The following is a 134,484-nucleotide window of genomic DNA, read 5'->3' on the forward strand; positions in this document are numbered from 1 at the left end:
AGACATGTTCTTATGTACTCGAAGTTCTCCTGGGATGCAATATCAGGGACATCAAAGGAACACTGTATTGGGTTTGGATTGGAACTTTAGGGATTTTCACTCTTTTGTGAAAAATATCACTAATGGCAATGCTGCTCATGGTATTTGAATCATGAAACATCACACCTGTATCGGTGTAAATTCGTAAAAGCAAATTTGTAAAAATTTGTAAAACAAAGAGTTACAAGTTAAAACCACAAGGGGAATGAAAAAAAATCAGGCAGAATAATGGGCTAACAATGTAGGTGAGAGGATTCCATAAAAGATATAAAGAAGAAATGATTAGAGAGCTAAGAAGACCATGTGAGTGGTAACAGAAATTATCAGAGGTGCATTTCAAGGAGGTGGTCATACTGTCAAATGCAACAAAGAGGTTAGGAAAGCATGGACTGGTACCTCTTCCCTCCAAGCCACACCCTCACGAATCCTCCAACCCGGTGTCTTTTCCTGTCAAATGGGCACCCTGCCCATTCCCTTCAATTTCAGCTCACATCTTCCATCTGGAGGTTGAACTGAAACTTTGCTGAGCCACAATAATCACCGATCTCTGGAGACGGTGTTATCGCGCAGACTTTGCTCACGCTGGAGAGGAGCTGGAGAGGAACATTCTGGCCCAGGAACTCTTGGACATGTTCCTTTCAGGGATTTTGCTGCTTCCATGCTGAATTCTAGGGAGAGGGTTCAGTTCAGGAACGTGCTCTTCCACGTGTGATTGTGATCCTGGGGCTTTTTACTCCACTGCGAAGTCTCTGTTTCCACCCGGGCCAGGAGCCACACTTCCATTAGCAGAACCTGCACTTGGAGCCCAGGTTCAAGTGCCCGCCAAGCTGGACCTCTTCTAAAATCGGCTCAGGGTTGCTGAGGAGTGAGCCAACAGTGCAGGATGCAGGAAGAGCCTACAAGCTTCCATTATGCCTTGTGATCTAAGGAAAAATAGGTCAAATGGTCTGAATGCCAAAATATATAGCATATTATATATGCTATAGGGCACACATAAGGCAAGTCATTGTGCCAGAGAAAATCCAAGGGGTGTGGGTAAAGGGGACGTATATTACAAAGATCATGAGACTAGGAGTAAAATACACCTCGTTTTAAAACTCAACTCATTCACCAGTGAGTAAATCACTTTAGTTCTCTGCAAATGAGGTTTTTAAATTGTGCTCCAACAAGGGTGGTAATGCCAACCTCACAGCCTGGGTGGGAGAACTGAGCAAGAGATCTAGAAATCGTTGTAACATTGAGAGCAGGGAGTACTTAACGAGGGCGTATTATATTCTGGGCTTGATCTTCAGAGCTATTTCGTTTCACCTCGGAACAACCTGATGAGGTAAATATTATTCCTATGCTCATTTTATAGATGAGGAAAGAGATGAGTCTAAGTAACATGGCCAGGGACGCAGTGCTGTTTCATGGCAGGACCTGAGCTGAATCCAAACATCAAGCTCTTAAAGCTTCATGCAACGCTGCAAACATCTCAGCACCGCGCCCACCAAATCCTTCACTAAAATCTTTTCCAGTCAAATCTGCACCCTGGCCATTCCCTTCAACTGCAGTTCACATCATTCTTCTAAGTACTTTGCATAAAATAAACAGATGCTAATAATATTTAATTCTCATAATAAATATTTGTTCCCTTCCCTGCTGCCCCCTAGTACTTTTCAGTCCAGCCCGGCAGGTTGCAGATCCGAGCGCATCGGCGAAGCTTCTGGAATCAGATCCACTAGGATGCACAAACCTTTCAACCTCACAGAGCACCTTCTTGGGGCAAAAAGGGCCACGCAGAGAGCCCGCCCTGAGACCTGCAGGTCAGGAGCCCAGCCTTGCCCTCGGGACCATCGCCAACCCACTTCGGGGCTTCCCTCCTGCGGGATGCGGGGAGAGCCCGTGTCCACCCTCCGCGGGCCGAGGTCAGCTCCGCCCAGCCCCATCCCTCCCTCCGGCCCCCGAGGGCTAGGAGCTCCCTGCCCGCGGTTCCTCCATCTTGTGGATGCACCCGCGTCGCTTTCAGGTCACACCATGGGCAAAGGACGCCGACGCGAGACGACGCACAGGCTGCAGGACCCTCCCCCGGAAGGGCCTGGAGAACCGGAAACCGCGCACAGATAGAAAAGTAGGGATGGCACATGCGCAGAAGGAGCCGCGGAGTCGCCCTTCCCAGTATTCCCCGAGGGTCGGCGGATGCCTTTCCGGACTACATTCCCCATGAGGCACCGCGGCCGCGCCGTGAGCGGCGGGCTCCTTCCAAGAGCTTCTGCTTTGATCAGCGAGCTTGGTTCATTGCTTTCAACCATGAATACAAAAAGAAAAGTTGCATATGAATTTCACCGAAGGCTAGGTTACAGGCCATGAAATGTCCACCAAAATGCTAATGATCCCCAAATCCTGATTTTCTCCTAGACTTGTCTTATGAACACCACAGCCGTATATGTTACTCTTTCTGCTGATTTTCCCACTCGGTGTCAGAAAAAACAGCGCAGAACAATCCCTAGGAACGTTTTAAATGTGAGACAGCTTTCTGTGTATCTGAGATCTCATAAAGGAGCAATCCGAAGAACATAATCAATACAGTAAAGCTGAAGAACGTCATCAATACAGTAAAGCCTTCACCTGTTTTGGTGAATCCATATAAATATTTTGAATGTATGAAAGTGATGCAGGGTCGGCGAGCTGAAGAGTTGAAAGAAAGATTTCTTGGACTCTCAAGGTCTGGCAGCAGTGCTCTTTTATTTAGAGAATAGTGTGGAATAGCACGGGGACAGGACCCATGGGCAGTAAAGAGCTGCAGTGTGGGGACAGGACCCACAGGCAGGAGGAGATGCTGTTGCTGCTGCAAACATGGGTTGAGGGTAGGGCTAAATTTAAGGCATAGGTATGTGAGTTATCTCTTTACAAGACAAGGGAAAGAATATGTAAAAAGAGTTGTTAAAATGGTATCAGTGCCGGTGGGGTCTGGTTATTGGGTGGTCCTGTACCTTTTAGATAAGAATCAAACTGCCTTAAGTAAATGGCAGAAGCCACCACCTTAAATATTATCCTCAGCTAAAGACAGAGGAGGATGTTGGTGGTGGTGGGAGTCAGCTACATGAGGTTACCAGACAAACACAATAAACAAGACTTAAGTCCTTGCTGTCCCTGTTAAGAGTTTCTCGAGATAAGGTCATCCCCGCTTCCTCCTAGTGCAGAGAGGGAGACACCCCCCACAGATGGAGACTTCCTTCACAAATGCAAATGTCTCTCATCAAAGGGCAAGCAAATTCCACTCCTCAGAGCCTCCTTCTCATCTGCAGTTTTTAACAGTAACCAGCCTAAAATAATCCTCATCATAAACCCACCCCTGAACCCATTTGGCAGTAGAATTCAAAATTTATCCAAATGTTCCTGCTGAAAGGAAATATGTCAGTGGGGGACTTTGTGTGTCTTGCCCGGCTTATCAGTGGCTTGGAAGGAGCAGGATTGAAGGATTGGCTGGAAGCAAGAATAACCAAGGAAAAGACGTGTGGAAGAACTTATGAGAGTGGGCACATGTTGTGAAGATCTTTGTGTTCGTTTTCTATGACTATGTAACAGATTACCACAAACTTAGTGGCTTAAAACAACGAGAACGTAATTATCTGGTCACTTTTATAGGTTAGAAGTCTGGGCATGATGTGCTGGATTCTCTGCTCTGGGTTGAAATCAAGGTGTCACCTGAGGCTGTGGTTCTCATCTGGCACTTGGGGTTCTTTTCCAAGCTCGTTGATTGTTGACAGAATTCATTTCCTTGTGGTTGTAGGACTGGGGCCCCCATTTTCCTGCTAGTATGTCAAGCAGGTTCCACTCTCACCTCCTTACTGCATGGCCCCTATGGACAGTGCATAACATGAATGTTGTTTCCTTCCAGGCCAGCAGGAGCATGTCTAACTTCCTTTTTAGTGACTAGTTGGAGAAAACTGCTTTTAAAGGATTAATGTGATTAGGTCAGGCCCATCAGGATAATCTCCCTGTCTTAAGGTCATTTTACTTGGGACCTTAATTATATCTGCAAAATCCCTTCACAGCAGGACCTAGATTAGTGTTTGACTGCATAACTGGAGCAAAGTGTGTGTAGACAGGGGCCAGGCCTCTTGAGGGACCACCTTAGCATTCTACCTCCCACAGTGCTTCATTTAAATGCTCATCAAAGAACATTGACCAGGGGGACAGAATTACTAATCCATGGATGTCTTCCTCCACATCAGTGCTTGCACAAGAAGCCTATTTATTCACTGAGCAGCCATTATAACAAGGATAGAGGTAAATGCATGAGCCAGCAACATAGGTCACCTCTCATCAAGGCTGATCTAACTACTGTTGCTGCTGCTACTGAACGTCTGACTTGTCATCCCAGAGATCAGCACTGAGCCCTTGATAAGGTGCCATCCACTGAGAAGAGCAAATAGCTTCCTGGTGGAAAGTTGATCACCTCAGACCCCTTTAACCCTGGTTCAGGCAAGCATTCAACCTTGCCAAAAGTGACATGGGCTTTCGATGTGGATTTGCTTTCTTGACCACCATGGATCTGTGTCACTATTTGAGTACTTACAAAACACCCGATTTGCTGACATGAGCCTGCATAATATCACTTCAGACCAAGGGACCCATTTTATAGCACAGGAGGTGTGACAGTGGGCACATGACCCTGAGATCCGCTAGTTCTACCATATATGGCATCAGCCTGATAGACCTGTGATGTGGCTTATGAAAGGCTCAGCTAAGGCAGAAGTTTTTGAACAATACCCTGAGGGTTGTGGGTGCTGTCCGCCACGATGTGGCATATGCATGGAACCAATCGTGATACGTGATGATGTGTCCCCAGTAGTGAACAGACGAAGCGATGAGGGTAGGACTGGCCTCTCCCACCGTCACTCCCACTTGCAGAATCTATACTTCCCTTTTCCACAACTTTAGACTCTGTTGGGACAGAGATCTTGGGTCTTGGAGGGAATGGTGGACAGTTCCACCAGGAAACACAATGATAAATAAATGCCATAGCCTCCAGGCCTTCAGGAGAATTCTTCTACAGTGTTCTGTATGCGTTTCAGAGGTTCCCTATTGTTTACATCAGTGGCCCTAATAACACTCCCTGACGCTGGCTCTCCTCCTTTCTCTCATTCTCTCCACACCCTCATTCCTACTTCCTGGCATCGCCTCCCAGATAAATTACTCGCACCCAAATCCTTGTTCAGGCTCTGCTTTTAGGCAAAGTGTTTATATAAATAAGTGTGTGCATGGCTCAGCTATTCCATAACCCGGGAACTATATGCACTTTTACATAACATGATACGGTGACATGGTATGTCGTGCCCTGTCCTCCCTTCCTGGCATTTCTTCCAACCAGAGGGGGAAGAGAACGAAGATTTGAATTGAAGATTGTAGAGTTGAAGTTTTGTCATTCATTCACTTTGAATGAAGATTATAGAGTTAATAGGTAGGTCTTTGCAATCTAATTACTAAATAGATACTGTGTGTGTGGTAAGCAATTACAGGTCTGCCTATTCACCTAAGAGTAGGCATAAAACTCCTGGAGGCTGCTGAGATTTTATCCAGTGGGAGCTTTCTTGAAAATAAATGTAAAGAGTAGTGGAGGACTAAAATTTGCTCTTAAAGATTCTTTCTCAAGATGCGCTTTTCCGGCATACCAGTTACATTCACAAAGATGCTTATAGAAGGATATTCACTGCAGCGTGGTTTACAATAGAAAGAAAGGAAACAACCTAAATGAACACTGGTCAGGAATAACTAGGTAAGTGCTGGTGCATGCACACAATGGAATATTGTGTGGGCCTAAGAATGAATAAGGTTGTTTATATGCTGTAATTTTAAAATGCCTGTGATAAACTCTTACATGAAATAAACCAAAACGCAAACAAATATATAAAGCATAATTCTTTTACAGATACATGTTTGGATAAAGATATGCACATTTAAATAGATATGACTGTAACCATTTAGATAAAATTTAGAAGGATATGCTCCAGAATGTAACAAGGGTAATCCATGGGATATGAGAGTGTTTAGGAGGAAGATAGAGCTTTGCTTGTGCATCTGTATAATTTTTCTATGAAGAAGTAACAGTTTTTCCACTTTGTACATGAAAGATCCACACAATGAAAGAGGAATGTAAAGGCATTCTTAGCCTATTAATTGCATTTGAATTTCAAGTGTGTGTGTGTAAAGAGAGATATAGAATACACACACACATAAAGGTCCTCATTGAGATAAGCACTGAAGAAAAGACTAGAACAAAAACATCAAATATTTATCACTTATAGGTACAGGTTTACAGGTAAATTTTGTTTTTGATATTAAGTACTTTTCTTTTCAAAAATTTCCTTAGCATTGCAGTAACTTGTCTGTCCTCAAATCATTCCTGCCATCTTGCCATCTGTACTGGTTTGCCGGGGCTGCAGTACCAAGGTACCACAGACGGGGTGGTTTAGACAACGGAAATGCCTTGTCCCACTGTTCCGGAGGCCGGAAGTCTGAAATCAGGGTGTCAGCGGGGCTGGTTCTTTCCGAGGGCCGTGAGGGAGCTCTGCCCCGTGCCTCTCTCCCAGCTTCTCACAGCCTCAGCTTCCTTGGCTCGTAGATGGCCTTCTCCCGGCGTCTTCACATCCTCTTCCCTCTGTACGTGTCTGTCTCCATGTCCAAATCCTCCCACGCCCTTTTCCTGTAAGGACACAGTCATATTAGATTAAGGTCCACCCAAATGACCTCATCTTAACTGAATCATCTGCGATCCAAATAAGGTCACATCGACAGGTACCGGGGATTAAAAGTTCAACATCTTTGAGGGGGACATGACACCATCCAATGATTTTCCTGATAGCTCTATTGGGATGAAATTAATCATGACCTCATATTTACTTTGATGTGTGTATGGGCATCTGTCTTCAGAGTTACTTGGGTAATACGACATAAGTGGGTCTCAGAAGAGGAGAACGCCGTGCACTAAATCTACGGCAGAGTCAGTGAATCTCAGGCTGACTCCAGCACACAGGAGATGCTCCAATAAACATTTGTTGAATAAAAGGTTTAAAAAAGAAAGGAGAAAATAATGCAAGAATGAGGAAGAAAACAGGGAAAGAAACAGAGAGGGGGATGGGGTCTGAGTTCTACAGCTTCCCAGGTCCCCAGCTCTGGGGCTCAATCCTGGCCAGCACAGAGGTCAGGGACGACCAGTTCCCAGAGATGATGAATAAGGCAGGACAGTCTAGGGGAGGGGAGGAGAGGGGAGAAGAGAGGAGAGAAAGTGGGATGGAGGCACGGAGGCTGGGGAAGAGGAAGATAGTGAAAAATGCAGTTTCCACTGTGACCACTAGGTGACAATATTAGCACGGGCCTGCAGCTGTCAACTGCCAGGATGAGCTTTGTCGCCCAACTGAAGTCTCCCGCTGCTATTAACCTAAGTGGACATCTGTTGGTTTTTTTTTGTTTGTTTTTTGGGGTTTTTTTTTGTCCTCCTGACATCCACACCACCTTTTTCTGATAACAAGCACTTCAATTTTCCTTTGGGGAACTATCTCACTCCCATTAAGGTCTGCCATATACACTCGCAGAGGCTGTGCACTGTACAACTCCAGCGGATCCATCCATTTGGACTGCTGAGTGATGCTCATGGGAATTGAGCAGTGCCCAACCTATAGAACTGTCAAAGGCAGCCATTGAACAATGGTCCAATAAGTCACCCATCTTACTCCTGGCCTGGGTGGAGCTGATTCATTCTGACACGGATGCCAGGAAGCAATTGCCCAGTAATTTCCTGCTATGGGGATCTTTGGAGCTATCCTGGTTCTGGTTCTTTCCAACTCCAGTGATTCCTTTCTGATTTAGTTAGTCAGAGATGCTTTCTTTTGCCAACAAAGAACCGCAACAAGCAACAATCTATACCTCGAACCTCCCTCAAACGGAAAGCCAGACCCCAGCAAAGGGTGTGGAGTACTAAGGTTAAAGCTGGTCTTTACTCATTATCCATTCATTTGTTCACACAGTAAATATGTGGGGTACCTGCTGGACACCAGGCTCTGTTCTAGGTTCTGGGATACAGCAGTGAAAAAGCCAGACGTGGGTCCTGCCTTCACGGGATCTGCCTACTCAGAACATCCACAGTATATGGATAATCACAAATAGCTAGAGTTCCAATTGTGAGAAGTATTGTGAAGGAAAAGAATGGGATGCTATGTGGAAGATATTTCAAAATAAATAGCATTTATTTTAGCCTTGCTATGTAGAAGCACTTTCCGTGCCTTATAACAATCACCAGAACAATGCTGTGGGTTAAGCACTACTGCAGGTCCTGTCTCACAGATGCAAAAACAAAGCTTACATTAAATAGAAACATATATAATTAATAATTTACAAATATAAATATAAGTGGGGTTTCCCAGGATGCAGAACTTTCAATACTAAAACTGACGCAGTCCTGGGAAAATGGGGACAAGTTGTCACTGTAATCAATATGTTGGCTAAGGTCGCACTGTTAGGGAGTGATGGGGTGGGTGCTGACTCCAGATCTAGTTTGAGTCCAAAGCTCATGTACACAGTGACCACCCCACGGGCACCTCAGATGGTGTGGGCCGTCTTTGGAGAAATGGAAGCGAGCGGGAGAGGCTGAAGGCAGGAGGTCAGAAAGGAGGCTGAGGCACTGGTCCAGCAAGGGATGGGAGTGGAGGTGAAAGGATGGCTTTCACTGTTCAGTAACTGTTTGGGTGTGAAGGGTGAAGAGGGCAGAAGAACTGGGATGACTCAAGGGTTTTGGCTCAGAATGGGGTGGAAGTGGTCCACGGGGAAGAGGAAGAACTCAGATTGGCCATGTTGGGTTTGCCATCCTGATAGAAATGTTAGGAGGCAGTTGGAGAAGAATCTCAATTAGAGAATCCTGGTAGCTTGGCTTGTCAGAGCCCAGAGATGCGTTAGAGATTTATGCCTCAGGATCAGCCAGAGTTCCTGGTTGCAAACAACAGGCACTGACTTCTGATAAAATAAGCAAAAAGGGGACTTGTTAAGAAGGATATTGGGAGGCTCGTAGAACCAAGATAGAATACAAGAGGCAACCGAGGTAGGCTGGGTAGTAGGAATCAACTGCAGGACCCTCTGGTGGGGATGCCACTGCCACCACTGCCCCAGGACATTGGATGCCACGCTGCTGTCTCCGCTTCCACAGCCACTGAATAACGGCTACCAGTGCTGCTGTTGCGAGCGCAAATAAAACACTCTCCCTGTGCATTTGTATCAGTTGCAGAAGAGTCAAGTCCTGGGAAGAGGCATCTGATGAGCTGCGCCAGGTCACACGGCCCACGAGCCCATGCCAGGGGACAGAGAGAGTGAGTCCCTGGCTTGTCAGTTTTCCTCTTGGGAGAAGGTGCCCTGCCTTCTAGCGACATTCACACAGTGGATGATTTCCCATATACAAAAAGGATGTTCAGATGCCAGGTAGCCAAAACGAATAAATGAATGATAATAAAACGTCTAGTATGACTCCTGCAGCTCTCAGATACACTCACGCCATTTTATAGAGGATGCTCAAAGCAAAGCCCTGTGGTGCAATGAGCAGAGTGGTCCAGAAGTTCTCCCGGGGGTGCCCGGACACTGAGCCAGCGAAGTCATGCAGCGGGAAGCGCTTCCCTCTTACCTCCCTTGAGAGCAGGGTCCTTTCCTCAGCAGAGGGGGCTGTACCTTCCCATGGTCCCCAACATCCTCAGAGCAGCTGGAGCCCCTAGGCAAACCCTGTGAACCACAGGCACCCCTCATCCACTCTGCCTGGGGCCCGGCTGTTAGTTGTGTCCCTTCCTGATGAGGTCGACCTCACATGCTCCCCACAAGAAGGCAGAGCAAAGAGGGGGATCCCTCCGCTGGAAGGCAACCTACCCTGCCTGTGAGTCCAGTCAAAACGGGGCCCTCATGCCTCCCTGTGCCATGATGGGAGAATGGGGGACTGTGCATTTTCCTCTATCCCTGACCCTCAGTTTACTATTTACACGATAAATCCTCTTACCTTAACCCATGCTGTGAGATATCTCTGAATTTTTCCTGAGCCCTATTCGACGACAAGTGGAGACCCCAGAGAGCCCCACCACGCAGAGCAATGCTTTGCCAACGTCCTACTTCAGACAAGGCCACGGAGCAAACCCCTTCTCCGCCCTACTCTAATTTCCCTTTCTGCCTCCTCTTCCCCCAATCAATGCCGCCTTCTTTGTCCTGGATCCCCTGGTACCCTAAATCCTTCTTTTTAGGGGAAAAGCTTTCAAGAACTTCATCCTCCACACTGAAGCTTCAGGGACTCAGTTAACTCCGTCTCCCAGGGAGATGTGCACATTTGGGAAAGGCAATGCTCAACAGCTTCAAATGCACCAAGAGAGAGGTGGTGGCATCCACGGAGAAACCGGAAGTAGATTGTCTGGGGGGAGGGAATGTCCCAGGTTCCCCTAAATTAAAACATGGAGATCCTGCCTGTAAGTGAGGCTGGTTCCACTAGCCTTTCACTCTCCTCCTTCTGCACACTATCAAGTTGGGGAGTCGTAGAAGCCTGGACACAGGACAGAGGACCAGAGGGCTCCGGCCTAGTTGAGGCAAGGCTGGTGCCCCCACGCTCCCACCTGGCTGCCTCCTCAGGCTGGTTGCCAGGATTCCAGCACCAGGCTGGACGTGTCCTGCCTCCTTCCCCTGTTAGACTGGGGGCTACCAAGAGCAGAGACCCTGTTGGCATCATTCTGTAGTGTTCGAAATGGCCAGCAGGCTACCCCAGATGTAGCAGGGCGTCAAGAAAGCCATGTGTCACCATTCAGAGGGCAGCAGCACTTGGTGCTTATCCTGGCAAAAAAAAGACCCGCTGAATTTTAGGAAGAGGTTCCCTCAATTCCCAGGAGACCCCTGGCAACTCCTCCCACCCTACCCAATCTCTGCTAATGTTCACCTGCCCAGGCTGCTATTAGGCCATAGAGTATTTTTGTGTAAATTATAAAAAGGTGTGCTTCCCTCTTAGATTCGTATATTTATTAAACTGGGAAGTTGTTTTAATAAATATACAAATCAAGGCCGCCTGTCAGGTGAACGGTGACCCCTCGGGTTGTGCAGTGCACAACCTGCCCACCTTTACCAAACAGCCCTGGACACCACTCTCTCCTCCAATAGCCATGTGTTCCCCAAGTGCACAGAGACCCTTTTGCCTCAGTAGGAATAAGGTGATGGGCCTTGCTCTGAGGCGCCAGGATCCCTTCCGTGTCTGGACATCATGCCCCCCGGTTTCTTCTAAGAGCCCAGTCTGTGTTGGGAACAGTCTTTGATGACACTGTAGTAAACAGGGGTGGCCTCCTGGGGCGGGAGCTCGGGCTGAGCCAGCAGGCACTGAAATGGCCCATGGAAGGCGTCCTGGAAGCGCTGGGACATGAGGGTGTAGACAATGGGGTTGACGGTGCTGTTCACGTAGGTGCAGAGGCGGCAGAAGAGCAGGAAGCCCAGGCTGAGGCAGGGCGGGCTCAGGCAGGAGTTTGCCACCACCGGGGTGTGGTAGGGCAGCCACAGCGGAGCGAAGAGGACCACCACCACAGCCAGCATCTTGGTGACCTGCCAGGCAAGACAGGAAAGAAGGACACATGGGCACCAAGGGAGAATTGCAAAGCCCCAGGTCTCTCCGCGAGCTTTCAAGAGGAGTGAGCCGAAGGAGCAGCCGGGCGTTTGCCAGGCTGTGCCCCCTGCATGCCCTCCCTTAAACTCCATCCACACCGAGAAACCTTCTCTGCATCCTTCCACGCCCTGCTCGAGTCACTTTACTGGGAAACCGCCCGCGCTCCAATCCACCTGCGAAGCCCTGGATGGGCCACCCAGCAAATTCATTAATCCACCAAGCCACAGTCTCTTCCCTCAGAAGATGGAGACACGGCCCTGCCCTCCTCACAGGTGGATGTGAGGATGGAGGAGTGAGTGCAGGTAAAGGACCGAGAGCAGTGCCCGGCAGCGCGTAATAAATACCATGTGGGCGACTGCTGCTGCCGCTAACACAGCCTCTACTGCCCTGACCATCACAGTCGCATGGGGTCAGAGCCGGGCAGAGCGAGGCTGGAATCCTCGTCCCCCCACTCACCAGCTGTTGAGCCTTGGACATGCCTCTCTGTCCAGCCACACACCCGCTTCTGGAACTTTCACTCCCGCTGCTCCCCTCCTCCTGAGGCTCCTTCCTGCCTTTGCCCACGACTGCCTGTGACGCCCTCCCCCCCACTCCTCCTCACATCCTGACTCTTCAGACCTCGGCCGCACTTCCCTGAAGCATCGACTAAGTAAAGCCTCCTGGAGGTGGTTCGTGCTGGAAGGGGTTTCAAAAGATGCACAGTTTCTAAATTCCAGAATGAAAATGCCACAAGGGGGCATCTGCCAACGGGAGAGAGGGACATCCCGAATACAGAGAGGCCAGCGGGCACCCAGGCCTCCCCCTACCCTGGGCACTCACTGGCCCCTTCAGAGACCAAACCTTGGGTGATAAAAGTTCTCTTACTGGAGCTTAAATAGCTCAAACAGCCCTGGAACTGGACCTGGCCGGAAAACCCTGGCTACACCCGATCAGCCCTGAGGAATAGGGAGAGACAACTTTCTCATCAAGAAAGAAGTTAGCCTGGAATGTTCCAGCACACGACTGCTTCTCAGAGTCCATGAATTTGGCTCCCATGCGCCACCTCTCCAAAGAGACCTGGCCCTGAGTCAGTAAACTTCAGTGCTAGAATACTCTCCAGGAACCGGAAACCTCAGGAATCCCTAGTCAGTCCTGACTCCTGGTTTTGCCAAATTCAGATTCAATTCCATCCCATTTTAGGTTCATTTGGGTGATAAATACTGGATGGCAGTGTGTGGGCTCTGGAGCCAGGTCCTGGGTTCAAATCTTAGTTCCGGCACTCACCAGTTCTGTAACCTTGGGCAACCCCTCTGTGACTCAGTTTCCTTACCTGTCAAGCTGAGACGGTAACAGTACATACATCACCGAGTTGTAAAAATTCATGAGGTTAACTTGTGACAAGTGCTTGGATCAATGCCTGACACACAGCTAATGCCCAATAAATGTTAGCCATTGTCATTATTGTTATTACTAATATCATTCTTATTATTCTCCACCTTGCACTCCTTGACATTCTGCTTTCATTTAATGCCTCTCCTCTGTTGCAACTGTACATTGCATTCTGCCAGGGCCCTCTTAGGCATCGAAGAAAGCTCAGTCCGTAGACCTCACACTATCAAAAAAGAAATTAATGCTCCCACAGAACAATAATAACAGGTACCATATATTGAACACTTCCTACATGCCGGATTTATAACATTCACTACCATCCATTGAGGTAGATAGGCACTTTATTCTCATTTTACAGAGGAGGAAATCACAGCTCAGAGAGGTGAAGTGACTTACCCAAAGTCACACAGCAAGACATTAGCAAAGTCAGGGGCTAGAACCCAGGTCTGGAATATTCTTTTCATCACCAGAAGTTTCACCTAAAGCATAGGTCAGGCTGGGGTTGGATCCCAGTCCTTCCAGTTTAAACAGAGTAGTAAATAAGCCGCTGGGAGGGAAGGAGGAGCTATTCGCTGGAGCCCAAGGTGGTGATGGGGCCAACGGCCAGAGATGAATATTTCAGACCTGCTCAGCCTGTGTCTCACCCCCTTTCCTCTAAACACCGCCTTGAGCTAAGGTGCCTGCAAGCAGGATGGACCAGAGGGGGTATCTGAGGCTCTGCAGGAGCCCCCAGCAGTGCACCCACCCTGGGAGGCAGGGAGGTGGCTCAGAGGGTCCTTGCCTGGCTCAGGAGTGACTCGGCCAGAACGAGGTATCCTCCCCTTTCCCCCAAAAGCTGAGGGTGGGGCGGAAGGCTGAAGATAAAGACCAGCCGGGCCCTGAGAGCTCTCCTCCCCACCCCACCCCATTCCTAGGAAACCCTTGGGAGGCCACACTTGTGGGGGTGAAGGATATGAGGAGTCCCCACACTTGGGTTCCTGCCCCAGCTCCCTTGCTGTCACCTTCGTCACTCCCTGGTCCCTTCTGGGCCTGTTTCCTTGTCCATAAACGTAGATATCAAACCTCCCCAACAGGGATGATATCAGGAAGGATCACAGAATCAGGCACACAGTAAGTGCTCAATAAATACTGGATCTCTCCTGACCTCACCACAACCCATGCCCCTCTTGGGGTCTCAGGCTCACCGGGTCCCTTGAGGCAACTTAAGTGTCAGATGGACACTTCGTTTTGCCGTCAGTAAAAGAGGAAAAAGGCTACTGTGTAGCTCCTCGTTGTGGAAGTTTAAAAACAAGCAACATTAACGGAGCATTTAGTTTGTGACATGCAGTGGGCTAAAGAATTTACCTAGTTAATCTCATTTCTCAGGATACTCCAACGTGGGCAGCTCTGCCATTCCGGAAACAACAGGAGAGGAAACCGAGGCTCAGAACGTTGATGGTCTCCATAGACACCTCTATTAAGTGGCACAATAGGGATTTGAACTGGAGGAGTTGACTGCAGAAGAGGAGCCCAAGCTTCCACCCATGAATCTGCGGGCTCAGCACAGGGGTCCCAGTGAGGACGGGGTCCCTACCTGCTTCCGGGAGTTGAAGGCGCCTCTCCCGCCCCGGGAGGAGAAGAGAGCTTGACCAGAGGGGCCGCCCTGGTGCGCAGAGCCCGAGCGCCCCGGGTCGCCAGGAGGCAGCGTCCCGAGGAGGAGGACCGGGCTTTGAGCGCGTGGAACACGGCGGCCAGGCCGGGGGCAGCGCGTGGGAGAACGCGGAGGCCAGGAAACAGACGGGCCCGCAGAGGGAACGCGGTACTGCGCTGCACCTGCACCCGGTCGGCGTACGCGGTCTCGTGCGTGTCCACCAGGAAGAGCCAGAGCACGCAGTAGGCGCCAGTGCCCAGCCACCCCCACGCCGCGATGCGCTTGGCCCGCGCCGCGGTGCACAGAGCCCGGGCGCGCAGCGGACGGCAGATGGCGAGGTAGGGCTCCACGGAGAACGCGGCGATGGAGCCTGTGGACGCGCTCATGCCCAAGTACTGCAGGTAGGTGACGCCCGGTCAGCCTGCGTGGCCGAAGACCCAAACCCGGGCCAACGCCGCCTCGGCCACAGTGGGCACTCCCGCCACAAGAGCACCAGCAGATCCGCCTCGGCCAGGTTCACCAGGTAACGGTTGATTGGTGGGTGTGACCAAGTGGCGGCTCCAGAACACCACCAGGACCACCATGGCGTTGCCTGCCACACCCACGGCACACACGAGGGGCACCAGGGTAAAAGTCGCCATCTGTACAGCCAGTGAAGGCCGGGGCATAGTGCCCAGGCCCGACGCATTCACGCGCTCAGGGCGTTCGGTGGGGTTCTCCATGCGCCCCTGTCCGCGCTGACCCCCTAAGGCCTCGGGGAGTTGGCGAATTCCTCCCAGCTCCAAAGGTGTCCTCCGGGGATCTGGGGACGCTCTTCGTGCGGGAAGCTGGGGGTCCCGCGGCTGTCTTCAACTGAACTGGTTTCTCAGCTCCGTGAAGTGTCTCATGCCGCTGCACGGGACGGTGGGGACTCCGAGGAATCAGGAGCCTGATTCGCTAACCTTTCTGTTCGCCCTCCTTTCCGCGACCACCCCTGGCCGGCTCCTCTGCCAGCGTAGCTGCTCTCTCGGATAGGGCTTGGCTGGTTCTGGTTGCCCCAGCGCAGCGCCAGTTCTTTCCCGCAGCTCCTGGCACCGCACCCTGGACACCCGGGGTAGGGTGGGGGGGTGCCGGCTGCCGTGGGGAAGGGATGCTAAAAGAGCAGAGGTTTCTGGCGCCCCACTCGCGCCCTTTGCCCTGGGCTTTCCCTCTCTCCCTTTCCCTTCCTCCCTCCCCCTCCCTCCCTTTCCAGAGTCTACAGGAGCAGCTGCACTGGGCAACCGGGGAGGAGCCCCGGGACACACTTCTGTAATTCTGTCCTGTCTTCACTGGCAGAAACCTCAGCCCTGCTGTTGAGGAATGGGGAACCGAGGCCCAGAGCTGCGGGGAAAGGAAGGAATTTGCCCATCTAGACTCGGGCTGGTCCTGTCTCCTCCTAGACTTTTCACCTGCTTGTCACCTCATCACTTTCTCCTGCTTACCTTTCCCAGCCTTCTTTCCCTCCTCCTGGAGAGGATCTTCAGTCTTAGAGGACGGGCCCCACCCCCACAGGAACTCCTGCCGTGTCTAAGACTGTGCCACTCACGAGGCACAAACCAGCTCGGGGCATTTAGCTCTGTGCCTGCTGCAGAAAAGCTGTGTGATGATAGTGGAATGACCGAAAGAACTTGTTTCTTCACTGGAGAAAGCTTCCTGAAGGTGGGGTCTCATTGACCCTCCTAGAAGGCATAAAGGCTGCTTTCCAGGGGGCCCGGCTCTGGCCGCACGGGGCAGGTGCTGAGGGATTATTCAATGCGGATGATGCATCAGTTACGCTCTCTGAAAATTACTTCATCTGTGAAACGGAATAATAATAACAGGATTCACCTCTGAGTGTCCTTGAGAGGCTCACATGAGCCCTGTGGGGAAAACCCATGTAAAGTGCTGGAACTGTGCTGGTCTGTGGCAAAGGGTGAATGCACTAGAGACTGCAGTTACTGTATCTATGTCTCTCTCCTCCCTCCTTAAGGTCTGAGCACAGTTTGGACCCCAAACTCACAGTCTACAGATCTGATAAGTGGGCGGGAAATGAATGAGAGGAATCTTGGCAGGAGAGTCTTTTGGGGGCACCAGTCAGGGTCCGGGACATCCCGCCTTGTCAGCCTTCATAACAAAGGATGATGTGTGTGTGAAGCACATGTTATCACCTGGTGATGCTGTGTGTGCTTTGCATGTGTTAATTCACTCTGTGCCTGCAACATCCTATGGGGAACGAATCATTAGATCCCCATTTTACAGACAAAGAAACTGAGGACCTGAGCAGTAACTTGCTCAAGGATACTTAGGTTAGTGTGTAGGGGGGGCTACTGGGATTTGAATCCAGTCATTTGGCGGTGGAGTCCAAGTTCTTACCCACCACACTACACTTCCTCTCAGCATTACCCTCCACCCCAACCCTAGCTGTCCCTTACTCGGCTCTTCCCAAGTGGAAATGGACTAAGTGTGTCTAAAGTGGAACTCACTTTTCCGTATCCCACCTCATCCGTCTCTCGTCTTCCCCACGTCAGTGAAGTCATCTTGGCCAAGGCACCAGTTGCGGAAGCGTCTACCCAGTTGATAGAGTCAAATATTCAGGAAGTCTTATTTCTCCTTCACCCCTGACATCCAATGCTTAAGCAAGTTCCTGAATTCTACCTCCAAAACACACCTCAGATTAATCCACTGTTCACTGCAATGTTGTCTACCAACACTTTTGTCGACCCATCCCCTCTTGTTTGGACAATTGTAATTATTTCCCAGCGGGTCTCTCTGCTACATTTTTGCTCCTAACTCCACAGTTAATTCTTCATACAGAACCAAGTGATCTCTTAAAAATAGAAGGCACTTTTCTGCTTCCGCCCTTCGATGGCATCCTTCCACACTCAAACTGATCCACACTCTTTACCGAAGCCCCAGAATGCTCTGCGTGATGTGGCCCCTCCCTGCCTCTTCCTCTTGCTCCTGATGCTTCACTCATAGCCTCCATCTTTCTATTCAGCCCACATGCTGTAACGGGTTGAATAGCATCCCCCTAAAATTCGTGTCCACCCAGAGCCTCAGAATGTGACCTTATTTGGATGTAGGGTCTTTGCAGATGTGATTAGTTAAGATGAGGTCATACTGGATTAGGGCGGCCCTAAATCTAATGCATGATGTCTTTCTGAGAATGGAGAGGGAGATTCAGCCACAGAGACACAGAGGAGACATTCACAGGGAAGAGGGCCATGTGATGATGGAGGCAGAGATGGCAGTGACGCAGCTACAAGCCAAGGAATGCCAAGGATGGCCAGCACCCACCAGAAGCTAGGAAGAGGCAAGAAAAGATCCTCCCCTTGAGCCTTCATAGGGAGCACGGCTCTGCAGACACCGTGACTTCTGACTTCTAGCCTCCGGAAACTGTAAGAGGATAAGCTTCTGTTGCTTTAAGGCACTCAGTGTGGTAATTTGTTACCGGAGCCCTAGAAGATGTAGAGTTCCTTCCTGCCTCAGAGCCTTTGCACTTGCTGTTCCCTCTACCTGGAATTCTCTCAGGCTACTCATCACATGGCTGGTTCCGGCTCATCCCTCAGGTCGCCACTCAGATCTGTCTCCTCAGAGATGCCTCCCTCAGCCACCCCAGCTAAGGTCACGCCCCCAAATTACTGTGAACCGTGACTCCTCGTTTAATTTTCCTCATAGTACTTACCACCCTGAAATTATTTTGTGGGGTTTTTTGAGGATTTATTTGTTATCTTTCTCATCGCAACAGAATGCAGGCTACATAAGAACCACAGCTTTATCTCCAGTACTCAGACAAGTACCGTGTCCATGGGAGGAACTCAGTAGATATTCGTTAAGCAAACCAATCAAGCAAAGGCTCAGAATGGTTGAAAAAGAAAACTTACTGAGTGTCCCACAGTCAGGCAGTGGCAGAGCTGTGCTTTAAACACAGGCTGTCTAACTCACCACCATTATAGTACATAGTACATGATAGAAATAAAGGACGGAATAAATAAATCCATGCAGGACAATACATGACTCTCACGCGCAGAATTCCTCAGGATTTATGTAGCTCCTCCTCCCTTGGGGGCTATAAGCAGAGTCACTGGATGGTCCTTCTGCTTGACTGCCCACCATCACTTCCATCTGGACAAGTAATTTAAGCCACGCGTTTCACTCTGTTTGCCCAATACCCACAAAAAATGCATTTTACAGAGCATCCCAGTATTCACATACGTACATTCACACGCACATACGTAGAGCTGAAACGAGTTTTACAAAATTACATTTATGCTTCCTATGAGCGATGTCTGCTGGTATTTTCTATTCTACTTCATTTTTTAGAAATACTGGTTACACTCTGCTAATTTGGTTCCTGATCCCCGGTGGTGACAAATGGCTCAGCCAGTGTTGGTCATCCCAATTCCCCTTACCAAGCGACGGGGCTGGGAATAAACAGGAGACTAATTCTAGTTAATGAGTCATGAAGGGGGGGGGATTGTAGGAGGGCTTCTAGAAGGTTCTATTCTTATGTGGCCAGTTGAGAAGGAAGGAGAGGGAGAGATGGAAAGAGAGAGACAGAGAGAGACGGAGTCAGAGAGAGACAAAGAGATCCTGCGCATGCGTGCCTCGGAGAGGGCGTGCCTCCGTCCAGGAGCTCTAAAGGCCTTTCTCCCTGACCTTCCTCCCAGCTTGGTGGAGGAGAGATTGAGCAGTCATCCACGCCACTCTCAGGGGAGGGCTCCCACGGAGAGTCTGCTGCAAACACTCCAGGTGAGGCTACAGAGGGAGCAGGTTGGGTGACTTTGCCCCTGGGCATCTGGGAGCTGGTGCTGGGTGCCTACCCTGTGACTGTCCCTGCGGCCTGCCTCCAAGGGGAGTCATTGGAGGTACACACAGGAGCCCCCTGCAGCCAGATGGGGCTATCGCTGTTCCCAGGAGGGCAGCCGTTCCCTCTCACTCCTGTTTATTATTGCTCGAGGAAGCTCCTCCCAGCATGGGGCTTGGCCTGCTGGTTCTGCAGTTCCCGCCCCTTGGCTTCCTTCAGATAAGCAGTGGAGGCAGAGTCCCTGAGAGGTAGTGAGATGCCTCAAAGCCACCTGCCCTCAGGGAGAGAGCTGGGGTTTGAATGCAGCTCTGGCCGACTCAAAATCACTTGGCCGTGCTCCATGGATTATTTCCATGCCTCCTTCCCTTCCTTCTGGAGCGGCATCTGGAGAATGCCATCAGAGCGGCAGCCTCTGCCAGCGCGTCCTTCCAGCGGAATTCGAATCCTGGTCTTTGAAAGCTGAAGGCATTGTCTGTCTCCGCCGGCTGCGCGGCGGCAGACTGTATTTTTCAAGGAGTCTCCAAGGATGTGTTCCACGTTCTCTTTTGCAAGCTGACCTTGCCACTCCCAGTCAAGAGGCGGAGTCTATTTCTCACTCCCTGAATTTGCATGAGCCCTGTGACTCCTTTGGTGGAAGCCATGCTGACCGGCTCTAGATTCAGCCCTTAAGGGGCCTGGCAGCTTCTGGGCCCCAAGTTGCCATTTAAAACATTCAGGCTGCTCTGTCTGGGCCACGTGAGGAGGCACCGAGCCCCAGACACTGCGAGTGGAGAAGCCGTTGTGGACGGCCAGCCCAGTCAAGCCGTCAAATGACTCCAGCCCGTCACCCTCTGCCTCCACCTGTCTGAGGAACTCCACGTGAGGCCCGCCCAGCTGAGCCCAGTGAACCCGCACACTGTGAAAGACAATAATAGATTATTGTTTTAGGGCCCAACGTTTTGGGGCAGTTTGCTCCACAGCAGTAGATAACCAAGAACACCCACCCTACGACAAGATGAGTCTGTAATGGAAAAGGACCAGACCTCACGGATTCTGTCCCCCAGTTTAGGGATGTTTTGGTTTGTCTTTCTTCTCCTTAGTGGAGCCAAGGACGAGTCAGCCCTGGGACTTAGGCATCAGGACCCCCAGTTCACACCTGGGAAAGCTGAGAACCCACGCAGCTGAGGAAACTGTCGAGGTCACGGAACCAGCCAGTGCTAGAGTGGGGACTGGAACCCAGCACTTGAACTCATTTCCAGGGTCACCTCGGCATTTCTAGGTGGGCAGCGGTGGGGGACGCAGCAGGGGACTTGGCCTTCTCCTTACCTGGGACCTTTCCTTCCTGGCGCTCATCCCAAGGAGGGTCCTGCGGCCGCCAGCAGAGGGCGTCCGATACTGTCAAGTTTCCAAGTCCTCGGGCAACTCACCATCTCTAACTGGGAGACCACAGGGCTCTCTCCACCACCTCAGTCAAGGGAAATTAGCACCCCTCTTCCCACCTCACTTGTTTTGAAGTCGGGGAGTCTTTCTTGGGTAGGAGAAAGGTCAACATTACCTTTTATGACACAGGGGAAATCCCATAATCCTCTCTGAACCTCAGGTTTCTCATCTGTAAAATGGGTACCACAATGGTCCCTTTGCCTCCCTCAGAGGGCCCTTGGAACAGAAAGGGGAGCAGGTAGCACCACACGGAGGTTCCAGCCTGTGTTTTTCAAATTTTAGGCCAAAGACTAAGAAGATCCTGAGCCTGAGCGTGGGATTGTCAGCAGGGCTGGAATTAGCCTCCACTTTTCTCTGTCCCTTTGGGCCTGGCACCCAACCTGCAGCCTGGTGAGGGGCTCCTGAAAGGAGCTAGGGCTCAGATGAGCTATCTAACAACGTTTCCGTGCTCTCTTCTGTCCTTCAGCAGCATCAAACTTGTCCCCACCTTGGTGCCTTTGCACTTGCCATCTCTCCTGCCTGGAATGTTCTTTCCCTTTCTCTTTGTGTGTCTGGCTCCTGCTCATCCTTCAGATCTCAGCTGAAGGGACAGGTACTCAGAGAAGTCCTCCCTGGCCACCCCATCTGAGATTGCTCACACCACCTCCCCCTTTGTAACACTTCTCTCAACATGAAATTATCTTGTTTCTTTATTTTTTTTAACTTGCTTGTTGCCAGTGTCTCGTCTGGAGTGGAAGCTCCATGAGGAGCTCGGGTGCCCCTTTCACCACTGCACCCCCAGAGCCGTGCACAGGGCTTGGCAGGTGGTAGGTGCTCAATAAATATTTGTTGAATGAATGAAGGAAATGTTGGTGAAAACCAAGCATGGGTAAGGGCTATGCGAGAGCTTCCTCCCATCTTCTCTCCCGGGGATGTGAGGACGGTCTCTTATCCCATCGGCAGGAAAAGAATGAGGCTCAGGGAGACTCAGTGATGGATTCCACGTCACACAGCTTCTGAGCGGTGGAACCTGGACTTCAACATGGACCTGTCTGACTGCTAATCGTACGTTCTTTCCAGTATATACGGAGGAGAAGATGCTGTCAGAGCCCCACCCATGTCCCCTTGGCACCTGCTGTTCCCATACAGGCTGCTGGTGTCCAACTGTGAGCGCCTGGGACTGTACTGAAGGTTTTCTCTCTCAGTGCAGGCAGAGGGCGGGCTGGAAGTGCCCCGAGAGTTACGTCCCCAGGAGCAGCCCTCAGCCAGCCAGGGCGAGAGTTTGAAGATAAATACCCAGACCTCCTCGCCCCACAGGGGGCAGCCATGAGGCGTGTTCTTCACCGTCCCCCAGAAGTCCCCGAGGGACTGAGTCTCAATTGCCCACGCAGCCGTCTGCTCATTGATGCACCCTCAATTGGCTGCTTCTCCTTTCTTCTCTACCTCCCCATGCCCCTCCTGGTGCTTTCTGGAATCACCTCCCAGAGAAACTACTGCACTGACATCCTCATCTCTGGGCTGGCTTCTGGGGGATCCCAGCAGTATTGCTGCATAATAAATTACCACAAACGAAGTAGCTTAAAACAACACACATTTCTTATCTCACAGTTTCTGAGGGTCAGGACTCTGGTTGTGGCTCGGCTGGGTCCTCAGCTTCAGGGTCTCCGACAGGCTGCAATCAAGACATCAGCCAGAGCCGGGGTCTCATCCGAAGACCCAGCTGGGGAAGGATCTGCTTCGAAGCTCACTTAGGCTGTTGGTGGAATTGGGGCCTGTCAGACTGAGGGTCTCAGTTCCTAGCTGGCTGTCACCACAGTCACCGTCGGGTCCTTCTACGTGGACCTTTGCAACATGGCAGCCTCTTCATCAAAGCATGCAAGCCGAGAAGAAGGCAATAGAGAGAGTCTGCTAACAAGATGGAAGTTACGATCTTACGTAGCCTGATCACAGAAAAGACAGCTTATCCCTTTTACCATATTCTGTTAACTAGAACAAGTTCAGGTCCTGCCTGTTCAAGGGCACAGCTAATGGTGTGCTAGAGCCTGCCCATGCCAGCTCGTGAGAGCCAATTGTGGGCATCTCTTCCCAAGCCCACTTCCAGTGACTTCGCGTGGGTCACTTGAAATCGCATGGTGGCAGTGTTTACACCATGGGAATCAGCCAACACTACAAACAAGGGCGTTTTTTTAGAATCAGTTGGATTCGACTGGAATGGAACAGAACCAGACATGATTAAATGGAATAGAATAGAATAAAACAGGATAGAAAATATCGAGGCGCATTGCACAAATTAAGAATAAGTGTTTTTCACTAAACTTTTATTTCAGATACGTGCACGTGTGTGTGTGTGTGTCTACAGGGTTGCAGAGAAAAAGATATTTCACCTGCGGATGGAGGTCAAAAAAGTTTCAAAGTCATTATTTTGGCATGTCTCCCCAACTACGGAGGATGGAAAACTAAAAACGACGTTTCCAAGGATGGCTTGCAGCTGGGCGGTCCGTGCGGTTTAGGTTCCACCGATCAGACGCACCTGTGCGAGACTTGGATGCTGGAAGGAAGCAGAGGCACCATGTCCGCTGCTTCTCTTTCTGCAGCAAATAGAAATAGAGCCTCAGAGCCGGGTCACTGTGTGGGGTCATGCAGGCTGCAGGGGCGCCCTGCACATCGACTGGGGGCCGTGTTCCCGTCACCTGTGATGTGAACAGCATCCCCAGCCGTATGATGCCGCAGCCCTACTGGACGTGTCGGTGGACTGTATTAGTGGAGATCTCAGTGTCGCAGCTCTGGCTCTTTGCGGGGTCCAGAGGCCAAGCATGGGGCATCCACGTTTTGGTGGGATGAGTTTTGCACGTGCAGCCTGGTTCTGGTTGTGGTGGCATCTTTCTCCTCGTGGACACAGGCCCAGGTGGTGCATTCTGAGAGCTGGCGGTTTGAGTGGTGGCCTTCTGATTTCTTAGCTTCCTGATTATAGCAGAGCTGAGCTCCCTGGTTGAGCTCATCCTGGGGCCTCCTTCCAACCATTTTGTAAGAACCCATTTCCCCGTGTTTAATCTCCTCTGGCTTAACATATCTAGAGCAATGTCTTTATCTGTAATTAAACCCTGGCTGATGGGGCCCCCAATTCAGCTCACATTAGTGCTTTGTAAATTAGGTCAACTTAGAGTTTCATATTTCTTTTTGTTTCCTTATTTACCCATTACTCAGATTCTACACAAAGAAAGGCCTAGAAGCTGACCCAACAGGCAAGAAAACTTTCTTCTGGAAGTGTAGGGGTGATGATGAAAAGATCACAAACTCTTATTCTATATATTTTCCTTATCTTTGTCACCGAAGAAACAACGAAAAAGACAACCTCGGGGGTTTACAATCATTATACAGGATTTGTGTCCTCCAGACCCACACTAGCCGGAATTTGAAGAGGAGCACAGGGCAACAGAGGAGGGAGAAGGAAAGTCTGGCCCAGAAGAACTCCACAGCCTCGCCTGCTCCTACCCCCCTGCTGGCTCAGGAGGGGCTGCCCACATTCCTTGGGCCGTGGCGCCCTCCTCACAAGGACATCACCCCAGCCTCTGCTTCAGTCTTCATGTCGCCTTCTTCTGGCTTTGGCTCCCTTGTCTCCCTCTCATAAGGACACTTTCGATTACATTGGGCCCACCCAGATAATCCAGGAAAATCTCCCCATCTCAAGACCCTTAACTTAATCACAGCTGCAAATCCCTTTTGTCCTGGAAGGTGACATATTCACAGGTTCTGGGGACTACGGCACGGACAGCTCTGGGGGCATGATTCTGCCCACCATGCCTGTGGTCCCGAGGGTGCTGGCTTTGGGAGACGTGGAGCCGTTGTGCGGCCTGGGGCCTGACGTGATTCTCCCACGCGCACTGGCTGTTACACTGAAACACGTGACAGGGGATATAGTTCTCTCTGCTTTGTACCTTCCCCTTTGGCCATAAACTTGACCCAGAGCAGGCTGCTGCCAGTGCCCAGCGCTTCCTTTCTGCAAGCCCCAGATCTGGGCTCCATGAAGGAGCCAAGACCAGAGACAGCAAGTCTAGCTCCAGATAGCTGGCCATTCAGCTAACTTTCACTGAGCGCTCACTGTGCCCCAGGCGCAGCATGGGTGCTAGACATCCTGCGGAGGGCCAGACAGAGAGCACGGCGCATACATCCTCGTGGCGATGACATGAAACACACCTGCAAGCAAGCAAAGAGACAGCTGAAGGTATAAATGCAGATGGAAGATAATAATGGATATGGGCATGATAAAACCCGTAGACGTGATAAAACCCTTTGAGATGATGGATCAGGGGTCAGCAAACATTTTATTTAAAGGGCTGGATATTTCAGGCTTTGTGGGTCTTGCAGTCTCTGCCTCAACTCCTCAAATCTGCCATCGTTGCAAAAGCAGCCGGAAACAACGCTTAAACTAAAGGGCGCAGCAGTGTTCCGCTGAAGCCCCACTCACACAAACAGGTGGCCTTTGGCCCACGGATTGTCACTTGCTGACTCCTGTGATCGAGTGAAGCAATGTGGGATGGGACAATATTAGGCAGAGTGGTCAGGGAAGGCTTCTCTGAGGAGGTGGCATTTGAGCTAATACCCGAATGATGCAAAGAAACCGGCCATGCCAAGACTTAAAAGAAGCATGTTCCAGGAAGTGGGAACATGAGGGTGCTGCCCTGAGGTACAAACCGGCCTAGTGTGTCTGAGGAGCTTATTAAGCCCATGCGGCCAGGGCAGTGGAGGGAGGGAGAGGCTGGGTCCGTCAGGGCTTTAGTGACCCAAGGTGCCTCACTCAGGCGCCTGGCAGGAAGGTGATCATAGTCTGAAAGGGCTAACTAAAGGGAGTTTAATGAAGGTCAGAGGTGGGGACCTGGTTAAGGGAAGGATGCTGACGCCTCCAGAGGCTAGCAATGGTGGAAGCTGCACCCTTCCGGAACCCGGGGGGAGCTGTAGCCATGGGAGGGGGGCCATGGCCAGACACGCTGTGGCTGTGGGTGACAGAATGTGACGTCTGCCGAGTAAGAGCCCAGAGGGTTGCAGGAATAAGTGTGCCAACCCTCTCTGCCTCCCCAACCTGGGATCGCCCGCTGCACCCTCCCACTGGCTGGGCCCAGCTAGAAGTCAGAGGGCGAGGGAGCCAAGGTGGCAGATTCACAGAGGTCAGACTCCTGGGAAGAGGGTAGGCAAGAGAAGGGCGGAGAATGATCTGGAGGGAAAACCAGGAAATGCCAAGCCCACAGGGCGGGGAGTTGCGATTTTATTAAATAACTTCCATAGGGTTAGATTTCCCAGATAAATTACGGGTTACCCAGTGGAATTTGCATTTCAGATAAACAACAAATATGGGTTTAGTATAAGTACATCCTGGGGACATACTTCTACTCAACCCTTATTTATCCGAAATTCAAATTGAACCAGATGTCCTGTATTTTTATTTGCTCAACCTGGCAATCCTAAATGGGGAAACTCTGAAGGAATTTGAATCAGAGGAGTGATACAATCTAATTTAGGATTTAATAAATACTTTTATTTATAAAATCAAGAAAATTTTAGCTTATTGTAAGTTCAGAGGATTCAGGGGCACATAAATAAGATCCAGGAGCGTTTGGATGCGTTTGTGATGCGAAGTCTCTGTCTAGAGGTAAAGCAGCGGATGCGGACGCAAGGCTTGACCAAGCCCCCAGCGGCCTGGAGCCCCGGGAGCTGTCCCCGCACTTGCGTGTCTTCTCTGCATAGTTCTTCTCTCTTCATCGAGGCCTTTTGTGCCCAGTATTTCATTCCTCCCTCACCGTTCCCATGTGGAAAGTAGGTCTCATCGATTGTTATCATATAGTCATTATGCAGATATAGAAACCAAGGCTCAGAGAGGTGAAGCAACCTACCCAGGATCACACAGGGAGGCAGCAGAAGGACCAAGGTTACAACTCAGGTCTGTGCAGTCCAAAGCTCTTTCCGCTGTGCCCCCACTGCTCTCTGTTCTTCCAAGTGTCCAGTGTGCAGTAGGCCTGTCTCTCCAGGCTGGGTGCTCGCTGGCAGGCCCTGCTGTCCGGAGCACGAAGGAGTCCCCTGGGGCAGCTGCTGGCCTTGAAGCCTGTCATATCTCTGCTGCAGCCGGGCGTGAAGGTGGCGGATCCGCCTTGCCTCCTGGGTGGGGAAGAAGGAAGCAGCGATGGTGTGGCGCAGGCGGCGCGCGTAGGCCTGCAGGAGGACCGTGGAGCAAGCCCCGAGTTGCAGAAGGCCCGCAGCCAGGGGTGCAGCCAAGCCGGGGCGCCGGGCGGGCAGCAGCGGGCAGCTGGGGGCCGTGAAGCGGAGCTCCCAGTGGAAGGTCCTGTGGGCAGACAGGGAGGGGCTCTCCGGGGGCGGCTGGTTGAAGAGGAAGGAAATGAAGCCCAGGACGGTGTATGCAGCCTTCAAAGAGGAGAAAACGGCCACGTCAGCAGACAGACAGACACTCCAGCCATTCCCTGCCCGCCCCAACTTGCAGATGCTCACAGAGCTGGACCGGTCCAACTTTCCCCGCCTTCATCTGCAAAATGGGCACAGAAGCAACTCCTGCCTCCTGAGGTTTGAGGAGGATCAAATGAGATCAGGAGTCTGAAACAGGCTTTTTGCCAAATAAAAGGTGCCATACAAATGCTATTTTTATTATACTCTCTTTGAGCAGAATACTTCAGAGAAAACAAATGAATGCTCGCAGGCATCCACGCTTTGCTGAGCCCTCGGTGAACACGGTAGATGTTCTATTCCATCAAATAATCACAATCCTATGAGGCTCAGCCCAGCAGGAGCCTCGTTGAAAAGATGCGGAACCTGAGGTCACACAGTGGGTTACGTGTGGCCAGCCCAGGGGTCGGTCCCTGCAGGGCCGGGTCTCGGTATCCTGCTCATAAGTATAAGCTCTACAATTTCCACAGGGTGCTCTGGAGCCAGGAAGAAGGGTGTCCAGAAAGGAGGGATGTCAGAGGTTAATCATCTGAACTTGGAGGCAGACTTATTAGGCTGGATCCTGGTTCCACCCAGGTTCTGCCCGACTTCTCCGTTAGACACAGTGCTGGGGGTCCATGGTACCTTTAGGGACCTATGAAAATATTCTATTTTCTTTTAAAATCAGAATAAAAATGAGTTTTTAAGTTGAGGAATATGTTTCACTCTCTAATAGGAATATATTTGTCATTATCCCAATGCTGTCATTAATATTTTTTACAGAGAAAGGCGTCCATGTAAGTAAATGTGCCTGGGGCCCACAAAAGTCACAGCACAGCCCTGCCACCCAGGTTGGATGAGTTTGTGCAAGTCCCCTAACTTCTCTGACCCTCAGTATCTTCATCGGTACAATGGCAATGATAGTACTTTCTATCTTAGAGGATCGCAGTGACAATTAAATGAACTATCTTATTTCATCAGTTCTGGGATTCTTTTTTTTTTTTCACATTTTAATGTCTTTGAGATCAAGATGTGTCTTCATATCAATATGACTTGCAAAGTGGTGCCAATTCGTGCTTGCTGAGAGGGTCAGAGGGTGCCAGTATCAATGCTTGCGGGGTTGGTATCTGCAGCTTGCGAGAAAATGCTGGAAATGATAATGGGGCGTCACCAGTGCTCGAAAGGCACAGAGAACAGTATTGGGTGAAAAGCCACAGACACTGACAGCGCGGCCAGAGTCACTCAGAAGAGTCAGGCTGGATGGGAAGAAGTTTTAGGGAAATCTTCACCTAAGTATTTCGCTATGTGTCTTGCTATCTGTACATGAGAAAGATATGTTACAATAAATCTATGTTAAATAATAAATGAGCTATTTTTTTCTAATTCTAATTGATAAGAAGGCTAATTGATTTCTAATAAGAACTCTGACAGAACGCTAAATGATAAGAAGGCATTGTGTCATGGTTTAATTGGCAGCATTTTCTTTGCTAACGATACATAAAATGAGGACATGAATTGCAATCAGTGGCATCTAAGATTTGCTGAAATACAGCAAATCAGGGAACACACTTGGGACATTGCCACATTTCTTCACTTTGCTCTACAGTAAGAAATGCATTTTACAGCCCCTTCCAAGCACAAATAATATTGTGATTGAAGAAAAATTTCATAAAACAATGCATACCCTTATCACCTATAATATACTCTAATAAATATCTAGTCTGTTCTATTTCATTGGGAAAAAAAAAAAAGCTGACCATGGCCCCTAGATTGATTAAGTTGATTTCATGCCGTTTGAAAAAAACACTTTCCTAGTCTACAATAAGTACTCAATAAATATTAGCTATTAGTATTATTAGCTCAGAGTCTGACACTTTGGTATGTTTTATGCAATGGACTTTTGTGTGAAATCTCAGCATTTAAAATAAAAAAAATACAAAGATTTGTGGCCAAAGAAAAGATTGAAAACCACGAATCTTGATGAGATAGTAAATATGTCCAATAGTAAATAGATAGCAAGTATTTTATATATTACCGTTAAAATAGTAAATATTTTAGGCTTTGCAGGCCATACGTACCCGTCGTAACTATTCAACGTCGCTCTTGCAGAGCAGCCACGGACAACATGGAAACAAATGGCATGGCTGTGTTCCAGTAAAACTCAATTTACAAAATCAGGAAGCCCGCAGGATTTGGCCCGTGGGCCGCAGTTGGTGGCTTCCTGGTCTAGCCTTTTCCCAAGACCCCTCCAGTCTGATATTCACAGATATGAGCTATTAATAATAGCCAGTATTTATGAGCCATCTCCTAGGTGGCCTGGAGCTTACCAGGTCCTTCTAGAAACCATCACATTTGAAGACTCACAATAACCTTGTAGGGTCAGCAGGATTGATCCAACTTGTGCAAGAGAGGACATGAGGCTAGAGCAGGCCGCCACTGTGAATGGAGGGACCTCGGGGGCGAGTTATTTTAATATCTCTGGGTATCAGTGTCCTCACCTACAACAGGGGGTGAAAAGAGAACCCCTGTGTCGGGCTGTTGTGGGAATTAAAGGAGGCCACCTGCCGATGCCCCGGGGTCCCACGGCTTATCCAAGGGCTACGACCAGCAGGCAAGTACAATCTAACTGCGAGTCAAGCGTTTAAGACCCCCTCCCACTTCCCTCAAGGAAAGGACTCTATGCCCACCTCTCCACCACCACACTTACCTCGTACTTGACTGTGAGCGTGACGGGCACGGCAGGCAGCTTCTGAGCCCAGTCCACGGCTGCCTGCGCCAGGAGGAAGACCACATGGTCCGTGGCCACCGTCACAGCTGTGGCCACCAGGAGCAGGGCCAGCAGCCCCAGCCTGAGGAAACAACTCAGCAGCTCCCTTGGGGACAGCCTAGGCCTGGCCGCCCGGAGCAGCCAGGCTGGTGGGGAGGCCAACAAGTGTGTGGCCCCGGCCTCGGCCAGCTGCTGAGCTAGCTGCCGCGTGGCATAGATATTATCAAACCGCAGGTCAGTCAGGTAGCGATGGAGGTACCAGGTCGAGTCCACCAGGAGGACCAGCATCAAGAGCCCTGTGACCACCCGCTGGGTCCCCAGCACTGCCGCCCGGGCCAGGGACTCCAGGCCAGAGAAGTCTTCCAGGACCTGCTGAGTGACCCTGAGCATGTGAAGCCGGAAGGCAGAGCCATTGCCCAGAGCCTGGAGCGTCAGCCCCTGGCTGGTGGGGCCCAGAGCCCTGGATGCCTCGTGCAGCTGGTGAGTGGTGTTGAGCAGACTCTCCAGGGAGCCCTCGGTGACACATCTCAGCACCTGCCCGGCCGCACCCATGTTGGCCAGGACGTTGGGCACCACGGCTACGGCCAGGGTGGCAGCGCTCCAGGAGAGGAGCAGGCGGCGGCCCTGCTCCGTGCCCAGGGTAGGCACACTGAGTGCAAACAGGCAGCGAACTGGGGTCACCAGGCCCAGGCCCAGGAAGACCACCAGGCCACAGACAATGGCCACCAGGGCCGAGGACCCCAGAGGGTAGAGTAGCGAGGACACCAGCCAGTGGTGGGCCAGACCTGCGGCAGCAGTGGCCAGGGAGCCGCACAGGAGGAGCTGGGTCAGCAGCTGGCGGTGGCTGGCTGGGACAGGCCGAGAGAAGGCAACCCAGGCCGCCTGCAGTGGGGCGAGGGCCTTGCAGATCCCCCAGTGCCAGCATCGCCACCTGCACACAAGGAAATTGGGGACCTCTATCAGGAGGGTGGGGGGTGGGTGTCTGCCCCATGCCCCCACCCCACACACCCCTCAGCGGCTAACAGGCTCCACCCCTTTAGCCACAGGGGTGGGCACTCTTCCCAGGTGGGCCAATCAGAGTAACCCACCTCAAACCCACATGACCCAAGCTGAACCAATCAGAGACTTCCCCAGGAATATCCTCACTGGAGTTGTCAGGGGAGAGCCCAGTTTCCACGCAGTTCAGGAGAACGTGAGGGTGGGTGTCTGGGCTGCGTGCGTCCATAATTCTAGTTTTGTGAAGGCAACTGGCCCAAAGGAGGGATGGAGTCTTAGAGAGGGAAACACAGAGGAAAGAGAGAGAATGAGAGAGAGCGAAATAGGAGAGACTCTATTTCACTTGAATTCAGAGTCTTGCTTGGCTCACTGTGTGACCCCGGACTTTCCTTCTTTCTCGACCTCAGTGTCTCCTCTGTAATTTGCAGGGGAGGAGGGAAAGGGAGACTGGATCAGTTGATTTCCGAAGAACTTTCCTACACTATTGTCCTTAGATTTATTCACTCAACAGATATTTACTAAGCAACTACTATGTGCTAGTCATTGGGGAAAGAGGAATGAATAAAACAGATGAGCATCCCCCCTCCTAGATTTTACACTAAGGAGTGGTAACAGGACAGCAGGATGAGGTTCCTCCAGACAGCATGCTGATGGGGAGGAGAGAGCGCTGAGGACGGAGCCCCTGCTCTCCAGGGTGAACAGGTTGGGATATGAAGAGGGACCAGAGAAGGGGTCAGAGAACGCAGGCCGTGCAGAGCTTGGGAAGCGAAGTAGAGAAAATGCTTCAAGAGGAAGGGAGCGATCAGACATGTCAAATGCTGCTGGCGTGTCAGAAAGATGAGGACTGAGCAATGACCATTGGATTTAGTCACGTGGAGGTCACTGGTGTCCTGGACAAGGGTAGCTTGGTGGCACGTTGGGCCAAAACCTAACTAGAACGGGCCCAGGAGAGACCAGAGGGGAAGAACGTGAGACGTGAGTGCAGACAACTCCTTCAAGTCATCCGTGCAGTAAAGGAGCAGAGAAATGCAGGGGCAGCTGATGGGGGAAACGGACCAGGAGAGTTCATTTAAGACGAGAGAACTCTCGCGGGTTCGCTGATGCGACATCCAGTCAGAAGGGGGGTACATAGAAAGGGGGGCTCGCTGGAGCCACGTCCTTCGGTGGGTGGCAGGAGGCAAGACCGAGGGCACAAAAGGTGGGGCTGGTCTTAGAATGAAGCAGGGGCTGTTCATCCTTAATGGCAGGTGGGAAGGCAGAGGAGATGGGCACAGAGGATCGCAGATGGACAAGCGAACTGTGGGCACTTATATATCACTACCCCATCTGATATAGAGGGCCATGGTTAAGGGTGTGACCTCCAGATGGCCTGGGTTCAAGTCCCCACTTCACCACTCACCATCTGTGTGACCTTGGTCAAGTTTCTTAATCTCTCTGTGCCTCAATTTTCTCATCTGTAAAATGGTGCAATGAAAGTGGTACCTCATAGGGTCATCTTGTGTCTGGCACATAGTAAGTACCATGTCAGCTCTTGTCTGTCACTAGAGCATCAACTCCCTGGGGCAGAGACTTGGTCCCTTGGATCACTGGCGTATCCCAAGTGCCTGGATTAGCATCTAACACGTAGTGGGCGCTCCATAAATATTTATGGACTGTAGTATGTTGGCGTCCGTTTGCTCCTGGTAGCAGGAAGTGAGGGCAGCCCTGAAGGTGAGGATGCTGGAGGAGGTGATAGAGGCTGGAAGATGAAGAAGGTATAAAATAGTTCTCTAGGAGAGCGGGAGAGTAAATGAACTAAGGAAATGATACAGGCCCACAACTAGAAGGACCTGCAGCTAAGATATACAACTATGTACGGGGGGGGGGGGGGGGCAGTTTGGGAAATAAAAGCAGAGAAAAAAAAAAAGACAGGCAACAGTTGTTAGCCCAGGTGCCAATCTTAAAGAAAAAAAAAAAAAGAAGTGCTACAGGTGCCAGGCAGCATTGAGGACCCACTGAGGTCAGAGATGATAAATTCAGGCCTCGTCATTGTCAGGAGACCAGCTGCCACGTATCGAGTGCTTGCTGTGAGGGGAGCGCAATAGCAAGCCCTCTGCAGGCGTTTGCTCATTCAGCTCTCACAACAGCCTTGTAGACGTTATTATTCCTCTCATTCTACAGATGGGGAAACTGAGGCTCAAAGTGGCGTGGATTTACCCAAGGACACACAGCCGGGGAATGGCAGAGCTAGGCTCTGCCAGGAAATGAGACCTAGGCTCATATCATCGTGCCTGACCACTGACTGTTTGCTTGCCCGTGGCTCCCAGTGTCTGAAGTCCCCAGACCTACCCGGTCCTGACGAGGCTCTCGGCTGTCCCCCGAAGGGCTCTCATGCTCCCGGAATAGCGGCAGATGCGGGCAGACGGACTCAGGCGGCGATGGGAAGTGGAGAGGAAGTGTGGGCAATTGGGTCCTCTAGGACTCAGGAAACCCTGTCACTTCTGCTTTCCCACCCTTAATTAAGCCCTCCTGGTCACCTTGTCCCGCCCTGCCTGGGCCCACCTCCCCCACCTCCCTGGGGGTTGGGTGGGCTGCCACATTCTCTTCCGGGAGGGCAGGCAGGAGCGGGTGGAAGGTGGGGAGGAGAGAGAGAGAGCCTTTTCCAAGCACCATCTCTAATCCTGAGAGCAGAAACCCGGGCCTACCTCCATTTTACAGAGGAGGAAACTGAGGCTCAGAGAAGTCACGCAGCTCATTAGTGGTAGTGCCAGGACTAGAACTCTGCTCGGCTGCCCCCTCCCCCCGCCCCCCACCACAGCAATGCACCCTGGAGGAGCCTGACCCCAGCTCTTCCGGGTGGGAACCCACAGGAGACCAGGGGACCTCTGCTGAGACTCTTTTCCAGCCGTGAGTGGCCCTGGTCTCCCTCCCAGCCCTCCCTGTCTTTAGCCTGACATGGACCTGGCTTCAAAGCACAGCTTTGTCCCTCCCTAGCTGTGTGACCTTGGGCAGGGGACCTCATCCCTCTCAGCTCAGTTTCCTCCTCTTACTAAAGATTAGTGCTAATGACAGTTAACACGCATTGAGCACTTGCTATGAATCGGGCGTTCTTCTGAACAGTTTCTGTTCCAATTCACTGAGTCCGTACTTCCAACGACCCTTTGTGGTAGGGACTGTTCCTAACTCCATTCTTCAGTTCAGAAAACTGAGACCCAGAGTGTTAAGTCCCTTAACCAAGCCGCTTAGCCAGTAAGAGGTAGAGCCATGATCGTGCCCAACAGTCCCGCTCCAGAGCCCACTGGTCAGCCGCTGTGCTCTGCTGGTGCGGAGGGAAGGATTCACAAGACTCATGGTGGCCTTGTGACGCCCTTGGCTCTGCAAATGGGAGGCACTCGATCAGTGTGAACCCCCCTCGTGCTGTGATGCAGGCCCACGTCCACATCCTTCTGAAAGCCAGGCCCTACCCGGAAGGCGCACACCTCTCCCCCAGCCTCTCTGCGCCCCATCACGGCCAGCAGATTGCCTCCTCCAAGACGTCTCTCCTGGGCCGCCAGCCCCCAGCCTGCAGGATGGTCCTTTTGAGTGGGGTACCCCTGGGCCGTTTTCCTGTCTCCCCGTCATTTTCCCTTATAAGGACGGATTGCTGGGGTCTCTTGCTCAGGCCTGAAGGAGTTATCCTGTGGCCCAGATGGGGGAAGTGACGTTCTCATAGTCACACAATTGGATGACACACCTGTGGCCCTCAGGGAGCCTAACACACTTCCCAGGCCCTGAGCCCCTCCAGGAAGCCAGGCCAGGCTCCACATCTGCCAAGAACTGGGCACACTGAGGAGACCAGGAGCAGGAAACGCACGCACCTGCTGGGGCGGGCCAGCCAGGGTAGGGAGCGAAGCCGGCCCGTGGAAACAGCAGGGAGCTGCTGCGTGTGGACCAATAAGGGCCGCTTCTGCTTCGCCCCAGCTGAGGGTCAAAACCCCTTGAAAACGAGGCTCAACATGACTAGATTTTCCAATTTTTCCAAAGCTGTCATTCCCATTTTTATGTAACAGTCTCTTAGTTTTTAAAGTCAGCATTTAAAAAAAATGAAAAACCACTGTGCAGGCCAATCTTAACAGGTCTGTGGGCCAAAGCCAGCAAGGGCCACCAATTTACAACCTCTGCAGAGGCCTCGGTAGGACTGATGCAAGGAATGCCTGGCTGTTCCTCTGAACCACAGGGGCCCTGGGCTGGAGGCAGCAGATCTGCACTTGAATGCCAGCTTTGCCACTTACTATGCTGTGTAACCTTAGGCAAGATACTGTCCCTCTCTGAACTTGTGTGTACTCTGCTATAATGAAGAGGACATTAGTACCTACTTCTTAGGGTTGTTTGAGGATTCAGGGAGATAATCTATGTAGATGCCCAGTAGACAATAGATGCATGCTCCTGCCCTGTGCCTCTGACCTGGGCTGACGGCTCTGCCTGAGTGACTCCAGGCTGCTCAGACCTGATTGTACAGGCCTCTGTGATGCCCACTGGACCAGATCCCCAGCCTGGGTCCCATCACATAGGAGACTCTAGGGCACTGTGCTGGTCGGAGGGGGGCGGTCCCCCGAGGACACCAGCATTTGCCCAGTTTCTGCTCCAGCCCCAGAACTGCTGGATTGGTTAAGATCTGATTGGTTAAGAACCATGTCAGGCATTTCCTGAAGGCTTCTGTGGCTGTGTAATGTTTGGGAAGATGGGGACATAGGCAGGCGAGGAACAGAAGCTATTTCTGGCTTTCCTCAGAGCATGTAGGCAGTCACTTCTGCCTATATAAGGCTGGCCTGTCTCCAAGGCCCACGCCCTCCGGAAGGGGCTTCTGAGTGACCTAAAATAGAACCAACTCTGCTGAGGGGAATTTCTGGAAGATTCAGAGCCATGAGACAGAACAGGAAGAGGAAGTGATAAATCTTCAGACCTAGAATCATAATCAGAGAGCCACAGAATGTTAGAGTCATGGAACTGTACTGCCTGTGGGTGTCGAACGTGGCCACCACCCAGTCAGTTGGAGAACGTGGAGATGTGGCTCGAGTCTTATCAGAGAGGCTACACTATCTAATGGACATGGCTTGTGAGCCATAGACGTATTTAAAATTTTCCAGTAGCCACATAAAAAAGTAAAATTAATTTTAATATTCTACTTAACCTAATATATCCAAAATATTATCCTTTCAACATGTCATCAATATAAAAAATTATTAATGGGATATTTTTACATTCATTTTTTTTTCTTAAAGATTGGCACCTGAGCTAACATCTGTTGCCAATCTTTTTTTTTTCTTCTCCCCAAAGCCCCCCGGTACATAGTTGTATATTCTGGTTGTAGGTCCCGCTGGTTGTGCTCTGTGGGACGCCACCTCAGCATGGCGTGATGAGCGGTGCTAGGTCTGCGCCCAGGATTTGAACTGGTGAAAACCTGGGCTGCTGAAGTGGAGCGCGCGAAGGTAACCACTCGGCTACGGGGCCAGCCCCTTTACATTCATGCTTTCCAATCTCAGTTTTTAAAATGTGGTGTATGTTTTATACTTAGGGTACATCTCAATTTGGACTGACCACATCTCAAGTATTCAACAGCTACACAGATCAAGTGGCTACTGTATTGGATAAGGCAGATACAGACCATTTCCATCATTACAGGAAGTTCTACTGTAGCCCTGCTCTAGGCCATTAGAAATGGACCTTCCAGATCGTGTAGCTTGGGAGTTATAGAATCAAATGCCTTCAGCAGCCAGGAAGGCAACAGAGTCAAATGAAGAGAGTCAGCATAAGACATTAAGGAGTGGTGGGGACTGTGACAAATAAGAACATTCACACTTCAGCTTTCGTTCTCCCACCACCACTGCTCAACTCCAAACAGTTGTTTCCAGGTAGCAATGAGGGTCCCATATTGCCAGCTCTCCTGGTATTTTCTTTTCCAAGAGAAGCCTAAGTCCAGATTTTAATGTGAAATCTCCTGAATTTTAAATATTAGCAATCAATTAATAGTTTAAAACTCATGGGCGGGAAGCAAAAAAAAAAAAAGCTGACTGTGGGCTGGATGCAGACCTGGGGACCACTAGGTGGCAAGCTCTGATTCGGTCTAAACCTTCCACGCCATGTTGTCTCAGTTAGCCCCTCCAGACCAGTCTCTACCCTTCTCCCTACCTTGAGCCCCCGGAGCTGGACGTGGGTGGACTGTGGCACAGGACTCCCTTGCATTCTGGCTTCTCTTGGTGTGATGGTTAATTTTATGTACCAACATGTCTGGGCCCAGATACTCAGTCAAACAATATTCTGGATGATTCTGTGAGGATATTTTTGAAGGAGATTCACATTTAGATTGGTGGAGTTTGAGTAAAGCAAATTGCCCTCCATAACGTGGTGGGCCTCATCTAATTGTTGAAGGCCTGGCTAGAACAAAGGACCGACTTCAGAGCAAGAGGGCCTTCTGTCAGCAGGCTGCCTGTGGATTCAAACACAACCCTTTCCGTGCACACACGTCCTGTTGGTTCTGATTCTCTGGAGAACCCTGACCAATACAGCTGGGTTTGGCCGGCGGGGAGCCCCAGCAGGAGGCGAAGGGAGGGAGGAGATGAAGACGCAGGGCCGCTCCCTCCCTACGGAGTCGTCAAGGGCTGGACGTGTCCCAGCTCCCTGAGGCAGCTGTCCCTCGGACCTCGGGCCGGGACGTGCTCTCCATGACCCCTGGCCACCGGGGCCTGTGCTTTTCCTCGTGGTTTCCCTAGGTGACCCTCTGCCCACACCCTGTGACTAGACCCTTTCCTAAGCTTTCCTCAGATTAGCTAGTTTAGGTGCTTTCTCCCTCCTTTAGAGATCCTGACTATGCACTGCCATCTCTCAGATGCGGAAACCACAGTCCAAAGCAGTGAAGGACCTGCTTAAGGCGGTACAGCGTGTGAGGGGTGGAGCCAGGAGTCCAGGGGGCTTCCTGAACCCCTCGTCCACTGACGTTCATTCCACCTGTTTTTCCCGTTTACCGTCACCGCTTCCATTCCTCTGCCCACCCGGCTCGAGGTACTTCTGTCTGCCGTCCGTCCTGGAACGTGCGGTGTCTAGCCTGTCATTCTGTGCACCTGCTGTCTGTCACTTCTACACGTTGCTGTGTTTTCCACAGTGTGCTTCCTCTGTATTTTACTTAAGTACCCCCCACCCCCAGTAATGGTCACCTAGGTGGCCTCCAGCTCCTTGATACCTCAAACAACAGTGGCATGAATATCCTGCTACGTTGTCTCCTTAGGGACCCATGGGATCATTTGCTGGGCTATAAACCAGGAGCGGGATAGGGTCACAGGGAACCAGATAACGAATTCTCCGGGTTCCTGCCACAGTGCTCAGCAGGCTGATGGTAACAGTTTATCATCTCGCCAGCAGAACACGACTGTTTCTGCTTGCTCCCATTTCACCCTCACTCGTTGACCACTTTTCTAGTGTTTGCCAGTCTGATTGGCATATTGTTGAATCTTGGTTTAACTCACATTTATCTGATGACAAGCGGGTTTGAGCATCTCTCTACAAACCTGCTGGCCACTTAGACATCCCTTTTCAGATCGGCGTGTTCATATCTCTCCCTCGATTTTCTCTTGGGTGTTATGGTAGAAGCCTTCCCAAGATGGCGGCCAACCATCCTCCGCCTGCGTGGATGCCACTCCTCCCATCCAGGAGGGGAGCCCATTTCTCTCCCCTTGACCCAGGCTAACCGTGTGGCCTGCTTTGACCAATAGAAGGGGCAGAATTGACATTCTTGGACTCCCTAGCCCAGGCCTTGAGGGCCTTGGAGCTTCTGCTTTTGCCTTCCTAGAAGCCCACTGTCACGTAAAGAGGTCCAGGCCGGACTCCTGGAGGAGCCACATGACCCTAGAGGGTCCACAGCCATCACGGACATTCCAGCTCCAGCCAAACTCGCAGCCAAGTGGCCCCGGCCACACGACATAGAGTGGAGACAAAATGAAACGCAGAAACATGAGCCAATAAATGGCTGTGTTTGAAGGCCCCGGGTTTTGGGGAGACTTGTTCCACAGACACAGGTAACTACAACAGGTTTTTTGTTGTGTTTGCTTTTGTCTCTTCCAGTTTTGGGGAGCTCCTCGTACATTCCAGACATGAGTCCCTGGTATATTTCCAATGACTCTGCCCCACCCCTGCCACCTACACCTCCCACATGGCTGACTCCTTCTGCTCTCATTTCAGTGCCGCCCCCTCAGAGAAGTCCTCCCTGACCAGCCCGGCTGAAGCAGCCTCTCAGTCAGTTGTCACATCAGCCAATTTCAGTTTTGTCCCAGCCCGCACAGGACGCAGAGTCACTTCACTTGTTTACCCGCCTACTTTGTCTCCTCGGCTAGAGTGTAATAGAGTGTAATTCCACGTGGGTGGGGACGGTGACCCAGCATACAATCAGGGTCTAACGAAATATTGTTGAACGAATAAATGGAAGAACGAATGAACAGAGAAATGAACCACACAGACTCCAGATCAGAGGGTGAGATTACTTCCTTGTAAATTCTGGCATCAATTCATTTATCAAATATTTCCTGAGCAATTACTATGTGCCAGAAACTGCTCTAGTACCAGAGTTACAGCCCTGAGCAAAATAAAGTGTGTATTCTCCTAAGTTTATATTCTAGAAGGAGAGAAAGTTAACAGATAAGAAAACAAACGATACAGTGTCCTGACTAAATACTAAGAAGAAAAATACAGCACTAAAAATACCAGATGCTCAGGGAAGCTCTCTGGGGAGATGACATTTGAGCAGAGACCTGAATGAAGTGAGGAGACAGGTATATATTTGGGAGCAAAGCGTTCTAGGCAGAGGAAACAGCCTGTGCAAAGGCCCTGAAGCAGGAGAGTTCGAGTGTGTGGCTGGAGTGGAGCAGAGGCGAAAGAGCAGCAAGGAGGAGAGGTCAGGGAGGACGATTCTGTGGAACCCTCAGCTCAGGAATTTGGGGCTTTGAAGCTCTTTTATGTCCAGAAAGGGAAATAATCTCCAGGCACAGTGTTGATTAACATTCTTTATTTTATAGCCTTTTCAATCAGAAGTATTTGAAATCATGATTCATCTGGTTACGAGTCCCACGGATTTCTCTGGGAATGAACTCCCCCGTCCCCCGTCCCACAGAGTGTGCCCCACCGCCACGGGCTGGACCTGTGACTAAAGCCGGAGTGCTCACGCGGGAAGCAGAGAAGGAGCCGCATCTCACGCTCAGCCTCGGGGCCTCTCCTCTCTCCTCCGTGATGCATCGTGCTGTACAGAGGACAAGCCCAGGCCGGGGGTGCTGCCTTCCCAGGCTGCACTGCTCAGAGGCGGAGGGAGGGGGGACGGGAAGCTTCTGGGCCCCTCAGCTGGTGCCTTTTCCTAGGCTAGGCCAACGCTGGGCCACTGGTTCCACAACACTCCCTGAGCACCCGCTGGGTCCAGAGCTGTGCTGTTCAGGGAATGTCCGGATGCTTCTGTCTGACATGAGGAGGGGTATCACAACCCTCTTGGAGAGCCCCGCCAGCCGCGGCTCCGAGGAAGTCGCAGCTGTCCCCACGCGTAGAAGAGGACATCTGCCCACTGGAGAGACTTCACCTGCAGGCCACGTGCCGGAGGGCCTGGCTGGAGGGGACATGGGTCACCCTCGAGAAGACGGGGCCCAGGCTGGCCTAACCCCAGAATTACGGCCACAATGAGTCAGATGAAGCAGGAAAATCCTTGAAGGCTTGAACAGAGACGTGGGCTGGGGCTTGGAGAACTCCCCTGGTGTGCTAGGGAGCCCAGAGAGGGAGCAAGCAAGCTCGGCCCGGTCTCCACATCCTCAGGAGGTCATCGGTGTCCCCCACCCCCAGCCCAGTCTCCAGGGATTGAAAATAAGTCTGGCTGCTGGGTATCAGCAGGGGTAATATTCAGACAACTGGCAGAGAGTGGGCACCAACCAAGCAGACACACGTGGGCTGTCAACAGCTGGGACAACTGGACTGGAACACAGTCGCCCCCAAGGAAGATGATCCCTAAGGGCAAAGTGGTCTCTCCAGAGTGGAACCTAAAGCTGTGCCCATGGGGATTGAGGGCCTCCCATCCCAACTGTTCAAGACAAACGCCATTCCAGATGTGCTTATTGTTGCTGAAATTGGGCTCTCTTGCATACTAACCACATAACAGTTCAGAGATACAGGAGCTTGTTTCTCAGGCAGTAGATCTGGGAGATAACTGGGCCCTGAACTGCACAAGAGAGAAGGAGAAGATGTCCTAGATAAGGAACCTGTGGGCCCAAGTGGACCACTGGAGGTCACCCTTTCTTGCTGCATACTGGATCACAGAAAAGAATTGCTTGATCGTCCTGAAGGGTCTTAGCAGCAGGTGATGGCAAAAGCCTTTTGGGAGGGCCCAGCCCAAAGAGAGTCCCTAAACGGGACTCAGAGGGTCCGGAATGTGTCATTGGCCAAGGTGGATGGCAGTGCTGTGACATTGGCTGAGTGGATGTCGGCCCACTCCGGAAAGGTACCCAGCTGGAAGATGGTCTGTGCCCAAGTGTTCATGGCCAAGCTGAGCAGCAGGACGCCCATCAGGTTCATCAGGAGGCCTGTTCGCACCTGAAATGGAGCCCAGATGGAGGGAGGGTCAGCTGGGGGCCCCTCAGACAGACGGGATAACCCAGGCTCGGAATCAGGAAGTCACTCACCCAAGATCTCACAGCCGGGAAGTGATGGAGCCAGGACCCACACCCAGGTCCGCTGATGCCCGAGACCCTCCCACCTTTACGCTGCCCAAAGAGCTGCCAATGTCCCCATTCACTGAGTGGTTTCGAGGTCCCAGGGATCATGCCACGCAGTTGTCATAGGATTATATCATTTAACCCCGAAAGCAACCCTACAAGGGTTATTAATATTATCCCCATTTTACAGAAGAGGAAACTGAGGTTCAGAGAAGTTGGCTTACCCAAGGTCACAGAACTTGAAAATAATCTGGTTTGGTCATTAAACACCATCCCCCCCCCACCCCCTCACACACACACTCATACACGCTGCGTGTCCAAGTAAGGCTATGCTCGCTTCTTAGGAAGGATTTTCCTTCTGGAGATGCTGACCTCTTTAAGGAGGTGGAAAGGATGTGCCCTCTTGCTCCTGTCCCAGCCGACCTCTTGGACCACTCAGTCAACCTTGGACTGACGATCCCCGTCTCCTGCCTGGGTTCTCTGGTTGCCCCACGTTAGTGCTGCCCCGCCGTGAATCGCCCGGGGAGAAAGTCACTCCCTTCTCAATTCCTCTTTGAATCTATTGCACAGAATGTCTCCCTTAGGTGCTGCCATGCCCTTAGCACTTTTCTCCTCCTTGACAATTGTACCTTTTTAACAAACAGGGGTTCAGAACCTTCTCCAGGTGACTGTTAGCAGGAGAATGTAATTATTTTGCTTTTTTTTGCATTTATTTTTAGACTTACCTTCTATGGCATGCAATACCAATCTTCCATTTAAACTTTTCTTTTTAAATCAGAAAATTTTCTTTTTAAATATTTGTATTTAAGTTTTTAAAAGATGTAAGTTGATTAGTAAAACTGTTAAACAGATATTACCATGGATGGCTCATGGAAAGGGCATAAACCATGAAGGCACGATGCCAAATAATGAAGTCCGGGAACTGCATTGTGCTGTCCGGCCTCCCTTCTAGAGGGTCTTAAAGCCCCTGGCAACTTTGGAGGGAGAGAAGGAGACTGGCCAAAGCTTTTGGGGAGCTGGCAGGAGGGTTTGGTCTTCCTTTTCCAGGATCCTGGCTCACAATGCCTGCTTGGCCCCACATTAGTTACTTTAATTAACACCTGCATCGTTACTCTCACAGGAGTAAAACCTGCAGGTGGGCACGCCTGCTCTGACCAGCTGACGGCGGGGGGCTCGGCCGTTCCTGCCTCTCTGGGCCTCCTCGTGCCCCTCTGCATCTTTCTGCCTTCCTCAGCATCTCTCAGCATGTCCCTCATTTCTCTCACTGTCTCTCTGTTCTCAGAATCTGCGCTATGTCTGCATTCCTGCCCCTCTTACTGTCTTTGTCTCTAAATAGCCTCCCAGCTTCCACACCCGTCCCTCCCGACTCTGACAATCACTCCACTCAGCAGCCAATGCCATCTTTTAAAGCAGAGGATAGATCACATCATTGCCCCGCTTAAAGCCCTTTAAAGGCCTCCCGCTGTGGTTTGAATGACACCCGGAGCCTGTGCCCTGCATCGCCCCACCCTACTCCCTAACCTCGTACTCCCGACTCTGCAGTCACACCAGCCTCCTTGCCCTGTGTTCCCAAAATGCACAGAGCTGGTCCTGGCCTCAGGGCCTTTGCACTCGCTACCATCTGCTTGGGGTGCTCTCCCTTTTTCTATGCAAGGCTGGCTGCTTCCCATTATTCAGGTCTCAGCAGCTCCTACGTCACTTCCTCAGAGGGGCCTTACCTGCCTGTTCCACGTAAAGTAATCTCCCCTCACCCATCCTCCTCTTCCAGCCCGCCATGTTTTATTTCCTTCATAGCACTTAGCAATATGGAAATTTACATCATTTAAAAAGATTGCTGTGCTTGTTTACTGTCTGTCTCCCTCAATAGAAGGCCACCCCCTTGGAGGTAGATGTTCTGTGACCCACTACCAGGAACAGAATGCACTCAGCCGACACCCATGCAACAGAGGAGCTCGTGCAACAGAGGACCGAACAAGTGAGTGAGTGTCTGTCTCCGACGTCTCTGCTCTCTCTGGTGCCTGTGAGCTCTTTCTGCCTCTCACTCTTGTTCTCTCTCTCGCCCCGTTTATCCTGTGGGCATCTCTGAGCCTGGAGGGCCTGCATCGTGAATCAGTTAAGCAGGTCACTCTTCTCAGTGGCACCAGCTTAGGGTTTGCCTTTCCTGAGTGCCCCAGGCAGCTGGAGGATGGGAAGAGGTGCAGGAGGAGGGAGGGAGGAGCAGGATAGCAGGGGAGCAAAGGGGGAGCAGGAAGGCACTGCCCTGTGACCGAGACCTGCTGAATGTCCCCACGCGCAGCCTGCGGCTTCTGCCCCCTCCCCAGCAGGCCAGGCACTGAGGCCACCCCCAATCACAGGGGGTGGTCCACTGCTCCTCTCTTCTAAAGATTCTGGGCACGGCGCAGCTGGCCACACAAGTGAGAGAGAGCGTTGCCCAGAGTGAGGGGGACGCCCCTTGTCCCAGAAGCCAACGGTGGAAGGCAGGCCCTGCGGCAGTGTTTCCTGAGGTTCTCTAAGTGGGAGAAGAACCCCAGAGTGTTTGCTAGAATGTGTCTTCCTGTCCCACTGAGAGTGACCTATTCAGAAATGGGGGGGACTCCTGCCTAGATGCCTTACCCACCACCCAGTGTCCACCCACCCCTCTGGGCCTCTGTCAGAAAACGCCCAGACTCACCATGTCCTTGACCAGCAAGTGTCCGGAGGCGAAGGCGATTGAGTTGGGGGGCGTCGAGACCGGGAGCATGAAGGCGTAGGAGCAGCCCACCGTGCCGGGGATCATCAAATACAGGGGGTGCACTCTCAGGCGGATGGCCTGGGCCCGGAGGGGCAGGAGGACCGAGACAGAGACATACAGGGAAACCACAACAAGAGACAGAGACAGACGTAGAGACGAGAGACAGAGACACGTGGACAGTGATTGGCAGAGTGAGAGAGAACAATAGGAACAAATGAGAAGGCAGGTTGGTTTAGAGACACGCAATGAGAAATGCAGCCAGAAATACAAATACACAGAAAATAGAGATAGAAATACGCAGAAATAGAGATGGAGAAGAAGAGAACCAGACCAAGGGAGAGAAGGAGAGAACATTCCCAAGGTTAGTGCCATTCCGGGGCCACCCTGCAGGTTCATCAGGGAGGACGGGCTGGGGAGATCTGTCTAGATGCTCCTTGCCCACCAGTGCATGAGAATCATGTGCAGGGATTAAAACGCAGATTGCCGGCCCCGCCTCCCCGAGAGCTGCTGACTCCACGGGTCTGGGGTGGCTCCAAGAACGTGCTTTTCTAACAAGTCCCGAGGTGATGCTGATGTGGCTGGTCCAGGGACCACGGCTCTGAAAGTCCCCTGCCTGGTCCTCCTCTCAGCGAGCCTGAACAGCTGGCCTCCGGCACGTTTAGTTGCAGACTCACCTGGTTTCAGAGCTACAGAGAGCTCACGATAGCGCCTGTTGGCAAGCATTTCCAAATTCCTAAGACTGTGTGGATCAAGCAAACATGTCTGTGGGCTGGCCTCAGTCAGTGGGCCACCAGTTTGTCACCACCCCCAAATGACATATGTATTCGCCTGCAATCCACGTTGATCAGTTCTCCAGCATTTTATTTAAGATAGGACATTTTTGGTCCCTCTGGGGAATTTTTGCAACTCAAAGCATATAAATTTTCTCAAAAAGAACTAAAATCACCCCCTTACATATCAAATGTTTTGATTTTGATTTTGATTTTGATGATGAGCAACATTTAGAAGAATGTGCCGTTTGCTCGCGTCTTCTCCAGCAAAAGTTGCCCCTGCAGACCCCGCTGGGTCTCTCCCTCCCCTCCCCATAGCACCCCATGGCACCCCATCTCTCTCGATTGCCGGGTCCCCCAGATTGTGGGGAGGATGTGATTGAATCCAACCACACTTAGCAAGGCAAGGGGACCCCGCCCCACCCTGCCGGCGGGACTGTAAAATGGCATGGCCACTTCGGAGGGCGATTTGCCCATGTCTGACAAAATTGTACATGCGCATGCTCTTTGATCCAGCGATCTCAGCTCCAGGAATTTACCTAGAAATAATAAAAGGCGCACAGACAGGGAAGGTCCAGGCAGCACTGCTGGATAGCAGCAGAGCTGGAAACAACCTAAATGTCCATCCGTAGAAGACTGCTTCAGAAAATCGACAACCATCCACCCATAATGGAATGCTCTCCAGTCAGTGAAGAAGTATACCTCTGTGTGCTAATACAGTGTGATTTCCCTTATAAATTGATGCATAACAAAGCAAACAAGAAAACAAAACCAGAGTGGTTCAGATAAGTGTGCCTGGTTTAACACTGTTTGCATGCAAAGCATATGCTTGCAACACTGAATTTCATTTTATCAATTTTGGATTCTATTGCAATAATCATATGGTTTGGCCTTCTTTAATCTATTTCAATATAAAACCATGCTGATAGTTTCTAATGCTAATCAGTCTGGAAATTCCCGGGATAGACTCTGCGTGCCCGTGACCTATGCTTCCTTTCACCCGATGCTGGATTCAGGTTGCTCTGCATCTTTCTTTACCTGCGGGATCGGGGTCTGGCTTTCTTTCCTTTGCTCTCCTGTTTGGTTTCCGTGTCAGGGTTTTGCTAAGCCTGTACCTGGACTGATCGGCCTTCTCCATCTCTGTGCTCTGGAGCACTCAGTAGGAGCTGTCTGTTCCCTGAATGCTGCTGGCTCTCACCTTCGCCAGTCCTCTGGGCCTGGTAGTTGTTAGAGCAGTGGTTCTCAACTGGGGACGATTTTGTTCCCCCAGGGGACCCTTGGCAGTGTTGAGAGACATTGTGGATTACCACCAGTTAGGGTGGTGCTTTGGGCATTCGAGGAGTCAGAGATCAGGGACGCTGCTAACCATCCTACAATGCACAGGACAGCCCCACAGAGCAGAGAATTCTCTGCCCCAGTGTCAGCAGGGCTGAGAACGCCTGCGCTAGAGCGGGCCGGGGCTTTGCCTGTCGTGCGAGATTCTCCTGTGGTTATTTGTCTATTCAGATTTTCTACTTCTTCTTAATCCAAATTTGGTAATTTGTATTTTCCTAGAAAACTTTCCATGTCACCAGGGGTTACTTTTCCCAAAGGAAGGAATTTGGTGCACTTTGAAAATATTTACCCTATTTATGCATTTCTTAAAGAAAGATAAAATAGTGTTTTTGAAAAAGTCACGGTTCTGACACTTTCACGTGTTTTGGGAGAGAGCAGTGACCACTGTAGCCCCTGATGGAGCTCTGGGTGGCGGGGGAGCCATTTCTGAACCTGTGTCCGGGGAAGGGTGTTCCTCCCCACCCCCCAGTTCCCCATAAGACCCTCACCAGCTCCGCCAGGACGGGCAGGAAGATGATGATAGTGGCCGTGTTGCTGGCAAACTCGGTGAAGAAGGAGATGACCACGGTGATGAGCAGCACGGCCAACACGGGCGGCACGTTCTCCAGGGGGTGCAGCTGCCCGCCGATCCACGTGGACAGCCCCGACTCCTGCGGAGGGCAGGAGACAAGGTGCACCACTCCACTCCCCAGCCCACCCCCAGCTGCCACCACTGAGGGCTGGGCCCAGGAGGGAGGGTTGGGGTTCTCACAGCGAGGACAACCGCACCCCTTCACACACAGGTCCACTGAGGTTCCCAGCGGGCAAGTGACCTGCCCAAGGTCACACATTTGACCCTGGACTTAAACCAGCTTCTCTGCTTCTTGAACTGCTCTCTGCTCCAGACTCTGCAGGCCTGGGGCTCAAACTATCCACTTGGTCCTAGTACCCCTAGCTCTAACTTGAGGGGGCAGAGGGGAACTGGACCCTCTCTGATAAATCTTCCTGTTCCTCCAACGATGGTTACTGATTACAAAAATACTAACACAATCATTTATACAAATATTAATCTTGTAATTATATATCAACACACATCAAGTGTATAATATATATACAAGATATACTATATATCAGATAATATAAAACATGTATCAGATATATCTCAAATACATTATCAATGATTATGAATAATAAAGATATTTATGATCAATAATAAGGATGATTAGTACAATGATAACACAAATATTGCCATTATTGACACTGTGTTATTTATTATCCTAAGAATCGCCATTACTGAGGCTCCTGGGGGCGCCGGGCACCTGCACGCGTATCTCCTGACTCCTCTGAACCACCCCATAAGGAGCCGTTAATCCCTGTGTTACAGAGGAGGAAACTGAGCCTGGCAAAGTTTTTGTGACTTGCCCGCGGTCCCCGAAAGTAATGACTGAGGTGTGTTCCACACTCGGGGCGGGTGCTCCTGTCAGCTGACGTGCTCCCGCAGAGCTCCCGTCCCCAGCACCTCCCTCTGGACACGCCGGTCTGTCACTGCCCCTCTTCATGAAGAGCAATGCCCAGAGCTGACCGTAGCCCCCAGGACAGGGAAAGGACCAATTAGGCTGTCCCCTCCCTGGCTGCAGACTCCCCCCTGCCATCGATGCTGCAGAATCACCTCCACGCTTTCTCTCCTGACTTCTCCAGGAGTTTCTCCACTCACGAGTATATGGCATGTATACTCTCCCCCACCACCGCCCCCATCCAGTGTGTCCTTAATGACCTGGAGTCCAACACACCCTCGTTATGACCCCAGAGTGGCAGAGCTGAAGATGTAAAACGGCGCTCAAGGCGGCCCCTTGGTGGTGCCATGCAGCAGGATCGCCATAAAGCTACAAAGGGACATCCTGCAGGTCGTTCTCTTAACAAAGATAACAAAGCCATGGGCTTGATGCTGAGCCAGGGCAGAGCTGGGTTAGCCCCTAACATTGAGAGCCAAATGTATGTCTCCCCGAGCCCTTTCATCAACCCAGCATCCTCGGGGACCAGTACACTTCCGTTTATCAAAGAAACTTTCTACGGTTCTTTTCTGTTTGACAGAAAATTTACAGCTTACCCAGAACTTCAAATTCCATAGTGGATTCTAGAATACAGTGCATATTTTTACATAAATAAAATAATACACTTGTCCCTACAATTTGACTGAAAAGTTACCTTCCATGAACGAATAGTAAACGCTTAAAAATATCTTTCCCTAGAAGACACCTTGTAAAATTACAGTGTTTCTTTTACATGTGCACTGTGAGTCTGATAGCCTAGAAACTGCGGCATGTGGCAGAGTCGAAGCCCCCGCCCAGGGAAGCCTGCAAGGAAAAATGGGGCCACTGGTTTTCTCAGAGGCCGCAGCTCTGGCAGAGGCCGACGCAGTGTGTGCAATTAAATGGAGAGGGGCTGGGGAGGACGAATATTAATGCTGTGGATGAATGAGAAGCCCAGAGCTTCCCCCTGGCCGGGCCTCTGGGTGGCGGCCTTCCAGCCAACGTCCAAGCAGCCACTCAGGGCCTGGGCTCAGCTTCTGCAGGCGGAGGGAGTTCTGGCAGCTTCCTGAGACAGCGGAACCCCCAACTGCCTGAGGTTCCCTTGGGGACTCGAAAGGGCTTCATCTGTACTTGCCCATTCTCTTAGGAATCAGAAGCTCCGTTTCCTTGGAGGCAGACAACACAGTAACGTCCCAGGACTCCAGGACCAGCAAAAGGCAAGGTCAGAGACGGCACGGCCAGAGGACAAGGAGAAAGAAAGGGCTTTGGAGTCACACTAAGCTTGTTCCCTGCTTTAATCCCTCCTGGCTGTGTCATCCTGGCCAAGAAACTTAACCTCTCTGTGACTCAGTTTCCTTATTTGTAAACCAGGATATAACAGTGCCCGTCCCAGAGGGTTATCATTGGGAGAAAAGGAACAAACCTATAAAGCACTTAGTAAGTGCCCAGTACATGCCACCAGCCTTTAGCAGCATTGAGTCGCGAGATGCCAAAGGTGGCGGAACACTCAGAAATCGTCCAGCGCCATGGTTGTCAAACTGTGTTCCTTGATGGCCCTCGAAGGTGCCAAGAGGTGCCGGGGGCCACCCTGCAGGATGGGAGGGGGAGGCTGAGCTGGAGGATGATGCCCTCCTCTCCCGGCTCCTTCCCCACTTCAAATGGGGCCTCTCTATCTGATCTCTCTGATTTATAGTAGGGTCGCATCTTACAAGGAGGGTGTTATGGTTTGAGCTCAATGTTTAAGGTTGAGATCTCAATAGAAGATGCCCTCAGACACCTCTTACAAGGCTCATAAAACACGTCGGCTCAGCTGCGTGTGTACAGCTCTGTATGACAGTTAAGTAGAAAGTCAGTGAATTTGATTAAAGGGAAGAAAAAAGAGAAGACTTCATGCACTTGCATGAACATTCCAACTGCTGCACGGTTTGCAAGCTGTGTGACCTTGGGCAAATTAATGAACGTCTCTGTTCCTTGATTTCTTCAAGGGGTTGCGGTAAGGATTAAATGAGTACACGTAAAAACAGTTCCTGTGCATAGTAAGCACCGAATATGGATTATTATTGTTTATTTAATTTAAAGAATGCTTAATATAGCACTTATTCTGTGCTGGGCATTCTTCTAAGTACTTTGCTGACATCACCTTACTTAATCTTCACAACACTCCATGAAATAAGGAGTATAATTGTGTCCATTTTATGGTTGAAGAAACTGAGGCACAGACAGGTGGTGATTTGCCCAAATCAGTGAAATGACTTGCTCTAGGGTTGGAATATCAAGCTTCCACAACCTCAATCCATTTGTAGATAAGTTTGTCGTGGTGGAGATGAAATGAGACATACACAAAGGTGTCAGAATAAGACCAATTTCTCATCCACCAGAGAGTAAGGTTATAACAAGAGAAGCCGTGAGGTTGACAGCGGCTCTGGTCTAGCACCTGGTAGGGATTGGCCCTGGGCGGGACACTGTCCACCCATCACGTCATCAGTCCTCAAAACAGCCATCTCATGGGTTACGTCCGACAAATATTTACTGAGCAAGCACGTCATGCTCCAGGACTCTTCCAGATGCCTGGAACAGTGGTGGGTAAGACAGATACGATCTTGCCCTCATGGGGCTTACATTCTTGTAAGAGAGACACAAATAAACAAATGAACAAGATAATATGGGGGGTAGATGCAGCATGAGCTGGGTGATAAGAGGGAAAGCAACTGTGAAGAGAGACTATAGACATGGCGGCCGAGGAGAGCCTCTTGGCATTGGTGACTTTGGAGTTGAGACCTGAAGGGTGAGGACTCAGAGATCTCAGGGAAGAGCACTCCACAGAAAGAAAGCAGATGCAAAGGTCCTGGGGTGCGAATGAGTCTAGTGTGACTGAGCAACATTAAGGGGCCAGTGGGACTGGAGGGGAGTCAGCGAGGGGAGAGAGGTAGGAGCCGACATCAGGGAGGTAGGCAGGGGTCAGGCCGTGCTGGGCCTTGTATGGGCCAATGGAAGCCTTCAGGCTAGAGTCTAAATATATGGCAAGTCATGGGCAGTTTTGCAGCAGGAGAAAACCGCAGTGAGGACACTCGCCGGGTTTAAGCGAGTTGCCCGAGCGCAGAGTAAGCACTGGGATCTGCTTCCAGCCCTTCAGAACCAGCATGGGGAGTCCAGGCACCCAGGCTCACCGTGGGCCACTCGAGGACCCCTAAGCCCCAAGAGGCTGCTGGGGCCTGCTGAGGACACTGGGCAGGGGCTGGGGTGCAGGCTGTGCCGTGAGCATTCCGGTCCCTCCTGGGGCCGGCGGCGCTGCCCGGGCAGGGTGGTACCAGCAGGGGCTGGAGGAAGGGGCAGCTGCCACACAAAGCCCTTGTTGAACAGAAATCCCAGCCGGCTGCCCGGGGCCGGGCCAGGCGCCAGGCGGGCCTCCAGCACGCTCGGCGGGCCTGCGGCCCAGCCCCCCACGGCTGCAGCCCGCCAACCCCACTGAGGAACCGGGCTTTGCCCACTCACCCTGAGCTCGGAGAAGCCACTAGGTGTGGGGTCAGCCCCTTCTACCGTGCCCCTCAGGGTCAGGCTAGGTTCGTATCATCTCAGTAAATGGCACCACTTCCGCCTAGCTGCTCCTCCTCGATTCTGACTGCTCCTTTTCCCCAACATCCAATTATAATCACCAGCTCCACCGGGATACGTTCTAAGTTTTCCAGGTGAATCGACTCATTTAATAATTGTAACAACTCTACGAGATGGGCACCACTGTTGTTCCCATTTTACAGATGAGGAAACTGAGGCACACAGCTAAGAGGTGGAAGATCTGCGACTCCAGCCCAGATGGTCTGATTCCACAGCCCACGCTTTCTACTGCTGCATTGCATGGCCTCCTCAAGACCTGGGTAACGTGTCACTTCCTCCGGGAAGCCTTCCCTGATATATCCCCGGTAGGAGGCAGTAGGGAGAAGAGTCAGACAGAGGCGAGTTCAAATCCCAACTCTGCTACCTATGAGCTGTGTTACCCAGAATCAGTCCCTTAACCTTTCTGGCCCTTGGGGTTCCCAAAATGGAAATCAAAACTACCTTTGCTCATCTATCCTTTTGCTCCTTTTGAACTCTGTACCATCAGACGTGTTATTTATTGGAAAAAGGAATAAAATTAAAATCTATTTCATAAAAAAGAGTAGCTGTGTAGAGAACCTGAATGTGCCACCCAGACCCCCTCGGTGAGCTCCTCGCCCCAGGGCAGGGAGTAGGGCAGCAGATGACCTACACGGTCAGCCCCAGGGGCTGTCTCAGACCCTGGGGTCGTCTTGCCCAAGGTCGCACCCCTCCTGGGGCTCACACCCGCAGACTGACGGAGGGGCATACAAGGGCCCGGCATGCCACGTGGACCCACCAGAGTGTCTGCAGGCTGGCTCAGCTCGGCGCCCCCTGCAGAGGTGACAAAGTCTCTGTCCTCGTCCTCGCGGCTCCACCCCTCCCTCTCCCTCTCCTGCTTCCTTCCTCCTCCTTCCGCAGGGGGTGACCTCAAGGGCACAACCTAATGACCCCCCATCGCTAATGCCCATCTCGGAGCGGCTTCCTGCAGCCAGACCTGCAGTCACCGTGGGGGAGGGTTAGAGAGAAGGCACAGCAGCTCACAGCACTTCCTATTTGCATTAGTTATTATCTTCTTCAGTTACTTCCAACAACCCCCCAGAGTACGGACTTCGATCCTCAATTCGCGGGTGAGAACACTGGTGCCCAGAGAGGCGAAGGAACCTGCCCGAAGGGCCCCAGCGAGCAGTGGTAGAGCTGGGTACTCGGATCCCCAAGCCTGGGCTTCTGAGCAGCGTCCACCTTGACAGGTGTCTTCACTGTAACACTATTTGAAACTTGAAAATTAAAATTGAATTAAAGAAGAAAGCCATCTGAGAAGTAATTTCCGGCTTCCTTCACCTAAGTTCAGATCGGTCCTTAATTGGCTGTGGTTTGCCTGCTGTGGCTCACACAGCGAGATGGAGCGGTGGCTGCGGCACAGCCTCATGAGCTTAGGCTCCAATCCCGGCTCTGCCATGTCCCGGCCACGCAAACACAGACAAGCTATCAGCCGCACGCTGCCTCAGTTTCCTCGTCTTCGACAGCGGCAGCACTTCCTTCCGTGGGGTTGAGGAAGATTCACGCGGTCAGCGTTGGCAGAACACTTCAAGCAGCGCCGGGCACTTGGGAATTCTAGAGAGAGAGCCAGGAGGATCCTGGACTCTGAAATCAGATCAACTGGAGTTCGAACCCCAGCCTCTAAGCAGACTGCAACTGTATGAGCTTAAGGGAGGTGTTTAATTTTTCCATGCCTCAGTTTTCCTATCTGTAAAACGGGGATAAAAATGTTACCTAGCCCCTAGGGTCAGTGTGAGGATTAAATGAGATATTCTGTTACCATACATGTTGGATGGACACTGAGGCTGCATGTCCTCTGAGCAGGGCTGGCCACAGTGCCCTTGCCCGACAACCCTGAGAGCCAGCGTCTCCTGAAATCCCACACTCTCAGTGGCCCCTCACCTCACTCTAGCCCCAGCCCTGCCTTGGAGCTCACAGCGCCCTCGAATAACATTCATAATAACTCTAATTAGCTAATATTAATAATATCTAACATTTATATCACAGCATTAAGTGCATAGACACTAGAGCCACACTGCCTGGATTCTAATCCTGAGTACACAGCTGTGTGACCTTGGGCAAGCTACTTTACCTCTCTGTGCCTCAGTTTTTTAATCTAGAGAGTAGAGATAACAATGGCATCTACCTCATAGGCTTGTTGGGAGGTTGAAAGGAGTTAATATATGTCAAGCACCTTGAACAGTCTTGGCACGGGGGAAGGACCCCATGGTGTTCCTCTGTGCCCACAAAACCCTCGAGTCGTGATACTATCAGGGATCGTGTTAGTGGTACGCTCACTGTGAGCTCCTCGGCCCCCTGCACGCTTACCTCACAGCCCTTGGCCATGGCGAAGCCCCCTCCCAGGAGCAGGATGATGTTCCAGGGCACGGTGTCCTGCGCCTTCCTCCACGTCAGCAAGGGCTCCGTCTCTGTGTTGGGAGCTGGGTGGAGAGAGGACATTCAGCCTGATGAGGGGACACCGTTCCCCACTGGACAGAAGGGGCCCTGACACCCACTCAGGACACTGAGCCTGAGGAGGAGACACCAGGCCTGCAGCCCACCTTGCTGGGGACACCCGGGGGTCTCCAGGAAGCCACAGTTTGGGTCTGGTGTCCGACTGGGGAGATTCAGGGGAAAACCCCCAAGCGGCATGAGGGGGCGCCTGCTCTTCCAGAATGAAAATAGTTTTCACGGCTCCCGTTCTTTACGGTGCCCTGGAACCAGGCCCTCCTCGTGCAGGGCATCCTCTGAATCTCACGCTGGCCTTCTGGGTAAGTGCTACTTTCATGCTGATTACAAGAGAAGAGGCTCTCTTTGTAATCGAATGTGTGCAGAGAGGAGAAAAGACGAAGCAGATTCAGGAGAACAGAAGCTCAGGGAGCCTTTGGCCCTGGGGTCACGGGATGATGCGTATTTCCCTAAAAGCAGCAGTGTGTGCGGTGGTTAGAAGAGGGGGTCTGCAAAGTTTCTGTAAAGGGTTAGAGGGAAAACCATCGAGGCTTTGTAAGCCAGTTGCAGCCAGGCTGCCATCATAACGTGAAGGCAGCCAGAGTCAGGATGTGCACCAACGGGCGTGGCCACGTTCCCAGGAAACCCTCTTTATGAAGCAAGTGGCAGCAGATGTGGCCGGGGGCTGTGGTCCACCAGCCCTGCGTCAGGGACATGGTCCCGGAGACGGAGCGTCCTGGGCTGGCTCTCTGCGTGCCCTTGAAACGTGACCTTGCCACTCTGAGCCCCATTTCCTCAGCCGACACAAGGCACAATGACAGCACCCGAGGGTCCTTGTGAGCCATGACGAGGCCGTGGTGGAGCCACAGGGGGACAGGGACATTTCTGTTTGGCTCACAGCTGTATCCCCAGTGTCTAGAACACTGCTTGGCACCTGGCAGTCACTCCATAAATACCTGCCAAGTAACGTTTGTGACACACTTAACCCAGTGCCTGGTGCAGAGTAAACACTTCTGAAATGGAACTTGTCACTGCAGGCTGCCACCGGGAGGCGGGCAGGACAGGCCCAGCTCATTCAAGGCGGGTCCCCATCTCTCAGGACAGTTTCTGGTTACGCAACCACTGACATTTTATTTCTCCTTTCCAGCTTTTTCCAAATTTTACACTGTGCTTATCTAAAACAAAAGTTTACAGTCAGAAAATAAAGACAATAAAAGTTATTCAGTGGGGCTGGCCTGGTGGCGCAGCGGTTAAGTTCACACATTCCGCTTCGGCGGCCTGGGGTTCGCCAGTTCGGATCCCGACACGGCACCGCTTGGCACGCCACGCTGTGGTAGGCGTCCCACATATAAAGTAGAGGAAGATGGGCATGGATGTTAGCTCAGGGCCAGTCTTCCTCAGAAAAAGAGGAGGATTGGTGGCAGATGTTAGCTCAGGTCTAATCTTCCTCACAAAATCAATCAATCAATCAATCAATCAGTTACTTAGTGACGTCCCTCCGCTAGCTGGCACGCAGCCGACAGGCATGTACACACGGTTCAGATGTTGCACACAGCCTGGGGATTCCTGGGCCCAATGCAACCTACAGGGAAGCCCAGAACTGGAAGAGCCAGCGGGGGAGGGAGGGAGAGCCAGCCCTGCGCCTTCAGGTGATAAAATATGATTTCATTAAAGAGGCAGCAAGTCTGAAAAAGGAAAGTGACTTGACCCAAATAGCCCGTAAGGGTGGGACAGGGGGAGAGAAAAGGTCCCGAATGTGGGTTTAACATAATGCAGAAGAAGCGAGTTAAATGGCGAGTGCTTATAAGACTGCTCACCATCAGTAAGCACTCAGTCATTAACGTTAGCGGTTATCGTCTTTACTATCTTCCCATCCATCCACACCCTCGCCACTATTTCTTATAAGCACAGCCTCCATCTCCCTGAATTCCTCCAGTCCAGCTCCACTTTGCCCGCTGGCTATCTAGAGCCATGGCTGAAAGCACAGGTTTGAAGCTGAACTAGATTTGAATCCTGGCTCTGCCCATCAGCTATGCGACTTGGGCTAGTGACTCGACCTCTCTGAGCCTCAATGTCCTCATCTGAAAAAGGGAGCAATAGCACCTCCTCAGAGACCTATTGGGAAGATAAAATGGGCCCACGTGTGCAAAGGGCTCAGCACGGGTGTGGCCCAGAGCAAGTCCTCGGTCACTCATTTAACACATATGTATTGGGGACTTATCATATGTCAGGCACTCTTCTAGACGCTGGGGATACAGAAGTGGCCAAAACAGAGAAAATGGCTGCCTTCGGAGAACTTACATTCCCGCAAGGGAGGCAGGTGATACACCAATAAATATATAATGTCAGGAAATTTTATGTGCTACGAGGAAAAAGAAAACAGGGTAAAGAGAAGATGACAAAGCAGAGGTGCTTTTCTAGATGGTGCAGTCAGGGAAGGCTTCGCTGGGGAGGTGACCTTTGGATAGAGTCTGAGAGGGGGATGGAGCGAGCCATGTGGATATCTGGAGGAAGAGCTTGCTGGGCAGAGAGGAAGTGGATGCTATCACCATCACTGTCATTACATCAACCACAAGCGCAGGGCCGGCACACAGCAGCCGCTGCATCAACACTTGGTGAGTGACCACAAAGTGGGAGAAACACAAGTGCGACCCAGACCCACAGAGGAATGGAAGAGAGTGGGTCTAACAAGAAAACCAAGGTTGGCCTGGCGGCCTGCGTTCTACATCCTGGCTCTTCTTAACTAGTGGTGTGACCTTGAGCAAGTCACCGTCTCTCCAGGGAAACCACTCTCTGAGGCTCCAGATGAGCACTGAGTGCTGCGCACTAGAAAGGATGGTCTCAGCCACTTCCTTTCTCTCTGGCAATGCCCACTCCCTCTGGGTACCCACTTCCACAGCTTCCGTAGCTCGCTCTAAGGAAACAGAAGTTATAAAAAAGCGAGAAGTATAGTGAAGCAGAAGCTATAAAGACGCAACAGCTAAGAGGCAGTAGGAACTATGAAGAGACCAACAACTGATACACAGAGTGGATGGTGAGGAAAGCCAGTTAGAAGTAAGAGAGAGAAGCGGAAATGGAGCCTGCAGAGTCCAAAAGCCCTCAGCCTCCCTGATCCCAGGTCTAGCCTCCTCGAGGTCCAGCTCTGTCACACAGACTGACTATGGCGCCCTGAGGAATCGTCCCCTACTGATCCTTACAAGGCACTCCCTGCCCCAGACCCCCACTCCTCCCAAACTGGACCAATCCTGCATAATAACCTATTGTTTTCAACAACAGAAAATAGATTACGACCCTATCTCCTGAGTCCTGGTCCAGTGTTCATCCCACCGCCCCTGCTGGAGCTCAGCCGGGGGCAGCCTGTCGCAGGCGGCAGATGGCAGCCCGTTCTTCTGGCAGACACCTGCTGGAAACCCCACGTGGCCACAGCGGCCCCCTGTAGGCCAGCCCTCAGTCGTCCGGCTTGGAGGGCTCCGTGATTCTTTTAAGCTGAATTTGAACGCCTTTCGGCAGTTTGGCCTCAGTCCCCACCACTTCCTGTTCCTTTAAACCCAGTTTGAGATTTTCGTGTCTGACTCGTGGGCAACCCACTTGCAACTCCTGCCTTGGGCCCGGGGGGCAGCAAAGTTTTCCTATAAAGCACCAGAACGTAAATATTTTGGGCTTTGCGAGCCAAAACCCAAGACAAAAAGAGGCATGGGGCCGGCTCCGTGGCCGAGTGGTTAAGTTCACGCGCTCCGCTGCAGCAGCCCAGGGTTCGGATCCTGGGCGCGGACATGGCACCCCTCATCAGGCCACGTTGAGGCGGCGTCCCACATCCCACAACTAGAAGGATCTGCAACTAAGATATACAACTGTGTACAGGGGGGGTTTGGTGAGATAAAGCAGAAAAAAAAAAAAAGGATTGGCAACAGTTGTTAGCCCAGGTGCCAATCCTTAAAAAAAAAAAGGAGGTAAAATCTAGGCTACTGTGGAGGTACTTACATACCTAAAGAAAATAAATGTCCACAAATTTCTCTTGAAGAAATTAAAAACTTTATTTATGGACACTGACGTTTAAATTTCATGTAATGTTCACAAGTCATGAAATATTTTACTTTTAATTCCTTTCAACCGTTAAAAAATGTGAAAGCCATTCATAGCTCATGGGCTGTCCATAAACAGACAGCTGGCTGGATTTGGGCCAGCGCACTGCAGTTGCTAACCCCTGCCTGGGACTGTCATCTCTGGCTCCCCTAAAGGCCCAGACAAGGTAAATGCTCAGGCAGGGGAAGAGGAGCAAGCAGGACCACGTGGTTGGTACATGGGGGCTGTCCGGTCCCAGGCGTGGGCCCCGCCTCCAGGCCACTGATTACCATGCTCCAGGACCTCGCTGAGTCCACCCACACCCCAGCCTTGACCGCCTTACCTTTAAAGTCAAACCACCACTTGAGAGATGGCCTTTGGGATGGGAAGAAGAACAAGATGATGACAATGGTCACACCGGTGACAGCATCCGAAAGAAACCTACAATGACAAGGCCCCAAAGCATGTGACCCCAGGCATCTCAGCAGGCTGGGGTTTGGCAGATTTGCAAATGAGGATTTGTGGAAGGGAATTAGGCCTGCTGTGAAGGGGGCATTGTTGGAGGCCACTGGATTCCTCCTGCACGCATTCAGCTTGGAGGCAACCACTCGTGGATGCAAAAGCCCTTTATCCCTTTATCCCCAGCTCCAGCTGAACCAACGCTTCTCCTCCTAATTCAAGGACACTAGGAAGGTGGACATGACCAAACAGGGAAGAATCTGAGAGCCACAGCATGCTGGGGTCTGTGTAACCCCCACAAATCATCATAACTGGGGCTCCTGAAAGAGCCCTATATGTATTTGTTCAGCTTCTGCTTGAATTCCTCCTGGCACGGGCAGCTTACTACACAAAGATGCAGCCCATTCACACCAGCAGTGTACAGATGGCGTTCACAGCCCCTCAAAACCCAACGACAACCTTTCAAGGGTCCACGGCGTGTCCTGTGGAGACATGAAGCTCACAGAAGTCTCAGAAACAGCCCTGGGGGGCAGGCTAAAAATCTTCCATTTCAGATGAGGAATCTGAGGCTCGGAGAACAGAAGCAACTTGCTGGAGGCCAGACCACGGTCCCTGGAGGAGATGGGCATCGAACCCAGATTTTCTGGCTCCAAGTTCAATGAAGCACACAGCCAACTGCCAACAAAAGCCCTTTCAGCCCATGCATTTGGGAAGAAGAGTATCAGATGGCCAAGAAACTGGAAAAGATGGTCCATGCCACTATATTCGAGAGCTATAAACCAAAACATAATGCAGTGTCATTCGTCTGCTAACAGACAGCAAAACTTGAAAAGGGTGATAATACCTACTGAGGATGTCGGGAAACATATACGGGTGGTGGGAAAATAAAGTGGTTTAATCTTCTGGAGGGCAGCTGGCAGCAGGTTTCAATGCTTTGCATGTGAAAACCCCTTGATCCAGTTATCGTACTTCTAGGAATTTATGCTCAGGAAATAACTAGACTCCTGCACACAGATTACGTACTGGGATGTGCATTACCAGCAAGAGTAAAAAAAATGGAAGATTTTTAGCAGGCACACGCTTCAATAAATTGTGTATATAATGTATATATAATAATATATATAATAAAATACCCTACTTCTGTTTCTTAAAATATAAGATAATATCATCTTTATGTACTGACATACAAATACAACCAAGATACCCTGTAAATTAAAAAGCAAGTTTTTATTTGTAGTATTGGACACAATCCAAAAAGGACTTCGTTAAATGAAGATACTCCCATTCCATACAATACTATGCAGTGTTTAAAAAGAATGAAGGAGGTCAGAAAGAGCAAGTCGCCCATGATCACATTAAGTATTTTCCAATGTTTTGTTATCCGTGTACACAGATGTCTGTGTGCATGCGTTAATACGTGTGTGTGTCCGTGTATCTGGATTGTTACACAGCAGCCTGTTCATTGCGATCATCTCTGGGGAGTGGGACAGAGGGTCGATGAAGGGCAACTTTTACTTTTTCAATTCAGCATTGTTTGAATTTTCTCCTGAGTATGCATAACTTTTATAATTAAAAAAGAAAAAAGCAGGTCACCGATAACATGTGTACTGTAATCGGATTTCTGTTAAAAAATCTTCTGTTTAGCTAGGTTTCCTTTTAGCTAGTTGACATGTGTTTTTAAAATTCATTTCATTGAAGTATAATTAACATGCAACAGAATGCACCGGCTTTCAGGATTCGTTACATGAGTTTTGACTAATGCACACGGTCCTGCGACCACCAGTGCAATCGAGATGCAGAGAAGTTCCCGGATGGGCATTTTTTTAAGTCAGAAAAGATGTATATCAGAACTGGAGACTGAGATTCTAGGTTTCTTTGTGTTGCTGGAATGTTTATAACACCCATTTTTAGCCTGAAAAAATAGCAGAGCAGCTACATTTTGGAAAAATAAGAGAAGGGTGATAAGAGCTACTTCTCCTGGCTCCATGAAATTATATCGTTTCTCCCTCATGAGAGCAGAACTCATATCCCCCATTTATGAGAGGGAGTCTGGGGCTCGAGGGCGGAGCGTGCAGAGCTGCTCTATCCAGCCTGGCAGCCACAGCCACACATGGCCCGTGGACACAGGAACGGTGGCAAGACCAAACTGAGATGAGCTGTACGTGTACAGTACACACCAGACTTTGGAGACCTACTATGGAAAAAGGAACGTAAACATCTCAATAATAATTTATTATATAGGCTACGTGTTGAAATAATACAGTGTAAAATACAACAGATTATTAAAATTAATTTCATCCGTTTCATTGGACTTTTTAATGTGACTACTAACAAGTTTTAAACTACATATATGGCTCACATTCTGTCTCTGTTGGATGGTGCTGATCAAAACCATTAGATCTGCACAAATCCAGAGGACACATCGCCCTTCTCATCACGTTCTGACTCACACCAGAAGTTGACACAGCTGTCCACTGGCTCTTTCCTAAACCACTCCCCTCTCTCGGCCTTGGCTAGTCCGTGTCTCCAGGTCTTCCTCCCACCTCGCTGACCGCTTCTCCACCGCCCTGATGGCTCAGTCTCCTCCACCCAGCTCCCAGGTGTCAGGGTTCCTCAGAGTCTTCCACGCCATCCCTATACTTTCCCTACCTGAGCCCATCCATTCCCGGCGATTTAAATCCCAAATTTATATCATGACCCCCCAATTTATATCTGCAACCTGACACCTCTGAGCTCCAGGCTGGCATATCCAAGTGTCCACTGCAGTATTTGAAAGACATCTTAGACTTGCTAAGTCTAAACCCAGTCCAAAATACAATTGTTGACGAGCCACCCCAATCCCCCCAAAGAATGTTCTTCTCCAACTAACCACCATCTATGCAGGTGCTCCTCTCCTCGTGCCCCCAATCCAACCCAGCAGCATGTCCCATCGTTTCTAACTTTGATTATATCTTGACTGCTCCATCTCCGCTGCTATCATTTTCACTCAAACCCTTGAGGTCGGCCCCCTAGACGAGGGCTCAGTGCACGTCTTCTGGGAAGAGCCACACAGTAAATTTTGGCTTTGCAGACCCTATGGTCTCTGTCACAACTTGACTTGGACGTCGTAGCATGAAAGCAGTCACAGAGAACAAATAAACGAACAGGTGTGGCTGTGTTCCGATAAAACTTTATTTGTAGACACAGAAATTTGAATTTCATGTAATTTTCATGTGTCACAAAATATTACTTGTCTTTTGATTTTTCTCCAGCCATTTAAAAATGTAAAAGCGATTCAGAAACAACCACTGGGCCAGCTTTGGCCCATGAGCCTTAGTTCTCCAACCCCTGTTCTGGATGACAGGAGTCATCTAGACGGCTCTCTTCTGTTCTCCCCACCCAGATTTTTGCCCCCACTATCCGTTCCCTCACCAATATAGCTGACATTTTACTGACTCCTTTCTGTGTGCCATTCGAGTCACTTGACATACAGCACCTGATTTATCGTCAGAACAATGCACTGAGTATACTATTACGATACCATTTGGCAGATGAGGAAACTGAGGCACAGGGAGGTGAAGTAACTTAAAACCCTCCAATAGTTTCCCACTGCTCTGCCAAAAAAAAAAAAAAAAAAAAGACCAAAATGCTCAATATGTCCGACAGAACCCTCCACGATCCAGCCCTCACTGCCCTTCCAGCCACTCCTGCCCCCCTGCCCCGCTCACCCAGCCTCGGTCACACCAGGCCTCTTCGGTTCTGCAAAGGTGTTCAGTGGGCTCCCAGCTTAGGCTCTCAGTAGACGGGCCCAGGGCATCTCCACCTTTCACCTCTACTCTTCCTAACCTTTGCTTTTCCCAAAACTATCCACAGTCAATGCCCCGACTCCGTCCTTCTATAGTCTAACCTTCTCGCTCTTTCTTCCACAGCACTCATGACGATTTGCAGTACTTTCTTGTCTAACTACTTGTTCTTGCTGTGTGCCCCGCACCTCGCTTAATGCCTAGCATGTAACAGACTCTCAATAAACGTTGACTGACTGACTGACTGACTGAATGAATGAATGATGTGTTCAGGGTCGCACAGTTTGTAAGCGGCAGAGCTGGCATCTGAACCCAGTTTTGTCTGATTCCAAAGGCAAAAGCTCTTAACACACGAGAACCCAAATGTTTTATGGTCCAAACCTAAACTCTTGAGAGTAAAAGGAGCTGTAAATAGTTAGACGGGACAAAAAGCACAAACCCAGCCCAGGACTCCCCAGCGGCACTGCGCTCCCCACCGCACTCTCCAGCTCCAGGGGGCCCATCCCGGAACCTGCCCTGTTGGACTCCATCCCACGGGTCCCCAGAGTCTCACCCAGGGGTGAAGAGGCTGGCCCAGCCGGGGATGAACTTTGGGTCCCGGGAGAAGAGGAGGATGGCGAACATGCAGAAAAGGATGAAAACAGCCTGTTCCGCGAACCTGTGGCACAGACATGCAGGCCCCAATGTGACCATAGGCTCCCCGTGGACCTCAGCAGGGAAGGCCTCGGCAGGTGCCCACTGGGGGTGGCTGGACCAGCCCTGCCTCGGAGGAGCTGAAAGCAGTAATTCACTCCCCAGAAAGTCCCCAGAGTGAGGGTGGGGGGTCTCATGGTGTAAGTGATCCTGCCCTGGGCTCCCACACTCCCCCAAACTATTTCTATCATTCCCACCAGGAACTTCACTGGGTCCTAAGGCGAATCCAGAGAGAGAAAAAAGGAGCAAAACAGAGGCAGAGTCAGAAAAGCACAGAGAAAGGAAACGGACAGCCAGACAGAAATCGAGGGGTGGGCAAAGAGAAAGAGGAACAGTCACACATACAGAGGGGGACAGATAAACATAGATGCAGAAGGGGACGGACATGGAGAGAGGGGTAGACAGAGGTAGAACGAGAGAATCCCCAAATATTGGAGCAAATATTTACCCAATGAGCCCACTTCACAGATTGGGGAGTAGGGCCCAGAGAGGGTTAGTGCTTTGCCTAAGGCCACGCAGGAAGTTAGTGGCAGAGTCATTCCTTGTGTGTAGGCCTGCTGACTCCTAGTTATTTTCTCCACATGAGAAACATGCATTAAACAAGGTCCTGGAAGCCACCCAAGGCAGTGTCGGGTATCCGTGGACCAGGAGGGAAAGGGTGCATCAGGCAGGAAGGTGGCAGGTCCGCACCCCGAGTACACCCTATGGGGCATTCTGGTCCTCAGGGTATCTACCCCAGCACCAGGGCAAGAGGCTGACTGTGTAAGCTAGCCCCCTACCTTCCATCCCCAGGCCACAGGTCCTGAAATTCCCCTGGGAATCCACCCCCGGGGACCCAGGGGTCAGGCCTGGAGGCACCTCTCCTGAAAGTCTAGTGCCCAGCTCTCTCCCTGCCCCGAGGATCCCCCGAGCCACGCACTTGATGGGCCCCAGGTTCTGGAATTCCTCCCGAATCACAGCTTCAGCCCTATCTTCTGCATCAGTGCTGATCTCAGATTTCTTCCTCCTCCAGCCCCTGAAACAGAAAGTGAGCAGGTTAGGAGTGGCCACTGCAGGTACAGCTAACTTCTCACTGGTCCCACCCTCTGGCCGGGCCGCATTACCTCTGCAACAGCCTGCTGAGTGGGCTCCCTGCCTCTGTCTTCCCCTTCTGAAACCTGTTCTCCCCACCTACAGCCTGGATGGTCTTTTAAAAATGTGAATCTGATCACATGACTCCCAGAAAGAAAATCCTTTCAGGGGTCAAACAGGCACATGAACAAACCAACAAATCGATGGAATAAAATAGAAAGTCCAGAAACAACCCAAGCATACATGGAGATCTCATCTACGATAAAGTCGGTTTCTCATATTGGTGCAGAAAAGATGAGCTATTCAGTCAATGGTGTTGATCAACGAAATAGGATTGAGAGTCCAAAACAAACCCATACTTTTATGGTCAATTGATTTTTGACAAGGGTACCAAGATCATTCAATGGGGAAAGAATAGTCTTTCAACAAACAATGCTAGTCACATGGAAAAGAATGAATGTGGACTCCTACCTCACACCATATACAAAATTTAACTCAAAATGGATCAAAGACCTAAATCAAAGCTGGACTTATAAAAATCTTAGAAGAAAACATAGGGGTAAATTTTCAGGGCCTTGGATTAGGCAATTATTTCTTAGATATAACACCAAAAGCTCAAGCAACTGAAAATAGAGAAACTGGACTTGATCAAAATTTAAAACTTTTGTGTGTCAATAAATAGAGTTGGGACAACCGAGTGGCCATCTGGAACAAAAAATGAAGTTGGATCCAAACCTCACACTGCACCCTGAGGATAATCTCCAAATTGATCAAAGATTTAAATGTAAAAAATATAAAAATACAAGAAGAAAACATGGGATCATTCTTTTATAACTCCTGTAATGGGGAAATCTTTCTAAATGAAATTGAAAATTCAGAAGTCATATGAGAAAAGACTGATAAATTAATCTACATAAAAAAAATTTCTAAAACATTCTTCCTGGAAGAAAGCACCATATGCAAATTAAAAAACACATCAGGAAAAATATTTGCACCTCATGTTGCAGAATAAGCACTAATCTTTCAATATATAAAGAGTCCTAGAAATCAATAAGACCAAGACCAACAATCCATTTGAAAAATATACAAAGGATATAAGCAGACCATTTAACAATTCACAGGAAAGAAACTACCAATGGCCCCCACGTATATAGAAAACTTTCCATATTGCCCCTCAATATGAAAAGTTGCTCAAAATTACTCAATAAAATACATGCAAATTACTCTTCTCTTATCACATTGGCAAAAATCCACTTGGCTGCATGGAAGCAGGCACTCTCATACTTATAAGTGGGAGAACAAATTACTGCCGTTCCCAAGGAGAACAACTTGACGGTATCTATTAAAATAAAAATGTGTTTATTCTCTGACCCAGAAATCCCACCAATGGAAATTTATCCTACAAAAATGGCATCTGTCACGGAGATCAGTCATCAGAAACATATTGTATTTGCTTGTATTTGCTCAAGGACACTCTGCAAGGTTACCCACGAAGCCACTAAGTGTGGATACCTGTTTAGGGGGAGATAGCGGGCGAACGAGGAAATGAAGCCTTGATTGAGAAGAAGAACTCTCACGCCATACTTCTTCGTATTGTTTTGATTTTTGAACAATGTATGTGCAGCTTATCCAAATTAAATTTAAAAATAAATAAATATATATTTCAAAGCCCCACAACGGCTGTGTGTGTGAAGATCACACCCTCACAAGGCCCTCAGTGAGCTAGCCCAGGTTTCTCAACCTTGGAACTCTTGACATACTGGGGAGGATCATTCTTTGTTGTCGGGGGCTGTCCTGTGTATTGTAGAATTCAGCAGCATCCCTGGCCTCTACCCGCTCCATGCCAAGTAGTACTTCCTCAGTTGTGGCCACCAAAATGTCCAAGATGTTGCCAATGTCCCCTGGTGGAGGGGTGGGCAAAATCATATGAAAACTCCTGCCTCCTTTCCTGGCCTCATCTCCCACAAATTTCCCATACACCCTGAACTCGGCCGCTTTAACCTTTATTTAGTTCCAGAACATCCCTTGCTACCTCTGGCCTCAGGGCCTTTGCACTCACTGTTCTCTCTGCCTAGAATGCTCTTCTTCATCTCCATCTCTTTCCTTCCTTTTACTGAGTTACGTCTACTTCTTCTTCATATCTCAGTTCAAAAGTCACTTCCCCAAGGAAGCTCTCCTGACCTCCCGGGTAGGTGAGAGCTGTCCAGTGCACACCCTCATGTCTCACTGTTCTTCTCCTTCGCATCACAGCACTTTCACGACTGCTATTCCTGGGGTGCTTGACTGTTCACTGTCTGTCTCCGCCACCTAGAGTGCAAGCTCCCCAAGGGCAGGCACGTACTCTGCCTTGCCCACCTGCTGCATCCTCAACACCCCTATCAGCGTCAGACACATCGTGGGTGCTCAGTGGCTATCTGCTGAGCGAAGATGGTGCCATGGGATTGGCCTGAACCTTTTCTGTCACCCACGCAGAAACCCCCCTCTCGCTGGGCTCCCCGCCCTTGCATGTCCTCTCTCATAGCCTCCTCTGAGGCCAAGTCCTGCAAAGTCCTCCTCAAACCCACAGACAGGAAAAGGGGCCCCTGTTCAGGCTCAGTACTAGGCAGTTCACACACTCGCCCGCATTTAGTTTTTAGCAGTGGCTCATTTTTATCCCCAATCTACAAGAGAAGAAATTAAAAGCTCAGGGAGGTTACAGAGTTGCTCAAGATCAGAGAGTCCAAACCACGATTTGAACTCCGGTCCATCTGAGTCCAAAGTCTGGGCTTGCTGCTCTAGGCCAAGCCGAGCTTCGAACCCTGAATTTTTGCTACAAGGAGTCCTGGAAGGCGTTCGAGCCAAGGACCACCACCACCAGAGCCTTTCAGTTTTCAAAGCATTTTCCCATCTCTTTGATCCAGAGTAGCTTCTACTGGACCCATTTTACAGACGAGCAAATTCAAACCCAGGGAGGTGAGGGGACCGGGTCAGAGAGAGACTTTATGACATGCCTGCCACCCCCACCCTGAGCCGCAGCTCCTAATTTAGGATTTCCCAAACTCCAGGCATTCACAACCCACTTCACAAATCTTCCTATAGCCACACACCACCTGGCTCATATTTGCCTACTATTTTCTCCAAAGAGGCTCAGCATTTTAAATAAAGAAACGTACTTAAATAGAAAATTTTACATTCCTCCTGTAAATGGAAAACAAGGACCGCTTCTCATAAACAGAAAGTAACCACAAAAATAAACACATGAAAGCACAGCAACGTATTCTGGCTAGATTCCATCGCTGGCTTAAGTCTCTGGAAATGAGGCTTGCTCTTTCTTTGTTTAAAAGGCTGATCTGGAGACGTGAGAGAGGTGTCACGTCTTCTCCAGCACCCTGCTGAGACCTTCTCTCCAACGAAGCAGATCGATTCTACAAGAGCTGAGAGAAGGAGCATTTTTCTCACTGTATGATTCAATGTTGTCTTATACCTTGTCCTCACGCCACTCCAAATTATCTCCTTGACCAGGGCCCCGTAAAACGGGAGACACGGCTCTCCCCTCCCCTTTGGAAGGAGTGTTTACCTTCTTAAAGAACGATACTATCAGTGATTATGGATGATGGGTGACATTGACCGAGGGCCCGGGCGTGGCAGGCAGGTCACACACCACCCTATCCTCCCATCCCCGGGAGGTGAGGTCTGCTACAGTCACCACATGAGAAGATGGCACGACATCCTAACGACAATCCTCCTCAGGAGGAGACCAAGTCTGAGGAAGGCCATCCTCCGGGGGAAGGAAGCCGGGACTCCAGTGCAGCTGGGTTGGGCTCAAAGCTCAAGGGAAACACAAGCGGTACCTCAGGGTCATTCCCCCATAGAGGAAGGAGATCCAGAGCCAGCCCACCAACAGGAACAGCAGCATGAGAGGGAAGGCGAAAATGAACCAGGAGCCGAAGTTCACCACGTCGCACTGCGGGAAGAAGCTGGAGAAAAGAGGGAGGTGAGAGCCACGCAAGGTCAGCCATGCTAGGTGCGTGCGTGCGTGCGTGCGTGTGTGTGTTTACATGGAGAACCAGAAGAAATATGTTAAATATTAACAGTGGGATTGAACGTATTTCAAATTTTTAATTTTTTTCTCTATTTTCTGAGTGTTCTAGTATGTGTCTATTTCATGTCTAATCAGAACAAATTAATAAAATGTATTTGGGAGCAAAGGCCAAGGAGAACACTCAGCAGCCATTTCCCGGTGTCCCCAGGCTCCCAGCTGGGGAATCACAACCCCATATTATCTGGCATTCCTTCTAAGTCCCCTCCGTCCAGACCAGAAGGTCCAAGCTTGTGCAATCAAATGTTGCATATGATTTGCATGTAATTTGCATGCAATTGACTCAAAATCTTTCATGGTTGATATTTTTACTTACAGCTCCAGCATTTTTTCCCTAATTCCTTTTCAAGTTGGAACAAAGTCCTGCTCACGTCTGGGTGGGCAGGCAGCCTGAAAACCCTCTGATAGCAACCGCCCCTCGCCCATTACCCCCATCCCCCAATCAGGACCTGCCCCTGAGGCCCCCGGAGCCCGCCTCTTTCTTGTTCAGCCCTGGGGATGTGCTCCAGGAAGTCCTGATACCAGACACCCTGCTTCGTCCCCCCAACAGACTGTCCCTGTGCTTGCACTTCCTTCTAACTGAGGAGACCAAAGGGTCAAGCCCAGATCGCCCCCACATCTGAAGCAGGACCATCTCGACTTCTGGTTTTCTGTCGCTAACCAGAAAACACGAAGCACAGCCAGGCCTTGCTCAAAAAATGGAGATGAAAAGACACCAAAGGTTTGCAGTGGCCTTAAACCAATTGGGAAAGTACTGATGCCTGGCCCCCATCGCATACCTGCTGAATCGGAATTTCTGCAAGTGAGACCCAGGCATATGTTTTTCCCCTTCCCTGATGACTCTAATATGCACCCATGGCTGAGAATCACTGGTTTCTATCATCAAAGCTTAAAAATCAAAGGATTTTAGAACCTGAGAAGGTAGTGGAGGGTTAAGGCTTTAAAATTGGCTCACGAGGCAAAATATGGGTGTACTTAAAATTTCTCATGAAAATAACTTTGATTAGCCACAAGTACAGTCTTCATGTGTGTGTACCAAAGCCTGGCTCAGGAAAACCAGCACCGGCGTCCCCTCCTTCCTCCTAATAGGCCCTGATTCTTCGGTGGAACAGCAGGGAAAGAAGTTGGCCGGCCCTTGGGGCCACGCTGAGCATCAGATGATTCTCGTGTTGTTCGTTTGCCAAATGCTGACACCTGCATTCGTGGGGACTAAATGAACACAGGACACATCTCCACTGCAACGGAATCTTACAAACCTCGCCTCTCAGGGTTCTGGAATCTGAACATCTTAGAAACTGAATCTTGAAATACTGGGATATTTTTTAAATCTTCGAACTAAGTGGTTTGGCATAATGCACTTGACAAGTCGTGCTGTCTGAGAATCCTCGTTTATCCTCGCGTCCTGACATCTCCTGTTGGAACAGGTTTAGGGATGGGGAGACTTTACCTCCTGGCAGAGTCTACTCCACTGCCGGCCAGCGTGCATGGTGCAAAGCTTCTCACGGGGCCTTAGAGCCACGGATCAACGCCTCCGGGTGGGGTTAGTTTTTAAAGCAGATGTCACTCCTCTGCTCCCGGCTTCTCACCGACTCCCCATCTCTCTTGAAGGACAAGCTGGGGCCCTTATGACGGTGGCCTTAGTCCAGCCTCTTGTTACCCTATCTCTTCTCATGCTCACCTTTGCCTTCCGCACTCCAGCCTCTCTGGTCTTTGTGCCGTTCCCTGAACACCCCTGGGACTGTTCCCACCTTTGTCCAGGCTATTCCCTCTGTCTGGAATGCTCTTCCTCCTGGGTCCACATGGCTCACTCCTTCACTGCTAGGTCTCTGCTCAAATGTCACCTTGTTAGAGAGGTCGTACATTCCTGACCCACCTACATAACACAGCACCCACTCCTGTCCCCTCTACTCCCTTATTCTGATTTTATCTCATAACTTATCACACCGACATTATATATTCATTTGCTTTTCCTTTATTGCTTGTCTTCCCACTACAATGGAAGTCCCCCAAGGCAGGGATTTTGCTGGGTCCCCAGAGCCTGGCTGACAGAAGGCATTCCATGCTCATTCCCTGAACATTGGATGAGGGAGGAGGAGAGGAGGGGAGCAGAGACTCCAGTGCCGGGGGTGGGGGGGGAGCACTTGTTTTTACCTCTTGAGCTGGCCAAGCAGGATGAGGTTAGGGGCGGTGCCCGTGAGGGTGGCGGTGCCCCCGATGCTGGCCGAGTAGGGGATGGAGATGAGGAAGCCCTTCCAGATGTTTCTGCGATAGTCCTCCTCCTTCTTGGAGTCGGCCAGAAGATCCAGTGGGGCCTCGGCCTCCTCGGGGCAGTCCTTGCTTTAAACAAACCCGAAGAGACGCCATTCAGAACACACTCAGCATCTCTGGTCTCAGGGGGATACTCACTGCTGGGGCGGGAAAGCTAAGAGGTCTTTCTAGAAGGGAATTTGGCAGAGGCATCAAAAACCTCTAAAACTGTGCAACCCTGCAGCTGAAGTACTTTACTCCAAGATCTTATCCTGAACAAATAACTGGGCAGTGCCTCAGGGGCAGGCCCAAGCGACTTCACAGTATTAAATATAATTTAAATGGAAAACAACCCACATCTCCATCAAAAAGGCATTAGCTAAACACAGATGACCCTCTTTCTGGAAGAAACACCAAAGCAGCTATTAAAAATGACGATTTAGATGGGTGTTTATTAAAATGAAAGATGTCCATCATATAAAGGGAAAAGGTAAGTAACAGCATTACTTCATTTTTTTCATTTTAAAAATATTCACATATTTCATGAATATATGAATATTAAGAAAAGTCTAGAATGGTACAAGCAGAGTTTTTTTGGTGCCTTTCTCGGGAGTAGAATTCGATTTTTTTTCTCTTTTACTCTTTATGTATATTTTCTGGCTTGTTTTCCTTGTACAGAGTTTGAGAAAATTAAATTAAGAACTGTTAATTATATACTCAAAAGATAATGATGTTGACACAAATTTATTGAGGTGAAATGATGTTTACTACACTCCATTAAGTGTAGGAGCAGGTTACAAAAAACATATATAACATTACCAATTTTTTTAATTTAACATATGCATTTATGTATATAGAGAATATGAAGAAATAATCTAGAATGAGATTCACTTAACGGTTTTAATCGATCTCTGTGAGATCTCAGAGATCTGTGATCTCTGAGTGAGATGTGGAGTACATTTTTCTTTTTGTTGAAGAGTATTTTTTTTGACTTGCGCGATTATGAAATGTTTATACAAGTAAATGAAATTAAGAATTGCTCCTGTGCAACAAATCAATTTTTTAAAAAAATGAAACATACTTTAAATACCTTCTGGCTTTAATTACTACATGAGAGGCCCCTTCTCCAGATGGCAACGAAGACATGATCTGAGGTCTGAAAGGAAGACAAGGACTGGGAGTAGCTGGAGACCGATGTCACGGCCTGACTTCCAGGCTGAGAGGCCTGGTCAGGAACTGCGGCCTCCCTCAGACCTGGGGACCCAACCAGACTGAGCCTCACAGTGAAAATGAGGAGCAGAGAAGGCCCTAGGGCTCATGTAGTGCAGCCCCTTCTTTGTTTGGATGGGGAAACTGAGGCCCAGAGAGGGGATGGGGCTTGCAGCCAATGGACACAGAGTCCCAGAGGGTGGGGATCGGATCAGGTCTTTTCCAATGGACTCAACACAAGCTTTTCAGGGGCAGCTGGTCAAAACAGATTCCCAGGTTGCATGGGAGTAAGTGCTAGGCCAATCACAGAATCCATATCTCAAAGCTGGACTCAAAGCCCCAGATACAGTGCCAGGAAGGAGCACAGGCCATGGGGTAAGACTCAAACATAAGATCACACCCCTCCTCTGCTAATCCCCCCATCAGCCCCCATCTCATTCAAAGCCAAGCTTACATCAGCGGCCTGTGAGGTCCCACAGCCTGTCGCCCTCCACCACCACACTCTCGCCACCCAGGCAATCTCCCTGACACCGCCTCCTACCATCCACTCACCCACCTCCGGCCACACTGGCTTCCTGTCTGCTTTGGACTCTCAGGACCTTTGCACCTGCTAGTGCCTCTGCTGAGAACGCTCTTCCCACAGATCCCCCACGACCCCCCACCCCTCCTCCAGGTGTTTGCTCAAGCATGACCTTCTTAGAGAGGTCTTCGCTAACCACCTATCTTAAAACTGCCCTTCCCCACCCCCAGCCCTCCTGCCTAGCCCTCTTTCCTGTTTTGTTCTCCCACACAGCACTCACCAACCATCTGAATACTATGGATTTTACTCACATATCTGCTTCTTATCCCTGGGATGTAAGCTTTACAGGGCTGGGCTTTTGTCTGTTCATTGCTGTATTCCTAGCGGTGCCTGGCTCGTCACAAGCTCTCTATAAATATTTGTTGAATGAATGAAACAGACCTGATCAATGCCCAGCATGCCTTGAGCAAGTCACTTTACTTCCTGCTGTTCCATCGCCATTGAATCAAGACAATAATGACATTAACAACAAGCGCTACCATCTGTGCCTGCAAGGCCTAGCAACCTGATCGACATTATCTCACTTAATCGACATTATCTCATTTAACCCAAAACAACCCTATAAGGTGGGTTCCAATATCATGTCCAGTTGGTAGCTGAAACTAAACCGAGGCTCAGAGAGGTTATGTGACTTGTCGGAATCATACAGCCAGTAAGTGGCAGAGCCAGGGTTCAAAGCCAGGTCTGTGTGGCTCCAAACCTCAGAATCTTAACCACGCTGCCGTATACAAAGGACGCCAAAGACCGAATGTGCCGCCGAGGTGAAGACGCTTCCTAAGTCACACAAGTGCAAAGGATCGTGAGGGGCTCATAGGACGCTTGTCCTTAGAGCCTCTTGACCCTGTCCGCTTGCCTCTCCTCCTTGACCGCAGTGTGGTTTGTGCCCTTCTGCCCTCTCCTGCAGAGCCTCCTCCTCACCACAACTCCGGGGATTTCACGAGCTCCCCTGCCCCATCCACATTTGCATTTTTTAAGGAGGCTGTGGAGGTCTGCCTAAGCCGAAAGGATGGATGGTGGAAACTCGAACGTTAGGCCATTTGGAGAAAAATCTGGGGAGGGGAGGGGATTGCTTGCAGCATTGAATTCTGGTCCATCATCTCCTTGGATCAAGCACTGGCTCCTCTATGCATGTCACCAGGAACTCACTCTTCTGTGCTGGCAAGAAACTGCATCTCCGTGGGCACCGTGTGCAGGCCGTTTCTCCGCACAGCAGCTGGGAGGAGAGAGCATGACGGCTTTAGTGTAAGGTAACAAATGGGACAGGCGTGTTCTTCCTCAATCAGGAGACATTCTTCAGGTTCCCCTCCTAGACTAGTCGTTGAATTGAAAAAAAAAAAAAAAGGTAGTCAAAATTCCATCCTTCTGTCCCACCCATCCACATTTGGAGATGACCCTAGGCCTGTGGGCAGGGAGCTGGCTGCCAGGTTGCTGGACAACCCATAACTCAAGCCTAGGCTTACCTAAGCTGCCATTGTCAAAGGGATGTTTGGGAAAGACTAGCTAAGAGTAGGAATGGATCAGCAAGGGGATGGGTGACCCCAATCTCCCATTCATTCATTGAAAAAGTATTTATTGGGCATCTTCTATGTGCTATTGACTATGAGTTTGGGGTACACCATGAATAATATAAACAAGGTCCCTGCTGCCATGAAAGTTATATTCTGTAAGGGGAGACAGACAATAATTGAATAAAGGAAATTTCAGGCAGTGGTGAAAGTGATGGAGGAGATAAAACTGGGCAATGTGATGGAAAGTGATTGCAGAGTGGGGATGGGAGCAAGTGGTCTACTGTGATCAGGTCAACCGAGAAGACAAATGAGCTGATGGCATTTGATCTGAGACCTCAAGGATCATAGGAAGAGCTGTAGGAAGAGGGTTTAGGGCAACAGGAGCAGCAAGTGCAAAGGCCCTGAGGTGAGAGTGCGTCTGGTATGTCGGGAAGCAGGAGGGAGACCAGTGGGGCTGGAGGGGCCTGAGGGAGGGGAGAGTAGCAGGAGGTGAGGTGAGAGAAGGGCAGGAAGTGGGCTGGGTCATGCGGGGGTCTTAGGGCTCACGGTAAGGATTTTGGCTTCTCTTCTGAGTCAGATGGGAGCAGGGCCAGGGGTGTGTTTGAGCAGAGGAGAGTCAGGACAGGATCTGACTTCCTTTTAAAAGTATCCTTTGCTTGATGGGTCAGTCTCTCCAGGAGCCTCCAATAATGTTCTGGAGACAAGAAAAATGGAAGAGATTAACAGTTCCTGCAGCTGAAACCATCACCAAGGGCACAAGAACCCGGCCCTGGACATTGGGCGCGTGCCTGGTAGCTGAACACATGGGTTCTGGGTTCGAATCATGGCTCCATCACTTACTACATGACCTTAGATCTGTGGTTCCCGACTAGGGCTGATTCTGCCTCCGAGAGACATTGCACAATATCTGGAGACGTTTTTGGTTGTCACAACTGGCGATGGGGGGGGTGCTACTGGCATCTAGTGGGCAGAGGTCAAGGATGCCGCTAAACCTCCTACAATGCTCCCACAACAAAGAATTATCCTACTCGAAATGTCAATAGTGCTGAAGTTGAGAAACCCCGGTTTAGATAAGCCCCTTTATCTCCCCGTACCTCAGTTACTTAATTCACAAAATAGAAATAATAACTCTCCCAGGGTTGTCAAGAGGATTAGAGTTGATCCACTTGCACCAGACTGAATATTTTCATCCCCAAAACTTACACGTGGAAACCTAAGCCCCAGTGTGATGGTATTAGGAGGTGGGGCTCTGGGAGGTGATGGGGTCACGAGGGCAGAGCCCTCGAGACGGGATCTGTGCCCTCAGAAAAGACACCCCAGAGAGCTCCCTTGCCCCTTCCACCGCATGAGGACACAGTGAGAAAATGGCCACCTACGAACCAGGAAACTGGCCCTCTCCAGCCACCAAATCTGCCAGCATCTTGATCTTGGACTTCCCAGCCTCCAGAAGTGGGAGAAACAAATACCCGGTCTCTAGTGTTTTTGTCATAGCAGCCTGGAAAAGACTCAGACACTGTTTAAAGCAGGGACGGGCCAACTTCTTCCGTAAAAGGCCAGACAGCAGGTATTTCAGCCTTCAGAGGCCACACGGTCTCTGTCGTGAACCAGTCAGCTCTGCCATGACAGCACGAGAGCAGCCCTGGGCAAGACGGAAAGGAATAAGTGTGGCTAAACCTTTATTTCTGGACAGGGAAATGTCAATTTCACATAATTTTCACATGTCCCAAAATATTCTTCTTTTGATTTATTTCAACCATTTCAAAATATAAAAACCATTCTTAACTCACAGGCTGCACGAAACATAGGTGGCGGGCTAGACGCGGTAGGCTGAAGTTTGTCAGCCCCTGATTTAAAGAATTTAACAGGAATTCCTAGTGAGAATTTAGTAAATGAGGGTTACTCTTAAGACAGATTAAAAAAGAAGGCCCTGACCTCTGAAATTGGTCTGACCCAGATACACCATGTTGTCCTCCTGTTGGACCCAAACAACCTTCACATCGCTGACCTCAGACAAAGTCACTCTGAAGTGACAGACGATCAAAGCAAGGCCACTGCACAGGCTTGTCCCAGCTCAAAGCTCAGCACCCACCAAATACCAAGCACGCCCTCTCGCTAAACCAACAGCTGCTGCTTCTCCACCAAGGATAGAGTTGCTCCTGATTTCTGACCACACCCAATCTAGAGCAAATCCTGCTTCTTTAGACCGTCCCCCCAAAACGCCCCAACCAAAGCCCCAATCCTATGAAGGTCCTTTCTGACACCCTCTTCCTGAGGCGGTCAAGGCTGCCCACGCTGTGTGCTCTCCCACACTGCGGCAGCAATCATAAACTCAACCTGTTGAACTCCAGATGTGTTCCTGGGATCTTTGGCCTCGTGCACTGGGAGGAAAGGTCTTGACTCCAGCCTCGGCTCTTTCCTTACCTCATGCAGGGGCTTGGGGAAGCCCCTTCCCCTCTCCACTCTGGGCTGCTTCTTCCCTGTTGGTACCATGAGGGAGCAGGAAGCCATGGTGGCGGACTGTGTCATTTTTACTGAGCCTGAGGGTGGCCCTGCTGACCATGCACCAGCCAGGGCCTGAGGGTATATGCAGATCAGCTCACCCTGGGCCACGGGGACGAGGGCCTCAGGGCTCCTGTGACGGGAACACATGTCCATATGCAATGCCCGGGGCTGGAGGCCAGGGCACTGAGGCAAGAAGCGAAGCACTGTTAATAGGACACTGAGGCTGGGAGGCAAAGTGGCTCCCCAGGGGATGGCCGGACAGGAAGAATTCCAACCCAGGGACCTCCCGGTCCTCATCCATCTCTAGCTCACTCGCTACCCTTCCCACCTGGGTCAGGACCACAGCTGTCACACAGCATCAGATGCCCGCAGAGCTTGCCAGCACCTCAGGCATGACCCAAGGCCTCTCTCTGCAGCCCCGGACGAACAGTAGAATTTCTCGGAAGAGCCCAGCCCCACCCTAGGGGTTCCAGTTTAGGGGCTCGGGGGTGGGGCCAAGGCCTCAGTAGCTTTGAAAAGCTCTGCAGGTGATTCTCTTGGGCTGCCAGGGTTGAGGACAAGTTACAGATGGGGAAATCGAAGCCTCCAGTGGCTGCCTATGCCCTCAGAGAGGGCGTGTGCTCAGCAGTCTGCCACAGCCCCCACCTGGCCTCTGTCACTCATCCATGGACCCTCGTTGCTGCCAGCATCTGCATATAAGATACCAGACTGTGTGCTGTACACAAGGCAGGGGAGGACATTCGTACGCACACAGCTGTGAACAGTAATTACCTGTAACATGTAAGATTAGGAAGCAGGAAGTTTCACTTTTTCTTCATCGGATTAGTCATGTGAAAACATTTTATACCAAGCATCATTTTTCTAATGATGATGATGGTAATAAAACCAATGAAGAGAAGCTGAAATAAATAGGAAAACCGAGGTGCCGAGAGTCCTTAACCATTTACCCAGGGCCCGGCCCTGAGCTTCCCGTGACCACAGAGAAACAGGCCAGTGTGGCAAAGTCTCCAAAGCTTCTGCCCTTTCTGGGTCCGGAGATCACTGGCCGGTTGGGAGCTTGGCTTACGTAAGGGCTTATTCAAATCAGACCAGTCCCTGAGCTTGTGTCAGGCAGGGAACCGAGGCCTGTGGCATTTATCATCTTACAGCAGCCCCGGGACAGCCTGGGAGAACCTTCCTCTTTACACCTGGGGAAACTGAGGCCCAGAGGTGGCTTATGGTCGGGATCAAGATGACCCAGTGGGCCAGCGGCAGCGGCAGCCTTGTTCCCGGGACTGTTGGTTCTCCACCCCTGAATCTCACTCCATCCCCAAAGGCACCCACCTGGCTCTCAGGAGGTCAGACCTGGAACCGCTAACCAGCCTCACCTCCCTGGGTTGCTGAAAGGTTCCTGACGTTTCCCACACAGAAGGCCCCCACAAAAGAGTTCTTGCATCAAATTAGGTAAAGAACACCCCAGGGAAAGTCAAAGGCCCCCAAGTCAGACAGGTTTACATCCATTAATTCACTTAGCACTCACAACCACCTAGATGGTAAGTATTAATACCCCCATTTTACGTATGAGGAAACTGAGGCTTAGAATAGTGAAGTAACTGGTCCATTCATTCGTTTATTAATTCCACGCATTTATTGAACATCCACTACGTGCCAACAGCATTCTAGGTGAACAAGACTACGCCAGTGTAGACTGCCCACGGCAACGGAAAAGGCTGACGCAAGCCCCCGTGGAACCGGGAGTCCACGGAGGAGGCATAGGAAACACACCCCTCTCCCGGCTGGGAGTCTTGGAAAGGGCGACCCACAGAAGGGTAGGCTGTTATTACCCGCTCCTCCCCGTTCCTGGAAACCTCATCATGGTTTTTATACAATTGCCACTTATCAGCCACTTCCTATGTGCCAGGCTCTCCTTTCTCATGTGAGCTTCGCAACGATGTACAGCAAATGGGAGGTTTGGGCCTCATTTTATAGGTGGGAAAAGAGCCTCGAAAGGAGGCCCCTCTCCTGGCCTCATGAGTGAACAGCAAAGGAGGAGGGCAAGCCTTCACCCAGCCTGAAAGGTTGCTTTTTGAAGAATGGCATCTTGGGCATTCCTAAAGGAAAGACAGGGTTGATGACCCAGCTTTGTTTGGGCAGCGAAAAAGAGGGCAAAGAGGGAAGAGTGGGAGAGTTTAGATTCAAAAGCCAGAAGGGCCCTTTACTGGTTCAGGGACACTGGGCAAACACTTCACCACTCTGAGTGTCCGTTTGCCCCTCTGAAAATGGGCATGATAACAGGGCCACCCCTGCGGGCCTGCAGTGGAGGATCTATGAGAACACACATGTAGAAGGACACTGGGGAGGCCACCACTCACGTGGCCTCTCGGTCCCCAAGGCAGTGCAAGAAGCAGAGCTGTATAAAGGAACAGAAGAGAAGCTGCAGGGCTGCCCTCCAAGGCTGAGGACCCCAGGGTCTTGTCCAGTGGGCCCCACCCTGCCCCAGGCTCTGTCTTGCTCCGGCATGGTGCTTATAAGCACAGACTCCGGATTCAGACAGAGCTCAGCAACGAACTCACCATGTTACTTTGGGCAAATCATTTTGCCTCTCTGAGCCTCAGTCTCCTCATCTGTAAAATGGGGATCATTGACCTCATCGAACTGTATGAAGATTAACTGAGCTAATGAGTAAGAAAAATGTAGCACAGTATCTGGCATATGGTGGGTCTGTAGAAAATGACACTCATACTATCATTGTTGTTGTTGCTATGGGTGTCCCTCATGGACTTAAAGCCCCTGGGAACCTCCTGGCCCCTGTCCTGGCTCACTAAAGAGTCTCCACTCCCTGCACCCCGTCCTCACCGCCTGCCAGCAGGACAGAGCACAGAACCCGGCTGAAAGGGGACATCTCTCTCTGCACTGGAATTAGCCTAGTTTCAGGACCTGGGGCTGATCATTAACCAATCCTTGCTCTCTGATCCCACTGCCTGTGAAAGCAGTGTCTGCCCCAGCCTCCCAGACCCTCCTACCCGCCGGCATCCTGCAGCAGAAGAGAAAAGATTCTGCGTTTCACCTTGCAACCAACACTGTGTGCGACCCTGGACAAGCCCCTTTCCCTCCTGGGTCTCAGATTTTTCATCTTTATAATGAGGGAACTGGCTTCCAAACATTTTCTTTTTGGCCACTAGACTCTTTAAAAAAAAAAATCTTGTGTGGGAGGCAAAATAACAGCGGTTAAGAGGACAGGCCCTGAAGCCAGCCAGCCTGGATTCAACACCAGCGCCACTGTTTTGAAACTATGTGACCTCGGGGCTACTTTATCCTCTTTTAAAATTTCTTCCTCAATTTCCATTCCTCTAAATGAGGTCAGTGTTGGCTCCACCTCACTCAGAAGTAAGGCCCTAGGAAGAGTTCTTGCCTAAAGTAAGTGTTCAATAAACAGCTGTGCTTGTTACTTGGAAGCTCAGTGTACAAAACAGAAAAAGTGGGGGCAGCTGGGGTTGAAACGGGGGCGGGAGAAGAGTCTCACTACTTGCTGCCACCCCAGGGCAAATATGAGGCGGTTCTGTTGGAGTCCCAAGATTCAAGGGAAACGATCCGAAAACCGAGGGAGCTTACGGGATCTGCGAACTACGGCCCCTGGCCTCTGGACTGAACCCAGCCCACTGCCTGCCAGCCAAGAATGGTTTCAATATTTTTAAATGGCTGGAAAAAATCAGTAGAAGAATAAGATTTTGTGATGTAAACACTATATAAAATTTTAAGTTCAGCACCCATAAATAAAATTTCACTGGAACACAGCCACACCCACTCTTTACATATTGTCTAGGGAGGCTTTCTCTCTGCAAGGGCTGAGTTGATTGGTTGTGACAGAGTGGCCAGCAAAGCTGAAAACACTTACTATCTGGTCATTTTTAGAAACCGTTTGCTGAGCCCTGCTCTAGAGCATCTCTTCCCTTCCGTGTGGAAGACTTTGACCCTGCATAGATCCTGGCTCTGTTACTTTACCACCAACGCGATTGATTCTGGACTATCACCTCACCTCTCTGAACCTCATCTATAAAATACTTAGAATCATTTCTAGCTCTCAGGGCTGTCGTGGAAATAAATAAGCAAGCCCCCTTATTGCGTGATGGGAAGTACCCATACCCCACTAAATGAGATTAACTTAGATGGCGCATGGATCAATATTTAGATTTTTGACAGATATATATTTATTTTAATGCATATTCAAAAAATACAACTAGCACACAAAACCCAGGGTTTCATGGATAATGTTTGCTGTATTAGGTGGGGTAAATGGTCCAAAGCTACGGAGGCAGATCTGCCATCCGTCTTTCAATATGCAGCTTCCATCTTTGGGTCCCAGGTAGCATCTCTTGCCCCCACCATCATATTCACATTCCAGCCAGCAGGCATAGAGAGCAGGACGGCAGGACCAGGAAGTTGCACACAACATTCCCACTCATATCCCATTAGCTAAACTGAGGCACCTGACCACATCTAATTGCAAGGGAAGCTGGGAAATTCAACCTTTTCTCTGCACAGCCATGTGCCCACGCAGGGGTTCTATTACTAAAAGAACAAACGAAGAATCAATACCAGGGATAAGCCAGCAATCTCTGCCCACACACGTACCAATTTAAAGCTTCCTTCTAAAATACGTTTATGTACATAAAAAGAAAGACTTTTTAAAGCAGACAGGATGTGGCAGCCATTTTGCAACCACGAGGGAAAGACCAAGGAAACCACAGAGATGCCAATCAACAGTCCTGATATCTTTGTGCCTCTGAATTGACCCTGGAACTGCCTTTCTCGGACTTCTTGATATTTGAGGAAAATAAATCCCTATGCTTTAAGCTACTTGTAGACAGGCATTCTTTTTCTTATAGCCAATAGAATTCTCACTTTCGTGGATCAGAGAGTGGGCTGTGGAGCCAGACTGCCTGGGTGCAAAGTCAGGTTCAGCCATTTGCCCTCTGTGTGAATTGAGGAAGTCACTTCCCCTCTCTGAGCCCTCACTGAGTCATCTGAAAACATGGTGGCTCCTTGTGTGTTGTTTAGTTTAGAACACAGCTTCAGAGGGCTGAGTGAATCCAATCCCTCAGTTCACGGCACGTTATCACTATTCATTGCACGAGGCCCCTTTTGTTTCTTTAGTCCCTTTTATCCTTGTTTCCCACTCCCATCCTTCCCGGAGCAACCATTCTGATGTGTTTAATGTGTAGCTTTTCGTTGGCTCATGTTCTTGCAAAATGTTTAATCATTTGCGTATTTTTAATCTGCATAACAGCATTGTGCTCTATGTCTCGTTCTGGCTTTTTTTTTTTTGCGGTCACAACCGTGCTTTATGAGATCCATATACGTTCTGCTAATTCTTTGTCCCTAAAAGCAGCACGGTGCTGGGTGGTGCACCCACCACGCTTGACCTTCCTTTTACTGATGATCACGTTCACGTGGCTGCCAACCCGCCACGGCACAGAGAAGGCTGCAGCGACCTTCGTTGCACAGGTCCCCTCACGAGTCTGTGTCTGAATTCCTCTAGCATTTGCAACCAGGAGCGAAACTGCTGGGTTGCAGGGTAGATGCACACTTAATCCGATTAAACAGTTGCAGACTGCCCTTATGAAAGGCTGGCCCAGCCTACACTCCAGCAGTGCACGGAGTTTCCGTCGCCCCCGTTCCCGCCAACACTGGGCATTACCCAGCTTTCTCATTCTTGCCAGTCTCATTGAAGTAAATCTCACTGTTGTTTTAGCTTGCACGTCTCTGGGTATTAGTGATTTTAAGCATCTTTTCAAATGCTTTAAAACAAGGTTTACTGATAGTATCTACTTTCTAAGGCTGTTTTGAGAGGTAAAGGAGATAATGTATGTAAAGTGTTTAACCCATTGCTTAGTACACAGTAAGTGCTCAATAAATGCAAATTTTAAAGAAAATCAGGTACCATGGATTGACTTTGTTAATGCTCAGTTATTATTATTATTATTGAAACACTTGGCACACAGTAGGTGCTTACTAAGTGCCTTCCCTTCACCTTCCATGACACCCTTTTGACATCCCACTCCCACTCCTCCACACTGGTGGCGTTGGCCCCCAGTCCCTCCTGCGGCCTCACCTGTGTTCTCTTCACTCTCCCTCCTGAGGTCCTTCCGAGTCTCCCTGTGGCCAAAGAGACTCTTCAGGATGGCATTGGCAATGGGCAGCATCATGGCGGTGGAGGCGGTGTTGCTCAGCCACATGGACAGGAAGGAGGTGGTCATCATCATTCCCAGGATGAGTCTAGGAACAGAGGGAGACAGGGGCAGGTCCAGAGCCAGGGACCAGGAGGTCTTCTGGTCCCCGTTTGCCACCCCCAAGGAATCCAGCCCACTCGTTTTATAGGTGAAAAATTAAGGCCCAGCGAGGACAAGCCAGGGACGAAGCAGGGACCAAATCCACTCACCAGGCTTATTTCAGATCTAAGGAAACTGGCTCAACATGTTTAAGTGAACTGACCGGGTACTCAACGTAAAATAGTTCCAAAGACCCCCCAACCCTGAAATTTCCTCTCCTTTGCCCTCCCATCCTGATGGCTCCCACTGCAGAATAAAGGTGCCTTGCTTTGGCACCAACACTCCCCACCATCTCACCCTGAATGGCCTTCCCAGCCTCCTCTGCCCTTGCCCTCCCACTCCTGCTGGGCACCCCTGCTCAGGCTCCACTGAGCTTCCTGCCAGCACCCAGACACACCCAACCTCGTGCCTGCCTGCCATGGCTCGGTCCTTCCCTCCATGGGAATCTGAGTTTCACGATTTTTTCTCTTTATGTGGAACTCTGAATCCACCTGGATTTTATTTAGCTATCTAGTATGAAGTCAGATCTAAGTAGATTTTTTTTCAAAGAATAAACCGATTATTCCAACCTCCATCATTTATTTAATAATCTTTCCCCTCTCCACTGATTTAGATTTCTTCTAGAATATTTTTCCTGCGTTTTTAAGATCTGTTTCTGAACTACTGTCAAACTGCCTGTTTTCACTGCTGTAACTTTATGTCTGATAGCAGCCCCATCCATTCTTCAAGGTCAAACGTAACCTCCTCCGTGAAGAAGTCACCCCTGCCTCTCCCGTGGGCTGCCACACCACATGTGCCCCTTGGGTATCAAATTCTGCTTTATGGATGGACTCTCTCCGCAGGACTGACAGTGCCTCCAGGAGGAAACACAGCTACAGAGCCTAGCAGAGTGCCTGGCACAGAGCAGATGCTGGAAACCTAGGTGTTAGCCAGGTTATCCGGACTCTTTTTCCTAACCACCTCCCCCCATCGATTTTATCAACCAAAGAGTTCTCAACTCTATCCATTCTGTCCATCTGCACTGCCACCACCTAGTCCAAGCTGCCACCCTCTCTTGTCTGGACACCCAGAACATTCTCCTAACTAGGCTGCATCCAGCTTCCCATCCCTCAGCTATTTTCCACACGGCAGCCAAGAGGAATTGTTTAAAAATGCAAATCTGGTCACATCACTCCCCAGCTTAGCGCTCTTTAAAGCAGAGATTCATAACCAAGGGGAGCATGGATATAACTCACGACAGAAATGATGGGGGAAAAGCATCTTTATTTTATTAACGTCTAACAGAAGTTAAACATTTCCTTTTGGAATAAACATAGGCAACAAAGTTCAGTAGTATTAGAAGTGCCCGGGACTTTGTCACCAATTAAAACCACAGATATCTTCATACACATTACAACAGTTGCAGACATCCTGGAATATCACTGCCACTCAAAACTGCCTAACTACAGTTGCTATCAGGCCGGTTGCTAGATCTTATCATTTACTGCAAAGGAGTACATAGCGTACCATATCACAAATTTGTGTGTTGTTAAAAATGTATTTGCATTTTGCTGTAACTGTTGTGAATGTTGTTTTAAATCCTAAGCGTTGTGCGCTTTGTACATTTAAAAACATTATGCTAGGAAGGGATCCTTAAGACTCATCAAATTGCAAAAAAAAAAAAAAATTAAAGGAGCAACAATAATGCTACTTTAAAGGCCACTCAATCCCCTTAGAATAAAGTTCACATCCTAGCCAGAGGCCTAACCACAGGAACGGACCCTGCCTCCCTGTCTCTCCAACGCCATCTTTCCACCCACTTGCTACCCACCTTGTCACCATGGCTGGTACATAGTAAACTAGGATGACAGCAGCCAGGATTTACTGCACTGCATGGGTCTACGCTATTTTATCCTCATTCCACAGGCAAAGAGAGGTTAAGTCACTTTCCAGGGCAGGAGAGGCCTGAACCATGCTGCTAACAGGAAGCCCTCTAAAGCCACTAGACACTCATCCCCGAGGGTGGAGCCTGCCAAGAAGCATTTCAACTGGCTTCGTGGGCGATTCTGACGCACTTCTGAGAACTGCCCAAAAGACTAGTAGTGTGTCTGGCACACGGAGGGAGCTCACTGTCTGAGGAATGAATAAGCAAATGGAAGGCGGGACATGATGAGTCCGTCGGCCTGGGTGATTAAACCAGGAAGAGTGAGTTTGGGCTCCAAGAGACGTGGTCCCTCTGCCTCCCCGCCCTTGGGCTGGACCCATTCCCTGGCCTTACCTGGCCGGCTGGACCCCAACGAACATCAGGACCTTGAGGGCTATTCTCCGGTGCAGGTTCCACTCCTCGATGGCGGTGGCCATTATCAGCCCACTGAGGAAGAGGAAGTTGGTGTCCAAGAAGTACTGGGGGCAGACCTTGTTGGAGGGCAGGATGCCCAAGAAGGGAAAGAGGATGATGGGCAGCAGGGACGTCACTGAGAGGGGCAGGGCCTCCGTGCACCAGTACACCGCCATGAGCAGGATGACAAACAGGCAGCGGCCTTCCTGCAGGGGGGAGACGCAGGCTCAGGAGGGTCAGCCGAGCTCAGGGTGGCAGCAGGAAAAGAGGGCCTGGAGCAGGGCCTGTCAGGGTGCGTTCCTCAGGGAGGCAGTGGAGAGGGTGAGGGCCCAAGGCTTTGACCTTGAGCAGGTGGTGTCACCTATCTGAGCCTCATTTTGCTCAACTATAAAACAGAGAAGCTATATCTGTCCATTTTATAGGACTGTTTGAGGATTATAAGAAATACCCCATTGTCTTAGAAGTAGATACTGAGATGAGCATGACAGTGATAACAGTTTACTTGATAGAGGATCCCAGAAAGTTCTGGAAGGGTAGTGGGGAAGCGAAACAGAGAAGGAAGCCAATACAGAGTGTGTTGAGAAGGTTACCACTGTGGGATGCTGGGGCTCAATCCTGATGGGGACCCTGGTTGACGGTATAGATCGTGCCTCAAAGTTGCCTCCCTGGGAGGCAGGAAGCTGGGCTATTTATCTTCCAACTCCTGGCCATCTTAACTCCCCAGCACTTCCGGCATGCCCCAAGCACAGGCTGAGCACGCTCCTGCAGCCAGAGAGCACACGCATACAGAGCATTTCAGGTGCAGTAAGAAGCCATCACACATGCAGAGTGGCAGGTGCCAATGGGGATGTGGAGGGAGCACCAGTAGCAACTGCCACATCTACACCCAGCACATAGCACAATGCCCATCAGATAGTGCACACTCTATAAATAGGAATAATAACAAGTGATATTTATTGGGTTATTAAGTACCAGATACTATCTATTCCTCACAAAATCTCAGTGAATTCAGTGTAATTATTATCCCCATTTTATAGATTAGGAGGGTGAGATGCAAGGAGGTCACTAACAAGACAACGGCTGAGAGAACAAGGCAATCTTAACCTTGTTAAGCCAACGCTCTTAACCAGGTACATGCAGCTGTTATCAGCTGAACACTAGGACCACTGACAGGCAGACAATGCAACTTTAAAGATTCAAAACCAAACAGATTCAGTGGTTGCTGGGGCTAGGGCGGGAGGTGTGTGTGTTGTAAGGGGGTCAGGGGGGCTGCAAAGGAGAGCAAGGGGATTTTTGGGGTGATGGAAATGTTCTTCACTCAGATTGGGGTGGTGGTTACATGGGCATGTACATTTGCCAAAACTTGTCAAACTATTCACCTGCTTGCGAAACAAGAGGCAATGATGACAATGTCGTCACTTTTTTTTTTTTAAGATTTTTATTCCTCCCTTTTCTCCCCAAAGCCCCCTGGTACATAGTTGTATATCTTTAGTTGTGGGTCCTTCTAGTTGTGACATGTGGGATGCTGCCTCAGCATGGCTTGATGAGTGGTGCCATGTCCAAGCCCAGGATCTGAACCGGCGAAATTCTAGGCCGCCGAACTTAAGCATTCGGCCACACGCCCGGCCCCAATGTCTTCACTTCTGATATATCAGTGTCTCAGAGGATTCATAATAAATCATGTCTTACTATTCATACGGTCGCTGAATAAAGCTACTTACTGCCCTGACCTTGCTTTCTTATGTTCTCTCAAGGCAATGATCTTGCATGCTTCAGTACGCAGACAATCCCTTGGATTTGGTGCTGTTTGGTGCCATTTCATGTTTCTTACTTCTTACTCACAGTAGGTTTTGCTGACTTTATTCAGTGTCCATAGGACATTGAAGTGAATTCCATCCTAACAAGCATCATCCTAATAGAATGCATCCTCTGCTACACAGAACGGGCATCAAGCTGTGTGCAGACACATGATTGGTTACTCCATCTAACCGACGGGCAAGGGCAGGACCAGGGAGACCAATGAGATGGCTCTGGTAACAATCCAAGCAAAGATACTGGGAGCTAGGGTCTGGTGGGAGCAGTGGTGGTAGTGAGAAGCGGTCAAATTCTGGATCTATTTCCAAGCTGGAGCTTGACAGCTTTGCCAAGGATCTGTTAGGATGTGCGAGGCAAAGAAGAGAGGCTAAGGGTAACTCCAGTCGTTGGCCTCAGCAGTGGGAAGAACCAGGCTGTCATTTACCCAGATGGGGAAGACTACAAGACCCGCCCACATCCATTTCCATACCTTCAAAACATCCTGAAACTCTGCCTGACATACCCTCCACTGGAGAATTTCCATTCCCTGAGTGCCTTAGCTTCTGTCATCAGTGCTCACACTCACTCTCGCAATTTACACACCTACAGAAAGCTTCCTGCAGAGGCATTTCTGTACAACAAATCCTATTTTCCCAATTATCTATTTTTGTTGTTTGTTACCTATGTCTTTGGTGTTGCATCCAAGAAATCATCACCAAATCCAACATCCTGAAGCTTCTGTCCTATGTTTTCTCCTAAGATTTTTACAGTTTTAGGTCTTACCTTTAGGTCACAGATCCATTTTGTGTTCGTTTTTGTATGTGGTGTTGGATAAGGGTCCAACCTTCTCCTTTCGCATGGGGACATCCAGTTTTCCCAGCACCATTTGGTGGACTGTCCTTTCCCCATTGGCACTCTTGTCAAAAATCATTTGACCGTACACTCGAGGGTCCATTTCTGGGCTTTCTATTCTGTTCCATTGGTCTACGCATCTGTCTTGATGCCGGTACCGCACAGTTTGGACTCCTGTAGCTTTGTAGTTAAGTTTTGAAATCAGGAAGTGCGAGGCTTCCAGCTTAGTTCTTCTCTTTCAAGATTGTTTCGGCTATTCAGGGTCCCTTGAGATTCCACATGAATTTCAGGATAGGTTTTTCTATTTCTGCAAACAACGTCGTTGGGGTTTGGATAGGGATTGCATTGACTCTGTAGATCTCTTGGGTATTGAAATTTTAACAATATTAAGTTTTTCAATCCATGAACACGAGATGTGTTTCCATTTATTTATGTCGTCTTTAATTTTTTCCAGCAATGTTTTGTAGTTTTCATTGTACAAGTCTTTCGCCTCCTTGGTTAAGTTCATTCCTAAGTATCTGATTCTTTTTGATGCTATCATACATGGAATTGTTTTCTTAATTTCCTTTTCAGATTATTCGTTGTTAGTGTATAGAAATGCAACTGATTTTTGTGGGTTGACTTTGTATCCTGCTACTTTGCTGAATTCATTTATTAGTTCTAACAGGTTTTTTTGGTGGCATCTTTAGGGCTTTCTACATATAAGATCATATCGGCTGTAAACAGAGACAATTTGACTTCTTCCTTTCCAGTTTGGCTTCCCTTTATTTCTTTTCCTTGCTCTGGCTAGAATTTGTAGCACTACCTTGAATAGAAGTGGGGAAAGAGGGACTTCTTGCCTTGTTTTTAATCTTAGAGGAAAAACTTTCAGTCTTTCACCATTGAGTATGAGGTTCACTGTGGGTTTTTCACATATGGCTTTTATTGCGTTGAGGCAGTTTCCTCCTATTCCTAGTTTGTTGACTGGTTTTAATCATGAAGGAGATATACAAATAGCCAATAAGCACATGAAAAGATGCTCGACATGACTAATCATTAGGGAAATGCAAATCAAAACTACAATGAGATACCAGCTCACACCTGTTAAGATGCCCGCTATTTTTTTTTAAAAAAACAGAAAATAAAAAGTGTTGGTAAGGATGTAGACAAATCAGAATCCTTGTGCACTGCTGGTAGGAACATAAAATGGTACAGCTACTATGGAAAACAGTGTGGTGTTTCCTCAAAAAACTAAAAATAGAATTACTATATGACCCAGCAATTCCATTTCTGGGTATATATCCAAAAGAACTGAGAGCAAGGTCTCAAAGAGATATTTGTATACTCATGTTCATAGCAGTGTTATTCACAAGAGCTATAACATGGAAGCAATCCAAGTGGCCATCAATGGATGAATGGATAAGCAAAATGTGGTATATACACACAATAGAATATTACTCAGCCTTAAAAAGGAAGGAAATTCTAACATATGCTACAACATGGATGAACCCTGAGGGCATGATGCTCAGTAAATAACCCGTCACTAGCGGACAAATACGGTATGATTTCACCTATATGAAGTGCCTAGAGCAGTCAGTCATTCAGGCAGAAAATAGAAGGGCGCTTGCCGGGGGCTGGGGGAGGGAAGAACGGGGAGTTATTATTTAATGGGTATAGGGTTTCAGTTTTACAAGATGAAAAGAGTTATGGTGATGGTTGGTAATGGTTGCATGACATTATGAATATTTAATACCAATGAACTGTACACTGAAAAATAGCTAAGATGGTAAATTTTATGTTCTATGTATTTTACCACGATAAAAAAAATTGGAAAAAAATTCTATTTTCCTATTGACTTAAGGATACATTTTTCTGGAGGAGAAAAGTAAAATAGACTCCCAGAGTTAAAACACTCAATTACACTTCCAAATATCTAAAATTACTTCTTTGGGGGCAGAGAAGAAGAATTGTAAAACAAATGAGCAGAACTTGAAACGAATATTCCAACACATCAGGTTATTGGATGCACGTTTGACAGATCGAAAGCAAAAGCAGTAATACAGAATCAAATCCCACGACTAAAAGTTCCCTAAGTTTTGATTTCTCATCATCCTTTTGGTTCCTAAACCAGGCAGAACCTGGGTGAGAGATCTTAGATAATTACAGATCTACAACTATTTATAACTTCCAGCCCTTTGTCCAAGCAAAGCGGTATATTGAATCACAATGGATAAACCACATAAACCCTGAATGTGAAATTCAGTTAAAAAGGCGTTTTTCTGGGAGAAGCGCGATGACGGGCTCTCCACTGGGCCCGTCTGTCCTCTCCCTCCCTTCCCCCAACCCTGGCAGCCCCTAAGACCTCCTTGATTCAGGAATTCAGAGGAGGACAGTCAGACCATCACCAGCCCCCTGGCTTTACAGATGTGGAGACTGAGACCAGAGAGGGGAAAGGTCAGACAGTAGATAGGTATCAGAGCTGTTTCTAGAATTGCGACCTGGGGGACTCCCCAGGCAGCTGAGACCCTGCACTGAAAGGCCCTCGTAGCCTCAATAGGTGCTTGGAGCCAAAGGGCACCATCCCAGGGTTCCATAGAGGCAAACAAGCAGTAGGACCATCCCAGGTACTCCCAGTACAACAAAGATGGGAGAAAGTGAGACACAATAAACAGAACCCTGTTTTCAGAAGCTCCCAGCATCCCCACACTCTGCCAGCAGAGTTTCAGGGACTACCTGCGGAGACAAGGTGTCCAAAGGTTCCAACCACAGAAAACAAATCTGGCCAACTCCACCTTCCTAGGGCTGGAAACCTGTGAGTCTGCAGAGGAAACCAAAGATCAGCTGGAGACAGTTGGTTTCCAAAGCTCAGAGAAGTAAGTGGCTTTCCTGAAGACACACAGCTTCCCAGAGATGGAGCCAGGTTTGAAGCAGGAGAAGCCTGAGTCTTGGCTTCTGATACGAGAGCAGCAGGATGGCTGCTGTCCCCATCCCCTTATCCGGCTTCATTTTTCTTCATATAACCTGTTGCCACCTGTACTAGTGTTCTCCAGAGAAACAGAACAAACAGGCTGCACAGAGATACATATAAGAGGAGATTTAATATGAGGTTGGCTCACATGGTTATGGAGGCCAAGATGTCCCCCAGTCTGCCACCTGCAAGCTGGAGAGCCAGGAAAGCTCGTGACGTAATTCAGTCTGAGTCTGAAAGCCAGAGAACCAGGGACGCCAGTGTCCGAGGGCAGGAGAAAATGGACGTCTCAGCTCAAGCAGACAGAGAGGGACTTGCCCCTCCTCCTCCTTTTGGTTCTATCCAGACCCTCAGCTAATCAGGTGAGGCCCACCCACATGCGTGAGGACAGACCTTCTTTACTCAGTCTACTGATTCAAGCGCTAGTCTCTTCCAAAGACACCTTCACAGACACACCCAGAAATAAGGTTTTAGCAGCTGTCTGAGCATCCCTTAGCCCAGTCAAGTTGACACATAAAATTAACCATCACACCACTCAAATGCAGGTGTTATAGCTTAGTTGTTTTCTCCTCCACTAAAATGCAAGCTCTAGTAGGGCAAAGATTGTGTCCCCAGAGCCAAGAACAGTGCTAGGCACATAGTAAGAACTCAAAATATTTGTTGAATGACTAATAATGCTTCTGCAACTCAGAGACATTGCTTAATTTCTCTGCTAACTACCATTCATTTAGCAAACATGACTCCTGGCCATATGTTAAGCACTAGACTGGGAGTTGAGACTAGGAAAGTGACTAAGACACAGTCCTGCCCTTCACCCAGCAAATCTGACCACGCCAATCACAGAAGCGTTCATTCTCTGTGGCTAGTTCTTCGCAAACTCAAATGACCTTTGACCTTGTCAGATTCTACCCACCAAGTATCCCTCAAGCAGAGGTGTGCTGGTAAATGTTTAATAACTGCTCTCTGAAAACCTGTGTGTGTGTGTGTGCGCGCGCGCGTGTGTGTGTGGTGTGTACAAGTTCTTGATTACTATTTAATTCAGCTAAGAAGTCATCCATGTCACTGACCAATGAGTTGAGTTCCACTATGAATGTCAGTTTGTATTATTTATGTTAATGATTAAGACAAGAGGGAAACAACGAAGAAGCATGTCAAAACGCTACTCGTTCACCCTTCCTTAGTGAATCAAACGATAGCTTTCAAAGACTGGAAGAACATTTCCTCCTTTTGGGGGGTTATTCAGAACCTAACAGCTATAGACACAACACATTTTAAGTTTAATCTGCATTATTAACATTTCCCACTACTTTCCTAAGTATGGACAAGCAATACAACAATGAGCTAAGCCCTTTTTTGTATCGTTGGCTGATTTCTACAGTGTAAATACCCCCCCACGGCTGGTTTCAAGCTACCAAGTGACATCGCTGAACACAGAGTTGGAAAGAGACGGGCAGTAATGCACCACTATAAAGTATTTCCGCCATAGTACAGATGTAAATGACAGCAGACGTAAGTAACCTCCAGACTGCAGATAATCAGAAAATAATTAGGAAGTGATGTGCTTTGTGTCTATTGCTTTTGTTTTAATAGAATTTATTTAATCACAAGTTTATAAAATTTCATTTTAAATATATCTACGTTTAACAACTGGCTAGCAAAATACATGGAAATATGGCCATCAGATCTCAAGGGCTGGTACACATGCGCCAGCTCACTGCTGCGGGCTTCCAGGCAGAACAGTCATGCAAACCCTGCAAGGAATCCGGGTCACATTCTGCTGCAAACTCGACATTCTTCAGCCCAGGCTTGGTAGCATGCTCTATAGTGCATGCATTTTTTAAATACACAATTGTTTTCTGTCAAATCTTGAGGCTGGCTCAGGGAGACAATGCCACATCTGTCCTGTTTTATGTTCCACCTGACAGATCATCAGGTATCCAAGTTTGGAAAATATATGTCTGTCTTAGCCAGCTCGGGCTGCTGTGACCAAATACCACAGACAACACACACACTTCTTAGAGTTCTGGAGGCTAGCAGTCCAAGATCAAGGTGCCAGCAGATTCGGGTTCTGGGGAGAGCTCGCTTCCCGGACTGCAGACGGCCGTCTTCTCATCACGTCCTCGTGTCCTTCCTCGCGGTGCGCGTGCAGAGAGAGTTCTCTTTTTACAAGGCTGGATCCCATTGCGGGGGGCCCACTCTCATGAGTTAATCTAATCTTACAGCTTCAAAAGGATAGTAAAGAATTGTATGAACAACTTTATACTAATAAATTTGATAATTTAGAGGAAACAAAAACTTCTTGAAAAAAGAACTTAACTATCAGAAAAAGAAATAGAAAAGCTGAATATTTCAAGGTCTATTAAAGAAACTGAATCAGTCATTAAAAACTTTCCTGTAAAAAAACAAGAAAAGGGGCCCGCCCCGTTGCCAAGTGGTTAAATTTCCGTGCCCTCCACTTCGGCAGCACAGGTTCGAAGTTTCGGTTCCCCGATTCAGATGTACTCCACTCATCAGCCAAGCTGTGGAGTCATCCTCCATACAAAAAAGTAGAAGACTGGCATAGATGTTAGGTTAGGGCTAATCTTCCTCAAGCAAGAAAAGAGGAAGATTGGCAATGGATGTTAGCTCAGAGAGAATCTTCAATGGTAATTCTACCAAGCATTTAAGGGATAAATAATAACCGTCTTACACAAACAGTCCCAGAGAACAGAGAAAAAGGGAACGCTTCCCAATTCATTTTGGGGGCAGGGTAACCCTGTTACCTGGCTTATCCTGACAAGGGCATTAAAAGAAAACAAAAGAGAATATTACAATGGTTGAGATCAGTGGCATGCAAAGTCACCTGGAAAATGTGAGCTCTGAGCAGCTCTGTTCAGTGTCCTTTTCTATCCTGCCTCACACGATCACGCAGAAGAATAATTTCAGTAACAACGACAACCGCAACCACCCACATTTTTTGAGTATTTATTAAGTTCCAGGCATTTTACATGTATTAACTCATTTAACGAGAGGTCTTATTACTATCTCTCACTTTTCAGGGGGGACTATAAAAAGACACTGACTATAAAAAGAGATTTTAGTCATGCATATAAATCTGTGACACAGGTAACAGTCCCAGGGTAGTATAGCAGCTCACAAATGCATAGTCTAAACAGGAACTCTAATTTTCAAACTCTTTCCCTTAAACAGTGAAGGGACTCCAAGTATACTGAGAACTTACAGCGAGCACGTGCTTACTACTGGTCGGGCCCTTTTCCTCGTAATTTGCATGCATTAACTCATTCCATTCTGCAGCCGCTCTGAGACAGGAGGTATCACCTCCATTTTCCTGACGGGACAACCAAGGCAGGTAACAGCCTCTGCTGAGGCAGAGCCAGGATTTGAAGGCAGGCGGTCTGACTCCAGAGCCTGCACTCTGTACCACTCTGCATTTCCGCCCAATCCATGGCTGCCCTCGTCAAATTCCCACATCCTCTTCTTCTCTGGCATCCCCGGAATGTCTCCCATTCCTAGCCCGACAGAACCTCTCTCAAGCCCACCTGCCTGGTCTTGCCAGCTGTGTCCCTCCATCACTTCTCATCTCCGCCCCACTGTCTCCGAAAGGCACACTCTTAATAACCACCACATCCCCTCCCAATCCCACCTCCCAGGAGCCTCATCGTTCCATTTTGGCTCCTTTTCTGCAGAGAATAATCTAAATGGAAGCTATAGTCCTCCCCTCTTCATATGACAGGAACCACCACTATCACCATATTAATACTAATAGCAACCAATATTCACTGAGAATTTACCATGTGCCAGACACCATTCCAACTACTGTACCTGCATTATCTCAGTTTAGTTGTGATTGTCACAACAATCCCATAAAGTAGGTCCCATGATTATCTCTATTTTACAAAGAAGGAAACTGAGGCACAGAGTGATTAAGTAACCTGACCAAGGTCACAAGGGCAGCCCGCTGGATAAAAACCAGGCATACTGGTTCCAGGGCCTCCACTGAGCATTATGCTCTTCCAGAAGCGGGAGGGGGGGGAAGCCAAGCAGGCTATTCCCAAAGGTCCAATCAGCATCGGGATGGACAGCAGTGAGTAACTCTTTAACATAAACATAGCCCATGTAATATTTGAGATATACTTACACTAAAAAAAAATTATTCATTGTTCATCTGAAATTCAAAGTGAACTGAGCACCCTGTATTTTATCTGGCAAGCCTAGCTGGACCAATACTCCAAAGAAGTGCGGAGGAAAAGCCCAGGTGTTTCTTGAGGACCAGATGTGGGTTGTGAGAGAGACGTTCAGCCCAGGGCCACTTTAAATCCTGCCTAAGATGTCTGCTTCTGAGTGCTGCAGGACTCCCAAAAGAGCCACAAACAGCAGACCCCCTGAAAAGCAGGGACTGGAGGGAGCAGCCTATCAGAGAAAATGTATCCCCCAGGGAAGTGCTCCCAGAGGTGGGACCCTATAATCCTCCGCCCCCTACGATGCTCACAGGAGAATGTGCCAGAATGTGCCAGGCGCCCAGAGGGTGAAGGCTGCCGAGCAGAGTCAAGCTCTCGCCTGCTCTCTTGCCTCTTGTAGCCCCCCCGGCTTCTCTCACAGTGGATGTCAGAAACCTCGTTCTGGAAGACGAGGAAGACTGTGGGAGAGAAGGATCTGACCCTCTTACCGGCTCCCAGCCCGTGGAGCAAGCAGGGAGGTGAGGGGAAAAGACTTGACTTCCAACCAAGTTCCATGCTGAGATCGTCCCCGGCCACCGACCATCGAAATTCCGACTCGAGACCACATTTGTGCATTAAACTAACTGAAGGATTTTAACGACTTCTCAAGAGTGATGGCAAAAGTCACGGGTCTGCAGGAGTCTTCATCCAAGTCACAGGGGAAGAGCATCCCCCACTGAATACATTTTAGAGCAAGAGCTCGAGAGAAAAATAAACGTGACTTTGTTTAGAATTAGCTTTATGAGCCATAATTTACATGCAATCAAATGCATCGCCTGCAAGTGTACAGTCTGAGTCTTAACAAAGGCGCCTACCCGCAGAACATCGCATCAAGACGTACAACATTTCCATCACCCCGGAAAGTTCTCTTTTGCTCCTTTCAGGTCAGTCCTCACGCCCCCTCCAAAGCACCGCCGTGCTTTCCCTCGCTCTAGATTGGTTTGCCTGTTCTTGGACTTGATTTAAATGGAATCACACAGGATGTACTTTTGCCCTTTGTGCTCAGTATAATGCCTGTGAGATTCATCCACGTGGGTGCATGTATTTTATTGCTGAGTAGTATTCCTTTCTGTGAATATACTGCTGTTTATGTTTGTGTCTTCCTGTGGATGGACATCGGACTGTTTTCAGTTTGGGGCTTTTATGAATAAAGCTGCTGTGAACACTCTAATGCAGCTGCTTTGGAGGTGACATCCTGCGAGTGCTTTTGTGCAATGTATTAATTCCACACATCACGCAGTGGGGGGATGTGGGTAAACTCTGGCTGCTGGGCTGCTTTTCAAAGGCTGGGAGTCCAGGCTTGCATTCTCCCTCTCTCCCTTCTTTTCTCTCCCTCTCTTTCTTTCTCCCCCGTCTTCTCTCTGTCTCCCTCCCTCCCTTCTCCCCACTTGCTCCCTCTCTCTCTCTCTCCTCCCTCTCTAGGTGGGTGCTCCTGCCAAGATGTCAGCACCGGTCCTTCGTGGGGGAACGACTCCAGATACAGCACGTGTCAGCTGGGGAGGTGACCGGGGGGGAAATGGCAGGAGTTGGGAAGTTGATCCTTGGCCCTCATGAGGCTTTGGCAGTAAGTGAGTCAAGAGTGTGTTTCATTACCTCGCTGGTTAGGGATTGGAGCAGGGCCCAGGTGACCCCAAATAGCTTCCTTGCCCCGGCTGAGCTTCCTGTGGGCAAATGGATTCAGGATGCCAGACATCTGGTGGGGAATTAATGAGTACTGCTGCCCCTCATCCTCCCCCTCAACCCCTGGCGGGCGTTGAGGACAAAACTGAGCCGAGAGCAAAAGTCTGCCAGGAGGCGTGGACGCCAGACTAGAGAGCTGGGGCCTCTGAACACTGAGCGGCGGGCTCTCAGCGATCAAACAGGCCGAGCCTACTCCCACCTCCAGGCCTCGGCCCCTGCGTCCCCTCTGCCGGGCCCCTTCACTCCTGATCTCTGCCTGGCTGGCTCCTTCTTGTAGTTCCGCAACATCTCAAAGGTCACCTCTTCAAGGAGGCCTTCTCTGATCACGCCATCGACTGTGGTCTCAGCTCCATTGTCCAGCCTCGTTCTGGGCAAGCACTGATCAATAGCTCGAGTATTTCTTGTTTGCTCGCTTCCTATTATCTCTCTCCCCACCAGACCATAAGCTACATGCAAACAGGGCCCTCATCTGTCTTTGTTCACCTCTGTTCTCAAGGCCTCAATGGATATTTGTTAAGTGAATTAATCAATGATTGAAATCAGGCATTGCAAGCTCAAATGCAGGGGGCAGTTTAATGAGCGAAGAGGGCCTGGTGTAAGAAACATCACGTTGCTTTCTTGAGTCTGCTTTGCATTTCTGACAGTGCCGTGGGTACAGAAAACCATTATTTTAGCATGGGAAAAAAAGCGTGCAAGCTTGATGATAACTCAGCTGGCATTGGCTTCAGTGCCATGGGTGCAATAGAGAGGAGTGGGGACTGTGGTAAAGTGGGGAGTATAGGCCCCTCTAAGAACAGCAACTGCTGCTCAGCTCCTGGTTGTTGCCGTGGGGTACATGGGCATCACGATGCCAGATCTCCTGATTTTTCAAGAGAAGCTTGAAATTGTGCTTTTAAGTGAAATCTCACAGTTTTAAAAGATTTGCTCCTTAAGAGGAAAGTGTAGGCCAGAAAAACACATCTGCAGGTGGTATCAAATCCATGGTCACCAGTTTACGACCTCTCACCTAAATGAGTGGAAAATCCTAGAAAAGTACTCAGACACACACAATTCTGCATCTAAGGTCAAGTTGTTCACAGTTTACTAGGGATCACAGGACGCTGTATTAAAAATCCCTGCTCCATTTTAGAATCCCCACTTTACAGGTAGAGAAACTGAGGACTGGAAAAGCGGAGGACTCATCTCTTCAGGACCACACAGAGCACAAGAGCAGATCTCAGCTCGCCCAGCCCTGGCCGCCATTTAAACGGTGGACCAGGGAGTGGGGTCTGGGTGGATTGATGATTTTGCTCCAGCCCACAGCACCTCTGTTCCACCTCTGCCTCTGGGCCCCCCGTCTCCTGAACTCAGACCAGCCAGCAGGCCACGCAGAGGTTCAGTCTGCATGTCTGCAAGATGGCAGCTTCTCCCGATCGTTCAAGGGCAGATTAGGGTGGAAGGTCCAGTCACAAGATCCCGAGGCCCTGTTCCTTTGAATTTTAACTTCTGGAATGCAGAGGTTAGGCGAGGTGTCTGATCTTGTAGGCTCACTTTCTGCGTCATTTCAGTGTCAGCAGTTTGCCTCCCTGCCACTTTGTCCTGTCCAGAGGCTCCGCTTCAGGAGAGAGAATCCTGCTGAGGTGGCCCAGGGTAGATGGAGCCATGGCTCCAGGTGAAACAGCTCCCCAGCCTGTGCCCTCTGCCACCAGGAGCTGGCAGGAGTCAGCTGAAACCTCCAGAGGTGGAGGAGCCTTAAGGAGATGCAGCCCAAGAAGACGGGTGCCAGAAGCGAGAAGGCTGGTCCCAATGATCAAGGCGGACCCCAGAGGACAGATTTTGAAGCACTTGATGTGTTTGTGGTTGGAGGATGGCTGAAATGGAAAGCGGTCAGCTTTCTTTTTCAGAAGGGAAAAGATCGTCAAGGAAATCTCTAGAGCTGGGCTATCCAAATGCAGTAGCTTCAGGCCACATGTGGCTATGTAAGTTCAAATTCATTAAAATTAAATGAAACTTAGAATTCCAGTTTCTCAGTCGCAGGAGCCACACTTGAAGCGTTCAATGGCCGCCTGAGTGTCTACCATTCTGGACAGAGCAGACGCAGAACATTCCTACCACTGTAGAAAGTTCTGTTGGACTGAGCTGCTCTGGAGAATTCAGGCCTGGGGCCAGGAAGCCTGGTATCGTGGTGTTGCTGCTGGACTTTTGTGGCAAACCACTGAACCTTCTGAACTCTAGTTCGCTCATCTGCAAATTGGGAATAATAATGGGGGGGGGGGGTGTCTGCATCACCGAGGAGCTCGTCAGAATGAACGTACATGAAAGCATGTTGAAACATGGCCTTGGCAGATGGACTATCTTGGGAGTAACATTATGCATAAATTTCTATTTCTTCATTATATACTCTATTTTCCAAATTTCAACAATAAATATGTACTTTTTTTAAAAAGAAGACATTTCTGAACAAAATAGTAATGTATCTATAAAATTCTGGGGTTACACTTTCTTTCTCTGAGAATTAGTAAATCTTTCACTGTTGTTGTATTGCAGAAATTTGAGGCCGGCCTGATTTCTTCCTCCTGATAGCTCACCTGAATGCTGTGCCTGGATAGCCATAAGATCTTTTGTTTAACCCTCAAGTCCAGTAATGTCACCAGATGTATCTCAGCATTGATGAGTCGCTAGAAGTTTTTTGCTGGGAGACAGAAAAATCTCATATGTTTTAGTTTTATTTAGTTCCAGAGAAGTTTTCTACTATGAAAGATTCTAATAGCGTTTTCTACTTTATTTGTTTTATTTTCTTCGTCAGCAACACCAATTATGCAGAAGTTGGATTTCCTTGGTCTTCCACATTGATCATTTTTCTTTCATCCTTTCTTACTCTTTCTTTTCCACTTCATTTTGTTCAATCTTCTTTAGCCTGGATATCATATCCCTGATTATGTTTTTAGTATTTTTCCATTTTGCTGTTTCTAAGAGAGCTTTTATAATAGAGTGGCTTTATTTCTCTCCTCCACCTACTTCCAGAACACTGATATTTTCATCTCCTACTTTTTTACTGTCTCTTCTTTGACCCTTTTATTTCTTATCTCGAGATTTATTTTAGGAAGGCCCTCAATTCTTTAATTGGTTGACATTTCACAGAGAAATAGCTGTTCACTAGTTTCTTCTACTTCATAACACAACTCTGACAGTATTTATTTTGTTCACTTTTTATTTGATGCTCTTTTTCTTGTTATTTCTCATCCTATCTTTTTGTAGGTCCTATGCTGCCTGCTGATCACAGGATTGGGGTCGTTCTTTTCGGACCAGTTCTTCGTGAAGGGAAGTGTGGGGCGGGGGCTGGGAGGAAGCTGAGGCTGCAGGTGTGTAAGCGTCAGCACTCTTGGTGACTTCAGAAGCCTTCTCACCAGCACTGAGCTGAACTGTGTCTCTACTCTAAGCAGGAGACTTAGTGGGGAGACTAAGTATGGAGACCCAAGAATGTCGCAGCTCTTTTGGCTTTTACGTCTCTCTGACTGGGAGAGAAAACTAGAACCATCACAACCACACGGCTGTTCACCATCCATCCTCCCGCTTCCACCTGCCACTTGGACATCCTGCTTCTCGCCCCGGGTCTGGAAGCCTCCTCATCCAGTTCATCCGAACTCTGTACGGTCACATCCATCTCAGCGACTCTCCCTGCCCCTGGGTGTGCTCCAGGTTCTGCCAGGATCAGGAAGGGCTTGCAGAGTTGAGAAGTACTTCTGGAGAAGTCTGTGTGCCGCCTGGAGTTGCAGGAGCACATGCCACTCTTGGTTTTCTCCAGCAATTTGGTCCAAATCCCACCCCCATTGTCAGCTTGTCTCGTCTCACGGCGGGTGGACTGCAGCCTGCCCTCCCGTCGTCAGAGATGGCACTTTATTCTTCCGTTGTTGCTTTGTGTTGCTGTTTTCAATCTTCTTCAGAAAGGTGCATAAAATAGAAAAGTCTGCACCCCACCAGCCTTAACCAGAAGTGCCTTCCACGTAGTAATTCTGTCATCAGAAAGTGCTACATTTTCTTTTGTTTATCTATATTTGTAATCTTCCTGCAATAAACATGCACAGTATAAACAGCGTGGGCTCTGGAATCAGATGAGCCTGAATTCGAAACGCAGTCCTTCCACACGCTAGCCATGTGGTCCTGGGCCAGGGGGTTAACTGCCGTCACCCTCAGCGTCCTTATGTGCTGTAGGCACATGATGACAGCACCTACCACGGAGAGCGATTTATTTCACATAAGATAACCTCTGACCAGCGAGGGGGTACATGGGAATGCTCAATAAACATGAACTATTGTTACGTTGCATTAATTATGAATAATCATATATTAATGTTACTTTATTAATAATTGAAGTTTAATTTCTTAAAGCTGGGCTTCAAAAATACTGCTCTTAAATCTTAAAATATGAGAGCCAGAATGAACCTGAGATCATTTAATCCAGTGGTTCTGAACAGGGGGTCATTTTGTCCCCTGGGGGACATTTGTCTGGGGATATTTCGGGTTGTCATGATTGGAGGGTGGGGGGTGGTACTGATATCTAGAGGGTAGAGGCCAGCGATGCTGCTAAACATCCTGCAGTGCCAAGACAGTACCCACAGCAGAGAACTATTTGTTCCCAATAGTGTCAATGTCAATAGTGCCGAGGTGGAGGAACCCTGGGCTAATCTAAGCCTTAGTACAGTGGAGGAAATAGTTGCCCAGAGAAGGAAAGTGGCTTGCCTGAGGTCACACAGCAAGTCAGACGTAAGGACTTGTTTGACCTTGTTTCACTGAAAGACCCCTGCGTCCTGAGCAGGGGTTGGGAGCAGCAGGAGTTGGGAGCAGGGCTGGGACGAGGGTGAGGCAAGCACAGCCCCTACCGTGAGCCCCAACTTAAACTTTGCTCCCTGGGTGCCTCACTCGGCTCACCCTCGTCCTGACCCTTATTGGGAAGAAGAACAGGGTTGGGGGGCTCCCCACCGTCCCTGCCCAGCCCTATTCATGCCAACTCAACCCAGACATTTTTTACAGGAAGGTTTATAATCCCCCTGCCAAAGCCATTCCCGCTTCTCGGGTTCAGCCAGCCCACTCTCACAGGGATTAGTCCTCAGCAGGACAGCAGAGGTGGGGGAGAAAATGCCCTGTCAGGCGGTTAATGTTTGAGCTGGGAATGACTTCCAGGCAGACACAAGGCAACCTTTTCCCCATTGCCCCCAGGCTTGCCCCCTCACTCAGGAAAGGACAGAAAGAGAAATGGTCAGCTCTCCGAGGCCAGTGGCAGGAACTGTCCAGAAACTTTATCCACCACCGTCACTCCCCTGCCCCATCTCCCCGGGGGGCTGCAGTAGGCATTTTTGTCAGGGTGCTGGGCTGTGCCCAGGCTCACAGTGGGCATCAGCAGCTCCATGCCAGGCAGATAGCTGGCTAGCCAGCCCTTTGGGGAGCAGGACTTGGGCCAGCTGCCCAGAGGGGTGCCCTCCCGCTGCCCGTTCCCCAGGCATGTGCAGGGCCAGGGCTGCAGGAAGCCTGAACTTGGAACTCTAGCAAGGCCGAAGCCATGCCTTCAGCCTCTCTGTGTCCCCTCCCCACCTCCAACCTCCGGAGCCATGCAGGGCTGGAAGCATCGAGGCTCAGGCACTCACTGCTGGTTTGAGAGACCTTGGGCAGGTGGCTCCCCTGCCAGGGGCCTCAGCGGCTCATAGATAGCACAGGAACAATGGCCTCGGGGAATCACAGTGCCCGGAAGACAGCCAGCCCCGAAGGAGCAGGAGCTGTTGGGGTCAGTGGAAAGAGAAGTGGTCAGGGAGCTAGACGTGGGCTGAAATCTGGACCCAAGACGCAGAGAAGCCTATGAGTGACGAGCATCACCAGAGTGCCTGGGTTCGAACCCTGCCTCGACCACTTCCTAGAGCAAGTGACTTAATTCTGTGCCTCAGTTTTCTCATCTGTAAAATGGGGATGATAATAACAAGAATTCCAACCTCACAGAGTTCTTGTTGCCAGGATTAAATAAGTTAATATGGGTAAAGCGCTGGGAGCAAGGCATGGCACAGAGCAAGCAACACGTATGTTCAAAATATTATCCACTCTGATGGGCTCTGTTACTCCGAGCACACTTCTTGCCCTCTTTACACTAGAAGTATCGCCCCAATGATCCGTGAGGCACTTCAGGTCTGCTCTGTGGGGATGAAGCTAAGGACTGTAGGTGGCACACGGATACGGACCCCAAAGGGAAAGGAGTTTGGAGCACACACACAACAGACCCAGGTAAAGGACCCAGCCTGTCAAGACGAGAGAGAACTGGAGAGAAACTCTCTCTGCCGAGACCAAGAGGCACGTAGGCAGGAGGCCTCCAGCTGAGAAGAGGCAGTTAAATACAGCCAGTGAGGCTTGGGGAGACAAGGCCACCAGGAGTCACACAGTCCCAGGGGCAAATCCCAGTTTACCATTCATGAGCTACAAGCTTTGGACTGACCGGTGTCCTTTCCGAGCCTCCGTGTCCTCATCCGTAAATTAGGAGGCATATTATGCCATCCCGAGAGCTGGGAGGGAGATCAAAGGGAACGCGGATGTGGCCATTCTTTGAAAGCCCTGGGATTCTGGGAGCATTTCTGCCCCCATCTCGGGAGCGACTCTCCCTCACTGCCTCAGAGCATCGTTAGACGAGATGGCTGCACATCCAGCACTTACCACGTGCCAGGCACGGTTCCCATGCACTCCCCTGTGAAACTCCACCCACGGCCCATGAGGCAGCGACGACTGCTGTCCCGGTTACATGTGGCTCAGAGAGCTTGAGTGACTTGCCCAAGGTCACACTGCCTCAGTGTGAATGGTAGATGAGAATAATAAAACTACTGCTGAACTGAGGCCTTACACTGGTCAGCACCAAGCCACGCCCTTGACATGCATTCGGTCACCAGCTTGTCGCACAAAGCCCTGTTTAGAAATGAGGGACCTGAGGCAGAGAGAGGCTCTGCAACTTCTTCATCCACGTGTGCATTTCTGGCAAGGGAGGAAGCCACGATTTCCACCGTGGTGAGAGCTCAGGGCCCCAGCCCCAGGCTCACCGAGGAATGACAGCGATGGTGACAACCAGCGTTTCCCGAGCACTAACGATGTGCTGGGCTGAGCCCTCTACATTCAGTGTGACTTTTGCTCCTCACACACTCTGGCAGCTTCTATTAAAGGAAAGGAAAGGACAGAAACTCAACAGAAAAGCACTTAACAGGCCCCTTCACAGCCTCTCTGGGTCTGTTCAGTCTGGAGGGAAAGCAGAACTGATTTTAGCATGCCCACTTTCCGGACGGGGAGACTGAGGCATGGAGGGTTAAGCCAGAAACTAGCCGAGGGTGACCCAGAGGGAAATAGTCAAGGGAGCCCAGAAGTCGGGTCTCTGACTCCCAGCCAGGGCTCCCTCCTCCCGTCTCCTGTGCCTGGAAACACCTGGAGAAAACAGTTAGGAGCCACCTGGGTCCACGTGGGCCGGAGACTCAATGCGGAGAGAGGGAAGGTGGAGGGGTGACTGGCCCCAGGAGACTTCTGAGCATAGCCTCCTGCCCTTCCTCTGAACTGCAGCGTCTTAGACCCCTGGACTCATTAGCAGCAGTTGTAACAAGTTCAAGTGCTTGGAGCCGTCATTAAAAGTGCTCCTGGGGCGGCTCACATGCCACGGCTGCCCAGGCCTCACTAATCATTCATTGGCCAGTCAGGGGGGTGGGGGCAGGGAGGGGCTGCACTGGGTCCAGGAGCCCCCAGTGGCCTGACTCAGACCCAGGAGGACAGAACAAGTTGTCCTGAAAAAGAGGCCAACTCACTGTGTGCCCTCGTGCAGCTTCTTACCCTCTCTGGGCCTCATCTCCCCATCTGTGCAGAGGGTCCTTCTGTTCCCAACATGGGGTGGAGGAGTGCATCCAAAGCCCACTCAGGGCTTCTCCACCTCCCCCCGCCTCTGACTGCCCCTCCCACACCTTTGGAGGCCTGTACCACCAGGCTGCACTTTCTCTGGCTGAAGTGAAATCCGACCTGCAGGTATTGGGGTGGGGTCTGCCTTTAAATCCCATCTGGGCTTTTCAACTTAGTTTCTCCATGATCAGGGGCCAGGGGTCCGTCTCCTGGGAAGGGCTGTCACAAGGACCCAGGAAGACCATTTGATGTTTCTTGAGCACCAACCATACTCCCACCTCAGGACCTTTGCACTTGCTGCTCTCTGGCCTGGAATGCTCTTCCTTCACATATGCTCAGGGCTCACTCCCTCACCTCTGTCAGGTCTTTGTTTAAAAGTTCCCTTCTCAGTGAAACCTTCCTGACCCTAAACTTGCACCGCCCCCCTTCTCTGCTTTTTTTATATTGACGTCTAGTTGACATACAATATCCCATTAGTTTCAAGTATACATCATAGTGATTTGATATTTATATATGTTAAGACACGATCACCACGCTAAGTCTCGTTACCATCCGCCACGATACAAAGTTATCACAGTATTATTGACTATGTTCCTTATGCTGTACATTGCATCCCCATGACTTATGGTCTTTAATGGCAAGTGTGTGCCTCTTAATCCCTTCGCCTACTTTGCCCGGCCCCCAACCCCTCCTCACTCTGGCAACCACCAGTCTGTTTCCTATATCTATGAGTCTGTTTCTGTTTTATTTTGTTTGTTTTGTTTTTTAGATTCCACATATAAGTGAAATCATATGGTATTTGCTGTTCTCTGTCTGACTTATTCCACGAAGCACAATACTCTCCAGGTCCATCCATGTCACAAATAGCAAGACGTCACTCTTTTTTCATGGCTGAGTAATAGTCCGTGAGTGAGTGAGAGTGTGTGTGTGTGTGTGTGTGTGACATATTCTTTATCCACTCACCCATCAGTGGGCACTGAGGTTGCTTCCGTGTCTTGGCTACTGTAACTAATGCTGCGATGGACATGGGGCTGCAGGTATTTTTTTCCAGTTAGTGTTTTCATTTTCTTTGGCTAAATACCCAGAGGTGGAATTGCCGGATCCTGTGGTGGTCGAGGACCCCCCACACTGTTTTCCATAGTGGCTGCGCCACTTTACATGCCCCCAACCATGCACAAGGGCAGAGGGCAAGGGTTTCCTCTAAATAAGCACTATCTTGCTCCATCTCTGCAAGCCCCGAGGAGCTGAGCCTTATGCCATCCTGTAGGGGAGCAAACAGAGGCTCAGAGAACCCAAGAGCCCGCACACAAGCAAAGGGAAGATGCCGAGAGCAGTCAGGAGCAGGGCTAGCCCCTAGAATGCGCTGCCAGACCCCGAGATGGGATCCCCAGGTGCATTTGTAACGCAAATGACACTACTCTTGCTACTAGTCACAACAATACGAGGAGCAGACATGTCCCTGGTACCTCTCATGCACCAGGCACAGCCCAAAGTCCTTCAGGGGCATGAACCAATCTTCACAACACCCCTGTGACGCAGGTCCTATCAGTGTCCCCATTTTACAGAGGAGGAAATTGAGACACAGAGAGGCTAAGTAACTTGCCCAAAGTCACACAGTCAAATAGTGGGAGAGCAAGACTGGAGGCCAGGAAGTCTGGTGCAGGAGTTCACACTCTCACAATGCGGCCCTCTCCTCCTCAGAAAGTGACTCTGGGGGACACATAAGCCTGGTGATTCTGGACAGACCCCTTTTCCGAAGGAGGAAAGCCGAGGTCTGGAGGAGGTCCAGGTCCCACAGAAGAAAAAGATCAGGAGCAGGAAATGGAGCCAGGTCTCCCGGGTCGACGGCAGTCCAGCAGGGGTGAGAGGGTCCTCTGGGAATAGGGCTCAGTCTCCCCAGCGCCCAGGCAGAGGCGGGAGCCGGGCGGCAGGCAGGGTATCGCAGCAGGCCGCCGCCAGGCTCGCCAGGCTGGACGCCCCATCTCAGGCAGCTGCCTACACTCCTAGGCTCGGGCTCTGCTGTAAATTGCCCCGCTCCGGCACCACGAGAAAGTCTGCTGAGTCCCAGCCCTTTCCAGAGAAGCCCAAGGGGCCAGGAGGGGGCAGGAAAGAGTTAAAAGGGGCAGGAAGAATTTCCTGCACTCCCCTCCCCCCACGCAGGCCTCCAGAACCAGCCAGAAAAGCGGCCTGTCATGGGAGAAAGGTGCGAGCGGCATGTGAAAGCCAGGGGACAATCGGGGCTGTGGGTGGCAGTGAACAAGGGTTTCTCTTGTTGTTGCTCCCAACCAAGGGACAGAGGCCTTTCTGCCCGCTGTGGGCCCTGAGGGCAGAGGGGACGGGCCAGCTGCCTCCCGCGGAGCCTAGCGGTCTCTGAGCCAGGCTGGGGCCCGGCTGATCTGCCCCGGAACGCCCTCGCTTCCCAGTCCTCTGCACCCCGCAGGCCGTCTGCTCCAGGCCTGTGCCCAGCGCAGGCCCGGCCATCCCCAAGGTCCCGTCCCCTTGACGGACAGTGGGACAAGGGCTGCCTCACAGGCTTGTCCGGGGACCAGAAGAGCGAATGCGTTCAGAGCAGCGGTTCTCAGCCCAGCATCACTGACATTTGGGGCCTGGGAGCTCTCTGTGTGGGGAGTCCCGTGCATGGCAGGGTGTTTAGCAGCATCCCTGGCTTCCACCCACCAGATGCCAGCAGCACCTCCATTGAGTTCTGACAATCAAAAATGTCTCCAGACATTGCCAAATGTCTCCTGGGGAGCAAAACACTTGAGAACCACTGATTTAAAGTATTTCCCAGAGCCCAGAACACAGCAGGTGATTTGTCTATGAAGGTAGCCAACAATTGTTGAGCCCTTTACAAGCATCATCGATTATTCTCATACCCACTTACAGATGAGGAAACTGAGGCACAGAGAGATTAAGTAACTGGCCCAAGATCACACAGCATATTAAAAAGTCAGGATTTGAACCCAAGCAGACAAACCCAAGCTCCTACCCATAATGCTTGAGCACCCATGTTAGTTCTTGTCTCCAGAGAGCTCCCTGGGAATTCCAAACTCCTACTCCAGCATCAGAATGACACGTCTCTCCTCTGGGCAGCCTTTCTTGACGTCCCCCACTCCATCCAGCACACTCACTCCTTCCCGCTTTGCTTCCACTGAGCCATGAAGGAGCGTGGGCTTTCAACAAGGCAGACGTAGGTTCGAATGCCAGCCCGACCTCTCATTCAACGGCTGTGAGGTGCCCGGTAAGTGGCTCCCCTTCTCTGAGCCTCGGCCTTCTCATGTGTAAAATGGGTCCATCCCCTGCGTCACACAGCGTGGCTAAGAGCACAGACTCTGGAGCTAGAATGCCAGGGTTAGAACCCCAGCTCTGACACTTCCAAGCTGTGGGAGCTTGGGCCGGTGGCTAAGCCATGCTGTGCCTCAGTTTCCCCATCTGTGAAGGTGGCTAATAACAGCACGTGCCCCACTGAGCTGTGCGAGCATAAATGAGCTAGCAAGCATATCCTGAGTGCTGTGAACCGTGCCTGGCACTTAATAAGCGCTAGAGTGGTGCTGGCTGCGGCTCTCAGGAGGCCTCCGGGGGGACAGAGAGGGCGTGAATAAGGCATGCGGCCCGGACATCAACAAACTGGATGCAGCCTCCCAGGGACCGGCACATTCCTGCAGGAGAGCTTAACACGGCTGAAATCAAATCCCCCTCTCAGCCCAGGCTGCTGGTAAGGACCCCCACAGGAGAGGAGAGCAAAACGCACTGGCCAGGGGGACCCTTGGGCTGGTGGCAGGGGCGGGCTGGCCTCCCCAGCTCATTTCTGATGTCTTTATCAGACTGGGGATCTGTTCTGTGCATCATAGCCCGCAGCCCCCCCAACCCCCAGCACAGGCTCATTCTCATTGGCTGTCCCTGCCTTGTGAATGTCGGGGACAAGCAGACAGAGCCGATGGCCTGGTATCCCTGTTTTGCGCGTAATAGCAACAGCCACATCCTTCATTGATCACCTACTATGCGCCAGGCACGGGTGGGTCTTCCCAGCAGGTGGGTTTCATTACCCCCACTTTGTGGATGAGGAAATCGAGGCTCAGGGGAGGGAAACGACTTGCCAGGAGGTGGCGTGGGCCTGCGTGCCTCCTCCCTGACCTCTCAGCTGCGGGGAGCAGTTTGCGCGCACCTGTGTCACTTGTCCAGGGTCCGGCCTAGCGAGGGTGCTGACTTTGTGTCTTCAAGGTGTGGGGGTGTCAGGAAATCCTGCTCCTCCGTCCGGAGGGCCCCATCCTGCCGAGCCAGGTCAGGAAACACAATCCTGCTCCCCGCCACCTCCCCAGGAATCACAAGGGCCTGTTTACACACCTGGCAGGAGCTCCGGGCAGCGGAAAGTTGGCTGAGCCTCAGAAGAGCGGTTCCGAGGTGACGGGTCAAATGGGCGGGGAGGGCACCAGGACCACCGGGCTGGGAGAGTCCCTCCACGCCCCCTCGGGGCCTCTGCCTTCCCAGCTGAAAACAAAATGGCTGGAAACTCTGATTCCAGCACAGCTCTTCATCAACCGAGAGCAGTCTGGGGTGTTACAAAATGCACGCCTTCTGAAATCAGAGACAGCCGGGTTCAAATCCAAATTCATTCACTCACTTGTTTACCGAGCACCTCCTGTGTGCCCGACACTGTCCTAGGCACTAGGGATGCTGGGGGAACAAGACAGACATGGGCCCTGCCCTGATGTGGCTCACAGCCTCATGGGGGAGGCGGAGAGTGAACAAATAACAATTGCTTCAGATTGAGATGTACGCCACGGAGGGAATAAAACAGGAGGCTGTTTTAGAGAGTATTTTGTGGGGTGATGAGGTCAAGTGTTCTTGCGAAGGGGTAATCAAGGAGGACTCCTTGGAGGAGATGCATTGGAGCTAAGACTTGAATGACCAGAAGGATCCAGCTGTGGAAGATCAGAGGCAAGAGCATTCCAGGCAGAGAGAACAGCAAGTGTAAAGGCCCTGAGGCAGGAACAAGCTTGGTAGGTTTAAAGAACCAACAGAAGGCCCATGAGGCTGGATCGCAGGGAGAGAAGAGAAGAGTAGGGGAGATCGTAACAACCCTACTTTCTTGTTCCTGTATGTGATGCTCTGACATCTTGAGACCTTGCTGACCCTGGTGGGTCAGCCCCTCCCACGGCTCGCTAATTCCTAGAGATAGTAAACAACTCACCCGTGTGTGTGTGTATGTGTGTGCATGTGTATGTGTGTGTGTGTGTGTGTGCTTTTCCAATGTAAACCAACCCATCCAGAGCCCACTCCCAACCCTCTCCTTCACTGGCTCTCTCACTCCAGGCCACTATCCACCTGCCTTAATCACCCCGGGCCAGGCACCTCACAACTAGGGACAGCCCCTTTGTCCCAGAGCCCATTGAAATGATCTAAATTCACCAATCTTAAACCTGCTTACCCTGACTTGCCCATTCCTTAAATACATCATATATCTCCAGATAGTGATAAAGACCAGGAAGAAAGAGAAGGCAGGGAGGAGAATGGAGTGTAAAGGCTTTGCTGTTTTCTCCCTCAGACAGGTGGCCAGGGAAGGCTTATCTTTGAACTAAGAGGAATGAAGTGAGGGAGCAGCCTCGCAGACATCTGGGAAAAGCAGTTCAGACACAGGGAACAAGTGCAAAGGCCTTGCGGTGGAGCACTCTTGGCATATTTCAGAAATAGTAAGAAGGCCAGTGTGGCTGGAGCAGAGGAAGCCAGCGGGCCAGAGCTCCTAGTACGTGATCAATAAACATGAGCTGTTCTTACCCTTTGTTGAGGGTTACGACGATCTCAACAGAAATAAGGGAGCTTGACCTCAGAGTCCCCTCACCCCCTACCTAGAAGTTACGCGTCAGAGATGAAATGAAATGTCGCTATTCTAAAGCGTTGATGACCGCGAGGCTGAGAAGGGGGATCACTGGACAAGGGGAGGGGATGGAGGAGCCCGCCCCCGCCAGCCACTCATTCGCTGCGAGGCTCAGGCAGCCCACTTCCTTCTCCAGGCCTCCTGAAGCTTCCTCTTTTTGGAAGTTAAACTAGAACGATCGCTAAGTTCTGAAATGTGGTGACAGGGACTACAGTGAAAATAGCTGACATCTACTGAGCACTACCTACGAGCCAGCACTTCGCAAAGCACCTCAAACGTGTGAACTCATTTCATCCCCACACACCGTGAGGTGGAAGTGTTAGGAGACCCCCTCTCCAGATGAGAAAACTGAGGCTTAGAACTGACCGTTTCAACACAGCCCATTCCACCGCTACAAGCGTCTCCCATTTCCCCCCCCCAACTGGCTTCAAAGAGCCCTCCAAGGAAAAATATGCAAAGGTTAGATTGTGAAAGAAACAAAATGTATGGGTATCTAAGATGGATTGTTTGTATATATGAACTTATTTCTTCACCACAAAATTCTAGAGGAAAGGACCATGAATAAATCTGCTTCTCAGATGGGGAAAAGGGTTCGGAGAGGGGAACCATTCCGGAATCACACGGCTCAGGCGGGAGCTGGAGCTGAGCTCACACCCAGATGAGTCCAAGGCTGGACCTTCTTCACCAAACCAGGCTGCCCCTGAACACCAGGGTTCGCCCCCCGGGAACGGGGGCGCGCATGACGGGACACGTCTGTGAATGTGGTTCTGCCGTGTATGCCGTCCCTGTTGCTTCTGTAACTAAGTGCCCCAAACCCAGCGGCTTAGAGCAACACAAAGCTGTTCTCTTACAGCTTTGCAGGCCAGAGTCTGGAATCACTCACTGGGCTCCATTCAACACGTCGTCAGGGCTGGATCCTTCTGCAGGCTCCGGAAGAGTCCCTTCCTCACCTTCTCCAGCTTCTAGAGGCCGCCTGCATCCCTTGGCTTGTGGGCCCAGACCATGCTGCCTTCTGACTCTGACCCTCCCGCCTCCCTCTTGTAAGGACCCTTGTGATTACATTGGGTCCACCTGGATAATCAGAATAATCTCCTCATCTCGGGATCCTTAGCTGGGTCACATGAGCCAAGGCCCCTCCTCCACGTAAGATAACATGCAGAGCTCCAGGGAACTAGGCCACAGGCGTCTTTGATGGGCCACTGTTCCGCCAACCACATGCTGGGAGATTTCCTTCACTTGACAGCAACCGAGTGTCATGGGGAAAAGAAGGTCATCTAGGAGCCCCCTGAGTTTACAGTCGAGGAAACCAAGCAGCCAGGCTGACACCAACCTCGAGAATCTCCAGACGAGACACATACGCAGGCGGCGTGTCCAGTATTTCTCGAGATGAAAGGCCAACTTTGGAAGACTTCAGACCCTTCAGAGAAGGTCGGTAAGGAACAGTGAGGTCACTCCTCTTCTGATTCTCTCTGCCTCTCATTCCTTCCAAAACAGTCTCAGTTCGGCACTAGCTTGTCTTAAACACCTCTCTTGATCATTTCCCTCCGTTTGTAACAAAGAAAGGGCGGGGCTCAGGCCCTTGGCTTCAAGCAGGTGGCAGTAGGTAGCCAACTAACATTGGACGTATATTTATTTATTGCTAGTTTTCTTCTATTAGTCATTCACGATCCTGGTTTTTCATACATGGTTCTGACATAAAATTTCCTTTTTAAGTTATTGTATTCAAGTTTTTTTAAAAGGAGGGGAGGGCAATAAGGCATCCATGTAAAAAATTGGGAAATAATGGGAACGTATGAAGGGGTAAGGGGACCTGGCCAAAATGATGTGGGAGGTATTCGGATGATGGAAATCAAACCAGACCGCACTCCATTTTGGGGTGCATGTGGACAAATCCCCCGTCCGAGCTCTCTGGGGTTCAGTGAGATGGTGCAAGTTAAAAGCGCTAGGCAGTGTCTGCCCAGAGAAGGTATTCAATCCACAGGGTGTTTCCGAGGAAACTCCCATTAGAGGGAGGCTCATGGGCCTCTCAGAATCCTGGCCACCCCGTCTTCCAAAACCCAGGACCAAGAAAGAGGAGAAGTGACTGAAGCATATTTAGTAGCTATGTGACCTCGAGAACATTACTTAACTGCTCTGTGCCTCACTTTCCTTATCTATAAAAACGGGGATAATCATTATTCCTACTTCTTAAGGCCGATGTGAAGAGTAAATGAGCTAAATGTGAAAGACATGGAAAAAAGCATAGGATAAACGTGAAAAAAAAGGTCCGCAGTTATTATTATCATAAACTCTCACTCTCTGTTTGGCATCGCACTGGACAATTTCTGTATCGTCCCGTAACTGAGTCTCATAGTAGCCCTTTGGGGGCGGGAGGCCTCTCCACTTCACAGTGTGGAAACTGAGGCTCGGAAATCCTAAGTCTCCCAGCCAGGCTGCCCCGTCTCACAGCTGAGAGCCAAGACCCCGACCCCGGTCTGCCCAACTCTAAGCCCACGCTCTGTCCATCACTAACTGCTCTGAGTCTCAGCTTCCTCGTCTGCAGAATGGGAGTGTGAGAGCACACCTTAAGCACTGGATACACGGAAGAAGTTACGTGCAGGCACAGTCTATGATGTCATCGTGCCCAAATACTAGCCAGGGAGGAAGGCGACATTACAGCCACGCTATAAATGAAGACACGGAGGCCCAGAAGAGTAGGACTTGCCCAAGGTCACAGAGCAAGTATGTGGGATGAAAACCCAGTTCTGATGCCAAAGACTCAAAACTGGGGATGAAATGACCACTTTCCTGGTCACCCACTTAAATCCCCCCACCCAAGAATCAGACAAAAGGAAGAAAGTGAGCCCTGACCTTACAGGTGTACTACCATCCCCTGAGAAGATCCTCCAGCCCAGAACAAGTCTGCTGCCAGCCAGAGCTCATACCTTTGTGCAACACGAAGAGGGGCCCTTCCTCAGGCGGATCCAGCACCACGGTGCACAGCTCGGCGTGTGCAGCACAGACTGGTTCAGTCTCACTTGCCTCCTCAAGGCCCTTTGTGCAGTGCACAGCCTGCACAACACTCTGTAGCAGTCCTGCCTAGAACACCGCAAAACTCCTCCTCCTCAAAGCATCCTCAGAAAGAGTCACCTGTGGGTACCCACTGTAACAACTCATCTTGGCCAGATGGTCAGTCCAGCTTAATTTGCGTTGAGTAGGGGCCAGGCAGGAAAGGAAGCAGGACATCTCTGCAAACACTTGGGGCTGGAGCTTACTGGCAAACCTGCTTTCACAGTCTCGTCTGTACCCACCACTGCCCACGGCCACTCTCCAAACCTCCAACTCCCAGGATGGCCATTCTTGGAAAACCATGAGGCTGTCCCTCCAGCAGCGCCCTGACTTCCTAAGTCTCCAGCACTCTTCACAGCAAGAGCTGAGCTCTCCCGTGGCGCTGGAAATTGCAGCCACTGCATTCCAGAAGAGTACCCCACTCCTTCCTGTCCCTGCTGACTGCAGTCCTGAGCCAGGAGGATATAATGTAAGAATTGTTCCCCCAGCTCTGCCCTGCAGACCAGCTCACCAGTCACCCAGGCACAGGTGCATGAGGGCCAACCCTTCCGACCACACAGATGCCCAGAACACTACAGCAGTGGTGGCCTGGAGACGCCATCAAGCTGGAAAACCAGGACCCAACAAGAGGCAAATGGAAATGCCCAAGCATCTCACACTTCTGTCCTTATCTGATATCCGCGATTTTGCAAAAGTTTCTAGGACTCCACCTGTACAACACGACCCGCACGGTGGGTCCAGAGTTTCCGGTAAGAGACGCTTAGGAGTGGCAACCTGACGCCGGGGGTGGGGTGGACACCGAGGACACTTGCACTGAGGCTGCATTTGTGCGGCAAACACCATGGTTTTCGGTTAGACCACCGGCCTTTGTCTGGGGAGGTCATCACAGGGCTAAAACTGGCTAAGATCCGGGAATTATCTGGAAGCTGTGTTTGCAGAGTACACCCACTCTGTTTTCTTTAAACGCATGTCACAGATCAATAAAAACGGCAATGTCCTCTGTTCAATGTTCTCTAAGGATACTTTTATTGACCTTGTACATTAGATTGAGAAACATGTCATTATGCAAATCCAAGAATATAATGATGATAATTTTCTCTATATATTATTACATGGGGGAGGGGGCTTTGCATATGCTGATACAGATTTTGGGGGAGGCTAAGGTCTCCCAAGAAGCCAGACCTGCCTCCTGGGAGCAGGCCCTGGTTTATGAGCCACTTAAAGAGGTAGTGACATTAAGGGTCACACAAAAGCTCCCACCAGGGAACCATAGGGGACCAGGAGAGGTTCTAACTGAATTATGAGTAAGGAAAGGATGCTCAGCACAGCGGTTAGGAGTACAGACCGCATTCCAGCTTGTACAGGCTGTGTGACCTTGGGCAAGTCACCTACCCTTGCTGAACTTCCATTTCGCCACTTGTTCAATAGGGATGCTGATAGCAGCTGCCTCCCTGGTTATGTGGACATCATATGGGACAAGGCCTGAGAAGCCCTTCGCATGGTGCCTGGCACATAGTATGACTTGAGCATTCAATGGAACACCTTACTTAGGAGGGTGACCGCCGCAGCAGGGGCTACAGTCACTCCCCATCATCTGTGCGCGTCAGGGTTCACCCGGAAGCGGATTCACTGCGAAGCTGATGAAGCTTAAGCCCCGAGGCCCTGCCAAGCCCTGTAGTGAATTTCGCATTGCAAAGCTGCACGCTTTTTCCTAAAGAGAGCCCCTCAAATGCTGTACGCTCTGGCCCCGTCACACTGGGATCGGCCCCGGGTTCCCAGCTCCTGCTAGAGGGCAGAGCAGAGGGAAGCTTTCAGAAGCCCCTGCCGCGGAGACGGAGGCCTGTGTGTTTCATCTCTTTGTCCCCAGAGCTCCACCTGGGACCTCGCAGACCATCCGTCCTTCCACCAACGATGCCTCACAAAGCCAGGTGACTTCCTCGCTCAACCCTCACAGCGATTCTGGGGGCTAGCATGGCAATCGCCCCATGTGACAGACAAAGACAGCGAAACCCAAAGAAGAAAGGTTTGTCCGAGGTCCTGAGGTCAGCAAGTCGCCCCGGATGAGCTGGTTTTGGAAAAAGTGACCTACTCCTGATGCTGGCGTTTATCGTTTTTCCCTGCCAGGTCAGGAAAGCCTAACAGCTTGGATAGTTCCACACTAAAGAACTTGCGGTGCATTAGCCCTGGATCTCCTTGGCAGCACCTGGTATCACCTCCTCACTCCCGGCGCCCAAGGAGGGCCCCTTCCTCCAGGCAGCCCTCTCTGAACACCTTTCACGGCTCCCCTGGTCTCCGCTGATGGAGTCTGGGTAATACAGCACTAAAGTACACCCTCTCCTTACTTTTATTTTTATCAACATCTAATGTCTCATTAAGGGATCGTAAAGCAACTTCCTGCAGGTAGCAGCCTTGTCTTACGAACCTAGTACGAACCTAGTGCCTTCCCATTATGCCCTGGATGGGCTGGGCACAGGTTGGGGACCCAACAGGAACCCGGGGTCCCATCTTCTTCCAGCCCCCACTGGTATTGATTTTTGTCATGACACGCAGGACTCAGTCCGCAGCCTTTGATCTTCTATGGACTACTTTCTTTCAGAGTCTAGAAACAGCTCGGGTTCTGGAGTCTGACAGTCCAGGACTGAATCCCCACTCAGTTGCTTGCTGTGTGATTCTGAGCAAGTCAGTTGATCTCTCTGATCCTCACTTCTCTTCTGCCAGAAATGGGGGAAATAATTCTGCCCTGTGAGGGGCACTGAGAGGTTGAATGACATGATGCACTGTAAGGCAAAGCTCAGCACTGCACCTTGCTCCAGGTAAGCATTGATTAAATCTTGGCTGTCCCCATCATGTAAGACGCCTGGAATAAGACCAGCCAGTGCATTACTGGGCACTTACTGTGTACCAAGCTCAGTTCTAAGAGATTGACATATATTGCCTCATTTAACGTTCACAACCCCGGATGGATATGGATTGGCACTATCACTTCCCCCATTTTTACATAGGCATAAACTGAAGTTCAGAGAGGTTAAGTGACTTGCCCCAAGTCACACGGCTTGGCATTCATTTAGCGTTCCTTGTGATTATCAAGTGAAATGTGCAACACAGCGCCCAGCACATAGTTGGAGCTCAACAAAGAGGAATCAGTCCTGTAGAAGTGAGAAGATCCAGACGGCCGGGTGGGACCCGGGCTCCAAGAACAGCTGGGACAGGGGGACACTGCTTGGGGGGGTTCACAGCGGCCCACGGCAGGGTAAAGGGGAGAGGGCCAAAGGGGTCTGGCGAAGCGGTCTAGCCTGGGACGCCAGCGGCTGGGGAGCAGAGGGTGCTGCGAGGCGCGGCCCCCGGGGGACCCGGGGGGCCCGGGGGCGCAGGCAGCGGACGCGTTACCTTGGGCGGGAGGGCGAAGACCACCGGCAGCAGCGCGAGCGGCGCGAAGAGCAGCACGAGCAGCCGCCGCGCGCTCCACACCTTCTTGGCCAGCGCCGCCAGCGCCGCCATCTGCGCGATCGTGGCCGGAGCGCAGCGGAGCGAGCGCGCCGCCCGGACTGCCCGCGCCCGGCCCGCGCCCGCTTAAAGCCCGGCGGCCGGGGGAGGGGACGCGGCGGGGCCCGCCCTCCGCCCGCTCCCGCCGGAGGACGCGGGTGGCGCCTGCTCGGGCCGGTGGAAGGGGCCGGGGACGTCCGGGAAAGTTGGGCGCGAGGACTCGGGAAGCGGACTCCAGCCCCGAGGGCGGCGGGGCCCCGGGCTCAAACCCGCGGCGGCCCAGCTCCGCGGCGGGGCGCTGGCTTAACCTTTCCGCGCCGCGGTTTACTCGCCCGTGACAACGTGGGGACTCAAGCGCTGCCAGTGTGACCTGGACTCAGATGCTGACTCTGCCTTGAGCGGCGGCCTCTGAGCCTCAGTTTACTCGTCCAGGCAGTGGGGGCGATGACAGCGATGGTCTGCACCAGACAAGAGGTCCGCTGGGAAGTTTAACTGAGATGATGCACCTAACGTGCTTAGCACAGTACCTGGCGCAGAGCATGCGCTCAGCCGGAATTGTTCTTGCAGATACTGTTATTCTCATTTTCTCCCAGAGACGCCCGGTCACCTGCAGGTCGGACGGAGCCTGCAGGGCCTTTTCGTTCCTCTGGGATGAATGCACGGGAGTGCAATTGCCGGGTTGTCTGGTGGTTGCATCCTTAGTTTTCTAAGAAACTGCCAAACTGTTTTCCAAAGTGTTTGCACCATTTTACATTTCTATTAACAACGTATGACTGATTTCATTTTCCACATTCTTGCCAGCATTTGACGTTGGCACTATTTTTTATTTTAGCCGTTCTGATAAGGGTGTAGAGATACCTCATTGTCGTTTTAATTTATATTTTCCTAATGGCTAATGATGTTTAACATCTTTTCACGTGCTTATCTGCCATCTGTATACCCTCTTTGGTGAACTGTCTCTTCCTATCGTTTGCCAATTTCCTGCTTGGACTGTTTTCTGCTGTTGAGTTTTGAGAGTACTTTACAGAGGACAGATAGCCGTCCTTTGTCAGGTATGTTGTTTGCAAATACTTTCTCCCAGTCTATCGCTTGTCTTTTCATCCTCTTCACAGAGCCTTTCACAGAGCAAACATTTATAATTTGGGTGGAATCAAATTTATCAATTTTTCCTTTTTTTGGATCATACGTTGTGGCAAACTCTTTGTATAGCCCTAGATCCTGAAGATTTTCTCATATTTTTTACACGAGAATTTTGATAGTTTACAGTTTTATGTTTTATATTTAAGTTCATGAGTTAATTTTTATATAAAGTGTGAGACTTGGGGTAAGGTTTTTTTTTTTTTTCTATCACTGACCAATTGCTGAAGCATCATTTGTTTAAAAATTATCTTTATTTCATTGAATGGCTTTTGCACTTTTATCAAAAATCAATTTGGGGGTGCCCCATGGAGCAGTGTTTAAGCTCGCGTACTCCACTTGGGGCTGGGGTTCACAGTTGGGGTCCCGGCCAGACCTACACCCCTTGTCAGCCATGCTATGGTGGAAACCCAGAGACAAAGTAGAGGAAGATTGGCACAGATGTTAGTTCAGGACTTATCTTCCTCAAGCACAAAAAAAAGAGGAAGATTGGCAACAGATGTTAGCTCAGAAAATCTTCCTCAGAAAAGAAGAAAAAATCAGTTGGGCATATTTGATTGCTCTATTTCTGGAGTCTCTATTTTGTTCCATTGATAGAACTGTCTATCCCTCTAGCAATGCCACACAGTCTTGATGACTGTTAACTATAGAATGTCTTGAAATTGGGGAGACTGATTCCTCCCGCTTTATTCTTCTTTTTCAAAATTGTTTTTGCTATTCTAGTTCCTTTGCATGTCCATGTAAATTTTTAGAATAATCTTGTCTATATCTACAAAAATTCTTGCTGGGATATTGGTGGGAATTGCAGTAAATGTGTATATCAATTTGAGAAGCACTGACATCTTTGCTGTGGTGAGTCCTCCAATCCGTGAACATGGCATGTGTCTCAATTATGTAGATCTTCTTTGATTTCTTTGGTCAGTATTTTGTATTTTTCAGCCTAAATGTCCCATGCATGTTTTGTTAGATTTACACATAAGTATTACATTTTTTGAGCAATGTACATGGTATTTATTTTCTCAGTGCCCATATATCCACTGCTAGTATATAGAAATAAAACCGAATTTTGTATGTTTATCTTGTATCCTGCAACTTTGCTCAATTTATTTATTACTTCTAGGAGTTTTTTCCTCAGATTTGGGACTTTCCATGTAGATAATCATGTTGTCTGCAAATAAGGACAGTTTTATTTCTTCCTTTCTGATCTGCATGTTTTATTTACTTTTCTTGCTTTATTGCACTGGCTAGAACTTCAAGCCCTATGGTTGAGTAAGAGTGTGAGAATGGACATTCTTGCATGGTTCACAATCTTAGGGAGAAAGCAGTCAGTCTTTCACCATTAAGTATAATGTTAGCTGTAGATGTTTCCTAACTGCTCCTTATCAAATTGAGAAAGTTTTCATCTATTCCCATTTTTCTGAGAGTTTTTATCATGAATGGGTGTTGAATTTTATCAAATGCTTTTTCTTTTGTCATCAATTGATATGATCAAGTGATTTTTCTTCTTTAGCTTATTAATATGATGAATTGCATTTATTGGTTTTCAAATATTGAACCAGCCTTGTATCCCTGGGGAAAATACCAATTAGTCATGACGTATAATTATTTTTATATTTTATTGAAGTCTATTTGCTAATATTTTACATCTGTAATCATGAGAGATATTGTCTGTAGTTTTCCCTTTTTTATTGTGCTTGTCTGGTTTGGGTATCTGGATAATACTAGCCTCATAATATGAATTGGGAATTATTCCCTTCTCCTCCTTTTTCTAGAAGAGATTGTATGGAATTGGTGTTAATTCCTGTTTAAGTATTTATTAGAATTCCCCAGGGAAACCATCTAGGCCTGGAGATTTCTTTTTTGGAAGGTTTTTAATTCAATTTCCTTAATAGTTATAGGGCTATTTGAATTATCTGTTCCATATTGGATGCACTGTGGTAATTTGTGTTTTTGAGGAGTTGGTCCATTCATCTAAGTTGTCAAATTTCGGTGTGTAGAGTTTGTTGTATTCCCTTTTGATGTCTACAGGTTCTAAAGTGATAGCCCTGATTTATTCATTCATTCATTCCTGATTCATTCATTTAACTTACACCTCTCTTTGTCAATCTTACTAGAGATTTTTCAATTTAATTCTCTTTTCAAAGAGCCAACTTTTAGAAGTTTTTTTTTTTTTATTTTTAATTTCACTGATTTCTGGTCTTATCTTTCTTTTTTCCATCCTTCTGTTCACTCTTCTTTTTCTAGGATATTGAGGTGGGAGTTTAGATTATTGATTTGTGATTTTTCCTCTTTTCTAATGTATGCATTTAATAATAAAAATTCACCTTTCTACACTGGTTTAGTGGTGTCCCACAAATTTTACATGTTGTATTTTCATTATTATTCAGTTCAATGTATTTTTTATTTTCCCTCGATACTTCTTCTTTGACCCATGGTTTATTTAGAAGTGAGTTGTTTAAGTTTCTAAGTGTTTGGAGATTTTCCTATTATCTTTCTGTTATTGGTTTATAATTTGATTCCATTGTGGTCAAAGAACCATCACCCTGTAAGACTGCAATTCTTTTAACTTTGTTGAGGTTTGTATTGTGGCTCAGCATAACTAGCCTGCTGTACGTTTCACGGTCACTCGAAAGAATGTGTATTCACTGTTGCTGGGTGGACTGTTCTCTCAGTGTCAACCAGATTCTGTTGTTTGATGGTAGTTTTGAGTTCTTCTATATCCTTGCTGATTCTGTCTTGTTGTTCTATCAATTATTGGGGCATTTAAGTCTCAAACTGTAATTGTACCTTTGTGTATTTCTCCTTTCAACTCTATCAGTTTTTGCTTCCTGTATTTTGCAGTTCTGTTGTTTGGTGTATACACATTTAAGGCCGCTAAATCTTTTGGTAGATTGACTTCCTTATTGTTATAGAATGTTTCTCTCTGTCTCTGGTAACTTTCTTTGCTCCAAAGTCTACCTTATTTGACATTAATACAGACACTTCTGCTTTCTTTTGATTAACATTTGTCTGATATATCTTTTTCCGTCCTTTCATTTTCAACATGCATATATCATTATATTTGAAGTGAGTTTCTTGCAGACAGCATATAGTTGGGTCATGCTTTTAAATCTACTCAGCCAAGCTCTATCTTTTAATTAGTGTTTTTAGACCGTTTACATTTAATGTAATTGTTGATGTGTCAGGGCTTAAATCTGCCGTTCTGTTCTCCATATCTTCTCTCTCTATCTCTCTCTATTTCTCTATTTTCTTTTTCCTGCCTTCCTGTGGGTTACTTGGACATTTTTTCAAATTCCACTTTGATTTTTATATAGTGATTTTGAGTGCATTTCTTTGTATGGGTTTTTTAGTGCTTGCTCTGGGTCTTACACGGTGTGTGCATAACTTATCACAGTCTACTGGTACCAATTCCAGTGAAGTGTAGACACCTTACCTCCCTTTGGATCCCTTTAACTTAACCCGTTATATTATTATCTTATATTTTCTCCTCATACATTCAGAACCACATCAGTGTTATAATTTTTGCTTCAATCATTAAACATAGTTTAGAAAACCCAAGAGAAAAAAGAGCTTATTGCATTTACTTATATTTTTGTTTCCTATGTTCTTTCTACCTTCCTGATGATCCTATAGTCATTTGTTTATTGTTTCCTTTCTGTTTAGAGAAACTCCTTTAGTCATTCTTTTGGAGTACGTCCCCTGACAACAAATTCTCTTAATTTGCCTTCATCTGAGAAGGTCTTGATTTCCCCTTTATTCCTAAAGGATATTTTCACTAGATATAGGGTCCTTCTCTTTCAGCATTTGAAAAGTCTTATGCCATTTCTTTCTGGACTTGATGGATTCTGGTGAGAAATGGACCGTCATCTGGATTGTTTTCCCTCTAGAGGTAAAGCATCATTTCTGTCTCACTGCTTTCAAGGTGTTTTTCTTTGCCTTTAGTTTTCAGAAGTTGGACTATGATATATCTTGGGGTGGATTTCTTTTAGTTATCCTGTTTAAAGTTCACTCAGCTTCTTGAGTGTGAAGGTTTTTTCTTTTGCCAAATTTGAGAAATTTTCAGCCATTATTTCTTTTAATACTTTTATGCCCTGTCCTCTTTTTCCTCTCTTTTCAGAACTCCAATGACACAAAAGTTAGACCATTTGTTATAACCCCACAGATCCCCAAGGCTCTGTTCATTTTTTCAGTCTGTTTTATCTCTGGTGCTCAGACTATGTGATTTCTCTTGTCCTATCTATGAATTGTTTAAAAGTATGATTTGCTAAAACTATGAATAAGAAATAAAGTAACTTCCATGAGGTCAGCACTCTTGTAACCGATCTTGGTGTAAGAGTATTGCAAAGTTCCATCCACAATGAATTTGTGTATATTTGATCTGCTGTTTAATATGCTTGAACCATTCAAAAGAATCAGCTTTACTAAACTTGATAATTGCAGGTTATATTGTTCAAAGAAATTTAATCAATTTTGTGATCTATGTCAAATGTTCAAGGAATGTTGGTTTTCCATCTTATTTATTAATGAATAATAATAGCCAGCCTTCACGGAGTGCTTGCTCTGTGCCAGGCTCTGTCCTAAGAGCTTTATGTGAACTCATTGAACACTTAAATGACCCCGGGAGGTAGGTCCTAATATACTCCCATTTTGCAAAGAATGTACAGAGAGCTTGAGTAACTTATCCAAGGACACACAGCTATTAAGGTGGGATTCAGATCCCAGTAGTATAGCTCCAGACCCCACATGCCTAACCACTGCAGGGTAATGGCTCACAGTGTATGTTTTATTATAGTTTGTGTTCATTAGATATGGAAATATGACTTTACCACAGAGCCTTAAACAAAGTAAAATAGCAGGGAGTCTCCAGGACCAGACCCTCTCAAACATTACAGGAATTGTCAACAGTTGGAGTGTATTCACTCAAGAGGTGGTTTCCCAATGCTCGTTACCCTCAGATAACAAGGGCCACCTGCCCTCCTGTAACCCTCTAACACCGTGGTTCTCGGCCCTGGCTGCACATTGGAATCACCTGGGAAGCTGTAGAAATGCGGACGCCCAGGCTCCACCCTCAGAGAGTCTGATTTAGTTGTCTGTGATGTGGCCTGGGCATCAGGATTTTCAAGAGCTCCCAAACATGCAGCTGCGGTTGAGAAGCACTGTCTGAACAACCCCACTGCTTTCCAGCTCCCCACACCCCTAAGATCTAATCCATCTCTTGTCAGATTCTGGTGGAATAATTTCCCTGATGCAAAATCTGAACTGGCTTCTATCACATCACATCTAGAGACTTCAACCCGGTCCTCATGGTCCTACAGAGTTCTACAGAATTTCGCCACCTAATATCCCCAGGGCCTGGGCATGGTCTGTGGTGGATGCCCTGTCAGTGTTTACTAACTTAACATGTGAATGCCAGGCTTGGTTCTCCTCATCTGTAAACTTGAGATTAATCATACGCACTTTTCATCATTCCTTTTATTCAATAAATATTGACTGCATGGCAATTATATACCAGGCTGTGAATACAATTACAAATAAGACCAAAAAAATTAAAGTCTCTGCCTCCGTGGAACTTACATTTGGTTGGGGGTGGAGTTGGAGGACACAAATAATAAACAAACAAATGAGTAAAATGCATTGTGGTCAAAAGATGAGAAGATAACCAGTGCTTGGAGAAGAATGGAGCAGGAAAGGGAAATAGAGAGTGATGGGGTGGGGGTACCATTTTAGGTAAGGGGGTCAGGGAGCCCTTGATGACTAGGTGACCAAGGACCCTAAGGTATGCCGAGATCTAAGGAAAGTGAGTGAGTAGGCCCTCTGTGTATGTGAGGGCAGCATTCCGGGAAGAAGGAAAAGCCAAGTCCAACGGCTCCAAGGCAGAAGCCAACGACATGGCTTAGAGTCATCAAGGAACTGGGCTGCAGAGATGTGATCAGAAGGGCAGCCACAGGCTCCTGAAAGCCTGAGTAGGGACTTTGTGCTCTATGCTGAATGACAAGGGTGGCCACTGCAGGGACTTAAGCAGAGTGACGTATTCTGCTTTCATTATTTTAATAATGGACGATTTGGATATAATTCACACAGCATACAGTTCAGCCCTTTGCAGTGTGCGGTTCAGTGGGTTTTAGTATACCCACAAAGTTGTGCAGTCACTGCTACAATCAATTTTAGAAATTTCCTATCACCCCAAAAAGAACCCCCATCCCTGTCAACAGTCACTCCCAGTCTTCCCTCAGCCTCCCAGATAACCCCAGATAACCATGAGTCTACTTTTTGCCTGTGTAGACTTGCTATTTTGGACATGTCATCTAAGTAGAATCAAGCAATTTGTGGTCCTTTGTGTCTGGAGTCTTTTTCTTAGCATGATGTTTTCAAGGTTCACCCATTTGTCGCATATATGAGTGTTTTGTACCTTTTTATGGGCAAATGATGTTCCGTTTTACTTATCCATTCATCAGTTGATAGACATTAAAGTGGTCTCTACGTTTTGGCTATTATGAATAATGCTGCTGTGAACATTGCTGCATACGTTTTTGAGTGGACACGTGTTCAGTTGTCTTGGGTACACCCCTAGGACTGGAATGGCTGCGTCACATGGTAACTCTACGTTTACCTTTGGAAGCACTGCCAGACTGTTTTCCAGAGTGTCCACACCATTTTACAATCCCACCCGCAGCGTGTGAGGGTTCTCATTTCTCCACATCCCCACCAACGCTTATGAGTAACTGTGTTTTCACTATGGCCATTCTAGTAGGCATGCTTGTCATTGGAAAGCTCCCTCGGGCTGGAAGGACAGTGGTTTGAAGCAGAAGAGGAGTGGCGCAGGTGGTCAGAGATGGTTCTCTGAGAGCCAGAGAAGGCTTTGGGGCCGGAGACTTTGGCATCTTGCTGCCGTTGAACAACACTGATTTGTTTTTATTTTATTTATTCTTCCAATTACTTTTAACTTAGAAAAAGTGATTTTTGTGGTTTATTAAAGCCTGTGATATTTTTAAAATCCTCCGTTTAAATCCACTTAAGTTCACAAATGTGAAGCAACTCAAAGAAAAGTAGCAAGTAACTCAGAACGCAGAGAGTGCACAGTTATGGCAAAGTTCCAAAAGTTGGATGCAAAGATCTGAAATTTGGGGAGATGTGAGACAGCAAGAGAAGAGCGCAGAGAGGGCCGCAGGGCTCACTTCCTACGCAGGTCATGCTGCCATGGTTCCTGTAAAGCGTTAGGGCGAGTTATTTCCCAACGGACCCTTTGCAGGCTGTGACGAAACTTTCTCTCCTGTCCTTTCAGTTTGCGGACCTGACCTTGAGCCAGCCCAGCACCCGGCTTCATCAAAGGCTCCAGCCAGGTTAGCGTCAGCCAACTCTGCATGGAGGGTGAAGCCCTGCAGCGAGCACTGGGGACATTCGCGGCCTAGGTGGGGGAGGATGGGCCTCTCCAGACAGGACAGACTCTCCCTGGGGGTTTGCAGCCAATGTCATAGAAACTCAGGTCTGTCCCCAAAGCCCAAGTGGAGGCAGTTGGGACCAGGGTATATTGCACTCAGCACCCCTGGACTGGCTCCCTTGTTCTGGAACCAGCTAAGAGATTGAGTACAATACTTAGTATAAGAGCAGAGGTTTCAATCCAGTGGTTCAAATGTAACAATAATAATATTATTATTACTAATAACAGCAAGCACAGATACTGCACTTACTATGTGCTGTATCCACACCTTACTGTTTCCACACCTTACATGTATTAACTCATTTAATCCTTACAATAATTCATTTGCATTACCTCTTTGAGTCTGTCACCCCGCATTAGACAAAGCTACATTCAAATTCTGGCTGAGCCACTTGCTTGTTGTGCAGCCCTAGGCAAGAGGTTTAACTCCACTGGGCCTCAGTTTCCTTATCTGAAATGTGGACAAGGATAGGATGTAACCCACAGGGATGCTGGGAGAACTAATATGCTGGGGTGTGGCACAGTACTTGCACACGGTGAGTGTTTAACAATTGACAAGAACCACTGTTCTGCTTGTGGCAGATTGTATTTTCCAAGGAGAGCATCAATTTATAGCTTCCATCCTAAATGTGCACCCCATATGCTTTTCTTACAATGTGGTTAACGCTCTTCCCACCAAGGGTTGGGGGTCTATGATCCCACCTCTTCAGAGTGGGTGGGGACTTGTACTGTGCCAACCAACAGACACGGCAGAATGGATGCTATGAGATTTCCCAGGCTGAGTCACACAGAGGGCACAGCTTCTGCCTGGTTCCCTCACTCTTGGGACTCTCACCCTCGAAAGCCATTCACCATATTTGAAGTTCAAACTAAACCAGGCAGAAAAACCACACAGAGAGAAAGCAAGGCTCCCAAGGAGCAGCCAGCAGCCACAACCCGGCAGTGAGTGAATGGGCCTTCAGGTGACCCAGGCCCTAGCCTATGAGTCCTAGCCTATGAGGGGCCTCCTAGCCTATGAGGCCACAGACCTGGAGGAACAGAGAGAAAACATCCCGTGCCAGCCTGTCCAAATTTCTGGCCCACATAATCCACGAGCATAATAAATGGTTGTTCTACACCTTTACTTTGTGGAGCAATTTGTTACACAGCAAGAGATAACCATTACTACCACGATTACTTCTCTCCCCTGGAGCAGAGCTTCTTCTAGGAAGGAGAGTCCTCCAGACATGAGGGCCCTGGCCCGACGACTTGGACCTTGGCACCCTACAGGAGGAAAGGTGGCGCCAAGGCCAGACCTGCTAACTCCCTTTCTTTGGTTCCTCCCCCTTTACACTGAAAAGGAAGTGGAGTGTGGAGGGGATTCTTAAAGAGCCTCCACATGTAGTGGATGGTTTGACTACCGTTTACTTTCATTCCCTACTAGGTATGCCCATAGGACAGATGAGCAAAATGAGGCTCAGAGAGATTTAGAGACTTGTCCAAGGCCACACAGCTAGTGCATGAGAGCGCTGAAATTCCAGTGATACACACCACTACTCTCCACCCAATTTTTAACAGGCAAATAACAACTTAAGAAAGTGTGCGCAGATATTGATTATAGTCACCAGCCCGGTGATTAAGGGCCTGCTATGTGCCAAGGTCTGTGCTGGGCAGTGACAAGAATGACCGGGTCCAGCCTCGTTCTTCCACCCCATGTCCTCCCAGCCTTCCCCTCAATCACTGTGTGCCACCGTCTTTGCACCCTTCCTTCTGCTCCTTGAACACACCAAGGTCTTTGCATTGACTGCTCCCTCTGCCGGCACCTCCCTTCCCCTGCCCTCCCTGCCATCACAGCGCAGCGGCTGGCTCCTTCTCCCCGCTCAGTCTCAACTCAAACGTCACCCCCAGAGGGGCCTCCGTGACCACCTAACCTAGTGAATCCAGCCTTCCCCAACCCCACACCACCTGCTGTGGGTAAAACCCCCGAGTTATTTCCTTCACAATGTGATTCCTCATGTGAAATTGCTCCCCACTAGAGTAAAGTCCATGAGAACAGGAGTCCAAAGTGTTTCCTGCCACACCCCCAGCGCCTAGAACAGAGGTCCGATAAATACTGAATAACTGAACGTGCTTTAAGGCATTGTGTCTTATTATTTGGAACATCAATCAAAGTCATGCATAGCCTTCATTTGACAAATATTAATTGAGCACCTACCATGCACCAAGCATCATTCGGGTGCTGGGGCTACGGCACTGATCCAATAAGACAAGAGTCTCTGCTCTCACGGAGCTTTCACGTTAGTGGCTCTGTAATAAGATAAATGAGTGAAATACATAGCATATCCCATGGTGCTTCGCGCTATGAAGAAAGATAAAGCTGGGAGGGGGCGAGAGTATGCGGGCAGTATCGCACCAGTTTCACCTTCCTCTCCGCAGAAGGGACTCGGCGCCTCCCCCGCTGCCCTCGCTGAGGCCTGCACCACCGTCAGCATCTTTCAGTGTGACATTTTGGTCAAGGCCTCTGCAGCTCCAAGAGAAATATTGGCTTTGAAGCAGGGCCCAGCAGGTGGGCCTCAGGCTGGGGTTGGGATTAGTCACCCCTTTAGATGCCCTGGGGTTAGGGGGTCAAGCAGCTTGGCCGTGCAGGGCCTTTCCTCACTGTGGGGAAGCGGGCAGGCCCTGGACTCCCCTGGCCCGGAGCTGTGACCAACTCTGGCTTCTGGTCCCCCCCAAACCCCCTCCATTCCGGGCAGCGAGCGAAGGTTTACAAACATGAAGAGGCCTTTGATCCGCACTAAACCCCCAGGGTTCTGACTGTTTTTTGTTCCAAAATGCAGGCCAGGACCATACTGCACTTTGCCTCCAGCAGAGAAGACTGTGGGTAGGTGGAGAGAAAGAGAGAGAGAGAGAGAGAGGGTGTGTGCGTGTGTGTCTGGGGTAGAGGGAGGAAGGAATAGGAGGGTGAGGGGGGTGTGCCTTTGGGGTAGGGGGTGGCTCCTTAATTTTCTTTCCAACAGACAGGCTGGGCTTGTACAAGGGAATTCTATTCAATTCCGTAGGTATTTACAAGCACCCACTACGTTCCAGGTACCATTCTGGAAACCAGGCTGGAGTGGTGGAGCAAACGCAGGCCCCCGCCCATGGAGCAGACAGGAAGCAAATGAGCCAGTGAATAATAAAAGGCAGCAGGTGCTGGTGAATGGGACAGAGATAAAGCTGCGGAGGCAGATCGGGAGGGCTGGGGATGGGGTGCTACCTTTTACACAGGATGCGCATGGAAGACACATGGTGTTTGGCAGAGGCCGGAAGGGAGTGAGGGAGGCAGCCAGGTGAAGATCTGTAGGGAACAGTGTTACAAAGGGAACAGCAAGTACAAAGGCCATGAGATAGGAGCATGACTGACTTTGGCAGAAGAGTATGGCTGACCCCGAGGGAGAAGAGGGGGTCAGAAAGGTCAGTGTTGGGCTGGAAGCAGATGGGTCTATTGGCCCTTAGTGAGGTGGAAACACTGGAATGTTCTGAACAGAGAAATGATATGACCTGCATTGAGATTAAAGAGGATTCCCCAGGCTGCTGTGTGGGAAACAAGCTATGGGGAGCGAGGGCAGAAGCGGGGAGACGAGCAGGGCAGCCAGCAAGGAGGCAGCTGGAATGGTTCAGGCAAAAGATCACGTGGTCTAAGCCAGAGCGGTGCCTGTGAGGGGTACAGAGTGAAAGTTCTAATTCTATATTCCTAAGTTTTTATTGGAGTCTAACAGACATACAGAAAAGTACACATAGCATAGTGTGCACGCAGTTCGAGGAAGTTTTACAACCAAATCCACCCATGTAACCAGCCACGAGCTCAAGAAATAGGTCTTACCCATCCTCCCAGGAGCCTGCAGAAGCCCCTTCCAAGCCATGCCCCCTCCCCAAGGGTAGCCACTCTCCTAACTTCCTGATTATATCTTGAAAGTAAGCCTAACAGGATTTGCTGCTGGGTGAGGTGGGGGTGCGGTGAGAGAGGGGAGTCGAGGGGAGCTCCCAGGTTTGGGGCTGAAGTGCTGGATTTGCAGAGCTGTCATTTACTATGATGGAAGGGCCGGTGGGAGCAGAGCCCAAGGGGTGGAAGCAGGAGTCTGTTTTCGGACATGTTGAGTTTTGAGATGCCTGTGTGACCCCTGGAGACGACACAGAGCATCTCATCTGGGGGTTGCGAATTCAAATGCCTACAGGGACAAGCAGCAGGAGGGTGAAGGGGTCTGGGAGGAAGAGCTATTTCACTCTCCTCTTCACTCTATGAGAAGAACAACTGGCAGCCAGCCTCAGAGTCGAGAGGCAATAAGGACGGGTGAGGATCGGGGTGAAGGGTGAGCACGAGCCCGCCTCTGCAAGGAGAGTGCTGTAAGGGGGGTCCAGGGTGGCCAGATCTGACGATGTTTCCAGAGAAGTCAGGTATCGGGATTTTTATATGAAACCATCCAAATCATTTAACACTGGAAACCGAAACACAAACACTATACGGACCCAACAAAAATGTCTACAGGTACAGCAACCAGTCTGATCCAGATCAAATCCTTCAGATTGAGACCCAGAGAAGTCTGGGATTTTCCCCAAACTCACAGAGGAAGTTGGTGGCAGCGATTGGCCGGGCCTCGAGTAGGCGGAATCTCAGCCAGGGTTCCTGCCTCTTGTGGGCCCTGGAGAAAAGGAGTCGGCCTGTCACTGCTCCTGCACTCTGATCTAAACAGAGAGTCCGGTGTTGCCCAATGTGCCCCAACCTGCCCCAGAAAGGCAGCGAGATGCCGTGGAAAAGGCATGGCTTTTGGGGCTAGGATCTGTATCTGTTTTGGTTGGGAATGTTTTTGGCTTCAAATGATAGAAAACTTGATCAACAGTGGCTTCAGCTTTAAAGATGTTTAGTTATGCAAGTAATAAGTCAGGGCAAAGAGGTTGAGGTCTGACGTCATTGAGGACGGTCTCCTATTCTGCCCATCTCTCTACTCCACCGTCTCCCTCTCATTGACGCTTTAGCTTCAGGGGTGGCCTCGTGGTCTCAAGATGGCTGCTGAAACTCCAGTTCTCACCATTGCATTTAAAGGCAGTAATTGTTGATGGGGAGTTGGAGTCAGGGCATGGAGAGATTCTCACACCCCACTCGCCTTCTATAAGAAGCAAAATCTTCCCAGAAGCGACTTTGGCAGATTTGCTTTTGTGTTTTATTGGCGAGGAAAGAGTCACATGCACACGCCTGTATCAGGGAGCAGTCTGACCTTCCCTGAGATGAGGCCATCTTCACCTAATCAATACCCGGACAAATCGAGGCTCTGTCCAAAAAGAATAAAGGCGGTGGCTTTGGTAGACAACAGAAATGTCTGGACCAATCGGTACCATTTACTGGCTGATGACTCTCGGCAAGCTGTGCAGCATCTCTGAGCCTCAGCTTCCTCATCTATAAAATGAGCCTAGAGAATAGCTCTTCTTTCTGCCCTCCCAGCATCTGTTTCTTGTTCTTCTCATGAGACACTCTGATCTTTAAGGCAGCGGTTCTCCGAACAGCAGCCTCAGCATCAGCGGGGAACTCGTGGGAACCAGCAATGTGGGAAAGTGCACCTGTGTGCCCTTAACTTATAAATGGAGCACATGAGGCTGTATGATAATTGCCTGTTCACTGGTCTCTAAAAATAGTAGCAATATAAATCACATAACAGTAGCAGCTACTTGTTAGGATGTGCCCGGCACTGTGGTAACGCTCATTTCATTGATGCTTGTGGTGGGCACTGATGTGACCCAGATCCCCTTCAAGGAAGGACTGATCGCCCCAGATGGAGGGATTGTGGTCAGCAGGCGGCCTCCAGCTGTCACTGCTTCAGGGACAGTGTCAGAGGCAGAGGGTGGCCTCACCCGAGCTCATGCCCTTCCAGGGGTAGCCCGCCAAAGACTGCGTGAAGTGGAATTATGAGGGCCTGGCCATCTGGGTCCAACTCGGGGCATCTCTGCAGGGCCGTTCTAGCTGCAGAGCTCCCCGTAGGGTCAGCTGAGGCTACTGTCGGTCTGCCTCTCAGCCCCATTTCTCCCTCTGCCATCCCCTGCTTTGCCCTCTTCCCTTCCGTGGAGGCTGACCCCAAGAGCATGTCTGAGTAAACACCCTAATGCTAAGCTGCATCTCAGAGTCTGCTTCCTGGGGATTCTGACCCATGGCGGTGTTCACAGCAGCTCTGCGAGGTAGGCCCCATGGTCAGTTCATTTTCCAGATGAGGACACTGAGGCTCAGAGAGGTGCAATGAGGGGGTCCCAGGCCATGCAGCTGGTAAGCAAGGAGACACAAGGGATGGGGAGCCATCAACCTTCCGAATAGAAGAGTGGCACAATCTGACTTTAAAAGCGTGCCTCTGGCTGCTGAGGAAGGAAGGATGTGGGGACCAGGGCAGAAGCAGGGGCAGTGGGGACACCACAGATTGCAGCAGCGCTGGGAGAGGCGAGGGGGCTCCCGGGTGGTAGCTGGACTTTCTCATCACTGCACCCTCTTCAGGACCCGGCACAGAGCCTGGCACAAGGTGCTCAATAAATACCTGGTGAGTGACTGAGTGAAGACGTGAGAGCATGGAGGACAAAACCAAGACAGGAGGGAACTAGGCATCCCCACGCTGTCTTGCTCACTACTTCCTGAGTGACTAGCACAGAGCCCGCCACTCAGGGACGCTCAGCTACGGTGTTGAGTGAATACACGAACAAGTTTAATGGAGGGAGGGAGGAAGAAAAGAGGGAAGGAGAGGAAGAAGGAGGGAGAGGGAGGGGAGGAAGAGAGAAGAGGGCCAGAGGACAAGAGAAAGGGGAAGAAGCGAAGGAAGTGCAGGAGGATAGAAGGGGAGAGAAGCTTCACTTCTTTGCATCCAGAACGACAGTAACGTGCGACCTCTGGTGGCAAAGGAGAGCTACTCCTCTGGGCTCTGGAGAGGGCATTGCGGTGCCCTGAATTCAGGACCCAGTTCCCAAAGAGAGCTGAGGCAGGCCCCTGTAAGAACGTGGGTTCTCACAGGCAGGGCACCAGCAGTGGGGTGAGGCAAGTGGGGCTCTTACTATGCCCTTACTAGATTTAAGGGGCACTTAAAAACTAGTAATCAAGACAACTATTTTAAGGTAATATTTTTAAAAATCTGATTGGCAAACATGGCCCACAAGCTGCCTGCCTATTTTTTTTTTTAGGAAGATTAGCCCTGAGCTAACATCTGCTGCCAATCCTCCTCTTTTTGCTAAGGAAGACTGGCCCTCATCTGTAAAATGGGGTGATAACCCCTGTCTGGGAGGTCCAGGGAGGAATTCACACAGAGCTGCTAGTGCCACCAGCTATCCCCACGCGGACTTTGAGGGATCTGGAATTGCAGAGGGTTCCTCAGCACCCTGTGAGACACTGAACTAGGGAAGGAACCCACTGCTCCCCAGGAACGTTGGTAAATCCATTATTTCCCATCATCAGCAACCGGCTGAGTAGGCGGAGGGACACTACTCCTCCTGGGCAAATTGATGAAGTTTCTCCAGTCCCCCGTATCTCCCCCTCTCTCCACGCTTGCAAAGGAGATCATTTTTGCTTCCCCACTGATGCTGGTACCCCCACTGCCACTGGCCGCCATGTCCCACTAACCAGTGGGTGCCCAGTGGTTTGCAGGACGCTCGCCAGCCACCTCCACGTGGCCCCCACCCCAGGCCACCAACCTTACCCGCCCGGCATGTTGCCTAGCCTTCTCATTCCTTTCTTGCTTCCACTCTTTGCTGCTTTAGTCCTTTTCCTAGAAAGTTCTCTATCTAGTAATCCTTTCAAAACATAAATCAGATGTCTCCCTGTTTAAACCCTATGAGCAGCATTGAGAATAAAACCCAACCTTGTTCCTAGGCGCTGCCTGACCTGCCCCTTACCAGCCTCTCTGATCTCATTTCCTGCTCCTCCTCCTTGCTTGCTGCAAGGCAGCCACACTGGCCTTGCTGTCCCTCAAGGATGCTCCTCCTTCACCAACTTGGTCCATGATGGTCATTCTGCCTGGAACGTACTCTCCCATCTCCTGGTTCTCCTTCACATCTTAGTTCCAACGTCACCTCCTCAGAGGCTCCCCTGATCAGCCCTGCTTCCACCGCCCCTCGAGGTCACTCAGATCTCAGCACCCTTCACAGCACTCAAGGCTGTCTGACACTCTTACTCAGTTTGTTTCCCAGGAGAGTAAGGATAGCTTTCACATCCTCTCTTTATCTCCAGCGTCAGCACAAGTGAGCACCAGACATTTGTTAACAACACCTGCACATGCGGGTCAACCAGTCATAGGCCCCCATGAGGTAGATACTAGCCTATGAGGAAACTGGGTGTCGTGTTTTTCTTTTTTGTAACGTGAGTACCTGACTTAAGCTTTGATTACTCAAACATCCACTTCAAAGAGGCATCCATTTCGAAGACAGTATCTCAAATAAACACACTGCCAACCACACGACCAGATACAGGAGCCAGGCCTCTCCGCATTGAGGGCTCCTTTGTGTGGCAGATCTTGGCTGATTTTCTTCTTGTTTTTTTTTTTTTTTTTTGAGGAAGATTAGCCCTGAGGTGATATCTGCTGCCAATCCTCCTCTTTTTTTCTGAGGAAGCCTGGCCCTGAGCTAACATCTGTGCCCATCTTCCTCTACTTTATATGTGGGATGCCTACCACAGCATGGCTTGCCAAGCGGTGCCATGTCCACACCCAGCATCCGAACCGGCGAACCCAGGCCGCCAAAGCAGAATGTGCACACTTAACCACTGAGCCACTGGGCCAGCCCCGTTGGCTGATTTTGATAACTGACATTTGAGTCACTTGGTTTTTTTCTCTTCCTGCACTTTAAATTCCCATCATGTTTTAAATTCACTAATGAGTGAGGCTACAAAACCCTAGGCCCCAACCCTCGACCCCAATAACAGCAGAACCCCAAGCCCCCGCACTGTCTCCAACCCCCGACCTTGCTGTGTGGGCCCAAGCGTACTGTGTAATTATTTTTGCAAAGTTTCCTGATGATTATTGCTGAAGGGCCTCTTGCAAACACAAGAACCACAAGGCAGGTCCAAGCACAACATTGGTTACGGATAAGCCAGCACAGCCAAAACACTGGGGAAGGAGCCCACTCAACCATGTTGAGAATATTCATTGAAAAAGTTATTGCCAGCTCCTGTGGCCCTTGGA

General features: G+C 49.7%; 2 protein-coding genes, 2 long non-coding RNA genes and 1 pseudogene across 9 annotated transcripts; 2 read left to right on the plus strand and 3 right to left on the minus strand.

Annotated features, from left to right (window-relative positions):
- Nucleotides 1-5,928: 5,928 nt before the first annotated feature.
- Nucleotides 5,929-15,686, minus strand: LOC139078250 (thyrotropin-releasing hormone receptor-like; annotated as a pseudogene).
- Nucleotides 14,821-28,671, plus strand: LOC139078251 (uncharacterized). The gene is made up of 2 exons (XR_011531127.1): nt 14,821-15,079; nt 24,085-28,671. It is a non-coding gene; the product is annotated as an uncharacterized lncRNA (long non-coding RNA).
- On the minus strand, nt 26,389-34,423 carry OCSTAMP (osteoclast stimulatory transmembrane protein). Its single transcript, XM_008542495.2, has 3 exons — nt 33,398-34,423; nt 30,014-31,004; nt 26,389-27,291 (listed from the first exon to the last, which is right to left on the minus strand). The coding sequence occupies exons 1-3, from the start codon at nt 33,439-33,441 to the stop codon at nt 26,809-26,811; spliced, it is 1,518 nt and encodes a 505-aa protein (XP_008540717.2). The 5' UTR covers nt 33,442-34,423; the 3' UTR covers nt 26,389-26,808.
- Nucleotides 34,424-40,062: 5,639 nt separating this feature from the next.
- Nucleotides 40,063-117,035, minus strand: SLC13A3 (solute carrier family 13 member 3). 6 transcript variants are annotated; one of them, XM_008542487.2, is made up of 14 exons: nt 116,659-117,035; nt 84,918-85,183; nt 82,444-82,607; nt 73,489-73,555; nt 71,644-71,709; nt 70,458-70,643; nt 68,059-68,184; nt 64,077-64,172; nt 63,018-63,122; nt 58,567-58,664; nt 54,042-54,154; nt 47,085-47,246; nt 44,432-44,569; nt 40,063-41,638 (listed from the first exon to the last, which is right to left on the minus strand). In XM_008542487.2, exons 1-14 carry the CDS (start codon nt 116,767-116,769, stop codon nt 41,462-41,464), a joined length of 1,875 nt encoding a protein of 624 aa, XP_008540709.2. In that variant the 5' UTR covers nt 116,770-117,035; the 3' UTR covers nt 40,063-41,461. The 6 variants fall into 6 exon arrangements, with proteins under 6 accessions (XP_008540709.2, XP_070445451.1, XP_008540710.2 ...); XM_070589350.1 differs by lacking the exon at nt 116,659-117,035 and adding an exon at nt 108,514-108,690; XM_008542488.2 differs by lacking the exon at nt 71,644-71,709 and having other exon boundaries at nt 116,659-116,881.
- On the plus strand, nt 95,087-105,144 carry LOC139078252 (uncharacterized). The gene is made up of 2 exons (XR_011531128.1): nt 95,087-95,671; nt 99,705-105,144. It is a non-coding gene; the product is annotated as an uncharacterized lncRNA (long non-coding RNA).
- Nucleotides 117,036-134,484: the final 17,449 nt, after the last annotated feature.

This window comes from Equus przewalskii, chromosome 21 (genome assembly GCF_037783145.1).
Source record: "Equus przewalskii isolate Varuska chromosome 21, EquPr2, whole genome shotgun sequence".
In the NCBI taxonomy this organism is placed as follows: Eukaryota; Metazoa; Chordata; class Mammalia; order Perissodactyla; family Equidae; genus Equus; species Equus przewalskii.

What these genes read in the sequence shown, in the direction of transcription:
- SLC13A3 (XM_008542487.2), bottom strand. Translation starts at nt 116,769, where the DNA reads ATGGCGGCGCTGGCGGCGCTGGCCAAGAAGGTGTGGAGCGCGCGGCGG. An exon ending in GTTGGGGTCCAGCCGGCCAG is followed by an intron (nt 82,608 to 84,917) that starts GTAAGGCCAGGG and finishes CTCTGTTCCTAG; the next exon opens with ACTCATCCTGGGAATGATGA. An exon ending in GTAGTAATTAAAGCCAGAAG is followed by an intron (nt 70,644 to 71,643) that starts GTATTTAAAGTA and finishes GTTTGTTTAAAG; the next exon opens with CAAGGACTGCCCCGAGGAGG.
- OCSTAMP (XM_008542495.2), bottom strand. Translation starts at nt 33,441, where the DNA reads ATGAGAGCCCTTCGGGGGACAGCCGAGAGCCTCGTCAGGACCGG. An exon ending in GAGAGCCTCGTCAGGACCGG is followed by an intron (nt 31,005 to 33,397) that starts GTAGGTCTGGGG and finishes CCTTGTGTGCAG; the next exon opens with GTGGCGATGCTGGCACTGGG. An exon ending in CGCTCACAGTCAAGTACGAG is followed by an intron (nt 27,292 to 30,013) that starts GTAAGTGTGGTG and finishes TCCTCTTTGAAG; the next exon opens with GCTGCATACACCGTCCTGGG.